This window comes from Diadema antillarum, unplaced genomic scaffold (genome assembly GCF_040938485.1).
Source record: "Diadema antillarum isolate AM-2024a unplaced genomic scaffold, OU_Dant_1.0 seq00001216_RagTag, whole genome shotgun sequence".
NCBI lineage: Eukaryota > Metazoa > Echinodermata > Echinoidea > Diadematoida > Diadematidae > Diadema > Diadema antillarum.
Genome location: NW_027272008.1, coordinates 227,773 through 349,668, shown reverse-complemented (window position 1 = coordinate 349,668; position 121,896 = coordinate 227,773). Strand labels below are relative to the sequence as shown.

The 121,896-nt window shown below is 38.3% G+C and overlaps 3 protein-coding genes across 3 annotated transcripts in view; 2 read left to right on the top strand and 1 right to left on the bottom strand.

Moving 5' to 3' along the window:
- Positions 1–5,863: 5,863 nt before the first annotated feature.
- LOC139744875 (zinc finger protein 532-like) lies at positions 5,864–10,897 on the top strand. The gene is made up of 2 exons (XM_071655286.1): positions 5,864–5,927; positions 8,097–10,897. The coding sequence occupies exons 1-2, from the start codon at positions 5,864–5,866 to the stop codon at positions 10,895–10,897; spliced, it is 2,865 nt and encodes a 954-aa protein (XP_071511387.1).
- A 15,407-nt stretch (positions 10,898–26,304) lies between these two features.
- Positions 26,305–104,798, bottom strand: LOC139744873 (band 4.1-like protein 4A). Its single transcript, XM_071655285.1, has 23 exons — positions 104,353–104,798; positions 94,849–94,953; positions 92,975–93,017; positions 90,834–91,010; positions 73,489–73,609; positions 68,356–68,532; positions 65,184–65,244; positions 58,665–58,816; positions 57,751–57,993; positions 56,340–56,435; positions 55,499–55,663; positions 52,325–52,399; positions 51,191–51,247; positions 42,145–42,270; positions 38,940–38,990; positions 37,982–38,092; positions 37,214–37,318; positions 36,642–36,870; positions 35,101–35,265; positions 34,379–34,617; positions 33,016–33,031; positions 32,036–32,757; positions 26,305–26,392 (listed from the first exon to the last, which is right to left on the bottom strand). The coding sequence occupies exons 1-23, from the start codon at positions 104,434–104,436 to the stop codon at positions 26,305–26,307; spliced, it is 3,408 nt and encodes a 1,135-aa protein (XP_071511386.1). The 5' UTR covers positions 104,437–104,798.
- Positions 104,799–111,784: 6,986 nt separating this feature from the next.
- The window catches only part of LOC139744883 (lysosomal acid glucosylceramidase-like), an 18,595-nt gene continuing 8,483 nt past the window's right edge, over positions 111,785–121,896 (top strand). Inside the window, exons 1-5 of the mRNA XM_071655293.1 lie at positions 111,785–111,971; positions 113,907–114,107; positions 115,023–115,166; positions 120,437–120,570; positions 120,916–121,088. Coding sequence (XP_071511394.1) covers positions 111,830–111,971; positions 113,907–114,107; positions 115,023–115,166; positions 120,437–120,570; positions 120,916–121,088 — 794 coding nt within the window. The 5' untranslated portion in view covers positions 111,785–111,829. The remainder of the gene's footprint in view (positions 111,972–113,906; positions 114,108–115,022; positions 115,167–120,436; positions 120,571–120,915; positions 121,089–121,896) is intronic.

The window sequence follows — 121,896 nt, the reverse complement described above, 5'->3', positions numbered from 1 at the left end:
CAGGTAAATGTGTTATTGTGCACTTGCGTAGCAAAAGTTCGCACAATAAATATAAAAAGCTGCAAGCATCACAATCGCGCACTCAGTATGAGATATGCCTATTGGCAGAGCTACCAAGTCTCATGCATTCTGCGTGAGACCCACGCATTTAGGGTCCGTCTCAAGATCTCACGCATGGCACCCATTTTTCTCACGCATCGGGAGCATTGGTCAAAGGATTAACATGATAGTTGCGACTGAAGGTATATATCCCTTCTGTCTTTCAAAATAAGTAAAAAATAGTCACTTAGGTATGCACCAGATCGCACCATTAAGAGCTAAAAATTGAAAAAGCTCCGTACCGTGCTCCTGATCCCCCTGCTCAGTCGCTTCACTCCCTCGCTTGCGCACCGAGGACACCGAGTCATGAAAATCTCACGCATAAAAATTTGGGGAACTTGGCATCTCTATATTGGCTAAAAAAACAATGCGTCCAGTACTTTTGCCATGCGTCGAGTACCAGTGATTATATTGTTGTATGTAAGATTTTCAGGCTTTTGTCTATGGCAAGCCAAGAGGAAATGCATCCAGTAAATTTGCCATTGGGTAACTTGATAAAAAAATTGCACTTCGGCAAGAAAAGTTAATTCTCCCCATTCTATAACACAGATGATACAGTCGCACTTGTGTGCATGCGCAGTAAACTATGGAATTAATTAGCCTAAACCCATTCATGCAGCTTCGCCTTGTGGGTTAAGCATTCCATAGTTACATGTAGCTTATGCATACAATTCTGACTGACGCACTCAAACCTGTGCATCATTTGTATACCAGTATAGGACCCTAGGACCTATACTATATGTCCCAGCCAAAGTATTACCCATAGGCTAACTGTTGTTATTGGCTGTGCAATAATTGATACACCATATTCTGTCTGTTGAGCGACACTTGCTTAAGGGCTTTTTACACTTGTAAATTTTTGCTTAGCCCCGGACCAACGGTGGGGCTAAGGGGGGGCCATAGCCCCACCGTTGGTACGGGACTATCCTTAGCCCACTTTCTGTTTACACTCGTTTTTGCCAAAGTGGGCTAGCCCCACCGATAGTACGGTACCTATGGTACTATCTGGCCCTGCAAAATAGCAGGGGTTAGCACCACAATTGCGGTGCCAAGCAAGTGAGTGTAAACAGAACGAAAAAATAATCCTGGGCTAAGCGACGCAGACGAAGTCCGACCCTCACTGACCAATCAGAAACGAGGTAATCAAGTGCTGCCGGTGCGTGCGTGTACGTGTACAGTACACAACGTAATTATGAATATTCATGTGGTTTGGAAAGTCCGGGGCTAAGAAATACGAGTGTAAAAAGGTCAGTTTTCTCCTTAGCCCCGGACAAGAGATAGTACGGGACTAATTGGCGAGTGTAAAAAGCTGAAAAAATTGGTACGGGACTAACGATAGTCCTGGGTCAGAGAAAGTCCGGGGTTAAGAAACACAAGTGTAAAAAGCCCTTTAGTGTGCAAACGCTTGCTACTGAACTACATGTGTAAGTGTGCAAATAACGCTTGTTACAATTTGCAAGCATGCAAACAGCACTACGCAAGTGCAAGTGACCAAGTCACTCCTTTTCTGTGCAGAGCAACTTCAAAGTCTAGTAGAAATACGCTACTGTGGTACTTTTTACAGTTTATTACGCCTTCTCTAAGTAAATAATGATCAGAGATATTAATTATATTGGGTGGCTTTACATCCTGGAATACCAGGGAATATCTACCTGAATTACCGTATACGTTGTATATACCTCAGTTTGCACTCATCTGCAATTCATGCAATATTGGCCCTAACTTGTGTGCAATATTCCCTGGTATCTCATTCATTGCCAATAAATATGATTATTTTCACTCAATATAGAAGCAATGTGGCTAGCGTAAATGGGATTATGCTTGAGGCGGCTCAAAATTATGCTAAATTGCCATGAAATATGTTCATTTTTTGTTCATGTCTTATGTTTTATGATATTATATACCGGTATCATTTTCAGAAGAAAAAAAAGACAATTGTCTTTCATCAAATTGGCTGACAAGCAAAAAAGAATAGAAGAAGAAAAAAAAAAGGATCCTTCACATTTTTGGTTCTCGATTCTGGTGCCGAATCAGCTGACAAGCAAAAGAAAAAAAACTAGGGTCCTCACATTTTTGCCTACAGAGTTTCCCAAAATCAGGTGACAAGCCAAAAATAACACATTTTTTAATGCAAATTCTATTTACAAATCACCTGAAAAACAAAGAAACAAACACAAAAATACACATTACACGTAATGCATGTAGTTTCCCTTCTGTGACAATTATGCTAGAATTATGCTTTTAAAAAAAGGCATGTGGTGATAAGCACAATCAGGGTATGCAATCATGGTCTTCTCACTTTAAACTGTCGTAACTTGTAAAAGAATGCACCAACCGACTTCAAAATTCACATGCAGCATGCTTAGACATCAATAATCACATGTTGGAATACAATAGCTAATTTCTGTTCATTTACTGTTAATTACTGAAGATTAATTACCAAAAAGTCCCCCAAAACCCATGTAATGCATTAAAAAAAAACATGGAAATTACAACAATTACGTAAAATCAAGATTTGAGGTCCGAATGTACCCCTATGTGTTTGGTATCAAATTAATGGATTGTTTCCTGGCATTGCTTGCATGCAACAAAAAACAGTGGTCCTTTCTGCTGGAGAAAGTTATGATGTCTGAAGTCCTGTCATGGTAGGAGTGTAATGCTGGCTTATTACTGTGACATTGTGACCTTTTAACCCATGCTGTACAGCTATACATGGAGAAACAGCTTATTTTTCTGCTTTTCCTAAAAGTACTGAAGATACAGTACAATATGGTGTGCTGTTAGCCAATGCAACCTTAAATGTTTAGGCATTTTTTAGTTTTGAGCCATTTTCAAATGCTGAGGAAAATAAGTGCAGCCGTTTTTTAGTATTTTCAGTGAGGTATTATATATCCTAATTTGACAACTTAAAAGAGTCTTTTTCCCCTTTTATATTCAATATCCTTGGTTTTTTAGCCATGAATTGTACATAGTAATCTATTGAGTGGAAATTTTAGCAAATTTGAGCAATAAGAACTTATTTTTTTATTTACAAATTGCTGAGGAAAAATAAGACTTTGTATCCACGCCCATCTTCTACTGCATGAAGGTCATATGATAAGTGTTCAGTGTTCTTATTTCAATGCTTTTTCATTTTTTAAATATATCATAAGCAAAAACAGTATTTTGGCTTAATATGTCATTATTGGAGTGTCACAGCTTGGATATCAACTCAAGTCAACATATATCTCATTCTCATATTCATTCCTCTATCTGTGTTTACAAATGTGAGAATGGATCCAAACACTATGTGCACATAAATATTCAAGGTCAAAAGTTCTGTAAAGATAATTTTTTGATGAAAAATATCATATCTTACAAATACCAGCCCTAATTTCATAAAACTTTAATGGCCGGCATATGTCTGTTACCTATTCCTGGAAGTTTCACCTCTTCACTCTTTGGCAAAAGTGAAATATTATGAAATACATAAAATTGGTTTTATATGAATTCAAAGTAATAATACCTAGTATGAAATTGATCATCCATTTTGAGTAGTGAAAATATGACATTAATTCATATTTTGTTATATGTCATGGTTATGTGCTAATGGTGAATGAAAGGGGTATTTATCAGGAATATCTAGTAAGCAATTTCAGATGAAAAAAAAAATTCTCCTTTTTTATGCCACCGCCACGAAGTGGTGCCGGAGGCATTATGTTTTCGGGTTGTCCGTCCGTCCGTACGTACGTCCGTACGTCTGTACGTCCGTCCGCTTTCGTTTACGCGATAACTTGAGTAATATTGACTTGAATTCTACCAAACTTGGTCCAAGTATAAAGTATGATGGGGCAATTAGTTGATTAGATTTTGGGTGAAATCCGCCAAAGGTCAAAGGTCAAGGTCAATTCGTGAAATTGTATCCGTTTACGCGATAACTCAAGACTGGATCGATCAAATTTCACCAAACTTTGTTGGAGGATGATGTATGATGGTACAATTACTTGATTTAGTTTCTTAGTGAAATCGGACTGAGGTCAAAGGTCAAAGATCAAGGTCAAATCCTGAAATGTATCTGTTTACGTGATAACTCAAAACTGCATGAAGCAGCTTTCACCAAACTTGGTCCAAGGATGATGTATGATGGGACAATTAGTTGAGTAGATTTTAGTGACATTGGCAAGAGGTCAAAGGTCAAAAGATCAAGGTCAAATGCTAAAAATGTTGCTATTTCCCCAATATCTATGCAATGCCCTAAGGTATTTTCTTGAAACTTAGTGTAGACATGTACTACTGCGTAAAGATTCTCCAGAGAGAGTTTCATGTCAAGGTCAAAGGTCAAAAGGTCAAAGGTTAGGTGAAAATGTAATATCACTTTTCTCACAAATGGTTCAATGTATCTTCATGGAACTTGGTACATACGCATACGTACTGACTGGCAGAGATTATCTAGGGAATTTAGGGGTCATAGGTCAATAGTCATGGGGTCAAAGGTCAAGGTCAACTCCTCAATATTTTACTATTTCCTTCTTACACTAGTATGAAATGCTTGCATCATTAGTTTTCAAACTTACTATATACATGCATTACCTAATGGAGATTCTCCAGGAAATTTCCAGCCGGAATGTCAAAGGTCAAAGATTAAGGGTCAAAGGCCAGGTTTCAATGCCCCTCCCCCAGAAAAAAAAAAAAAAATCTATTGTGTAATGTAATTACACTCTTTCTTCATACCTTGGAAATTGCTCAATGCATAAACTTATAAAAGGGTCCGTCAGAATTCAAGTAAAAATTCTCAATTCCCCAAATATGTGTACCTGCACTCTTCGGCAATTATAGCAAACCCAGTTCAAGGAAAGTGAACATTCAAGTCATTTCTGACAAGCCTGTCATATCAATATTTTGCCAGTTATGTGAAACTGTCATGGATCACACATTGTGAAGACATTGTACTATACGCCTATTGGGAAAATCATGCATAATGGCGGAGGCATCAGTCGCCATAGCGACATTTCTAGTTTAGTGAATTTTTCCAATCGATTAGTCATTTTAATGTAATTTGACACCCCTAATTAAAATGCTAATTTATGCACATTTTACTTAATGCAAAATTTTGACTCTTTCTTTGCATGAAATGAAAATTTGTACACTCAGCTAAACAGCAAAAAACACATTTTCACCAAGTTTTCTCATTTTCCCCTGTTACGCATATGTATTTGCATGTACCCTGATTGTGCTATTGACCATGTGTAATTATGCATACAATGTAGCATAATGCTAGACGATGAAGCATAAAAAATATAAGTTATGCTAGAAAGCCTCATTATGCCCACTCTGGCAACGTTGTATGGAGGCCAACAAATCTTGGTTTTGTGTTAGCCCTACATGTACATGTAAAGTTTTCCTATTTTTAAACCGTTATTTAAAAACTGCCAAAAATTGACACATATGTATTTGCAAAAGTTGTCAGCCCTGCTATAGTCGTTGCCTTTATTGAATGGTTTGCTATAATGCCTTTGTTTTTGACAGTGAACACATCTTGGAGAAGACACCCCACTCTTTGGAGGCCTAGTCCGACATGGCGGAAATAGTCCAGGAGCAGATGGGGGACATTCTTGCCGCCTACGGCATCCCCGAGTTGGCTGATCACATCGTTCCAATTCCTGTGGAGTGTCCTATGGAAGAGGAAAACCAGGCTGAGGAGGAGAAGGAGAAGGAGGAGGAGGAGGAGGAGGAGGAGAAAGAGAAACAACCTGACCAGAAGGATGCTGAGAATGCTGCGAACAAAATGAAGAATGATGATGATGATACCAAACCCAGTGACAGTGCCGACAAAGCTGGTGGTAGAAATGGTAAGTGCATGATGCATTGTTCAGGGAGATACTGCTTTGAGAAAGGTGTGTCACTCTACGAATGTGTGAGACAAAATATCCACATTTGACCAAATATGGGCTGTGAAATAAAAACTGGTCATGATATAAAACCTTAAAAAATAGGGAGAAAAATGAAATCTTTCTCAAAGGGCAAATTTACTTCCACTTGTATGTTAGTTTGCACATGGGGGTATTTTTCTGGATTTTTACCTTCTTGCTAGTACAGCAAAGGACACCTTCATGGGAATTTCCACACACCGCAAAACATTCCATGTTTGTAGTTTAGCATGCACGATGTAAAGGGAGGAATGTTCATGTGCATTTTAATTTCACAAATTTTATGAGAGCCAAGATTCGTGCAATTTAAAGGCACATGAAAGTTCTTGTCTACACTATATGCATTGAAATGTTATAGGCAACTTGTGAACATTTCCTCTTGTGAAAAAGGTCATTGGCTCCAATTTGTTAAAATATTGTGTTGTACTGTACTTGCAGTACTTATTGGTTCTAGTATACTGTGTGGAAGCATCCATTTGTCTCTCCATTTGTTTGATTCTGTCTAAAATTGGTGATCAGTAGAACTTGTGGTTGGTCTTGTTGGGTTTTTATTATGCCTCCGCAACGAAGTGGCCGGAGGCATTATGTTTTCGGGTCGTCCGTCCGTCCGTCCGTCCGTCCGTCCGTCCGTCCGTCCCGTTTTGTTTTTGTCGATATCTCAAGAACCGTGTGGTGGTTTTACATCAAACTTGGTATGAGGGTATATCCTTGGGGGATAATACTTTGTGTGGATTTTAGGGTCACAGGGTCAAAGGTCAAAGGTCACAGGTTATTTTGTGAAAAAAAAATTGAAATTTCATGTTTTTCTCCATATCTCGCAAATGGTTCAAGGTATCTTCATGGAACTTAGTATATATGCTTGTACTGATGGGCAGTGATTATCTAGGGAAGTTGGGGTCGTGGGTCAAAGGTCAGGGGGTCAAAGGTCAAGGTCAACTCCTCAAAATATCACTACTTTCCTTAGAATGCAATATGCCTGAAGGTTTTTTTTTTTTTAACTTGATGTATGGCATGTATTACCCAATATATATTTTTGGGGAAGTTTCTTGCCAAAAGGTCAAAGGTCAAAGGTCAAAGGTCAAGTGAAAGTGCTAAATTGCACTTTTTCCTCCATATCTCGAAAGTAACTCCAGGTATCATCATGAAACTTACATATTTATGCATGTTCAACCTAACAGTGATTCTCTTTGGAACTGTGAGGTCAAAGGTCAAAGGCCAGGTTTAGATAATGCTATTTTCCCATTTGATACTGAAATTATACTTTTCCTCAATACCTTGAAAATTACTCAATGCATAAACTTATAAAAGGGTCAAAAGTCAAGTAAAAATCATCAGTTCCCCAAATACCTGCACTCTGACATTTTAATCATTCATCCAATTGAACCTAGTTCTAGGAAAGTGAACATTCAGCACATTTGTGTCAAACCTGTCCTTTTAATATTTTGCCAGTTGTGTGAAACTGTCATCACACATTGTCAAGACATTGTACTATAGACCTATTAGGAGAACCATGCATTATGGCGGAGGCATATCAGTAGCCGTAGCGTTATGTCTAGTTTTTAGTATTTCTGTGGCGTTGTTTCATATTTGTATGAGAGAGGACTTCTTTTTTTGTGTGTGGATATTACTGACTGACTTTTCTCTGGCTTCTGAATGACATCATAAGGAAGATTATGAATTGTAAAAACTTTAGCAGAGAGATGTTGCATTGTAAATAAAACCAAGCTAACAAAGCAAATAAATTCAGTCATGGTTTTAATTGATATTCCCTCAAATTATTCATTGTACTATACTGTAAAACATGATATACATTGTATTCGCGGCATGAATTTTTCGTAAATTGGAGCCGACGGGCTTATTTGCGGCATGAAATTTTCGCGAACTGCCACTGGCATTCAATGCATATAATGTAGACAAGAACTTTCGCGTGCATTTTAAGTTCGCGAATCTTGGCGCTCGCGAAATTTGCGAAATTAAAATGCACGCGAAAATTCCTCGTTTTACAGTATGTCTCAGACATCTATGCCAGCAAGCAGAAACTGAGATGTCACCTGAGTATTTATAACTCTTTGTTTCTGTGTACAAATACAGATAAGAAGACTGAAGAACAAATGGACATTGCAGACACCAGTAGCAGTGCCAGCTCCATGTCAGAAGACAGGATTAAGCAGGACACCTCACCGAGCACAGACAGTGAAGGTGCACTGAAACAGGAGAACGCATCGCAAGGGAAGCCTTCGCCAAAAGTGTTTTCAGATCTGGGTTTGGTGCAGAGTGCTGTTTCCCTTCTTGGTGACCAAGATCTCCAGAGGTCGGGCGAGGTGCTGACATGTGCATCACAACCCGTCATGACACCAGCGGCCAAAGATTGGCCAATGGCCCCCACGGCGAGTGCTGCTCCACCGGTTGAAGATACAGAAAGTGGTACCCTGTCGGTGAGCCACCTGTCCACTTTGAACTCCATGGAGGAATTCCACTCTTTCTTTGACCGTGTCAAGGAAGCGAGGGAGCTGGTGCAGATAAAGAGGAAGATGCTTGCCAGAGACAATTGTGTGCCCCCGCACAAATGCCCCAGGCTGTCAGTCGAGCAGTGCACAGTGCTTGGCGTGGGCAAGGAAGTGTACGAGTGCCATGGCTGCAGTGACACATTCCTTTTCAAGGCAAGCCTGGATGCACACACAGAGCGCAAGACTGCCCTGATCTCGGTTCACTGCAAGTGGTGCAAGGGGAGGCAGAATCTTGTCTTCTTTAATAAGTGCACTTTCCTGGCCCACTTCCAAAAGCACGGGATTACGAAGAGGGACATGCAGTTCACCACTGTCCAGGCCAGCATTACTCCAGCCAGGTCTGTTGATGCCTATAAGATCTTTGCCCGTCTGAATGCACCGGCACGCGAGGAAAGTGTCCCAGCCAAGACCTCTCATTCAGCAAACAGTCTGCCTCATCACTCAAGCAATCTCCAGCCGCCAAAATATTCGGTTGCGAATACTGTTGTGTCTCCATCATTCCAAAAGACAGCTGACAAATCAATTCTAAAGAAGCCTTCAGTAGATGTATTTAATAAGACTATGCCTAATGACACTGCAAAGACCACAGGCAACTCTCCCACCTCAAACCGAACCACAATTGTAATTAATGCATCAAGTAATGAGACACAATCTCGGAACAAAGCAGGAAGTACCAACGGTATGCACTGTATGTCATGCGGCAAGAAATTCCTGTCAAAGGAGGCCATGAAAGATCATTTGCAGGTGATACTGATAAAAGCACCGCTTTGTCAGTGCAATGTTTGCAATATGGTTCTCGGCAATTCTTGTAAGCTGCGAATGCACACTATAATTCACAGACAGAGCATGCAGCAGAATCCATGTCCAGAGTGCGGGTTAGTCTTCCCAAACCTGAAAGCACTGTTGGAGCACCAGAATGATGGATGCCACCACTGGGTCAGTAGGCCGTTGTTCAAATGTGCCTTTTGCCTCAAGTACGCCACATCATACCAGGGCCTGAAGCGTCACTTGGAGTCCAACCATGTGGATATCTTCTTCAAGTGCACTCTGTGTCAGTTGGCCTTCCGCAACAATGAAGCGGCGACAGAGCACTCGCTCCAAGTCCACAGACTGAAGCTGAAGAAGTATGGCCTGCTCTACAAGTGCCCCTTCTGCAAGAGTGTGTATTCAGCTCGTGCCATGCTGGAGCAGCACTTTGAATCTCATTTCAAGGATGGAGCCATCAAGATCGAGAAGTATGTGTACAGTTGTGTCCATTGCAACAAGCCTTTTGATCACGTTGAGTCTTTGAAGACTCACATGGCCGCGAACCACCAGACCACGATGAAGAAGCTGTACAACTGTGACCTCTGCCTCCTGAATTTCACAGACATCGATCAGGTGTTCCTCCATCGTGTGAAGTGTTCCCGCCGATCCCATGTGACCAGGCCAGAGAATGCCAAGGCAGGCGAGGATGCAGGAAAGAAGTCCCCAGTCAGAAACACCCAGTCGCCACCCCAGGGCACTCCCAAAGTATCCAAGGTCTATGTGTGTGCCGAGTGTGATGAGAGGTTCCCTGAATACAACATTGCTGCGCTCCGTGCTCACATGCTGCAAAAACATTCAACTCGTATAAGAAGTCCTACTGTGAATTTAGCAGCGAAAAATGCTCTCTTCCAGTCTTCCACTAAGTCATCACCTGGCGTTCTCACGGTAAACTCCCTCCGACCCAATATGAAGCATGAATCTCAACCAAGAAATCCTTCTTTTAATTCAACAGCCACAACTTCTATCCTCCAGTCTTCCTTCAAATCACCAGGCAGGCTCATGACAGTGATGTATCCTCCTAAGGGGCAGGTGCAGGACACACATCAGATTCCTGGAATCCCTGCAATACCCGTCGAGATTGTTGTGAAGCGCTTCACCGACCTGCAGTGTGCAAAGTGCGAGCACAAGAGCAATGACCGCGTGGAGTTCGAAAAGCACATCGCGTCCCACAAGACGGACGACCACCTGAGCCAGTGCCACCAATGCGGACTCTGCTTCCGTGTGCAGGACGCCCTCCGCAGGCACATGTTCATCAAGCACAAGATCAAGGACATGGTTGCCTTTGAGAAGCGTCGTCTGGAAGTCCTGAGGAAGGCTGAGGAGGACCTCAAAGAGAAGAAGCAAGAGGAGAAGGAGAAGGAGGGAGAGGGAAAGGGTCCAGCTGCCGCGGACAACTCGCCTCCAGACGGAGAGGTGGACAACAAAGTGGAGAAAAAGGAGCCAAAGAAGGATGATGATGTGGTCAAAGAAGATTCGTGCAAATTTAAGTGTGAAGTATGTAAGGCAGAGTTTGACAATGACAAAACATTTGCCGTTCACAAACGTAGCCATGGCCTTGCCTTTATATCCAAGAAATAGTTGTTCATTGCGGTGCCTAGCAAATGGTACTCCTATCAATTCATCTCAAGTTTTGGACAAGAGCCGATTTGTGTATATGGAGGAAGACCTTCTCATAGCGAGGTTGACGGTACTGTTTTCCTTATTCCTCGATTTGATGAGTATCATGGTACAAACAATCACATAGCTCTTATGTTGCTGAATGAAAACCTGTGGATGAAGCCACAGTATGTAGTTGTCACTGATGTCAGCATGTTACATACTAGCTTCCTTCACTCTGATATCTATGTTGGTGCCAAAATTTATTTTGTGGAAATTGGGACAGTGATACTTGTTTTCTTCAGACCAACATTACATGAAAGGAGTTGATGAAAGTATAACAAAAGGCATAAAAGCCTTGCTCTGCTGCTGCAGTACAGTCCACCTCACCTACGTCAACTCGAATAATTGGAAATATTGGCTTTAAAGTTAAAGAAAAATTTTACCTCAGATGGGTATAAACATTTATTAAGCCCATTGTGTGCGAGTCAAAACTCGAAGGGTTTTCTCCAGTCCCTTAGGATTTGATGTAGGAGAGGTTGACTGTTTACACAAATGTACAAAGAAGAGCAGGGAGAGGAACTTGGCAGGAGACTGTACAGAGTGGGTCTTATTATGTGCTGCACATTGCCCTCGTAATGGCAGCAGTGCAGTGCTGTATCAAAGCATTGTGTAAAGAGCCTGCTGCTCTGATGTTTGTGATTCTTAATGAATTTCAGTGGAAGCTCTGATATGAATATCAAGAAATTTGTATATGCTTCTGACAATTATTTTCTTTTGCTCCATTGGAACCAAATCCTATTTGTCATGAGTAATGCTTTTGGCTATTTTGTTTGCGATAATTAATTTCAGTGAAGTCTCTGATATGAATATCAGGAAATGTGCATATGATACAGACAATTATTTTCTTTAGCTCTGTTGGAACCAATTCCTTTTTTTCACATCGTTTGGGGCTATTGATATAGCAATAGCAAATTACACCGGTAAACAATGAACAAAATCCCCATTTTTGAGAACTTCTCATCAAATTTCATTTTACATGATACCAATTTCATTTTTCTATGTCTCAGCACAGGTGTATTAGAGACATAGAGTTTGAGTGAAAAGCAGAGAGAGTGGGTATAAGTTTAACTATGGTAATGCACAGCCAACATTGAAATTCTCATAACCAGAAGTTGCATACATGTACGTGACTTTTCTCTGTCACTATGTTTCACATGGTATTTGTCTAGTGTTACTCTTTGTGTTGGGTCTCAACAAAAATGCACTGTGTAAATGGGACAGAGCCAGTGGCCTTATTAAAGGGCAAGTTCACCTTCATAAACATAAGGATTGAGAGAATGTAACAACATTAGTAGAACACATCATTGAAAGTTTGAGGGAAATCGGACAATCCGTTCAAAAGTTATGAATTTTTGAAGTTTTTGTGCAGTAACCGCTGGATGAGAAGACTACTGCAGTGTGTGAATAACTTAGATGTCACATGTGTACAACAATATGAGGAAAATATAAAGAGAATTTCACAAAATGTCATCTTTTCAAAAAAGTACGCATTCCCCCGACTCGTTACCGACAAATGTTATGGGTAATATTATTCCCCCTGCCTTTAGAAAGAGGCAAGTCAAGTGCTCTTTTATTATGCGAAAAAAAGTGAAAATATGTTGAATTTTCTTTACATTTTCTTTATACTGTTGTACGCATATGACTCACAAGCTGTAGTAGTCTCCTCATCCAGCGGTTCCAACACAAAAATTGTAAAAATTCATAACTTTTGCATCGATTGTCCAATTTTCCTCAAACTTTCACTGATGTGTTCTACTAATATTGTTGCATTCTCTCAATCCTTATGTTTATGAAGGTGAACTTGTCCTTTAATGAGTACTTTCCACTACACTTCACACTTACACCATGGTGCAGATCATTCAGTAGTGCAGTGGAGGTATGTTATGTCAAGTAACTAAATGATCAAACATGATAGGGGTTCCCCTTTTGATCATTGATTGTGTCACAAGTTGCCAGATGCCATCACTTCCAAAACAGAAAAAAAAAGTTTTTGTAGACTTTGATAACTTTAATGGCCAATGACAAAACTTGGAATAAAATTCTCTAGCCCCAATGTAAGCTTGAGGTTGTTGGCAAGGTGGATAGAAATTAATGATGAAATTACTACCTTCATGTCGTGCAAGTACAGATTTTTCTACATCACAAGGGGTCACCCTTGGGGTTACAGTTCATTATTTTATAGGTTTGTCAATAAGAAAAAAAGAAGGTTTGTACTTTCAAAGGTTTGTAAGTACGTACGCCCTTCTTTTCAGTTAATAGATATTAAGAGCGAATCTTCTTAACAACAAATCTAATTTTATTTTCAAATGAACAGATCTTGAGAGTGACAAGCCTATTTCTCTTTTGGATTAACCAACCTTACAAATGATGAAGCATATTTTATTTTTAGATTAATGAATCTTTGGTGTAACGAACCTCCAGAATAACGTAACAAGTGTTTGGATTAATGAACCCTATTTCATTTTCAGATTTCAAACATCCAGGTATAGGGAATTTGTGTGTTTCAGAACAACCAACCTTCGGAGTAATGGACCTTATTTAATTTTGGGATGAATGAACCTTTGGAATAATGAACATCACCTGCCCTTTTCATGGTGTGTAGCGATCATGTAAAAAGTGGAAGCATCTCATAGACAGTTGTGGTTTTTGAATTGCTTCAATTTGTTCAGCTGTCTTTCAAGGAGAAATGAAATGGGTTTTCAGTGTACTGCAATTGTCCAATTTTCACTGGTCTCTGTTCACTATATCTGCCTCTCTGAAATTATGTCACATTGAATGTGTAGGGGTTTTGATCAGGTGGAAGACTACAAAGCATTACACATCCACAATGGATGGTGTTCTAATGTGGAAACGTACAAAAGAGATTTTTCTCACCACCACTTGAGGGCGAACTATACAATACTGTCTGTGATAACCAAAGAGCTTTATGTGATGAGTAGGTACTAGGGTGTCGGGTTTGCATACGCCGTGTACAATTGCTTTGTGAGCACATGGGGAGAAGCCAGGCAATAGGCTCACCCCTCACACGTACATGCTAGCATATAAGCAACTGGGAAGCAGCAGAATCAAGAAGTGCGTGCTCTCCTTATAGTTCAAATACGAGTTGTAAAAATTTTACTTGAGCGCGAAGTCTACCGTTACTACATTGGAAGTGCATAACATGTCCACCTCAATGAAATCACAGATGCCATTGTATAGTTCGCCGTCTAGTGGTATAGAGAAAAATCCCTTTAGTAATAACACGGCGCCGCACATATCACCCACTTTTGATAGGAATGGCAGACCTCGCTCTTGTTTAACATATATACAGGGCATATTTGAGCTTTTGGACTTTTACGCGAGTATGCAGTCTTTGATGTGGCTGCTCCTCGGTTGCTCGTATGCAAGCATATTAGCATGAGGGGCGAGCCTTCTGCCTCCTGTCTACCTGTGAGCGGCACAAAACAATTGTACAGGACGTATGGATGGCTAGCACTCAAAAACCTACTCACTATAAAAGCTCTTTGAGTGTATATTGTATTCCGACATCATTAAATGTGATGTAAATATTGTACATGCAAGTAACATTGTGCTTATTTACCCGCACATGCATGTATATTGTAATAATCAGCCTCCCTGTATTGGAATGCTTTGTACTACCATTGTACAGGTACTTGCATTAAAATTGTTTGATATCAAAGGATATATCCTCGTTCCTCTTGAAATGCTCCTCTTTTCTCCACTTCAAAACATTGTCAGTTATGTCCATTTGTTATTGAAAAAATATGATTAGTATAGTGTAATTTAGATGAATTACGATGTACATGTATACTGTCTCATGACAATACATGTACATTACTAGTATATATGATATGTGTTTTGAATGAGACACACACAATACACATGAACACACACACACAATGTACGTACTCAAAGATGAATATAATTCAGTATGAATCCATATGCAGAACTTAGTCCCTTGCTTCATAGAAAGTTGATAAAGCAGGTTATCATGACTGTTGGGTAGCAGTATTACCTGTGGTCATGAAATTTCATTGTAACTACAATGTACCAGTATCTATTTATTTTCTTGTTTTGTGTATTCAGACACCCATCTCTCACAAGCTCTAGCTGCATTGTATGTATGTGTGTGTGTGTGTGTGTGTGTGTGTTTGTGTATGATTGTGTCGATGCATGCATGTACAGGTGTGTGCCATTGTCACAGATGTGTCATGTCTGTTTGAAAAAGAAAATCTGCATGGAATTCATTGCCACATACTGTACAGTATACACAAATTACACACACCCTGTTATTAACAACATCAACATCATCATTGTCATCATCATCATCATCATCACCAACCAGTGTTTGGTTTATTCTATACAGATGATTTTCATATTTTCTAGCACAGCACAGATGGGTTTTGAGCAATTCCAGGCTGGAATTCTGGCTCAGGATTGAGGATACAGTATAAGGCGGGGGTATATGAATGAGGGATATAATGTGGAGTTTCCATAGTTTCTCTTTAGTCGGGGGGAGGGGGGATGTTCTGACATGATGTCCTTGTCCAATAGGGTGTAGAGTAATTGCAGATTTTAAAAGTATATTAATTCATACCATTCTTGTGTACCGGTATTGAAAATGTATGAATGCTAGTCATGATAGTTTATTTTCCCCAAAGTCCTACAGAAAACAAAAACCAAACAAACAAACCCTGATTCACAGAAAAACACAGAATTGCTTCATTTTCAATGACTGTATAAATGAATTTATTTCTTTTTTTTTCAAGGAGTACGGGGAGATGCCGTCATCATTCACTTGAATGTAAGAGGAAAGAGCATAAAGTGGGTTGTAACAAAAACTGTCTGTCAATATTCAGACATGACGGGGGTAGAGCAATGCGAAGACATGTGAATGTCACTCATCTTATTGAAATGCCAATGCTCAAGAAAGATAGCCATAGACCGATTACCGGTAACTATTGATAGTCAAATTTATGATTTTTTTTTTTTCCTGGGGTCCTAGTACAGTAGCAAGATTTTCCATTAACCTCTTCCTCATGAATACTGTATAAACTTCATTATTTGGAATCAATCCTGCATACATTGGTTGTTGCTATGACAGGCAAGTTTTCTGGTTGTTATGACCGACCTATGAGTAAAAAATATGCATAAAATTTGAAAAAACTAGTAACCCAGTACTAGTCGGCTCCAGATAACAAACGTTCCGAGAAATCATGTCTGCAGTTCATAATGAACATTATTGACACCCTGAGCTCATACACGGAACTAGACTCTAGACCTCATTCACTGGCAAGAAATTTGAATTTCTTTGTACAAATCACCCACACTGACTAGGCATAAAAGAATAAGACAGAGAGTTATGAATGATGCAGTTTTATTTGCATAAATTACATAATTCCAATCATATGAAAAATAATATCTCTTCTTGTAGGATGTTTTAAGTACATATCTCCATACAACACCATGTTACTCAAAATAAATGGGACACTTTTATGAAAACTGGGCTAATTGTGTTGATTCTGCTCACATTACCTCACGGACATCATGATGTACAAGCATGTCGTAACAAAGAGGAAGTCTAATATTCCTGCATATGAATATAAAAAATACATTTTGTGACCATTTTTATATGTGAGTCAACGGACTTGGACATTTCCAGCTCTACGCACTGGAAGTTGAAAGCATGAAAATTAAAACTTACATATCAAAAATCGAAATGAGAATTACAAGGACACTTCATGACACTGTAATAACATTTTAAAGACTGCATACTAATGGTGAGAGTGTTTTGCTGTAAAAGTTAAATCAAAAGTTATTCCAACACATGCTTTTGATATGCTCGCTTGGGGTTGCAGTTTATGAAAAAGATCACATGACAATAAAGTAGTTCTTCAAGTGTTCTGGGATGGGGGTGGGGGGGGGGGTGGGTGCTTTGATGTTTGTTTGTTTGTATGTGTGCTTGTCTATTTATCCAGTTGGTTTGTTTTCCCATATATCAGCACATGGACACTGATGTCACCTCAAGTTTTCCAATGCTCTTCTATGCAATAGAAAGTATTCCTGGACCACTCTTGTGGATATTGTAGCGCCTATGACAGCACTTAAAATTTTATCAACAAATAATTTCAATCTCGGTGAAACCTATTCCTCTTACTTCAGTTGACAGCTTGTGTACCCATCCACGCATTACAAATATATAAGGGGTGATATGCATTCGATTAATGACAAAAAACACTGGCCTTCTTTGAAAGTCTTGGTCAGGCATCACTGTTGACCAGTCACATTTTCAGGTACCGGTAAAATGTATCAGTATCACCATGAATCTGTAAACATCAAATTTCAGTCATTGATGACTGTGAAAAAAAAAAAGACAAACTAGTTATTATCTGGAAATTAATGAATACAAGATCACTTGTGTACTGGTAACACTGTGTACAAAAGCAACATTTAATAATCTAATCTTTTGTGTACTCATTTAAAAAAAAGTTATAAAATATATGTTACTATACTGCCATTTCAAGTCAAACAATATTTCAAGAAGGCATTGTTACATAAAGTAAGTAGGCTACCAAAACAACAAACTATCCAAGCAGTCGATTTTTGCAAATATTTAGTTTGTTAAATCATAAACTTATCACACAGGGTGTTTGTGTCCCAACTGTTTACTTTACTTACACAAAGTTTACCACTATTTCAGAAAATAAGGCCCCTCTTTACATCTTAATTCTTTTTACAAACTGTATAGCAAAAATATATACAGAAGAACTCAATATGATAAAAAATAGAGAAAGACCTTCATTGTGATCGGTAGAGCTTGTCAAACATTATTTACACCTCATTATTACAGAGCACACAAGAAACGATTTCTTCACTATGATCACGATATGAATCTTTGTGCTTTGAAAAGTACTGATCTGTTTCGTTATCCTCGTCTTCAATGCATTTGAACACAATCCGACATGTCTATAAACATATAAGCTGCCTCTATTTCTTTTTTTCTTTTTTGGCGCCTACATTTCAAGTCAGCTGTTTCTATTTTGGTACGGAGCACAATCTACAGCAATATTTCTCACAAATGCAATCTAGTCAATCCATGCAGAGCTAAAAAATAGTTCGTAAAACTAAATACTCAAACATACAGTATAAATTAAACCAAGTGTATGGCTGTCAATACTATAGTATGAAACTACAATGTATTAATCCATTTCCACAGAATAACAAACATATCCTGTATTCCTCTTGAGCAAGATTATACAGTGTGTAATAAAAAAAAAATGTAAACCAAAGTTTCTTTTTTTTTTAAGTTAATGGGTACCTATTAAAAAAAAGTCTTTCATTTTTTAATATATAGATAAATCTGAATCAATACCTGGTATGTCTTTGAATACATAATTACTGATGCTGAATCAATAAATATGGCAGCAGAAATCTCTTGCATACAATCGAAATCACTGAAGCATAATGGATATAGCAACTCAAGTACTGTATATGCCATATTTGACAAGGTTTTAATTTTTGTGAATTCACAAGTCAGTTCACTACTCTCAAATGAACATGTAAAACACAAATACATGTATGACATGCAAGTGCACATTTTTCTGTTCATTTCTGTACTCCACAATTGCAGATTTAACCACTCGTGAATTTGTCAGGAAGTCTTGAGTCTCAAAAAAAAAAAAATTAGAATTGCTAAATGTATGGCATATACAGCATACAGAGGAGGAAAATAGGAATAATTAAGAGGAGCAATGACAGGCAGCATGAGCAACGCATTTCTGAAGATCATTTGCGAATAGCAGGTGCATAGCAAACATTTCTTGTGCAAGGTACTTTCAGAGTGATGGCTCACTCTACACCTACTGCTTCATAAGATGGATATTCTCACTCAAATATAACTCCCAGAGAGAATTAAAGCAGGAGCTGCCATTTATGCACCAACTATTCATTTTGCAACTTTCTTTATGTACTTCACAAAGAGTTAAGAAGATAAAGAAGAAGGTGGTATTAAAAACAAGGCACAAAAAATACAAAATGGCTGAGTCATAAGACTACTATATCAAACACTTGGGCCATTTTCAATTCACTAGTGGCACTTGAATGGTATGACAAAGATAATGAATCATGGCAGACTTAACTAGCAAGTTATATGAAATGACATTAATGATTATGTACTTGTGTCTGTCTAGACCTTTTGATATTTTCTCCTAATTATACCATTCTTAATGAACGAAACAATATACATTTTTTAATTCAAGACATCCAAATTTTGTACACTTGGGACAGAATGCAAAATCATTCCAATCACAAAACTCTTGTGCCATAATTCAAGACAATTTCATGAAGTTGTTTTTCTCCCTTCATTTAAGGCCTATGTGCAACAACATGTTGCATCATGCATGGGCCCCTTTACACTTTCCTGAATTATATTTGTATATAAAATGACAAAAAAGAGGAAGAGATTGTTAAGTAATCACCAGGATGTACTGCTCTCTGGGAAATACAGTCAACTTAAATCTATTTCAACTGGAATTACCACTGAGCATGTCTTCAGAAATCAATTACACTGCTTCACAAATTTCTAGAAGACAGCTGATACTCTACAATTAACTACTGATAATTACAGAACCACTAATAAGTAAAGATATTCTTCATAAAGAAGTGAGAGCACATAGAAATATAAAGTTGGATTATGATCAGTTAACTGAAAACACAAACTGACCTTATCACTTTCATGATACATCGTCTGAATACAATTGCAGCACCAGCCATCATTTATGGTTAAAAAACAGAAAAAAAGAAGAAAAAGAATGGCCATTTTAAACACTTTTATTGAATAATCTTTGGTTATCGAATCTCTAATGAACATGCAAATAAAGTACTGGGGATCAATGATTCACACTAAACTACACCACTTAAATAAATTTCACAGGCAGCATATTACAAACAACATCGTACACTACAGAAATTTGTGCCAAGTCTGACACTTTGTAAAGGTGATCAGTGAAAAATTAATCTCACTTGATTTATACACACAACAAATTGTTTGATTTTCCCCCTATCTTCCCTAATGTTTAACATGCTCCAATATACAAAAACATATAGAAAAATGGACGTAGTTTGAAATACAAAAGGAAATCACACAAAACTTCCCGGCTTTAAAAAAGTTAAAAAATAGCATGGCTCAAATTTGCATAGGAAGAATTTGGTAGACCCATAAAGCTATGAAAGGCAGGAACCAACACTCACTTGCAAGGAAAGAAAAGTTTTTCACGGATGCCATACATTGTACATCTGATAATAAAAAAAACCAAAACAAGGTTATATGAAAACCATCTGCATAGATGCCTGCATAGCATGTTCAGAAAAGCGAAATGAGATAAAGCGATTTGTGTAGTTAATGCAAACTAGGTCAGGCAATGACTGCGGACTGAATTAGAATTGAGAGCATTAAAAAAAGAAACCAGTTTCGCTGTGTAGGCCATTGCACTTGATGCTTTGACATTGAACTGGTGATTAGTCAGTGTTCGCTTTCTGTCTGTTATAACAATTCTGCTTGGTTGCCACTGGTTACAGTTTGTTATTCCGAAAGTTTGTTTATCCAAAAAATGAAAGAAGGTTTGTTCATCTGGAAATGAAATAAGGTTTGTTAATCTGAAGACTTGTTAATCCGAATATGAAAGAAGGTTTTTCATCTCTTGGTTTGTTAATTTGAAAATGAAATGAAGTTCCTACTTCCAAAGGTTCATTAGTATGCATTTTTTTTTTTCTGATTTTTTGAATTTACAAACCTTGTTTCATTTTCAGATTGACATACCTTTTGAATAAAAAAACTTTGTTTTATTTTCGGAGTAACTAACAAAGCTTCAGATTATTGAACCATATTTCATTTTCAGACTGGCAAACCTTCAGATTCAGAATTATGAACCTTTGGAATAACAGTACAAACATTCATATTATAGAAACCTTTTCATTTTTGGATGAATGAACATCTAGGTTTATGGGGAACCTGTGTGTTTCGGAATAATGAACCTTCGGAATAATGAACCTTATTTCATTTTTGGATTAACAAACCTTTGGAATAACAAACATCACCAATTGCCACTATCGATCTTCCTGACTCTAGTACCTGACAAGATGGCTGCTTTCATGGTGATTCCTACAAAATGTCGGTCAATTATAACATTCTAAATTCAAGGCTGTGATAAAGTACGATAATATAATTCCTAAACTGAAATCTCTCAAAATCTCAGCTACCAGTGAGATTGTCCAGATTTGAAGACACAATGAAGTAATCAAGGTGTTTGAAACTGGCACATACGCAGACAATCAGTGTTTAGAGGCAATCCTTCATACATGTACCATGAAAATGACATCACCATCCGATAATCCAGTACTGAATACAGTGCACAACATGTATTTGGGGATGATTAATTTTTTGCAAGTTGCATGAGTCTACTGGTATTTGCAAAATTGGCAACACGGGAGAAAATGATCCTTGAGTATTCCGTATCAGTGTAACCTTTGACAGCGTTTTTATTTCTTTTAGACCAGAAGTTATCAGTCTGTCTGCAAACATCACCAAAATGAGAGTAAATGTTGAATAAAAAAGAAGAAAAAATAAACAGAGAACCACACAAACTTATGGTTCCCTTTCCTTGTACCTGAGCAAAAATGACGTACACAGTACCGGTATATGAAAAAACAAACTCGTACACTCCAAATTAGCTTTGGTAGGACATAATATTTGGTAAGCACTGTAAACAGATATCTGACATTGACATAAATAGTATACAAATAATGACTGCTATGAGGGGCACAGTTAAAATTATGGGCCCAAGGTGATGTGAAAACCATAACTAACCATAACTATGGTTATGTGAAAACCATAACTAACCATAACTATGGTTATGGTTAGTTATGGTTTTCACATCACTGAGGGCCTACATAATTTTAACTGTGCCCCGAATATCAAGCTGTCATTATTTTAGTGGGGTAGCTTAGTGAAATTATCGTGACACGGCGGACAAAAGCATGATTTTTTCACCAAAGGTACTTCATGATGTACCTTCTCAAAAAATAGGGTGCTCCAAAAAAATTGATGCCGGGAAGGAGGTCAGAGGTCAAAGGTCAATGACCTTTATTTGTGAAATAGGTTTTTTGGCTATTTCTCACGTCAGGAATATCCAATCTGGATAAAACTTGGCAGGTAGAATATTGAGAACAAGTAAAATGTTTTGACTGAATTTGGAGTGAATTTTCCTAAGGTCAAAGGTCAAAGGTCAATGAACTTTTTCTAAAAATAATGTTTTTGTTTAGTTCTCCAGGTAGGAAGATTCACTTTTCACAAAATTTGATATGAACGTTATATAGAAGGTACCAAGAGTATAAAGCAGGGGTCAAATATAATTGTTGATTTGTACGTTGCCATGGCAACCAAAAACTAGGGTTTTTAGTTGAAGTTAGTTACAGGAGGCTATTTTTCAGTTTGGAAGAGATTCCATTTGAATGGGTACAACTGATCGACGGGATGTATAGAGGTTTGAAATACTTTTGATTAGTGTTAAGTGGTATGTTGCCATGGCAACTACATATATAGATTTTGGTTAAACTTAAAGAAAACTTTAGAACGTCCGTGAATTTGAAGAGATTTCCATCACGGTTGGTATAATTGATAAACAAAAAGTCGCCAGACAAAGATTTTTCACCTTCATAGCATGTGGGTTGAGTGAATGCAGCAACAATAAAAGAACACATCAGTGAGAGTTTGAGGAAAATTGGACAATCCGTTCTAAAGTTATGAATTTTTGAAGTTTCTGCTCAGTCGAGGCTGGATGAGAAGACTACTGTACCTTGTAATGTCACATGTGTACAACGATATAAAGAATGAATAAAGAAAATTCAACATATTTTCACTTTAAAAAGGATACTCGACTTCTTTTTCAGAAGGCAGGGGGATTAATATTACCCTTAATATATGTCAGTAGCAAGTCAAAGAAATGTGAACTTTATAAAAAAAAAGTATGGTTTTGTGAAATTCTCTTTTTATTTTCCTTACAATGTGCACATGTGACATCATACACTGCAGTAGTCTTTTCATCCAGCCGCGACTGTGCAGACATTTTAAAAAATCTTAACTTTTGAACGGATTGTACGATTTTTTCCAAGCTTTCTGTGATGTGTCCTACTTATATTGTTGTATTCACTCAATCCACGTGCGCATGAAGGTGGACTTGTCCTTGAAGGACAGATTCTGAAAGAGCAGACTCTAAGCTTTAAAATGATGTATCACTCAATTCAATGGATTCCCCTAACCTATCTGAATGATAATACCGGTTCTGAAAAGAAAGCACACACTCTGGATAAGTATGAACTGAGAAAAGAGGCTGCATTGTCTATTTTAGCGTTTAATCTTTACCAAGCTGTCTCATGTCATTATGTTCGTCTTTTCTTCCCCCCTCAAATTTTCATTCGAGTTTGTCATTATTAATTTTGATGATAAGAATGATGCCACAAGGCATTGTTTCGTAAAAATGCTTCAACTGCGCCTTCAGGTCCAAAATCTACATCAATATATATAATTTTCCTGATCTCCTCAACATTTTTCCAAAAATAAAGCATACACCTTTTATGCATTGAGTGCTCCTTTTTGTGGACAATTAAAGGCAAAAACCCAGAATTAGTGCTTGAAAATTATTCTTAAGTGTGAGTTACGGATAGAAAGAACCTCTGTAAAAAAAAAAAAATGAATCTGTATAATCAATGTTAAGTATTGTTAATAACACAAAATGTGAACAATATTTTTTATAATAACATGTTTCCAGACTAAACTATCCGCATTTATGCTTTAATGAGAAAAATACTGATATCTCCTTATATGTTTGCTTTGATTGCAAAAACTGTATATGGTAGGATGTCTTGTGATACAACAGGGGGGGGGGTATTTCATGAAGCAGTTTGGTCGGATATTTTTCTGACAAACTGTTACAAACTACAGAAATCCTTGCATCTGATTGGCAGAGAGCAAATTTGTCCGACAACTTGTCGGACAAAATGCTTCATGAAATGCCCCCAGACCTACACATATTATTCATGAAATGTGATATCCTGAAATTTTTTTTCAAGTCACTCTCCCAAAAGTATACATAGGACCTTTAAGTTTTTCTTGTGTTTGTTCCTGGCAGATTACTAGTACACTAACGCTCCAATCCATGGTGACCTAACGGGAATTAAGGAAATTAAAATAAATATACTGAAAACCAAAACTACAGATACCGATAACTTTCTTCTCTCCCCACCCCACCCCTTCTTTTTGGTTTCTTGATATACTAGTAGATCTAGCTGACTTTGATAATTGTCATTATGTAACATCATCTTCAATTGACAAGGCGATAAAACTTAACAATCATAATTATGCTGCTGGATTAATGGGGTTAGTTAAACTATTGTTGTTTTTAATGTACCATACTTTTTCCTCCTATCAATCACAATATGTATTTTGGGTGGAATGTATTTTGACATAAAGCATCATTGAATCAACCGCCTTTGGGGTCGGGAATTTTGTCATTATATTGTGATTTAGATTCTGCTCTATGCCGATTTTGTTTTATTTTTATCAACTTTGTAAACTTCCCATAGACTTCATTCACCAGCCAACTACATCCCACCCCCTTTGGATAATGTGCACCAATCAAACATTGCTTTTACTTTTGAATAACATGTCTATACATAGCTATCAGACCAAAAATATTCAAACGCTTTGATTCTTTATGAGTGAAATTACAAATATTAACATATATTCAAAAATATTCAAATTGTCTAAATTCAACTTCATCTGTAAAAACAAACTTTTACCCTTTTTGAACATTTGAATAACCCCCATAAGAAATAAGAAACATATGGAGAGGGGAAGTGCGGACTATAAAAAAATTCTTACGGGATCCGGGTAATCCCTGCGCTAATATGGAATTCACACAATCTTGGAGGAAATGGGTTAAATTTGTTTGGAAATATGTAGGGCAATACCCAAAAAACCTAAGTTCTCAATGGAATGTGCAGCTCTTCTACTGGTAAACTAGTGGTACTGGGAGAAAAAATGAGCTGTGACATACGTCCTACACCTGGTTCAGTCATTACCCAAGATTTAAAGTATGTGAGCCAGAGTCACATTTCACTCTTTGCCATTTCTCTACAGGAGGTAGACAGTACTAAAAAAAATCCTTTACCAGAAATAATATCAAATCATTTAATGAAAAGATGCTTAAGAAAACTGGACTGTTCCAACACACCTCCCTCAGGTCTGCAACACAGACTAAACCACCTGTTACCATAGGAAAACCAGTAAAAACGGTGTATTATTGTAAACATGCACATAATATGTCGTATTAAGGGTCTGAATTTTAAGACTAGCAACCATGTACATTGCATTGCATTGTACAGAAACCTGGCGAATGCCCTGTGTATAGTCTTTGAATTCAGACATTATTGTTATGTACAAATTAAGGGTATTTTCTCATTTTTTCTGTGAGCAGATTTCTTGGAGCACCCCCTAATTTTGATCCTCATATATATACAAATGTCTGAGGAAAAAATCACACTTTTGTCCGGCGTGTCACGATTATCAGTATATTTGTCATTAAGCCACCCCACTATTTGTTTTATATACCGAAAATATAGATTCTGAAATATAGATACCGAAAATATAGATTCTAGTCTCTTTTACAGCACTCATAATCAACGCTGATCGACAGCGCGGCAGTCGTATCATTGGTGTGTACATATGAGTGATCTATGTGTACGGGGTTGCGACTGTCTCCAAACCTATTTACAGGGCACAGTTGATTCTACGGTGTATGCCCCGGGCACAGTAAATCATGACATCATTTTGATCAAAAATGGGGCACAGCTATTTTCATGACTCCACTTTTAACCAATCAGATGAGAGGAATCTATATATGAGGTATATAACATTCTATACATACCTGGACCATAATATTACAACTGAGGTTAAACGTAATTTCAAAGCACTGGCTCATGTGAATAAGGTGATAACAATACACATTTTTAACTCATTCCCTGTGAGAGTCCGAGATCCACCCAGACCTTACATACCACACACCCAGATTCTCATAGGCAAAGAGTCGATTACTAGTATATCAATGAAATTGAAAAGCAGAAAGGAAGCCTTAGGGGTTGAAGCATCACGTTGATTGCACATCCAATTGTTCCGAAATTTTTGGTGGACATGAACGTATCCCATCACTACCATGGCAACCAGCGGCCCCCTTTTTCATTCCTCTGTACAATGCGACCGGATTGCACCAGCATCAGAGCTCCGTAACGACGTTATGATTCCGACCGTCCGAGCGGCTCACGCGAAGAATCTCCTGAGTGGTCAGGCTCATTCTCTTCTTACTATGATGACAAATAATAAGCAAAGAAAAAAAAATAACATGCACTGTTATCAGCACGACGAACGTATAAATGCTTGAAGGGATTATAACAGACATTACCAGTTATCTAAGTTTCACTTTTTTGTGCATCTTCTCTACATCAAGATCAATATGAACTTTAGAGCTTTACTAGTGATTCAAACACAGCAGCAAATGATGAACACAAATTATTAAGTTTCGATACCATCACTACATATTTTCAGTTTGTGCTGCTACACAGCAAGCTGACTTACCTGTACAAACCTATAACAGGGCCTTTCAGCTGTTTTTTGCCTCATTGAAGTGAAACATAGTGTGGAAATAACGAGCTATTCCTGGTCAAATCTCTTACAAATGTTGGGTCCATGTATATCCTGTCAAGCTAGTTCTTTCTTCTGTTTCATTATTTATATCATTCTCTCTTTTTTTTACTGCTTAAAGAGACTTACCACTGTTTAAAATGACATGGAAAATGTTCTCAGTGCAAATCTGAATCATCAAGGGCTTTCTGATTGTCAAATTGGAGCTTTCTATAGCTTCATCCACAGTTGAGAAAAGACAATTAAAAAAATCAAAGTTTATACATCCATGTCTTTGACAACACCTCCATGAAGACAGTTGTAATTTTGAATAATAGTGACAGTTTTGCCCATTGATCCTCTATAGGCTGTATGCTGCTTTTCATTGCCCAAGCAAAGGAAAAAGGATTATCCTATAAAAGTAAAACATTTATAAGCACGCAGTAAAAGGTACGGTATAGTTTGGGTTAAGATCGGGCTTTAGGTTTCCAACCTTTTTTAGTGAGATTACGAGAAACCTTTAATGAAATATGAAAGAACATATACAGTCAAACTCGGATACCTCGACGTCGGATAAGCCGAATATCACTTACCTCGGGGGCAAAATGAAAGTCCCGATTGTTCCTATGGAGTTTCCGTGTATTAAAATTCGCGTAGCTCGAAAAAGATAACTCGAAGTTCGGTTACCTCGAAGGGAAATCTAATGTCCCGATCTTAATTAACTTATTGTTTTTCCCAGCATGTTGCTCGAATCGAAATTGTAAACATCACTCAGCATCTCCGATTAAGCGCGCGTGGACAGCGAAGACATGTCACAAATGTTTTCACACTCGATTGTAAATATTCTGAGACCAGAACAATCGCGCGCCCAAGAAGAAATACCAGATACACAGCTGACAAGGAAAATCCCCAACACCTACCAACACACGTACATGGTATGCACATAGCACCCGTGCCAATGGAGTGCTTTACGATAGCACTACGCGCTGCCCCATCATTTGCTTTTCTTTAACCACTGTGTTTTGCTTTTTGATCGAGACAGTCATACCGTGCGCGTAGATTTCTCAACCGTCGGGGTGCACCTGCTTACGTTGACAGTTGTATCTTTAATTGCCATTAATCACGCTCCACTGTCAAAACATCAATCTCCCTCGTAGTGCCTTTTTTAAAACTATTCTTTTTTTTGCCTTTCACGAAGTTTACTTCCCCGAGAACGCAAGCACTGAAACTTTTTTTTCCAGCAATGCGATTATGAAAATCTGGAAGTATAGGCCGATCACAATGAAGAATAGAATACACAGGGCTCCGCACTAAGTTTTATCGGGCCACCAATATCATTGAATTTTGTTTTGTGGTGGTCGAAAGTAAATTCTGGTGACAAAAAAAAAAATCAGGAAAAACATTAGAAAAACTAAATCGGTCCTACTAAACATAGACAAATTAATATTAAGCATTATTGAAGTGATACAGATGTCCATGTCTAAAACAAATGAATAGAAAATTCAATCATCTTACTCTGTGTTTAAAGATTTGACAAATAGGCATAGATATTATTATAAAAGTTGATGCCCATATATTGAGGAGGTCAAAACTTACGTTTGAAATGAGAAAATGGGAGCATTTGCTGACATTTGTTAGCATCCGACATTTGTTTTAACATTGTAAAAAGCCGAAAGTTACCGTTATTCATTTTTAAATGTAAAAGCAAACAACCGACATTCATTTTAGAATCTTACGGAGCTGAATAGTATCCTAATCCATTTCCAAACGTGAAAGCAAACATCCGCTATTTGTTTAAGCATCTAACTGAGCGGATTAATACCATTAATCATTTCCAAATGTTAAAGCAACAATCTGTTATTTATTTTTGCATCGTACGGAGCAGAATATTACCGTTATTCATTTCAAACATCCGACATTTATTTCATTATCGAACGGAGCCGAATGTTACTGCTGTCCACTTCCGAAAGTGAAATGAATCATCTGACAATTATTTTATTATCGCACGGAGCCGAATGTTACTGTTTTTCATTTTTGAACGTCAAGGCAGACATCAGACATTTTGGACCATGAAACGTATAGCTGAATGTTACTGATATTTATTTTGAAATGTACCGTAGCAAATATCCAATATTTTTTATCATCGTATGGGGCAGAATGTTACTGCTGTTCCCTTCCAAACATGCCAACGTAAAAGCAATCATTCGACATGTATTTTAGCATCTTCCGGAGCTGAATGCTATTGACATTTACTTTCGAACGTAAAAGCACACATCCGGCATTTATTTTATCAGCGTACGGAGTTGAATATTATTGTTATTCACTTCAGAACATCAAAGCAAACATTCGACATTTATTTTAGCATCTTCCGGAGCTAAATGTTATTGCAATTTACTTTCGAACACAAAAGCAAACATCCAGCATTTATTTCATCATTGTCAGGAGTTGAATATTATTGTTACTCTTTTCCGAACGTCAAAGCAAACATCAAACATTGATTTTACCATTAAACACAGCTGAATGTTACTGTTATTCATTTCGAAATTTAAAAGCAAACATCAGACAGTTATTTTAGCATCATATGGACATGATGGAGCAGAATATTACTGCTATTTTCTTCCGAACATAAAAACGATCATCTGACATCTATTCTAGCATCTTCCGGAGCCGAATGCTATTGCTATTTACTTTTGAAAGTATAAGGAAACATCCGACATTTATTTAACCATCGTACGGAGTTGACTGTTATTGTTTTTCATTTCCGAACGTCATAGCAAAAATTCGACATTTATTTCAGCGTCTTCTGGAGCCGAATGTTATCCTTATTCATTTCCGAACGCAAAATCAAATGTCTAACATTAGTTTTAGCACCATACGGAGCTGAGTCTTATCGTTATTCATTTCCAAAAGTATGAGCAAACATCCGACATTTATTTTAGTATCATACCGAGTCGAATATTACCGTCATTCATTTCCACAATTAACCGCAAAACTCTGACATTTATTTTAGCATCTTACGTAGCCGATAGTTACCGCTGTTCATTTTCAAAAGTAAAGGCAAACATCCGACTTTTTTTTTTTTTGGTGGCGCGATCGGGCCACCAAAATCTTTATTTCTGAAATTTTGATTTCATTTCCGATTTTCACTCAATTCATTCATATAAAAGTTGATTCAATTCAAATTGACAAGCATGCAAACAATCAGTAGGCACTATAACAGACACCATGTTGAACATCGATAAACGTCAAACATCGATGAACATCGGATAAGTCGAAGAAAATTCGACGTACGCGTACCTCGAAATTCGCGTACGTCGAAGCATTTTCTTCAGTCCCGACGAATTCGAGGTATCCGAGTTTGACTGTAATTATAAAAGGAATTTGAAGCTTATTTGATGAAAATTTGTTCTCAAATGGTTGAGATATCCAAAACAAAGCAATTCTAATAAAGGGTGGGACCTACTTTTTATTAGGATCGCTTTGTTTTACTTTGTTTGGGATATCTCAGCCATTTCAGATCCGACTTTTGTCAAATAAACTTTGAATTATTCTTAGAATATTGTAAGCACTTAAAGTGGTTTCTAGCATCTTGCAAAAAGTTAAAAGCTGAATCCTCACCTCTACCAATACTATACCATCCCTTTATTAAATCACACAACTATTTGCACAAAAGTTCTTGTTCTGCTGCAATAAAGTCTTGGTTAGATTCCAATAAATAGACCCCTCCTTATAGGCAGAAGGGCTAGCCAAAGGTTATGAGAGCAGAGTTAAATTTTTCGACAAAAACAGCATCTCCTCTGGATTGTGGTGTCAAAATCTGCAACGTTTCAGACCAGATACAACGGCAGTTTACAGGTACTTATGATATATGCAGATTAGAGCTCATCAGCTGCTGGTAGGATAACAAGTTTATACATATCTTGCTCACATGAGAGTGTAATATGTCACACAAGTCATTAAAACGTAAGTACACTTCAAGCAAAAAGATTTAACTTCAGAGCAAAGATATCAACAGGTTAGTTTTTTGACACTTCAAATTCAACATATGAGTTGTTTATATATTCTTTTTTTATCAATATGCTATTAGGACAATAAAAGAAGAAAAATGCGACAAAATGGGGCATTTTTGGCATATGACAGCAAATAATGCAGAATAATATACATGCATTTGTTTGTTAGGATCATGTTATACCTAAGACAAATATTATTACTTGTTTTAAAACAAGAGATGCCACATACAGCATTAACAGAGTATTTGCCATTAGAAAAAGAAGAGAACAAGAAAAAGTTAGTTTGAATAAGAGCTGTCATACAAAATCAAATGTTCATTATTATGACTGATAATCAGTACATTATTTACTGTAGCATCCAGTAACCTGCTAAAATTCAAATAATTCAAATAAGCAAAATGCTCCTAACAGTTTTGTGATTCAGCTAAAATCTTTATGGTTCTGTTGATTTTGACTCATCAGCTTTCATTCAAAAGTCCGTTATTCACCAGGTTCATTCAAAAATCGCAAAATCATATTATTTGAGAGGCGAATTGCTAACTTGCAGAAAATGGCACCAAAAACACAAGAGAAGGGTCTTTGTCCAACACATGCATACATTCTAAGTCTTTGTGTTTTACGTCTATTTTGCTTGTTCAATCACAGAGTTTGACATGCATGCTTTTCCTTCTGCGACTTCCATGCAGGCAATGCAACAGCTTAGCGTAAACTAAATGCTGCAGTGTTAAGTTGCGTGGGGTCCATGCTGGTAGAATATGAATCACAGATAAGGAACTGAGGAAGTGAGCTTTTTTGAACAGAACTATAGAACTCCTATATGCTTCATGCCGTTAAATAGGCAACTGATGATATATTTCTCAACTTGCAGGTCATGATGTATAATTTACACACACATCATACACAAAAAATGTGCCCCTTTTTATCATATGTTACCAGGAACATGCTTCAGAATACTATCTGAATATATATTGAAATACACATGGTATAAAGCCTCTTTATCAAACAAATGTGGAGACGTACACTTTGTCCCTTAAGCACCTGAACTAGCCACAACCATCCCTCTCATTGAATACCTCCCCATTCCCTCATGTTTGTATGTATGTGAGTGTGTGTATTAAGTGAGTAAATAGGAGTGTCCCTTTGCCAGTTCTTAACATCATATATCTCCATAGATACTTGATTGCTTTGTCGTAACCCATACAAGATATTGCAAGAGCTACTCCTTCCAACAAGTACAGGTTGACGCAGAAGGAAAACTTTGATAAATTTTCAAAGGGTTTGAAGGATAACAGAAGAGCAATGTTAATAGTAACCCACCTTGACACCACAACCGGCAACCGATAAATGTCTCGGTTTGGAACGCAATCGGGGGGAGCACTGGGATGGGAGTTCCCGCCATGCTTGGGATGCTGCTGCGAAGCAGGGTGCATCACACTGCCACGCCCTTCCCACACCCCCCATGACTTACGCGGCATCTTCTCTCCCACGGCACTGCTCCTGCTGGACACGGAGGATTGGTTACTGCCCCTCACCCCACCTCTGCCCAGCTTGTCCAACTCGTTCAGGAGTTCGCTGACCGCCTGAATGCCCACCTGGGAGTGGAGGCGACCCGCCCGGTGACTGACGAGACCGATACTGGCGTCGTAGCTGTTCCGATGTTGTGGGAGGCCATTGGGCAACGGTGTCGCATCGCTGTGCATCACGTCCGACCCTCCGTATGCGGACTCCGCCCCAACAGAGGAGCTCTGGCTACCAGATGGAAGGGTGGGTGCAGTCTGCATCACTACAGATGGCGTTTTAAGTCTCTGGTGGCCGTTGATCACAGTGCTTGCATGGGCAGAATGTGGTGGGTTTGCTTGGGTAGCCATTTGTTGATGGGTGAGTGGTATAGGATGGGGTGCTGATGATGACAGGTGATGTGATGAGGAGCTTTTATGGTTGGACAAGTCCTGATGATAGTGATCTGGCATGCTTGGCAGTTGCTGACTGGGCGAATGAACGTGAAATTGCCCATGAGATACATATCCGGTTTGTGGGCCCTGATGGTGTCTTTCTGAAGGGGGGTAGTCGCCATGGATACGCGGATGCGGTCTGTCGTGAGGATGGATTGGCACGGTCTCATGTCTCGGATGGGATCTGGTAGAATTGGGTAAGGGGTAGGATGGGGGGTGGCAGGGAGCATGAAGAAGGAATGGTATGGATGGCAAGCAGAAGAGAATGTTATCATCAAAAGGAAGAAAAATAATGCAAAACAATTGTATGGATCTACAGAATGGGAGAATGCACTAGATGTATACAGTCCGTAAATGCCTGCTGATGTTGAGATGACGACCACAGTGCAATGAATGTACCGGCACACAGAGAGACAGAGAGACGGACAGACAGACAAGAGAGCAAAGAGACAAAAAGAGAACAGTAAATGCACGAAAAGTTTACGATGCGATTAGGTTCATGTTAGTGGTGGGTGTTAACAAGGACAAGACAGTACCCACTGCTATCATGCAGGTAGTTGTTTGGTATGGATATAGATATATACATGTATACAACAAGGGTATGCATCAATTAAGGTATGCCTGAAAGGGACAGGATTATTGAATAAACAGAACCTCTTTTACCAACATTACCTCTCAATTTGGAATCATTTGGAAGCGCTACTAACGAGGGGAGCACCCTTATAGAGTGATCCCGAGTTATTTTCTCCCCTGAAATGAAAGGAACGTAAACACAAAAGACAAAACACAAAAACGCTCATCAGCGAGTCTACTCTACATCTTGGTAAGAGTGAACACTAACCCACTACAAATCACTAGGAACAAAACATTAGTTACAACCAGGGTAAGACCCAACACAAGGACAAAATTTACTCTACAAGTTCTGAGGAAGCCACATACAAGAAAATAGAGTGTCACATGTCTTCCCCTAATGCTGACTACAAAAAACATGAGAGACAATTATTCAAAACTACGACTAGAGGATGACTCTCTAAGATTTTTAGTTTCTAAATTTCTTGGTGTATGCAAACAAGTTAAAGCTAATGTTAAACTAATATATATATATATATATATATATATATATATATATATGTATAAAACGAAAAATCAAGAAATAAACTCGTAATGCATTTTTTTGCCAATAAAGAATGAGTTTATTCGACTCGAATTGTCGGCGGCCTTCTTCAGGAGTCGACAATGACGGTACCAAAACACAAATTTAACATGTAGAGTGCGCACTCATATACAGACTTGTGTTTTGGTACTGTCATTGTCGAGACTCCTGAAGATGGTGGAGGCCGCCGAAAATTCGAGTCGAATAAACTCATTCCTTATTGGCAAAAAACCTTGCAAAAAAGTACAAATGGGTAAAATTTCCTCCTTGCTAGTGAGTATTAAAATGACAAACATCGGTCAAAAAAAGTTATTTTATCTCCTTTGTTGAAAGTTGACATCTCTTACTTCCATCGTTTTTAGGGGGTTATATACATGCACTTGTGTCAACTCGCTACATCAAACCATCAAATTTTCAAGCAAATATTTGCATTGCAATATTTGACTAACTCTCTACATTTTGAAAGCATTAAAGCAGGTGAAAAAATATTTGACTTTCATAAAGGTCCAAATATGGGGGTTACAACTGTGAGTGTCCAATGCCTCAATACATTACCTGGTGCCGTACGACACCTCCTCCTGCTCGAATCCCGAATCTTCTCGACTGTGGATGCTTTCCAGCCTGGAGGACAAATGGGATGATGCATTAGTGTTGCCCCCGGCAACGGGATGGTGGGAAGACACGTAGCGGGGTGGAGGTGCGTAGGACGGAGGAAGAGAGGCGACCTTGTCTTCCCGGCGAGACTGCTGCGATGACATGACAGCCTCGTACGGAGGGGCTGATTGCTGAGATTGCTGCAGGTAAACAACAAGACTCAGAATGGTGACTTCAGGTATATGGGCCTAGTTTAACAGCAATAAGATGAGCAAGCAGGCATCTTTCATAACTCAATGAGAGCCAATCTGGAGCGTGGTTTATTAACATTGGAGGTTGGTTTGGGAATATTGGAACTAACAATGTACTACACATTCAGGAGGGTCTGGGGCAATTACCCCAATGGCAACTACCCCGGACCAGTCCCCTGACCCTAACCCTAATCCTAATCCTGAACCTAATCCCAACCCTAACCCAAACTCTATACCCTAAACTTAACCCTAACCCAAATCTTTACTCTAACCTCATTACTATCCAGTATTTAGCCAGTGGGTAATTGCCCTCTGGGGTTATTGCCCTGATACGATTCAGGAATATATGATCAGAGAGAGTGGGTGATCACATTTGAAAAAAAAAAATGCTAGGAAAATGAAGAAAGGCTATAAAGAAGGGAGTAAACCCACCATTTCAGACTGGTTTATTGCACTGGAGTATCGGTCACCATCTGCACGCTGCTGCTGACCGAACATCCCCTGACCCCTTTGAGCCGAGAGGTAGCTGGGAAGTTCCTCATGTCCTCCTCCTCCTCCTCCTACGGTAGACCCGGAACCACTTCTGTCTCTGTTTGACTGCAGACAAAATAGCAGTAATGATGGCCATGACAAAAATTACCTTGGGATTAAGAGTGATCACTTTCTTCATACAAAAACCCTCCAAAATCTGCCAAGCAGCATTACATAATATTTGTGCAGTGAAAATGCAGAGAACAATCGGAGCATACAATGTATCTTTATTAACCAAGAAATTCAGGCTGCACAAGTTAGTCACAATCATGAATGGCTCCATGAAATATGGTAATAGCAGACTTCTGACTGCATCATGCCGTCAATCCCTCGTTTGAGGCGAGACCCCACTTCCACGAAGTTGATGGGGTGCTATACCTCGCTAAAGATTTTTCGTTTGGGAGTTGGGAGTCGAAGTATGTGTCCATTGCAAATTAACTTTCTGCTCAGGCGTGACAAACCTGGAGGCCAAGCCAGGGTTTAATGACTCCAGCAGCTGTCGTATTACGTAAGAGCATGATAAGGATATCTGCCTGTGGCAGACCATTCAAAGTGAACTCAATTTTCTCTATCCTTTCTAAAGTTTTCAATTTTATATTCTATTGAGAAATTCTATGGTCATCCATTTTACATTTCGAACGAAAAAAATTGACCCGTAAATAACGAAAATACAGGAATAAGAAGGAGAGCATTCCCAGTTTGCCGGTGCTGACAATGTGTAATGCACACGTACACACACGTAAACACACACGCACCATGGAGCTACATAGCCCATGCCAAAACCAAAACAATCTCCTCCTCTCGCGGTGCCCCCCTGTGGCGCTGTGGCGATGACTGATGCTTAGATTAGGCCAGGGTCAAGAAACAGGTGTTTTATATCTTTAGTTTTTAAGTCATTGATTGCCAAGATATACACTGGCATTATTTACGGGGGTGTAGCCTCTTCAAACGAGAGATTTGCGTCATGTGCTTTCGATCACAGGTGACTACTTCCACGGTAACTTTCGCACTTCTGCGCTCATTGTATGGATAATAAAATCCACTATACTTGTGGTAACGTTCAATTCAAGGCAAAGTCCTCATCCTTTCACACACAGAGATCTGATGGCCCAATGGATCAAACACTGTGCTATCTCCAAGAAGATCCAGGATCCAAGCCCTGCTGGGGCATCTTGTGTCCTTGAGCAAATTGCTCTATGAATAAACCCTCCTCTTGCCTACCCAGGTGAATGAGCAGGTACTGGGTGGCAGGTTGAATCTGAGTGTGGTTAGATTTGGCTTGAGAGTGCTAACAAATTGAGTTCTTTTCAGACACCCTAAATGGAAAAAAAAAGGCACAGTGGGTGCCAATTTTGATTCCACTTATTTGGAGGTAATCATGAAAATGGATATCATCTCTTATCACGGACAATGTCATGATGTCGCCATCTGTTGGCACCTACCTCTTCACGCTGCCTGCGATGCCTGCGACCATCCCGCTGGTTGTCGCTCTCGTAGTATGATACCGGCCGCGGCGGCCGGGTAGATCGCGCATCCGGACCTGTCTCGATAAGATCGAGAGGCATGGAATGCCTGTAGGAGCCATTCCGTTGGGGGCCCGGGTCCGTTCGGCGGCTGACGGTGGACCGCTTTGAATGCATACTGCCCTTCCCAGAATGCACACTCTCATTTCTACAGGAGAACAAAAGAGTGCTTTGAAAATAATTCATCCAGATTAAAAAAGCAGATACCGGTAGAGAGCTAAGTACATTTTTGTGTGATGACTGCTCATTAGTGCAACTGACATTGCTAGAGTTTCATAGGCTTTTTTTTTTTTCTCCTTCACTACTTTAGTACACCTTGATGCTGTTTCTTACAAAAACACTTCAATTTTTCTACAATTCCTCAGTTATTTCACAGAGAAATGTTTCAATTTCATTTCCATTAATATAAAGATGACTGTGATGAATTCACAATTAAACTTTAAAAGCTTAGAATTCATAAGATAACAAAAAATTCTATGAGGTCAACGTACTCTTCGGTGAATTCTCCTCTGCTTCTCCTGTATGCACCGCTGGAAGGTCGCGACCTGGGTCGGTTGGCAGAGTGGCTCACTCGTATCGCGACCCCATCCTCGGTCCTGCACAAGGCATGAAATAACTGAAGGTCATTCACATTGACTCACATGGAAGTTTTGAAATCGTAATACAAAGCGCTCATGACGTGGGTACGCACAAAGCAACTTTTTAAAAAAATTTTTTAAACAAAATACACTGTTTATTTTCTTGATTTATCAGAATGTTCATCTCCTGTCATTTCTATCAACCAATGCTGGAGAGTAGTTCCTTGAAGTGTACATGTAGAATCCCAGCTCAATAAAAGTTGAACAGGAGAAATATTTTTGATACACTTGACTCATTTTAAAGAATTTCCTTCAGTGAAAATAACTATGTTTAATGGCTTCACTGTCATTCATATCAGCCAAAAATAATAGTGCTGAACATAGCATGCAGACTACTCAAAACATTCAGCAAACCCCCCCCCCCCCCAAAAAAAAGACCAACCCCCCCCCCCCAAAAAAAAAAACTCATTACATAATTGCTCATCTGTAGCCTGAAAATTGGCACATGACATCTAATATTCTAATTAAGATCAAATTGACAAAAAGCTTCCATATGGTCAAACAAGTCTAACAAATTAGCCTACAAAAGGGAGGGGGTGGCGGCAGAGAACCTTATGATGAACGAGTAAAATTCAACTTACAGATCTCTTTCCATTTCTATCTATCCCCCAAGATACTCACACGACTTTGGTGTAGGCGATATTCTGGAGGTCCTCCTCGGCCGACGGATCCTGCAGACCAAGCTGGATGTGTTTCCGCAGCTCTGTGGACGCCTTGATGTCCTCCAGTTGGCTGTGTGGTGGAAACAAAGACATTCGCTTTAATCAATCATCAGACTGGGAACATAAACACACTGCACATGCTAGTGTTCATGGTATTCACAGGAAGTGGTTCATATGTTTGCAAAGGCCTCTGGGATAGATTTGTTCACATTCATGTTTTTGTTTTTGCTTTTTTTTTTAAAGTAACTCAAGGAAGCTTTTTTTAAAAAAAAAAGAAACTGGTTTATTTTGATTTGATATCATATATTATTAATATGATGCATAGCACAATGTATCTTGAGAGAATACTGTAATATATATATATATATATATATATATATATATATATATATATATATAGATACAGATGTGTACTACCTTCCTAGGGTTCCTATTCATTTATTTCCTTATTTCTTTATAGAATTGTTTGTCTATCAATCATTGTATTCATTTACAGCTTTAATATTGATTTATGGGGGAATAAGGTTGTAGCTGCATTACAAAAAAAAAAAAAAAAAAATCATTCATAAATGTAAATCACTGTTCAAACTGTGACCACACCGTCACATTATTGGGGAATGAAAACAAAACAGGCAACTATGTCTTTTACATCATAAAGATGATAGAAGATGTCAATTTTGATTCCAACTGCTATCTCTAGATGGCATTCTGTGAACATTTGACAGCTTTAAAAGGAGCAATAACTGCAGGATCCTCTTGGACAGGGGAGAGAGATTGACTGATGTTGTCAACTGTCACAAAAGCTTCTGTAAAACACAGAGCCCAGCAGATTGTTGCAGCATCGCCTCCCTGTGGCAATGGTCAAACGAGTGTGAGACTAACCCGCTGCTACCCGTCAAAGATCACAATTGACCAACCTGCGTTCCTTGTACCACTTGTAGCCATCAGATGCTTCTGTTGGTTCGTACCTTTAAAAGAAAGAAATAAAGGGAGAAAAGAAAGAATTTGATTGGTCAGCACTGGTCATTTACAATCCCATAATTCCACAGAATAGTACATTAGTGACAGCTGTGTGAGAGAGTAACTGCAATTAGCCCCTTGAGGACGAACTGATTTTGTTTCAACACGCATTTCCCATAGACGCCTTCCCGAGTATACTTGGGACTTGTCCTCAACGGGATAAGATCAAACATGCATGAAAATTCATGTTGATGTCAAAAGAAGAAAAAAAGAGAGACTATACACAAAATGTAACACATAGATTCAAGAGTATGATCATAAAACGAAAAAGAGAAATGCAATCATTTTCACAGGAAATGATCACAAGGCTAGCATCTGCTAATGAACATGTACATTCACGTTGTACACAGAGAGGAGATAAAAATATAGTTTGTGTGATCCACACACAAATGAGAATTTACTGTATCACACCCACTGGGATATCAGAAAAACTGTGCAACGTGCAACTACTTCAGGGATTTCTCACACGAATTCTCTTTAAAAAATCCCCACAATGAGTTCTTTAAAGAACACTTCTCGCCTTACATGCTATTTTTCAACATCTTCAGCCCTCTTGATGGGGCAGCAAAGACAGACTGACAGACATTCTGAAAAAACAGACAGACAGGCAGCAGAGTGCGAAGTAAGTGACGCGGAAAATTTGAGAACGTCTTTTAACCATCGCTGTGACCTTGAGCTTTGCCGAATAACCCTAATTGTTGACCCCCTCTGACCCCTATCCTTGCCTTCGGGCAAGAAAAGCAAAAACAGATCCTGTTTCGTGGAGACCTCGCGAAGCCCTATCCAATTACAGAGGGCCATCCTCGGAGGCCTTTGCCAAAATCTCAGTCGTAAGCCCTCCTCGCCCAAGTAGAGTTCCCACTCATTGCAAAAAAGTGTTCCCACTTCACCGAACAACACATTCTATCATTTGCCGATTGTCCATTACAAGTTTTGTCAGGTAGTGTGAATGCACCTTCGCGCAACATGTACTTTGCATTCCGTACTAACTTTTATGTCATAAGCGTTGTCAGCAAACTGTGCTAAAGCAGGAGAGATATATAGATTCATAAAGAATATGTTGGCAAAAAACCTCTAAAATCGAATATGTACATATTTCCTTCTGCACGTTTGACACACGACACAACGCTTTATGCATTACTGCTACAAAACATTTACAACGGATCAGTTCTCTGTTTCACAGAGTGGTGATTTGTGCACTTCAGCCTTAAGTCTGTACTGTTGATTACTTGCTAAAAGTTTGAAAGATTTCATATTTTTGCAAAAGTATTGTCACTATGCAGTGTGTAGAAATTTTGACGTCTTTCTTTCATTTTGATTTTACTCTGTAAATACCTGTTATCCAGCAAATCTACTTCTGCACTATTATAGAAGAATTTAAAAAAAAATGATGCAAGAACAGTAATTTTTGACCTTCATTGTACACAGAGCAAATTAAAGTTCCCACAAAGAAACAATGTGAATCACAAGTCACAGAAGCAAACTCAATATAGTGAGATTTGTATAGGAGTATAGCTACACATATTTAGATTACTAATATTCACATTGAATGATAATCCTAAAATCTGTTGCTAATCTGTTGTAATGATTTAATCTATATCTTTCATGAAGTAAATTCATCGTCACAGGTATTACAACATCCGATGACAAATGACATTTTCACATCTCACGAGGCATGAATATACAAATAAAATGACATTACTATAAGTGCATTCAAGTACAACACGTATTGCCAGACAAACAAAGACATTAGCAGGTGAGAACACGTCCCACGATTGAATACATTTGTGATGGACAACGAGAAAGGCAAAAGCCGAACGAAGGCCTCCCTGGATCAGAAGTGTGTACGAGTTGACTATACAGTCACGAGGGACCTCTTAAAACCACTGCAAGGTGGGTAGCTCCAGAATGCCAGAAATTATTCCCTAAATCCCCCTCGAAATGCTTTTGCCCCAATACCGCCCTCCGCCACCTTGAAGCTTGCCCAGGGGCGGGGGAGGAGGAGAAGGAGAGGAGAGGAGAGAAAAAGAGTGAGATGGCAAGGTGATCATATACTTCCTCCCACTTCTCGTTTACAGTTCATCATTGGAGTGGGCGATGACGCGATGCCGCAAGGAGAACACAAACACCAAGCCAACATTCTTGCCACACGAAAAGAGCATTACATGTTGCGCAAAAGCAAACGCTGGCTAAATCCAGCCAATGCCACGCGTGGTGTAAATTGTTCGCACATTTCCCTGAGTGCACTTGTCTCCATGAAATAGGGCGGAAATTGAAAAAATAAGATATGGCATATGACTAATGTGTACTTTTCAGAGTACTTCTGTGATTTTGGGCATCTCGGTTCACTTTAAAGGCATAGATAGTAAGCAAGCATGTCACGCACACGAAATGGACTAAATTAATAATGGACTTGTGCATACATCTTTACACGTGCAAGAGGGAAAAATACTTACTCAGTTTAATCCAAGTTCATTGCAACACAATGCATGCCTGTTCTTTCACTAAACGGACAACTTAAGCATTTTTCTGTTTGACTGGGAAAGTTAACCCTTTTTATCTATAACAGTTGTGAACAAGTGCCAAAATTTGGGCAGCTCATGGATTTGATGCATATTGCAAAATTTCAGCTTGTGGTGACAAGCACACAGACTGAAAATCATTAAATCAGATGGTATCCTAATCATATAAAAGAAAATATATAAAACAATTTCTGTGGTTGTTGCATTTAAATCAGCCACATGGACAAACTCCGACCACTCAACTCCGAAAGATTCTCCTGTAGTGGAATGGATGAACACTACAAATGAGTGAGGCTAGTGAAAAATCATCGCCAATCCAGGCATAGATGGGGTTTGACTTACACACTGAGCCTTACCAAAATCCAAACCATACCCTTGTAAGTACAACCTCATCCCTCATACCCTGGCCCTTGAGTGACCCAAAAACTACAGAGGAGGGTCCTTCAAATCTTGCCATGCATCACTCAGTCCTATAACCATTACAGTCATTGGGGGGGGGGGGGGGGGGAACATGAGGAAGATGCAGCAGTTGCAGCAGTTGTTCATGTTTATACTTTAAAAATCCAAACAATTTTCTCACCCATTCTTGAGATTCTTGACCACCGCATCACCCGGTTCCCGCACCTCTCCCCTCTGGCCGCCCTCACCGGCCTGCACAGCTGTCCACTGGGCCTCAGAGTCCACCATATGGTCACGGGATCTTGACCTGCAGGTAATGAACAGTATTATGATATCTTTGAGGTTGCATGTGTTTGAGTGTTACAATTTGTAATGAAATGACATGTGAGATATCATCTCTTCCAGAGAACAATTCACTTGATTGTCCTCTTTTGAATCGATATCAAATGGTATAATGCAAAGACGGTTATCATTTAAAGAGGAGAAAGGGAGAAAAGTTCCTTCACCCCAAAATGATCAGACCAACAAGTTTACACTGGAGGCTGATGACTGGAAGTACATTTATCATCCTCACGACATTCCCATGTCATTCCTTATCAACATTCAATCATACATGAGAGGGAGGAGGGAGAAAGATTTGATATAGACTATATGGACACAACAACTGCCACAAAGGGAAAAGCCTTTTGACTGCCAAGGAGCTGTGTATACCCCAAAATCAATAAAGCAAGGTCTGTCTGTTATAGTTATGGGAAAATAACAAACATTTGTGAGTAAACTCTTAACAGAAGGAGTTTGGCAGGTGTTGATGATTTGAGCAATTGAACTCTCACAACACTATAAAAAGAAGTTGTAACCATTTCCAACTCGCACTGAATCGCAATTCATTTCCTGAAACGCAGTGGTTGTACCACAAAGGCATATTTTCCTCCACGGCTGTGCAATACACTGTATGTCTGAATGTCTGTAAGAAACTTTTTCCACCATGTCAGCAGAAACCAATTATAGCCCTCCTGACCTCAGGGTATAATTATATTGCACTTTTCCTTTTTTTCTTTTTTTTTTCTTGGCTATATTGTTGGTGTGGCTGCCGGGGGTGAATGTCTTGAATCTTTTCCACATGAATTCAAAATATGACATGGTTAAGATGGTAATCACGATAGGAGCCAGCCACGTTTTAAAGAATCCAAAGGTTAAAGGTCGGCGGAGCTAAATTGAAACACGTGGCAATGGCAATAGGATTTGGGGAGTTATTAACCATGCCCTGCCCAGATGTGCCGCATAGTTTATCTTGTGGTTGTATGTTTTCGTGGTTGTATGTTTTCGTGTTTGGGATCTGGGATTTACTGGCACTGAATTTTGATTTCTTTTCCTTCAATTTCTGCTAACGAAGGAATGTATGGAAAGAAATAAAGCGGGCTATTGAAAAATATTTGCCGCAAGCCTGCATACACATTTGAAATAGAACCAGGTGATGAATATGTTTTGGTAGATTCAAGTCTTTGCAAAGTCAAATATTTTGTTTCTTTCCATTTGATCTTTGAAGCTAACATCCAATAGAAGTTCACACTGGGAAAAACCAACTCTATAATCAAGAAAACATTTTTTAGCTCCATTTTGTCTACAAAATACACTATATGGTATAATGATTAGATCATCAATAGGTTTGATGCCCAATAACGAGCTTTTGATCATTAGGATACCACAAATTTATGGCAGTGGTTAAATACTATATTAACAGTCTTAATTTTTATATTTGAGGGGAGAAAATGCGATCCCATCATTCATATCTTTTACAACAGAGGTAAGAATATATTTAGAAAAGTAGTATGAGAAGAGAATTTTTGGCTACCCGCAATCAAAGAAAAACATTGAGATTGATGGAATGCCAGAGAGAGAGAGAGAGAAGGGGTCAAATGCCATAAAAGCAGTCAGCCGGTGCTCGAGGGACCTCCGATCAATCGTCGCGCGGCGATTCGTAAATCTGATCCAGCGTTTAACCCAAATCACCGTCAGCCTCTTTCCAACACGCGAGCTCTCTCCGTGACAGGTAGTATCCACAGGTCCACACCAGAAAAAAAACCAAAAGATGAATATACCGGAGGCAGGTAGAATCCGAGTGAGAGATCACGGAAGAATGAAGATGAATAAACAGATAGACAGACAGATATCTTCTCTTTTTTTTTTCAAAAATGGAGAGAAATGAACAGAAATAAAGACACTGAGGAGATATAGAGAGAGAAAGAAAGATGGATATATAAAGAGAGAGAGAGAGAGGGAGAGAGGGAGTGAGAGAAAGAGATGGGAGAGACTAAATCCTTTTCGGCAAATGACGGACTTGGATTGATGGATGTTTAGCATGAAGCTCTGGAATGATGGATAACGAGCAATGGTGGAACGCCAACCGTCCCACCTCATTTGTCTTCATTACCCTCCCCCTCTTTCAAAACATTAAAAAGTTTGTTTTGGTCTTTCTTTTTTTTTCTTGCTGAGCTGTCTTCTTCTTCTTCTTTATTTGAAGGGGGAGGGGTTTAATAGCTACTGTGTTTGTTCCATGAGAGCACTTTGCCATCGCAGGCGGCTCTATAATTTACCCCCTGGTAGAGCAGGTGTCACATCGGCATATACACCTACCACATCACCACCAACCCACTGTATCGCCAACAGCTGCACCATGTTGCTAGGCCCAACATTTCAACCCTCTAAGGATCAGCGTGCTTAAAATGCCCCTGACATTGTATGCAACAAAAGAGTTAAAGAAAAGAACCCTCCTTGCCCCCCCCCCCCCCAAAAAAAAAAAGGTTGAGCATAGAAGCATGGTGTTCAGAACAGAAAGATTTTTTTTTTTTTAAAGACATATCCAATGAAGGAACTTGGTCAGTATCATTTCACAAAATGTCAACATTTATCATTATTCTTAAACTAATGAGCATTAGCTTGGCTTGCCACAAGTTATATGCACATTTTTGCTCTTGATATTATGAACTGAGTATCTGGGCCCCATTTCATGAAAAATGTTAGGATAACAACTCTTGCTGGAATGGCAACTTCCAATAGCAACAGCCAATCAGGAATCTGGATTCTTGTCGTTACAATAACAATTGCCATTCCAGCAAGAGTTGCTATCGTATCAACTTTTTATGAAATGGGACCCTGAAGCTGCTATCGGCAACATATTGGCACTATCACCAATATTTTAATTAGTGAATCATGCTAAAGTTTCTATAACTAGAAGGCAATTGTAATAGTTTTATGAACAAAAAGCTGCACTGATATTTCTTTTCTGTATATGCATGGTCTCATGTACAATGTAACAGTTCGTTAATTTGTTCAAATTCAGAATGTACATATATAAGCGCAAAAAGCATACTTGAAATGCATTTTAATCACTCATAAGAACAGAATACACGATCATGTACATCCAGTTCCACTTGAAATGCACTTCCATCACAAAAGCAGTAACCAATTTTACGGAAAAATGCACTGCCAATGTGAGAAGCCACAAAAAGTAAAACCTTACAGGTGCACAGTACCTCGCTTCTTTAGTGCAAAAGGTGATTAAGTAAGCACTTCCATCTCCAAACTTTGACACTGTGCATTAACTGTCACAGGCTATTATTTGGTATCTTTACTAAGTTTAAACATTAAGCATTAGGTTTCAACATCTCCCTATCACTCTTTCATTTCTACATGAGTCTTAAAGTTGACGACACAAAGCTTTTATACCAACTTCACTGTCACAACAATATTGAAAGTAGGTAAAGTAAATACATTCATCATTCAAGAGAAGTAATACATTCATCACTCAAGAAACAATTTAGAAGTCCTATGAATATCACATGTAAAAGAGTGACTTTTTAAAAATAAATCTTACAGCTTTTTTTTTTTGTTGTTTATTTGTCAGAGAAAAGACAGGTTTTCATCTCCAGAGATTAATTGAAAAGCTTACTTGTCCTTGTGTGTATGACCTCTACTGGTTAGCATGTTTTGGTCTGATAGACCCTTCAGTAGTACAGCCTACACTTTTATAATTATGTGTGCATGAGGGTGTATTTGTAAGTGTGTTAATGTGTGTGTTGTGTTTGGGTGTGGGGGTGGGTGGAAGTGGGTGAGGGTACATGTGTATGCATGTGTACACACATGTGTGTTTATGGGCAGACTTGCAAGAGGGTAAGTCTGTTTGTCTGAATGTATATCTGTGTGTGTTTTTGTGTGTGTGTTTTTGTGTGCATGTATGTATCTAAAGGATTGTATTGAATCAGAGAAATACAAGGTAACTGCATCATTAATGGATGCTGCGAGCTACATAGTGTGTTGCTTCTGATTTATTTCATCATATCAATGGTGTTTGGGTAGCAGTTATCAACAACTCAAAATAAGCATGAAAATGAAACATCTATTCTCTTTGGTTCAATACAAAAGGAGTATCATTTGTACTAGTCAGGTTGAACTTTGGCATTCATTACTGTCGGAATTAGAAAAATGAGAAAATTAAGAATAACCAAAGAGTGTTGTGCAGCTTTAAGTTTGGAATCGGCCCTTTCACTGAAGATGGATTATTATGATATTCCACCATTTGAAGAATAAAGTGCCGATTTTTATCGGCTCTAGGATTGAGATAAATGTAAGAAAGAAAAAATGATACACATTAGCGATTAGTAAATGAACACGCTTTGTAATCTAATGAGTAACGGGGTGGGATTGCTTTTTAAATTATAGTAATTAAATATAATCGCGGAGGAATATAGCCCCAAATGGGGTAAAGTAGGAAATTTCCTTTGGGCGGCAAGCGAGCCCATGCTGATGACCACTCACCTCCCGGACACCCTCGAGGAGAGAATGCTTTTGTTGCAACCGTGATTTGGTGCTTATAAATGGTGATTTGTGCGCAAAGACGACTTTATCTGGACGAAAACCGTGAGTTTCATTATGTATTGATGGTTGTAGAAGCTAAATGTATTGTGTGATTGATTTTACATAATGCATTCCATTGATGGGAACGATTATCCGGTATTATTCCTTAATAGTTACGGGACAAAATTTAACGGAATGAGAATGTGTCGGTCCATTGATGCGCTAATATTATTACCCATGCTCATAATTATGTAGTTTTACAAACGATCGGGAAGTTCGATGATTTCCGAATATTGAACTTTTACTCAATATTCAATGACTATTTAAGTTATGGGAAGATACAGATGTGCTTATTATACGGGATGATCATGTACAGTCTGAGATGTGAGACTACCACGTATAAGACATTGGGAATGAGGAGACGATCCCCGTCACCCGAAAACTTTTCTTGATCCTATTTGTAGCATAAGCATTGTGCTCGAACAGGAAGGAAAATACGCACATATTATAAAGAATCTGAATTATTAACAAAAAAATGACATATGTGGTAAGAATTTTGTGTCATACATAGATGCTGCAAATTTATATTTGGTCGCATGTAGTTGGGTGAATACACCGTAGACAGAGTCAGAGAAAATGAGCAGGCATTCTGGCTGAAGGTTGACGCGTGGTTTATCGCACCCCTCCGCCAGACCGGCGAGGTAACATTATCGCTCCCAGGAGGGTCATAGGTTTGTCAACCACATTCCGTAGTGAGGATCGGGCAGTCAATGCAGAGGGTGGGGTAGGCTCGGCGGGATACAAACGAGCTATTATTTCAAGGATTGGGATAAAAAGGAGTGGGAAATAACTGTTGGCTGTATAAAATGGGGTGCTCGCAGTGAAATTACTGAACTCTATCAGGAAAGAGGCATTGTTGTTGTGAGTTAGAATTGTTCGTGGAGGCAACCTGGTTGTGATAAGATGACGGGGAAAGGGATATGGGTTTAGATTAAGGTAGTTATCGAATTCTAACTGTTGCGCATGCAAACGTTATGATGCCCGATTATGTACATGCGTATTGTCAATATTATTGTAATACTTGGAAAGAGTTTTTTAAATAAGCACGGGTTACGTTATTTTCAGGGTTCACCGGAGTCATGTGTCCGTGAAGCTTCCAGTGACGGTAGTCTGTCTGTCTTTACGGAGATTGACCACAGGTAAACGTTGTTTATGAATGATTTCTGTCAATTTAATTCTTTGCCCGTTAGTAGTTGTATAGTTAAATATTCAAGGGTATACCAAAGCTGGTGAACTCAGTGGCGTGTTTATTTAACGTTATTTTGAGGACACAAAGTGTTCATTATATATTCTGGTTGATGATAATTGTAGTTGGGTTATTGTTTCACGGGCGAATGAAGGTATCAATTCGGAAAAACCCAGTGGGTTGACGTTCCTATAAATGGTGTTTGTGTTTATATAACATGTTTGATGTTTAATTGTTGATTAATTAAAATAATTAGTTTTTAATTGTTTTTGATTTTAGACATTAATTAACGGGATTTTTTCTGATGAATAATTTAGTGGAAATTAGACAATATTTCAGTCGTGTCTAATATAGTTAATGGGGGATAGATATATGAGTTTAAAGGGAACATCGAATGGGTCGAGATGTTCAATTTGTTTTGTACATACTCGTGTGAGAGGACGTTATTATGTTGTGGATAGTATGCTGGAAATAATACGATCCAAATTGATCCCATGTTTTTATGAAGTCATATTGTTTGTATTAGATATGATTGTCGTTGTCTGTGATTAGAGCAGAGCCCCATTGATTACACTCTCCTTGAATATGCCAGTTTATAAAGTCATTTGCGTTTTATAAACAAGGTTCATTATAAGATGTAAAAGATTTTATATTATATTTTGTGTTTTAAATGTTTTGAATAATGGAAAGTAGTTTAATTAATTTTTGGTTAGAATAAGCTTTTTATGTAAGTATTTTAAATTCTTTTAAACGAACACTGTGACGGTATACTGTCATGTTAATGACAAACATAATAGATTTAAGGCTGATGTAGTTGAATAGGATGTACATATGTAAATGAAATTAGCTGACTGTAGGTTGGGTTGTCGGTGTTTTGATTATAAAGCAAACATTATTTAGTTCGACGGTTTGAAGGTACATGTATTCATGTAGAAGGTGCATGTTAGTGGTATACTGGTTAGTGTAAAACTATAATAATATGGGTTCATTGTTCGTGGTTTAGTAATTTTAGGAATGCAAGTAATAAGATCTAATAAGGGTATGCGGCAGGAGTTTGGCCGTTATGAGAGATGACTTGCTAATTTCACAGAAGAGTTGAACGAGTTTCCGTTGATGGATTGGTGTTTGTGGAATTATTATGGATTAGCATATGGTTATTAAGTCCGCGATACTGATCAGTGTTGATGCCAATATTCGAGTAGCTAGTTATGATGAATGTTTTATTTCTTTCTTTGTATCGCAGGGGTTTTTGGTTGGAAGTAATAAAAGACCATTGAACCTAAACGACGAAGTTTCGCATACTTTGCGTCCCGACCCAGAACATAAACTGTTCAAATCTGGTGTGAATACACGACATTACAGTGAATACCATCAACGATGTAGTTCTTAAGTGTAAAAAGAGACATGAATTGATACCGCCAAATTCCAAGCAGAAATTCACATTACATGCAGATATGGGGCAATGGCCTTGAAAAGTGAAAAAAGTACACGAAGGAAAGGCACAGGTACACTGGTAAAATCATGCACAAAGTAATGGATTTTCGAGCAATTTGACATGTTTGCACGAAGAATATGGTAAACATCAAGGAGGTCTGACATCGCAGCTTGTGTCTGATCTAAAATGTTCTATCTGCATTGTATCTTACACCTCCATGTATCCTTAGAGAATTTCTTCAACTTTTATCACCCTTTTTTTGGGAGGTCTCAAAAGAAAAAAAGAAAATGGATCCAAAGAAAGAATTTTCAATCATCACATGGGTTAGTCTTGTTTATAGTTTGCCATGATTTATCTTGTTACCGAAGCTGGCGGGAGTGTAGTGCTGAATTTAATACTTGGCTGCGTTGGAGCGTTGCTAGGCGACGGAAATTCAATTGGGGGGCCTGAGCAAAGATACATGACTTGTCTTTCGACACCAGGCAAATTATGTTGAAATGTATCCCAATTACAAAAAGGCCTCTCAAAGGATCACATGACCCAAGAGCTATATATCAAAAAAACAGAAAATACGAACAAAATCATAGAATCCATGAAAACAGAGCGTTCTTTCCTAGCAAGGAATGTGTGGTTTTGTGAAAAACTGACAACACGGTTTTGAGAGTTTTCGCAGTCAATTGGCATCTAAATTTCATTCATCGTTGTACTGGACTTTAATAGAGATACAGATCAAAACTTGATGAATTGTGTGGATAATCTATGGCATTAATTCCATATGAACAAAGAGGACAATAGTTGACTGGATTAACATCTTTGCTTCTTGAAATATTCTTGGTCCCAATAATGGAAACAAACTTGCTGTGCTTCGCCAAATAATTATATGGCTATTTCATTCTTCATCTTTACTCATTCATTTATCAATAAGACTGAAAACTGGCAAGCGAGAGAAGGAATATATAGTTATATCTACATAATATGCATCAGTAATACTTGAGATTACTGTCTGAGGATGATATGAAATTATGAGAAAGAGGGAGCAAGCAAGAATTTAACAATTCAAAAGATGACAAAAACAGCAGATTTCAGCCATAGCTAGCGGGTCTTACTGCTCCAACAAATTAAACCTACATCGCATACTATAAATATCTTGTGGACGGGGAAAGATGACAAAGCTGTTGCAACAAAACGGAGAAGTCATGAACAAGAGCGATGACATCATTTTACTTCACAGGTGGATATAACATTGTCTGGGCCAATGATATTTTTCATCGGTGGAGAGGGCGCTCGTTTTGGTGACGACTTCACGGAATGCGTCGTCCCAAAACGATTTTGAGGTCCCAAAACTGTCCGCCCAGACTCTGCAGCTGTCTATATGTGATCCTCCCCATCATCGTTTTAAGATGTCTCAGGATGGAGCACGAAACTCGAATAACAAATGAGATGCTGTATGTTAGCTATTAAAGACTAATTTTATGGGTGCCTTAATTCACCACCGACCGCAACATGTGCCGATCATGAATAGGATGTCAGTGGGTGTAGAGGGGGAGGGAAGGGATGGGGTGGGGTGGGGGGAGGAGAGAGGGAGGAGAGAGGGAGGGCTGGGGGGAAATTGGAGACAGGGGAGTTTCTTTTTTTCTTTTTTTTATCAGAGATGTAGCAAAGATCAGATAGGGAATGTTCTGGGTCACTAACCTTCTGGTTCGGTGTCTGTTTTCTCCCTCGCTGCCGCTGCTATCTCGGGACCGGCTCCTGCACGCAGCAAATAATAAAAAAAAGAATTATCCACAAAAGTCATGGATGTGGAACACATGTTGAAGAGCACGAGTTGTAATTCAAAGAATAATAATTCTCCTCATGACTTGCAGGCTCAATTTTACAAAAATCAAACAATCAACCGCAGAGGGACAGCGGGTCATTTGATACGTGCAGCACATGGAGGACAATTTCTTCTAGTGAGTTCAGTCCTACAATTCCTGACCCGACCTTTTACAAGATGTCAGCCTTTTTTGTATCTATGCATCTATTACATGTATGTATCACTGTGGAGCTTTGGTAAGGTAATGATCCCATGCAATTTTCAACAAATGTCTCTTGTAATCTGTACCAGACGGTTGATGGTTCCAAGTGTACCACTTTCTAGCAAAAGAACATTGTGAAATGAATTTGGTTGTTAATTTTTGTTCAAAGGTATGATGTATGGAGCTGAATGGAACATCCACCCCTTTATTAGGGAAACTACTATAAAAGTGGATATTTTCACGCAAGTAATTTTACACACTCAGCCGGGTAAGATGAATTTTGCATGTTATCAATTCCACGGAATTAGGACATTAATTACTCGAAATATGGCACGAAAAAATATTTGCACGCTTTTATTATCACGCTAGCTTCTAATTGCGCGAAATGTGCAAAAATTTACACACTGCAAAAATTTTCACTTTAACAGTATTAGATAGTGGGAGCAATGTAGCATAGTGGATAAGATTCCTGACTCCCTATCATCCTTGGAAAAGATTTTTTTTTTTTTTTTTTACCCACAATGCCCCTCTCCACCCATGTGTATGAATGTTTATTTGGCAACACTAGGGTAATAATAATGGCAGGGCCCTCTGGTAGAACCGTGAAAACATCGAAGAGGCTACCCTGGATAAAGAAAAATATTTTTATCATATCAAGGTTAAGTATGACGTCTGTCGACAAGAAAGACGAACAGCTGATGTTGAAGAAGGAAAGTTGGATTCAAAATATGAACTCCTCCTGATCACTGACATTTTAATTTCTTTTTGTAATGGGATGGGAGGGAAGGAATTAAAAAACTTGACAAACCTTCTTCTTCTTCGCCTCCTCCTGTGTGTCATCTCATCTTCGCTGGCCTCCGAACCGGTCAGTGACCGACGATACCTGGGAGTGGACACAAGAGTATGGTCAGCAGTTTTCTACCTACTAACTTTAAAAAGTTTTCAGACACATGAGTGCACCTGTATTGGTATATGTTCACAATTCTATTACACCAGTCTTGTTTTCTCTGAGGCATTTTTTTTTTTGTAATATTGAGTTACCAACAAGAAAAAAAAAATGGAACCTAGCACATGACTAATTTTGCTTTTGTCTGAAACCTGGACAGCAAAACACCATAGACTTATTTTCCATGCATTGAATAGATTGTTGAAGACAATGGTTACTCCCCACTTCAACAGCAAATTAGCTAAGATCACTGAGATTGAGAATTAACTTGAGTAGCCTGTATTTTCCATTTGAAAATTTGGAAATCTGTTTTCGGATTGTCTTTTTCAACACATTAACTATTATGGAAATTTGACTGTAGTATGACCAACTTTAAATACTCTCTGCACAAACCAAATATTTCTCAATCCATATCTAACCATTTAGTATTATCTTTGTACATTGCTAGTGAAAGTAATGACAGGAAATTTTTTTTTTTTTGGGGGGCCAATTTCAATGACCTTTGACATAACCTACTATCTGTCACCCTCTTGTCATTTCAATCATCTTATGTTTTTTCCCCTCCATTTTGAAGACTGTCCAAGCTGAAGTTGTGGTGGGATTATGTGTTGCTTTGTTTTTCACCTAAGTAGAGTGGTTTTTGCCTTTACCTTTGACCTATCATTATCATGATTATGCATACAATTGTCAATTTATTTCTACCCTTCTGATCAAAATCACATTACCACTGCACATTCACAGTTTAAGCATGGCTCGACACTAACTTTTTTGTTTGGTGGCCCGATGGGGCCACCAAAATCCTAAATTTCAAATTTTTGGTGGCCCGACAGAAAAATTTGGTGTCCCAAAAACAAAAACAATAAAAAACATTAAAAGTCCTTTTTTTCATGAGTCAAATATTTAAGATTTATGATAGTAAGAATTAGAAGTTGGACATATCTACTCATAAATAAACTTCAACAAACTTGCAACACTCATTCTCAGGCATTCATTCAGTCCTTTTCATCCATCCTTTGAACAAATTTAACTGCTAATTTCCGGCGCAAAAAGTTACGAATTTATTGACATACTTTTCAAAATATTTTGGTGGTCCGAGGCGGGCCACCAAATTTGCCCTTTTTTAAAATTTGGTGGCCCAACTTTCATTTTTGGTGGCCCCGGGCCACCGGGCCACCGTTAGTGTCGAGCCCTGGTTTAAGTAAGATTTGGAAATTGTATCTTTTTTTGCAAAGGATAAAGTGACCTTTGACCATCATAAGTAAATAATAACATATGAAGTTTTATTCTTCCTCTCAAATCATATGACCACTGAGCTTTCCAAACTAAAGTTGCTGCTGAAAATATCACTTCTAGCCACAGTTCACAGCCCTCTGACCTTGAGAGATTGAATGTAGCATGCCCAGGGCCACTGTTCCAAGAATTTTATTATTCATCCTTTTTTTTCCTTTTTTTTTTTGTAATCATGAGAGCAAGATCTGAGATAGACACAAGGACAACCTGCAAACATGCCTCCACCACGCCTAAGGGCAGACGCATTAAAACATACAGCATGCAACATAATACAGTAAACAAACGTATACAACAAACACACCATATGACAGCACGAGAGAATGGCATAGAATAAAGACATACAACTTTTTTTTTTTTTTTTTAAAGATTTAGCTGTCAACTGAAAGAGGCTGAAATGGCTAGCACAGCAAGAGAGCCCAACTTTCTACAGTGATATGAGCATCGTCTCTTCAGAGTGCGAGTGATTACAATTCCCCTCAGAGATTCTGGCAGGCTTCTGTTGAGATTAGTGTTAGCATATTGATGTGGGAGAACATCAGAGACAAAAGGTGAGCACTCTTCAAGTTTGGTCGTCTCTGACAGGAAGACAAACAAGCGTCACTGCCGACACAACGGGAGAAACCTCCCAGCTGCCATTTTGTGGAGTGTCCGGGGTCTGTAAACAACCGAGGGACATCTACTCCCTTCCTCCCCGGTAACAGCTAGTGCACAGAGACTTTGGGATTTCTGGTGATAAGGGACAACCTTTTTTCTAGACCAACAAGGATTAATGACTGGAATGACATTTTGGCAGACTGAAATGATATCTCTTCCTTGTGTAAACTTGGGTCCTGCCCTAGAAGTTGGTAGAAACATCAGACACATGACACTGAAGTGAAGGTCTAAAGGCTATATTGCTCCTGCATTTTTTAAATGTTGAACTGAATGGATCGATTTTTGCAGAATGGCTACCTTTAGGGAAAAAGAATGACATTGTTCTTATTTGGTTTTATTTGATAACTTGTCCCATACAAATAGGAGAGAAACATCCGTACAATGTTGTATATTTGAGCAGACTCTGTAAATGGTCTTTTGTGATGTTTTGTCATTCAACAGTGTTGTATCGATGTAGACTGTTATACTGATGTCTTCAAAATTTCTGCACACTACTGCCAAGAAGATGAACGACAGCAACCAAGAATGCGAACAAGAATAAAACTTGCCTGAGGCCAGAGTATTTGAGACTAGCCTGACCTTAAAGAAACTAATGTTGGCAAAACAGATTAAAGCTATGCACATCAAATTGACAGAAACAGGTGCACGATACCGATCATCATCAAAGAACCTTCTTTCCCTTTTTTTAATAAATGTACTGTATTCCACTTTCAAGGCTGCTGCCAAGATCGGAAAGGGGGACTGTAATGAGTACATGCACAAACAGTTGGGTGCAGGGACAGTGGAGTTGAGCACAAGATGGGGAAAAGAGCTATTAACTCTGTTCATACCATCTGCAATCACAGTGTATACAATATCAATGGTATTTTGACAGAGTGGTTAATAAAAAGGTTAGGCTTGGACGGTCACATACCTAGAAGAGGAAGTGTGCACGAAGTTTGTGTTAAAGAAAGAAAGAAATGATACAGAGTGATGGAGAAGCAAGCGTGGAGAAATGGCACAGATGGCATCCATAGTCTATCGGATGGGGTGAGTTAAGGTTAGGGGAGACAAAAGAGAAAAGTGAGTGTTTGTTTATGCACATTTATTTACCTGTATTTTCTGGAGCTGACGGATTCTGTTTCACTGCCCGACCTGTCGCTGTGGCGATGTCTCCTGCGCGTTTGTCCCGGCGACGACGATCTCGAGTGAGGGCGCCGTGACCTGTGCGCACTCCTCATAGAGACCGGAGACTCGCCTCTTTGTGTGTACATCCCCCTGTTTGAATCGCACAGACAAAAATTTTTCTTCCTATTTCCTCCGCAGATCGCCATCGCCATAGCAACCATATCTGTCATCTCCATCCCATTGTTATCAACACCACCATCTCCTGTGCAATCATCATCAAACCAAATCCTTCCCTTCACCTGACAAATGGTCATGTGTCCATCTACAGTTGTACATCTTTGCCATAAGCATCAATCAACACTGCTATCATCACTAGACTCATCGACCTCAATTATCATCAACATCTATGGTGCACCAGCAGTGTTATCTCCAAAACAACTACCACCGTCTTCAATTTATTATCCACACCTCCATCAAATTTGCCACCACCATGAATGTTCCACATCAATATAAGAGTTATTGATCCTTCTTTCACCATCATCATTAGCTCCACCATCAATCATGAGTAATCTCATCCTCCCATTATCGTTTTCATCACCAACACCAGTATATTGCTCCTTATCCATCACTGATGCCTTCTCATTCTCCATTTTCCACTACCATCCACCAAAATTCACTTCTCATTCTCCATTTTCCACTACCACCCACCAAAATTCACTATCACAACATAATCTGAACATCAACTGCAATCATCATCTCAGCATTCTCAACCTCCACCACCTTCATCACCATCATCATTGCCATGGTAACGATTTTCAGTCCTCACCTGTCCGACATGCCTCCATCAGTGTCCTCCCAAGGTACAGACCGGACGCTGGTCCCTGAGGTGGGACTGTCTCGGCCCCCAAGTTGACTTTGTGATCTGCGTGTGTCACACAAAAAGAATACAAAATCTTGTCCATGATTTTGGATAAACTCACAAATCATTAAAGACCACCACAGACCATTACAAGTCATCTTATGTATGTCATGGCAGCAAATATTCAGTACATCACAGAATTCCATTGGAAATTAGGCGTGAAATTGGATATCACATATTCAACAAAATGCCTGGAGAAAGAACAAACATCATCAGGATCTTCTGAAGAGCTGACATACATTCAAACATTGCACTTATGATCTGGAGGGGCATTACAAATGTAGAATGGCCACAGCGAATTCAAATGAACATCCCTTGCATGGATTGGAGAAATAAAACAATAGAGAACACAGACAAGTACCCCAAAAACATAAGTTCCACAAGGATCACACATATAACTTGGTTAAATATACTTGTCAAGGTACATTGTAGGCATTCTGCAAAAGGCTGCACAGGAGCATGCTGCATACAAGATTGCTGCATCATGCATCCATTCTCAAACACTTGCCATCACTCACAAAGAATCACACAAGCTGCTGCTGAAATTCTTATCAGGCTTCAAGAGAGAAAGAAAGAAAGAGAGGGAGAGAGAAACCTTTTGAGTTCAAAGGTCACTTCATTTTCAGGCTCAGCCAGCTTCCTTTCCGTATGTGCTATCACTTAACTGATCAATGCAGGGCATAATACTTTGACATTTGTTTGAAAGCACTGATAACCCATTCACCGCTGCAGAAGAAAAATCTTAAGGCTGAAATTCTAACACCCTTTGGTGAGAGCTACATTTGGATTCCATCTTCACATGGCTTTCATGATTTTCTTCAGAGCCACAGCGAATTTAGCTTAGCTCCATATATGTGAATCATTCCCCAACCTACTTCTCAAGTCAACTGGAACATAGCCTGGCATTCTACTCTCCTGTATTCCTTTCAGAATAATGAATACATGGGTCAATGAAAATATCTTTTTTGGATATAATCAATCCCTCACTATTCTTTGTAACTACAGACAATCTTGCCTTCAACCTCTCATACAAAGCATAAGTAAAATAATCACCTATGTCAAACGTCTTTCCAGTCCTCTTCTCTTTATAGTCTATTGATTTTAATCCCTCATAAGTCACATTTTCTCCGAGTCAAAGTTATTTCTTCAGTCTAAACAGATTCCACTTAGGAAAGGTTGACTGTATATCCAGAGACCAAGTCATCATGTGACTTTTCCTTCATCTCATATTTGATATCATCACAACTTCAGTAATATCTCACAACACTCAAAGTATGAAATGCAATCCAACACCAACTCCTCAATTGCCAATACTGACCTCTGTACAGGTTCCGGGGCCACCGTCTTGGTGACCCGCCCGGGTACTATCGATATGCCATCCTCTTCCAGGGCCGGCGAACCTCCGCTCATCATGAGGGAGGAGTGGTTGACGTACACACTATCGTCTGCATCGTTGGCCGACACCCTCCGAAGGTAGCGCCGGCTCGGTACTCGGTGGACTTGCGGTTCCGGGCGCCGCAGGCGGAGGGAGTACTGAAGGGCCTCCTCTTGGGTGCGGAAACTGGAGACAAAACAAAATTAGGTCAATGGTCGGCTTAAGGACTAGTCCTTAGGGCATACTTGGTTGTTAACACGCTACAACACTGTCACATATACAGCCTTAAAATATAGCACTCCTATACTAAGATGTATTTATTTCTATGTCGTAGTATAGGGAAAAGATATAGTACAGATGTCAGATCCATGTACATGTAGACCTCTCACAGTTCAATCAAGACAAGTAAATTGAATTTGTCAGCAGATTTTATAAACTGCTAGCATCAAGTCACATCATACACCCTTTGAGGTTATTCTGCACGATCTTTCTAGAACACTTTGGATGAAATATCTAACTCAAAGGAAGACTTCTTGTTATGCGGACATTGTCAATTACAAAATACAAAAAAGATAAGTAAAATCAGACAATATACACGAGCATTACAACATGGCGGTCATCTTTTTCTTACATCTGTTTATCATCGCTCACTGAACTTCCACTGATAAGTTGCTTTCAAGATACGAGTGATCTTATCAATTAAATTCTGACTTTGGGGAAAAAAAAGTTCCCTTTGGATTTTAGTATGTCCAGAAAAACCACAAGCAATTTCCCTATTTGATAGGTGTGCTTGTATTGTCATAGGTGCGTTGCCCCTGGTTACATGTGCAAAAGCCCAAATGACACTCTGCACTCACCTGTAGCGGCTCCCGTTGCTCTTCAATGACTTGGTCAGTGTGCCATTTCTCTCAAGCATGGACGGGCGGAGTCGGAAGAACATGTGCTGCTCTATGTAGCATTGGAATAGGTGTTTGCAGGATGCCCTGGATGGGAGCTGCCATGTGTACTCCTGTTGGCATGGCAACGGGATGACACCAGACAAAAAGGAGTCAAAGAGAGGGTCAGGGATGAAGAAGGGAAATTTAATTGTTTTTGTGATTTAAAGTTGTTTTGTGTGTGTGTGTGTTTGCTTGAATGTGCATGAAGATGATTGAGTGTAAATCAAAGAACTACAGGTACTTACACTCTAAGAACTGAAAAAGTAGAGTGTGTCCTTACAGCACTATGTACTAGTACACACAAACCTTCCTTCCAGTACAAAAATATACAGAATGCATCTCGATCTGACAAACAAGAAATGATTCCGAGTACAGTTGTCATTAAGAACAAATGTGTTTTAAAACAAGACCATTCCTCGAACCAGTAAAAATGGTGACAAAATGGTGACAAATGCGCTGCTACTTCTCAGTGGGCACAGAGCTCTTTAATTTTGTAGTTTACACATATCCATTGTATGCTGAAATATGCTTAATACACAGACCACCATAAACCCTGAAATAGCATTGCTCTTCTGGATGTGGATCTTACAGCTCCATTAAAGTCACAATGTATTCTGATGATGTATACAGAACAGCTCGCTACAACGTATTTCTACACTGTTGCATCCATCCTCTTTCCTACCATAAAGACAGCTATTAATGTGGTGTACGTGATGACCTTTGACCACGACAAAGCCAGATGTTGCAAAATAGTAATATATTGTTTGTGATATATAACATAACAATTGCTAAGTGATCTTTAGAGAGCAGATACATAAACCTTGGGAAAAGTCAAACATATGGGAAGAGGAGTGAAAGGAGCAAAGTCTCAAGAGGCAATTAGTATGGTTGCCTGGCAACCGCATCTAGCTAAGAAACTGCTATTAAGAATTCAGAGAATGGGAGGAGCGTGGGAGTGTTAGCATAGCATCCACAAAGTTCACATACACACACAAAAAAAGAAACACACGTGCAACGTTACCATGGTAACTCAGCCAATCATCAGGCTATTCACCCTCTCTGGGGTCCAACAGGTTTCCTCCAAATGTTTGGGTTTAGTCTACAAGCACAGAAACCACATCTGGCTACTTTATACTGTAGCAGAACATGGCTCTGGGGCAAATTAGTTTTCTTTGAATATGTTGGCCAAGCCATGTACTGCAAGAAAGGAAATGGACCCTCTACCCTGAAGCTGAACTAGTCCCACATGTAAAATCTGATTTCACAGTATCATGTAAGAACATGAAGTATAGCGTAAAAAAGCATGAGTATTAGAGTCTTATCATCGTTAAAGGATAGTTTGAAAAACAAATGTAATTTCTATGATTTGGTAATTATCAAAATCTTATTCATGTCCACCACTTGTGTCCAAACAAACCTCATAACATTTAATTTGCATGGTTTGATACCTGCAAGAACTTCAGTCACTGTTAGTTTTTGTGACACAAATTCTATCTCTCATTATTAATGGGACATTTATATCTCAATCTGTATGATGGCAGCTGACCCATCCTGTGACACTTTTGTTAACTCAGCCAGCACAGAAGTAATTTAAAGGGATCAAGTATATTAGTGAACATGAAAAAAATATTGGCAGCAAGTAATGGGCTAATAGATATAATTCACATCAAGCAGATGATTTGCTTAATCCCTTCTGGATAATGGTTGCATGCTTGATTTTGTTTGAAACAATTCACATTTATTTTTACACACCTTCATCTTTAGAACAACTCTACATGTTATCAAGCAAACAAAAGTGGTGTATGAAGTAAGTGAAGCTTAAGAATTATGAACGAAAACTATAAATTTCTTTTGGAGGAGACTTAAAGCTGTTGGTCCCGTATGTCGGAAAGTCATACCCTATGTACGTTCAGAGGACCCACTTCACTTCTCCCGTAATGAGTAAGAAGAAATCCTAGCGTAATGGTCAGACACACACACACACACACACATACACACACCCATTACTGTAAAAGTGGATATTTTCGTGAGTAATTTTTTGCGCTTGGCCAGGTAAGATGAGTTTTGTGTGTTTTTAATTCCGCAGAATCAAGACATCAACAACTGGGACATAAAATATGGTAAACAAAAATATTTGAGTGCTTTTATTTTCACGCTAGATTTTGGTTGCGTGAAATGCACTACACATACATACAAAAAAACTTTTATAGTAATATACTCTGGTGGCGAGACCCACAGGTTGCAGTCACTCAGTTGAGTTTTTTCATTGCAATGGCAGACTTGGAGATTACCAAAGAATTAATAGTAATAATTTTTTTTATGACAGGATTAAAAGAGGAAGCGGAAAGTAATTTCAAGTGCTCACCAAAAGTAACACTGAACTGATGATATATTCGCAACAAGGATGAAGGACCCCTTTAAAAAAAAAGATCTGCCAGCAACAATTTCTGCAGAAACATCGTCACCAATTCAATTCAGGATTTTCAGCAAAACGATTTTAACAACTAGCTGAACAAGTGCCATGCTTTCGGAATATCAGGTGACGCAGCATGGGCCACCCGCAGAAAATGGGTTGGGGGGAATTTCCGAACTTATTGCACTTGAGCATTAGAACAACATTCATGCTCCAAAGAGGGCCACCTGGTCGGATATTTGCTGAGTCAACAAGGGCGGACATGAAAGCAGGAGAGGCATGGATCGGCTTCAGACGAGAACAAGAACTGCACATGAAGATATCCGAGTGAGGAGGGGTCAGAAACTTGAGGAGTTTCTCGCCGGGATGGAAGGAATGGGGTCAAAGATGGTGGAGAAAATTGAAAATGCTTATGAGGAGAATGGCATAAAAGCTCTATATGGGTAATGGGGTTGATTCTTCCGTTAAGATTTTGTTTTTCTTGAAAATAAACCAGTTAACTTCAACTGTCTGTGGTCAACCAGACAATTCTAGCCACAATGGCTAAAGTCTGTCTATTCACGATGATATCACGATGACCCTGTAAAATTGCTAGTGACCATATATTTTGTGTCGTTCTCTCTTACGTAGCTCTTTCATTTCAAGAGTGGTCTACATCAAGTTCAGACATTCTTTGTCTTCTATCACAAGCTATCACATTCCACTGGCAAATGGTGTTTAATTTGGCTGTTAGTTGAGAGTTATGTGTAATCTTTGTGAAACACTTTTATGACTGTGGTCTTCTTGGCCCTTGTGAAATGCTTTCAAAAGGTGTGGCAAACCTGGAATGAATCATATCACAATCAGGCAGCTCACAGTTACAATCTGAGCATATGCAGATACAGGTCACTGCAGACCTTTTCTTGAAACTTTTTCTTTACTGAGGTATTTGAAAAACTGGATCAATCTCCATGAAAACTGTGTTAAATACATTTCATGCATGAACTAGGTGCATATTGAAATGCAAACGTGATCGTGTATTCTTTTCGACCAAATTAACCAAAGCCATTCATAAAACACAAGTAAATTACCACAGGTGCATATCAGAACCTATGGGTGATTGTGAATTCTTTTCGACCTAATCAACAAAAGCCATTCATAAAACACAAGAAAATTACCACAGGTGCATATCAGAATGTACAGGTGATTGTGTATTCTTTTCAACCAAATTAACAAAGGCCATTCATAGAACACAAGTAAATTACCACAGGTGCATATCAGAACGTACAGGTGATTGCAAATTCTTTTCAACCAAATCAACAAAAGCCATTCATAAAACACAAGAAAATTACCACAGGTGCATATCAGAATGTACAGGTGATTGTGTATTCTTTTCAACCAAATTAACAAAGGCCATTCATAGAACACAAGTAAATTACCACAGGTGCATATCAGAACGTACAGGTGATTGTGAATTCTTTTCAACCAAATTAACAAAAGTCATTCATAAAACACGAGTAAATTACCACAGGTGCATATCAGAATGCACAGGTGATTGTGAATTCTTTTCAACCAAATCAACAAAAGTCATTCATAAAACACAAGAAAATTACCACAGGTGCATATCAGAATGTACAGGTGATTGTGATTCAATTAACAAAAGCCATTTATAAACAGATCTATGTAAATTACCACATTCTGCCTGGCTATTTTCAACTGCTCTTTCTATTGAAAGATTACTCCATGTTTTGAAAAGTCTGTGGTTCAGAGATCATCCAAAAGAAGCTGACCATTGCTAATCGTGAACTGGCTTATAAGTCAATCATCTACAAGATCAAGTATGGAGTGAAGGAATGATTTATGGTACAATTTATCACAAAAATGATTAGTAGCAGTCAAATACTGACTAAATAAAAGCAGAGGGAATAAATCAATTGATGGTACATCTGGATTATTTTTTTTTTTAAACTTTATCCAATCCTTCAAAACAAGACCGCCATTACATGTAGGCCTACATGATGCTAACAAGCTCATAACCCCATTTTAAACACATTTTGACCTCTCTCTCTCTCTCTCTGCCTTACAAAATTAACTTGGAACATTACAAGTGGGGCACACACATCTCTCAGCAGCGCTGCGTGCAAAACACACTGCAGGCTTAACATGTGGCCCCTTGATTGGACGTAACAAGGGGATATCATTTACACCACCCAGGAACCGCTGGTTGATTGACGCAATTGAAGATGCCTGGGCGCTCCACTTAACTCCTCAACCAAAACTCCCTAATGCCCCAAAATTATTTTGAACCTTCTCAAATAGAAAAAAAAATATCCAACAGTTCAAACAAGGGTTCATTTTTTCTATCACTCTGCTGCAATAGATCACTCCAAGAACACAGTCTTTCATATCATATGGTCTCACTCGTTTGGCACACAACCTCTTTCTTTTTTCTTTTCTTTTTTCAAGTTAACAGAGCCAAAGACAATTGCCATACACTGGTTTAGACTGTCATCTCTTTTCATATATTACTCTTTTAAGTTGAGAGCAGCAAATGAACATCAAGTCATTCCAACAAAATGTCCTCTTAAAAGCTCTTCACGGACGAGACTGGGCCAGAAATTCCTCCAAAGAAAAAAGTGTAGTCATTACAAAAGCCACTTGTAGCTTAAACAAATCACTTTCTCTGATCAGACGAGATAACTTTATACTGTTAGCATCTTCAAAATGCTGGAAATGTTTACACTGTGAGCAATACCCATCAAAGTTGTGACATGAGCATAAGAAATCAGAAGGGTGGACACACTGTAGATGCTGTTCCTTACATGGATGTTTGGAGAATGACCCTACCCTGTGCTTATTTTGACAAGATACCAAATTTGTATTTGTATAAACACTGCCTCTAAGGGTCTCAATGACAGAGACATCTTTAACATGCCAACCAAAAATTTAACTTAAATCACTGAGGTATACTGTCAGTTCAAATCAAACAAATTGTAAGCAGTCTCTTTATAGAACAATTCATTCCTAACCCTACAAGTAATATTTGGGGGATAAAGAAAACAAATGCTGCTATGAAATCCTCTACCAAGCGCTTTGTTTTCAAGGTGAAGTTTGAGTAACCGATCTGTCACCATGACGATTAGTAACCCTGCTGAGTAGGGGGAAAATCTCTTGAGAAAATTGCTTTGAGAGTGCCCTGGGATCAGAAATAAGTGATCCGGCGTGATGAGTGAAAGAAAGTTAGACAGACCATGGGCAACACTGCTGTTTTGATAAGACTTTATTCTCCTCCAATTGCTGTGATAGCTTGATATCATGTTCTAGGATCTTCTTGCTTTTTTTTTTCCTTTTGATATCTTTGTCCTTCCACCATCTCCCTACAAAATTTTGACTGATGTGATTAAAGATTGACTGATATGCTCTAAAACTTGACCTACAAACTACAGCACAGTTCATTGAACTCACATGAATCAAGTTGTTTGAATATCTTTAAAAATCGCATTCCTCTGTTCAGCACAACACAACAGTCAATTCATGGAATTATGATGTCACACATACAGCAAGTTTATTTTCTGCCACACAAAAACTATCTTTATGACAAATCAATGCTATAGACACTCAGCAGGGACAATCTGTTACCATTAATACCAAAATATTTTTGAGGTCAGAAAATGCGTTACATGCATGCTCGCCCCGGAATTTTAATTTCACAAATTTTGCAAGAGCAAAGGTTCACACAAAAGTTCTTGTCTACACTTTATGCACTGAAAGCCAGTGGCAATTTGTGAAAATTTCATGCTGTAAAGAAGGCCATCAGCTCCAATTTGCAAAAATTTCATGCCATGAAATCATTTCATTTTACAGTATACATTTCTGCTTTAGTGTGAATAATTTATGCCGGCATCACGCTCCCAAAAGTGCTCTAATCTGGGCTCTAGGAGCAGCCACTTTTAACCGGTTCACAAAGATGGATGCTCCCTTTAAATGGAGTCCGGAAATTTGACAAGCTTGTGCGGTACATTGGAACAAACATGAAAGCCACCTACCTTGTCTTCGACAATGATCTTGAATTCTGTCTGCCTAAAGTTCATTTGCCTGATTTTAGACCTGAAAGGAGAGAATTAGAGAGGGAGAGAGGGAGGAGAGAGAGGGAGAGAGGGAGACTGAATTTTTCTCCAGATTAGACTGAAGGAGACATTGTGTTTACAAAGAAAACATTGTGAGCACCTTCACGTCAGCTGAAGAAATGCGTGAAATGTACTGAACCCTGCCGACAACGGAAGCGAGCACTCACAGTGGGTCATGCTACACCTTCGGAGCTCCAATGTATGCCAACCACAAAGTTCCCCAGCCTTCCCCCTGCCCCCTTAAAAGAAAAAAAAATAATGATTAAATATAAAACCACCAACTTCCTTTATTTTTACCTTACATTTTTATTTTCAATAATATGAACAACCCAGGAACCAAGATGCTCCTCTTTTATTTTTTGACAGTGATCTACAAAATTCTTTGTTCACACTGGGCAGAACTGACGATGATTAAAGTGGCAGAAACTGTGCTATTATTGAGTGAATATGAATCCAAGTTTAACACTTTAACGACTTCATACTCCTTTGCAGGCAACAGCGCAAGTTACTGTGAGTCGGCCACACCACAGAGTAACACACACCTGCATGGCGGGTTGTGGATGGATTTGGTGATTCAAAATTCTACAAATTTTGACACGTCTCACATTGTTACTGTCACAAAAGACGGATATCAGGAAAACCAAACATTGCTCTTGGCATTCCATTCACATAATTGTCACAGTATTTTTTTTTCTCTCTCTCCCATTATTTTTTGCAACAAACAAGGAGACATCCAAGAAAAAGCTTCAAGTAAAAAATTGGTTCAAAGTACCATATAGTATACAACAATGACTGTGTGATTTCCCATCATTATTGAAAAGGAGAACTATGAATGCATGGACCAGGCCCACAAAGCATAAACACATTGCTGACATTCTACACACAGGAGGATTTTTTCTTGGGATGCTAAAATCACTACACCATATGCATTTTTCACACGGTGAAACAAAATATTAATTCAACCCACAAAATCCTAGAAGTTTTGGATAATGTAAGAATTGTGTGTGTGTTAATTATTTTCTATTTATCTTTTTATTTACCAACCATACACCCTTTTTAATGTCAGCAGTGCATGTGTTTTGTTTGTTTGTTTTTTTTTTTTAAATCTCAGCTCTATCATTCAACAATCGTTCTGTCATTTTGCGGGTTCTCCGGTCGTTGAGAGCTAAACATGGAACATGCAATCACGTATAAGCGTGTGACCTTGTCACATTCTCAAAGCAGCTTATTTTACTCTGGTGTGTACATAAACAAACAGCCTCTTTCCAGCTGATGAGAATGCTGTAAATGTGTTATCACTGGGGAATTGTAAAAGGGAGTCTTCCCTCAAATCACTTTTCAGCATGGTGTCATTGCTGTGGCAGAAGCTGGCATGGAGTTGTTTTACGCTACTTTAGGCAATACCAACTCAATTCAATTCAATTCAATTTTATTGTCCACTTAGGAAATTTGCTTCGTTTGCATGCATACAGATCCATTTGGTACACACTTAGAATGAATGCATGAATAGAATGAATACACACATAACAATAAACATACATGTTCATGCACATGGATATATGGTAGACATACATGTACAACATATACTAGAAATAACAATACAACACCAATATCAACATGTACAGTGTATGTCTACACATGTATTGAAGATGAAAATTGAGCAAACATTTCCAGGCATAAACACTGGGCATAGTTCATGGCTTTTCATTACAGGTGTGAATGACAATAGATACAGAACTGTCTATTTTGCCCTTTGTGACAATAGGCTTTGTTTATCTACACACACACACACAGATCAGATAAACTGCAGTCATTTGGGATAATCAAAGACACTGTGCATATTGTATCACGAATGAGCTTGAATTCACACTTCCAAAGTTTGCATTCAAACGTAAGTATGTATGTTATTGATTGCATTTGAACAGGATCTACATATGATTCCTGTTAATGATGGAGTAGCAAAATATTAAATTCAAGGAGCAATACAATATATAAACAGACTAAATATGAAATGATCAATCATAGTTGAACTCAAGAACACCAGTGTGTCATTTGACTGAGTTCTTAATCTATAGGTACAGTATGTTCTCATTGTAAAAAATTTGGAAATTTGGGTAGCAATCAAGGTCACGGCTTTTTGATTTATCATTCTCACTGTAAAAAATGTAGAAACTTGGGTCGCACTTATAGATGTGAAGAACCAACCTATACATGTACATGAATAATGCTATGTTTACTATCCCACAATGCTACACGTGTAATTTAATATACTGTGGTGAACTACAGCTGGTAAAAAACAGTATCACTAGGAGCGACATGCGTGGGGCATCGTGGATACAAAATTCCAACATTATTTTGCAGTTCTCACTGTACAACTTTGCGTCTATTTGTAAAAAAAAAAATTACACAAAGCATTGTGCTTTGGATCGTGACCCAAATCTTGAAAAATAACACATTATCTCAGTTCATACTGTAAAAATTTCAACATCTGGGTCGTGATCCTGATCACAACCCAAAACTAGAGCAGCACTCTGAGAGCGCAGACCACCGCCAAGCAGCTCATTTCCACCACTGATCTTGTTCTTCCATAGAGATCAGTGATTTCCACCCACATGTACCTGCATGCATGCTGAAAGTCGCCGTTTTCCCAATATAGAAGCCCTTTTGTTACATCATCAACTTCCAGCTGCGTGGCACGCCTCACCCTAGCAGAAACTAGAGCATGCATTTAAGTGCGTGTATGAAAACCTCAAAAATGCACAGCTTGAACTCCCAAGTTAATTGACCCTACCTGCCAAAATATCAAAAATCCTCCATAAAATCCATAGAAATTGCCAGATCACTACCATGATTTAATCTGTTTCTTGTCATTCTCAACCTTTCGTGTAAATTTCACCCAAAATCTGTTCACACCTTTTTGAGTTATTTTGCACACAGACAAAAAGACAAACAAACAAATAAACAAACAAACAAACAACAAATGCCTATGAAAATAGAACCTCCTCCCTTGGCGGAGGTAATACATGTTATTTTGAATGCAGTGAGAACTGCACTAGTATGTCATGTTAGATCAAGCCTGGAGAGCACTCACCAGTAGTAGGTAGCAACCTTGCTCTTGTTGCGGTAGACGACCACACCCTGTGGAGTGGTACCCAAGAAGTACTCCACATGGTCCTCCCCCTGCACTGGGTAGAGGTCCACCCCGTACATTTCCAGCCGCTTGGCCCGGTCTAGGAAACCGAGCTCTGCCTTGGCTGGCAGCAATCCCCTATATAATACAAAATGAAAGATTGAATATTTGATTTTATTCAATTTATTTCAGCATTTTTCACAAAGTATATACAACGTAACAAACAATTTTCTAATACTAATCATGTCATATCCAACACAAAATGAATATAAACATAATCATATATAATGTACCAATAATGAATTATTGTATAGGTGAATTATAATCATACAAAAACAATTGGAAAATCATTGATTATTCAATCGAATTAATACATACAAAATGCAGGAGACCGTCATCTTAAGCTGAAGCTTGAGTTTGATGGCAGCCTCTGGAAAAACATATGGCTTGTACTTCTTTACAAATCATTTAATACATATCAAATTGTGTAACCGAGTAGGGTAGCTACAAAATGCGTCAGTGCATATATTGATAATTATCTTCTTTTATTCTTTAATATAAAAAAAAGAAGAAGAAAGCAAACAATGATTAAAATTATAGCAAAATCAGGTCTAAAGGGAAATTAATGAAGATCAAGATGATCAGTGATGAAGATTTGTGTTTCTTCATTTGATACAAGGATAATGTTGCCAATAAAATCATTCAAGACAGACAAACATTCTACATACACATACATGCTACATGTAGGCCTAATGAACCTGTACTCTTTTGTTTTTCATCATACTGACACAAATGTGTGATTAACAATGACAGCCTTCAGGAGAAAATTTTGTGAAGAATAGGAGCTAGCATTCTTTACAACAAATCATCATCTATAAAGGACATTTTAGTGGCACATTAACCCATCCCCGTCAGCTCCCACAAAAAACGTGGTTTTTATTATTTATGACCAAAAGAGGGCGTCCTAGGACCTCAGGCTTGGCCAGGAGCTGTAGAATAATTTTAGCCAATCACAGAGATCCTTACTGGGACTCAGAAAAATAATTTATGCAAAGAAACATATTTTAGAATGTCTCTTATTGGCCAAAACACCTGCCAGGGGTTCGAGCCTGCTGAGAAACTAATCAATATTCATGTTTACAGCGCGCATGTATCTTTGTTGCCCCAGCAACTGCAGTGATTTCTTACACGCGGTATCGTGATATCGATCTCCTCATAGAGTGCTTGACGATATCTCCTTGTGTGTGTACGTGTACTGCTATGCTATGCTGGGGCGTCCAGCCACGGGGGTGTGTGTGTCGAATTCCATTTACGTTAGTGAGTGTGGGTAACTTCTCTAGGTTTCCCGTCCATTTCTCTCTCTCTTTTCTCTCTTTTGCTTTCGTATCATTCTATATCTTTCATTCTCAGAGTACAATCGTACTTCTGAGAGTGTTTTGTTCATTTTTTCTAAGTGATTATCTCGTTTGCAACAATTCAGAGGTGAGTTTTTGTCCTAGTGTTTGTTGAGTTTTTTGATTGAACACGATGTAGCTTATCTACGTATGTGCGCAAACATCGTAGCTTGTGTGGTACCCACTCGTTTGTTTTCCGTGTAAGCATTTTTGCCGTAGTGTCTTCATCGTTCGTCTTCCAAGCATCGTGTTTTCACCCTAGTTTTTCTCATCGTAGTTTTTTACCTCGATTTTTTTTTGGGTGCAAGATGTTCTGTGTATTTTTTCTACGGTAATATGCCATCGTTGATGATCTTCGTGTATTCATTACTAGTTTTTCACCTCCGTTTCATTTTTGTGTACAACAAATGTCTAACGTGGCGTAGTTACAACTATGTTTAGAGATAGTAGTTAGCTAGGTCTGCGATGTCTGTATCATTTGCTGATATGTTTTGTGAGCTGAGAGTGACTATGATGGGAGTGATATTCAGGGTTTTGCTGTGGTTGAGGTGATGGCAAGATGTAATTCATTTTGTGTAACCATGTATGACATTGATGATGGCGAGTAAAACTACGACACGAGTAACCTAGCCTAGGCCAATGACGAGAGCTAGAGTGACACAACTGAAGAAACGGGGGCTGATGCTCGCTCGTGCACGGGAGTGGTCTAGAGACCTGCATTACAGTTGTGTATTTATTTTTTTTTTTCCTTTTTCTTATTCACTCGGGTATTGTGCTACCAAAATTCGTGTCTCTGAAGAAACTCAACCAAAAGCTTGACAACAAGTTTGCATCAGGTCTATTCTGTAGTAATAGCACTAGGTTCTAGATCTAAATCATAATGGCGATGCTAATTTAGTTTTCATTTAGAACTTGATGAAATCCATTTTCTTTGCTCATTTTTCAACTGATAAATTATTTAGAACTGTACTTAAATTCTGATGTACTGCATTCACCATTGTAATAAAAAAGAGCCTGCTGATCAGGTGTTTCATTGTATCCTTTTCATTTCCTCCCTATCCTTTTGGTTTCCTTCCTGTCACTTTCTTCTTTGACCCTGGATGGAAAAAAAAAAATCCCATCTTGCCATTAAAGACAGAATACATAACCATCATGAAATATCATGACATTGAAGTAATAATAAGAAATATTCAAGTGACCAAAATACTTGTTTGTGAAAATAAATAACAAATGAAAGGTGATTTCTTATGGAGCAGTTCTTTCAAATGTCAAACAGCTTCGATAATGAAGCAAGTGAAATCTGAAAACTATCCTGGCAACAAGTTGAAATTGATAGGGAATTCTGACAAAAACTGTCACACCATTTGATGTTTGAATTTGTCTTTTTATTGGATGAGGTTATAAAACTAAGTGCCGCCGATAAAATAACAATCCTCTCAATTTGAACAAGAGCAGTAGGGTGGTACACTAGTACGACTCAGTAAACAGCTGATTATTTATGCATCGTATCCATGGGCAACTGCGGGGTAACTGCAAGAAGGCGCAGGAAATTAGACTTGAGTCAAGAACGACTATTTATTATTATTTTTTTATTCAAACTATTTTTTTTCTTGGACTAAAAAAAACCCCCAAAATATTTCATATTACGCTTCTAAAATATAAAATGAATATATGAAGTCTTTTTATCGTGATTTTATGAAGAATTAGAATTATTAAAAAAATATAGATACTAGACGGGCTGAACAAGGAAGTCTAATTTCACCCCAAGAATTTGCAACACACCGCATCTCGGGTGCATTCCTAGCGTTCTTGCCGCACTCTCACGATCACCTAGCTAGGCCATGTGCACAAGCCAGTCACATGTTCACAGTACACACGTTGTTAGCCAGTTCACCGATCTCATTCCTGATCTCGTGCGTGTAGAAAATTCTCTCAAAACTAAGCCAGACATGATTTTGGAACATACATTACAATGTCAAGACCTTTTCAGTGGACTTTGAATTCGCTATTTGTCTGTTTTAGCTCTTGAATGTACGACTTCGAACGTCCGATTTGTTTTCTACTACACCACGTGGAGTCCCGGGTTTTCTCAGCCCCATGCTTCTCCACACACGTCACACACTAGCACTGTGTACCTGTGTACACACACAAGCCATCGCGATCGAAGTTTGAGCGATAGCGATAACATGTGCGGAGCAGACATGCGGATTTCAGCACAGGGTAAATGAGTAGTTGAACGTATCACGATTGTAAAACAAATCTTTTTCTATGTCTCTGCAAATTTGAATTAGGCTATCTCAGCATAGATAGATTATGATACATTACAAAATAGATTAGCCATAGCAAGAACTTGCTTACATGAGAGTTATTAGATAACGTTGCAAAATAAAAACCCCATCATTGAATGGAATGTTCCAGAGCTATCTTGGGGGCGGGGGGGTGGGGCTCGAGGACATTATGGACACGTCGATTCGCAAGTGGGTAAGATGTGATTACAGATGGCTTGAAATGAAGAGGATTTATCAATGAAATACACAGAAACAATATTTTTTCATAATTCCTGCACAATTTATTATTTCTTTTCATAAAATTCACATAAACTAGTGCTGTATTGAGTCAACTAAGTGCATATTAGCACGAGTGTACACGCATCATCCCTCCTGCCTAGTGGGAATGACACAGGCAGTTTTTTCCATGACGTATGAATGCTCTTCGCGTGTAGATCGCGCCGTAGGGAAGATCGCGCCCAAGTTCATGGCCAACTTACTAGGCAGGCACGATATTACAGATTACACAGAGGCCCGTACGTGGATGGGTTAAAAACATGTATTATTGTCCACTCACTTTTTACCGTTTAATATTTATATTATATTGGATGGCTGTGAATGGGATACGAGGGAATATTGTATGAGTTAGGGCCAATATTGCTCGAATCGAAGATGAGTGCAATATTGGCCCTAACTCATGTAATATTCCCTGGTATTCCATAATTAATGCCATCCAATATAATCATTATCATCTACAATCATGTAGAGAAGGCATAAACTGCACAAAAATACCGTAGGCCTACTTCTACTCGTCTTTGAAGTTGACTCAGCAGTCCCATCCCAGCGCTGAAAAGAGGAAGCCCCTAAAACTGCATATGAAGCAAGCAACTAGCTTCCGTGCACTAGTAGCAAGCGTTTGCGCACTCTACAAGCGTGTGCAACAGGCGAGACAAAATATGGTGTATCATTGAATGGCCAGTAACAACGGTGGCCTATTGGGAATTAATACGTTGGCCTATGTGTTTTGTTCAATATACTATCATATTAAACGGTATGCAGTTTTAGGGGCTTCCTCTTTTCAGCGCTGGGATGGGACTGCAGAGTCAACTTCAAAGACGAGCAGAAGTAGGCCTACGGTATTTTTTGTGCAGTTTATGCCTTCTCTACATGATTGTAGATGATAATGATTATATTGGATGGCATTAATTATGGAATACCAGGGAATATTACATGAGTTAGGGCCAATATTGCACTCATCTTCGATTCGAGCAATATTGGCCCTAACTCGTACAATATTCCCTGGTATCCCATTCACAGCCATCCAATATAATATAATTATCATTCAAATCCATGCACAGCGATGCTTATGTCAAATATCATTCAACCTTCTGCTGAATTCTACGGAATCATCATGATAACAGAAAATCTCATACCTCAGTCTCTTGTGGTTCGCTGCGATGGCCTTCTCCAAGTCTTCCGTCTGGTTCGGGATGAAGCGAAACTCCGACACGTATCCATCTGGATGCATCTCTGCACTGTAGTCTCCAAGTTCAGCTGAAAATTGTTAGAGGAAAGCAAATAACGACCGGACATAAATAGCAGAAATGCAAAAAGAGTGCAAGGTAAAAGAATATATACCTGGCACAGGTACTGCTTTGGCTGGGAATGAAGGTCAAAAATATTCTTTGCAACAAGTCTTTCATATGCTACTTTCATTGCTCCATCCAGGACACATTTTGGCTAAGATACTGCACTTGTCCCTAATGAATGTTGCAAAAAAGACAAGTACCGGTAAATCCAAACAAGTGATCATAACTGCTACTCTTTGCTTTTTGTTGTTTCACTTTTCTACTAATTTTTAGTGATATAATCTATGAAGAAATGCATCCATAATATGGATACAAACTCACTACTCAATTAGAAAAATTATAGAAAAAGGAAGAAATTGTTTAACTGCAAGCTGTATAAATCATCACTGGTATGCATGCTAAGTATCACTAAATGAATGCACTTTTAAACAATACATACTATAAAACCACAAATGTGTGCTTGCATGATCTTTCGTGAATTTCGCGAATAGCGAAGATTTGCAAAAGTAAAATGCACACAAAGGTTTTTTATGTACATAATGCACTGAATGCTACAAAGGCCACTGTCTCCAAATTTGCAAAAGTTTCATGCTGCAAATGTTTCCAGATGAAGAGAAGATAGAAGAGGTGATCTATAGATGTCTATCAGTATGCATCGAAGCCATGACGGTATGCATAAAGCCATAATACCTTTTCACAACCTACAACACATTACAACAATCTGCCAGAGAAGTGTGACTTCCCAATACTTTTCATGGGGGAGGGGAGGAGGCAGGGGGGGGGGGGGAGATAAAACAAATTGTCCTATTCACACTTGATGGATGACTAAAATTCACCATTCACCAGGAATGTATGAGTTATATGGCGCGGCATAAATTGCACATTTGTAACTGCCTGTATATACGTGTGAATAAAATGCTGTACGCATTAATGTCATATCTCTTTCAATATAAATGGGGATCATAAATCTCCCACTGGTGATCAAGCCATGCCATCAATGTATCACAAAACTTACACGTGTCACAACCATTTCCTCATGCAGCACACAATGTATTCATGCCAAAATCCAATCACATAATTTGCACTTTTATGACTGGTTGTAGTTACATCGAAGCAGTGAGGAAGAATTGCATATTACAATATGCCAGCAAATACCCAACATATTGAAGTTTGCCACATCGTTGTCTGAATTCTAACTCAATTAGGGGTGATACTATACCCTTTGACCCTCCCAGGCTCAAAACTTGCAATTTCTATTGACACTTAATGGCAGCAGGTTGTTAATGGTATTGATCAAGTTAATAAAACAATCCTGCTAGGAATTGATACAGCACAGGTACAGCTGGGTTTGGGGGGGTTTTTTAAGGACAAAACAAAATGGCTGGCACAAATCATATTTTCATTCTTAAGTTTTCAAAAAGTGATGAAGCGGACAACCCCTTGAAGTATAACCAAAATCGATCGCAAATAATCTTTTCATATCTGCCGTGTCAAAGCAAAAATCAAACGATACCTGACACCACAGTCATGCAATTAACGCAAATGATTTCATAAAGATAATTTAATATTGCTGTTGTTAAATTTTTAGAATCCCATGAAGTAATCACTAGTACTACAAAATAGCCATGCATTCTATAAATTTGTCAGTCAAAAGAAAAAAAAAATCAGGAAAAGCGATATGTAGGAAAACTGGGGAAGCTAAAAGGTAAACAGAATACCACATTAAAATGAAAGTTCAAGTTTGAAGCCATGTATGTATAGTTACAACTTCAAACAAAGAGAAAACCATACCCCAGAGAAATGAAACTGCTCAAAAGCTTTATATATTCATCTGTCGGTACTCTGTTATTACCACCTTAAATGAGTGTCCATGACATCCATATTTTTTTTTTTGTCTTTTTTGCAGCACCCAGATGATATTTAGCTCCTAAAATTCAGAAGCTAAGCCTTTGCCTCGGCAAGATTGTTTTGAATGATAGTATCAGAGTTACCAAGTCTCACGCATTCTGCATGAGACTCAAGCATTTAGGAGCCATCTCACGATCTCACGCATGGCACCCATTTTTCTCACACATCGGGCCAAGTCTGCAACTTGGGTCTATAATAATGAGCATAGCTCAAAAGATGAAAGTGATAGTTGCAAATGAAGGTATATTTCCCTTTTGTCTTTCAAAATAAGTAAAAAATAGTCACTTAAGTATGCACCTGATCGCACCATTAAGAGCTAAAAATTGAAAAAGCTCCCTACTGTGGGAGGCCACAAGGGGGAAAAACCCCTCCCACACCCTTGCTCGCGCGCACATTCGCATGCCGAGATGCCGAGTCATGAAAATCTCACTCATAATTTTTTTTTGAACTTGGCATCCCTGTAGTATATTCTCAGGAGGTTCTGCACAGTATAGGAAGAAGAAGAAGAAGAAGAAGAAAGTTAAACAACCTACACTTTGTAAAGGTCAGCCCCAAACTGGCCATAAAGCTTTTAGGCAATGGTCTGTATCTGTGGACCTTCACAACTAAAAAAGAGGTTCGAGTATGACCACGTACTGGTACAAAGTGTGTGCATATTACATGTACGTACCTTTTTTCTGACCACTCTTTGTCAATAATACAATTTCATGAAAATGTTGAAAAAGAGCATTCTCACTGAATGACATGAATGGAATCTGCTCACAAATCACATCTTTGTGCTGTGCCCTCCTGTTGACCTCTACATGTTTTTTTTAGATGTCAATCTACCAATTAGATCAAATGCCGCGATTGAGAATTACCAGAAGTGGCACAAAATCTGTGAGTATTTAATCCTATCTGCACAAGATTTTTGCGCCACAAATCTATTCATAAGAGTATTAAATCTGAAGTGGCAGTTTCGTAGCTTTCCTTCTTTGGTTCTGTATTCTAATGGCCTGTTTCCACGGAAAGCTGTTCCACGCTTCATTCCACAATACCCCCCTTTTGGGGTGTATTCTAACAATAAACTGTACAGTGTCAGTTGTGACACTCCCCTAATCTACCCCTTTTCACACTTAGGCAGGGATCAGGGTATGGTATCACCACAAGAAGCATGATCCTGGTACTCTATCCAAAGAGTTTAAAGGGGCATTCGAGATGATGTAATTTCATATCATATACGCCTAGTACATAACTCCATGGTGCCATGTATAGATTTGGGGAATTTATTGTGGTCCTTGAGCAGATAAATCACTACTTTGAAAAAAACTCAAACATAACATATTAGATGAAGATCAATTTTGAAATGGCAGAGATATCCAAAAACAAAGAAAAACAACATGGTCCTATTAAAAGGTAAATCCCAACTTTTATCATGACCTCTTTCTTTTTTAAATATCTCAGCCATGTCAAAACCATTTTTTTTTTATTATCAAATAAACTTTGAATTCCTCTTAGAATTGTATGCACTTTCATATGTCATAAGAGGTTTCTCATTATCTCACAATAAAGTTGGAAACCCGAAGCCCATCATCAACCACAACTATACCATCCCTTTAAATCTATATGTAATCACCCACAACATTAATGGATGCTTATGACAGAAATATAAAAACAAACAAACAAACAAAGAGAAAATCCTGCAATGTTAACTGTTTTCAATCTTCCCAATCAGTTTCCACCTGAAAATAAGTGCACGTTAATGCAGCACTCGATCCTCAAAGCTCTGTACAAATGGCTTCAGGAAAAAAAAAAATCATCGAAGGTAATCAAATCCGCCTAAACCAAATATTTGATCAGTGCAGATGAAGTGCACATGCAGAAAAGCCTGCATGATTTCGCGAGAACTTTGAACAGTCAGGACTGTCGATACGCTGATCCCGCGAACCACAATGGGCGCTGACAAACCTTAAAGGCATAATTTTCCATTTGCAGATGAAACAAAAACACAGCTTTAGTGCTTCAAAATAGTTCTAAAATGTGAGTTAGGGATAGAAACAACCAGTGTAAAAAAGTTAATCAACTGATATAATCAATGTTAAGTATTGTTAAATATACAAAATGGAAACAATAGTTAAAATGATAAAATTGTTTCTAGACTAAACCATCTCCAGCTATGGTTTAGTGAGAAAAACAGTGATATCTCCTTCTGTTTTAAGCTTTATTGCAAAAGTTTAATATGGTAGGATGTTTTGTGATACAACTGACCTACACATATATATGCATCAAATGTGATATTTCAAAAAATTTTTAAATCACTGCTCCCAAAGGTAAACTGTACCTTTAAAGGCATTATTTACCATTTGCAGATGAAACAAAACCCAGCTTTAGTGCTTCAAAATAGTTCTAAAATGTGAGTTAGGATAGAAACAACAAATGTAAAAATGTTAATCAGTATAATCTATGTTGAGTATTGTTAAATATACAAAATGTGAACAATACACACATAGCTATGATAAAAGTATTTCTACACAAACCGTCTGCAGCTGTGGTTTAGTGAGAAAAATAGTGATATATCCTTATGTTAAGCTTTATTGCAAAATGTTTATATGGCAGAATATTTTGTGATAAAACTGACCTACAATATGCATTAAATGTGATAACTTGAATTTTTTTTAAAATCACTGCTCTCAATGGTAAACAGTACCTTTAACACAAACACAAGTGCACACAAACACACACCCACACCCACACAGTCACTCATTGTGCTATTCTGTAGACAGGCATTGAATCCCACATTTCCAAACATTGAGATATTGCAGAAGGACAAGTTTACACTTTGCTGCGATTTCTGTGGATCATCTCCGCAGCCGTTCCGGCACGCACGACTGTCATGTTTGCCCTGGCCAAATACCGTCAGTGACTTTCTATGACCAGTGTGCCCTCTACTGTCAGTCATGCATGTCTGTTTTTCAAGCGTTTGCTGTATGTTGAAGATGAGCTCATTTTTCTTGCTCTTTTTTAACTCTTCATTTTATACAAATTCATCAATTTAGGAGTGCATAATCTACCTCACTGTCTTCGAGTGCAGTCTCTAAACAAAACAAATACAACAAGATCTATAGCCTACTGCCAAAAACTTTGCATCTACACACAAAAGCTCTTCATAAACTCAAATACAAGTCTCAAAATTTGCATTTCCTGAATTTTACCTACATTGCATTCCACCAAAAAGTTTTTAGGCTTCTGAACTCTCTCGACACTAATGGTGGCCCGGTGGCCCAGGGGCCACCAAAGATGAAAGTCGGGCCACCAAATTTTTAAAAAAGGCAAATTTGGTGGCCCGCGTCGGGCCACCAATTTTTTTTGAAAAGTATGTCAATAAATTCGTAACTTTTTGGGCCGGAAATTAGCAGTTAAATTTGTGTAAAGAATGGATGCAAAGGACTGAATGAGTGCCTGTGAGAGTGAGTGTTGCGAGTTTGTTGAGGTTTATTTATGAGTAGATAAATATGTCCAACTTTCAGTTCTTACTATGATAAAACTTAAATATTTGACTCATTAAAATAACAGGACTTTTAATGTTTTTTAGTGGGGGTTTTTCGGGCCACCAAATTTTTCTCTCCGGCCACCAAAAATTTGAAATTGAGGATTTTGGTGGCCCCATTGGGCCACTAAACAAAAAAGTTAGTGTGGAGCCCTGTCTAAGGATACAATGCACAATTATTTGTTTCAAAAGTGCCTTAAATTGACAGTCTGGCAGTCAAACAAATGAACTTGGTAATAGTAAATAAGTCTCCTAATTCTCTTACGCTGTGAGATCTAGGTATATGGCATTTCAGTAAAATATGTTAAATGCATTCTTCTTCCGTTCTCCACACATACCATGTGATATGTCAAATGCATTCTTCTTCCGTTCTCCACACATACCATGTACATACACAAATACACAGAGAGGCCTGCAAAATACTGACTTCATTATTCCTGCAAAAGGCAAACAATTATGTAAACACAAATGGGAAACAATTGAGAAAAGTATACTGTAGATCTTGCATGTCAACACAAACACAGTGTATCATTATGGAGTAGCAGCTCACAAGCAAACACTGTCAATGGAAACATCATCATGGGGACAATGTAGCCAAACATCAATTAGTTGCTATCAACAGGAATAAAAACTTGATGATGAGTAGGTAGGGGGGGGGGGGGGTTCCATTGGTATCCTATGTATCCCCCCCCCCCCCCATGGGGTATTGCAACTTTTCTCCTCATTTTTTGTTTTTTATTATTTATCTTTTTAAGGACCCCAAAAAGTGGCAACCCTCCCCTCCCCCAGCCTGTTTTCCTGGACAAGATGAAAAAGAAATTGAGATCCTCTTTTCATAATCAATACAGCTGTATAAACCCTACTGTCCACTACTTGCATTTGTACAATGTAGCATCTGAAGAGCATACATTAGGCCCTTTAGCATATTATAGGCCTATTTGTGTGATTCATATTTTTGCCAATTAATATGTATTGCATACTTATTCATTCCATTGGTCATTAGGAGAATAATTTTCTAGAAATATTTTTGATTTAGAAACGAAAACTGGAAGGGAGCTTTAAAAAACATAATTACCAAACTCTGTGCTCTGCCACATAATTTCCAAACTCTATGCTCTGCTGCACAGCGAGTGGGTGAAGCCATCAGAGCATGAATGCATAAAAGCTGACTCGGAAGTATGTCTGAGAGTTTGCAATTTTACATTCTTTTATAAAAAATATATATTTCTTTTATGGGGGGGGGGGGGAGGTTGCACTGATGGCAAAGCAGCTTTTGTTCTTGGTTCAGTTTCATGGACGGTTAATCATGAAGAAAGAACGGCACTGAACAAAGACAGATTTCATGTGAACAGCGTCAAACAGATTTTAAGCTTTGACACGTAATAAAGCTTAGAAATATGTAAGCAGTTCTCCACCTCTTAGGGGTAACCAGGAATCAGTCAGCCCAGTGTTTGCTTTGTAAAGTCAACTTCACTGTTACCAGGGAAATATACAGCCAGTATTCCTGAAGGCCCTGATACACTCAACAGCACATCGGTAATCAACAAAAGTCTTTATCCTTGGAAATGTTCCATTCTTCATCTATTTGGTACTGAAACTTTGCTAGCAAGAGACTGGCTGAAGATTGCTCAGAATGGCTGAATGCAAATTCAATGCAAGTTTAAGTCAAAGTGTGAGTTGAGTACGGAAAATCAAAAATTTACTTGATGCAAAATTTCCTGAAAAGAATACACCAGAGTTTTTCAGTAATTTCATCTGGAAAACTTTGGTTTGGAAATAATAAGTTATCTTTATCAGACCAATCATGGGTGTATCCAAGGGGGTCGGGAGGGTCTTACGACCTCCCCCCCCCCCCCCCCAAATTTTCAAAAGGTCCACTTTTTGTAAAAGACATTTTTGTTTTTTGAGGGCTTTTTACCCTATATACAACAGGAAAAAAAGTGACCAGGTGGTGTTCCACCAAATTGTCAAAAACCTTGTAAATTTCGTAACTTAGTTTTAATATGCCATACCTTATTTCTAAGCTGCACTGCCATGCCGAAAAAGTCACTTTTGTATGCACCAAATGGCCCCATTTTGAGATATAAAATTCAATAAATCCCCCCGCTCGGTCTCTCCGCTCCCTCGCAAAGGTAAAGGTCCAAAAATTTTGATTACGACCCCCCCAGAAAAAATCCTGGATACACCCCTGCCAATCACAACGTGACATGAAAGACAGAGATTGGTAACAATGTTTTTTGCTACATCCGTAGTCCAGTGACAAAAAAAAAGAGCAAAATATGTGGAATGAGTCTAAATCTCTCCAGGAGGCAGATGGTCTTTGAAGCATTTGATGAGCAATATCTCTTGATGACAAAATTAAAGAAATACAAAGATGACTTGCTGATGACGGAGCTACTGAATTACAATTCTTGAAATCATTTTTTTTTTATATATATACAGGCCTATGATTTATATTCATACTGAATGAAAAACTGTCATTGCCTATGATCAATTTATAATGTGGCAATACTGAAAACAAAGATACATGGATAGTGATTCTACAAGTATACTGTATATAACACTAAACATGTGCAGAATTTCACGAAATATTTTTGGTTTATCTTTTTTTTTTCCAAGTGAAGCATATTTTTCCCAGACTGACAGCTTCGAGGAGACCCAATCCACGCCTGATGATTTACTGCGCCTTTCCTGGCATTTTGGAGACTAAAATGTCACTGGGCCATCCCGGGCATATATCACCGTTCTGCTCCTCCCACTGTGTTTATCAATATCAGATGTCAAACAAATATCCAGATTTAGGGCTGGAGCAAAGTCTCCATAATAGGCAGTCCGCTCTACCCTGCATATAGCTATATTGTAGGCCTGAGTGATATCAGACCATATCAGGAAGTCCACTTTATATCATGTCTAGTAGCTTTCATTCTACCAAAATAAAAAAAGATGATGATAGTGCACTATTTAACATTGAGAGCAGTGATTTAAAAAAAAAAACTGTTTGAATTATCACATTTGATGCATACAATGTATTATACATATGTAGTTCAGTTGCATCACCAAACACCTACAGCTGTACAGTACCCCCCCCCAAAAAAAAAAAAAAACAAAAAAAAAAACAAACTAAAAACATACAAAAACACCATAAAGCCAAAAAAATAAGGAGATATCACCAATTTTCTAGACAAACCATCATGGTGATGGTTTATTCTAGAAACGTGTTTGAATAAAAACTATTGTTCACATTTTTTAACAACAAACAACATTGATTATAGACCCTATTGATTAACATTTTCATGTTAGTTATTTTTATCCCCAACTCATATTTTAGAACTATTTTGAAGCACTAAAGCTGGTGCTTTTTTTTTCATCTGCAAATATTAGCAAGGGGCTTTACAAGGTTTCTCAAGACCACTTGTGATGTCTCATAGACAGGTTCTTCTTACCAAAGAATTAGACTATATTCAAGACAATCCCAATCTGCCAATATTTCAATAATATGTCAAATCAATCGCAATGCCTATAGCCTTGCATAGATCTACTGTGAATAACTGTCTGCAAACTTCTCAGTTTTGAAAATTCAATTTGCATTATCTGTCAAATCAATCAGAATGCCTAGAGCCTGGCATTAATTAAACTACAGTGAAAAACTGTCCACGAAATTCTCAATTACCATACAATATGCAATGATAATCATTCCTTCTCTTATTCATCCCATGCTATTCATCTTGAGTATGAGTCTCTTTTTATCACTCTCTCTTCCTATCCATCTTTTATACTCTCCAGACCACTGCCATTCACTCTATATCTTTCTCTTTTCTTTCTATCTATCCATCCTTTCTACCTTCTTATCTATCCATCCTACTGTACCTGGTTACTGTAAAACGCGATATTTTCGCGGCATGAAACTTTGGCGAATTGGAGCCGACGGCCTTTTTCGCAGCATGAAATTTTCGCGAGTTGCCTCTAATATTCATTGCATGTAGTGTAGACAACAACTTTCGCATGCATTTTAATTTCACGAATCTTGGCTCTCGCGAAATTCGCGAAATTAAAATGCATGCAAACATTCCTTGTTCTACAGTATGCTAAGGTAATAATAATGGCAGGGCCCTCTGATGGTACAGCAGTGACAATAATGAAGAGGCTATCCTAGATAAAGAAGACTATATCATTATCATTATTATCATTATTATATTTGCCTTATAATTATCACAGTTCCTTTATTATCATATTTCCCTTATTAATATTATTATCATATTTCCATTATCATTTCTATATAACCATTATCAATATATTTCTTTTTCATCCATCTCCCTTCATTATTCCTTGCTGTGAATATCTCACTGGCCCATGATTTCATACAGAAATATTTTCCATCATATCATTTAAAGTGACCTGATGAGTCAAACATCCTAAACCTTTTGAATTCATTCAATAATTTGCAAAGGCAAGTTGCCCCTCTCCCCTCAAATTTCAGTTTCATCTATCTAAATTATTATTTTTTCTTTTATTTCTGTATCTGACAGTACAATGACATTCAGTAAGTTCCCACACAGATTTAGGCCTACATGATTTTCTACAGCAAGACTAGGCCTGTAGGTCTCTGCAGATACTGTCTGTAGGCCTACTGTATATGCCATGTATCTTTATGAGCTGGCAGAATGATGCGCAAGCACGCAATTCAAGGAGGCTGCGCTCGGGACAAGACTTGAACACTGGTGAGACCCATATGTAGGCCTATGTAGGCCTACCATGCACCTCACATGCCTTTGTGTCATTCTTGCGAGCACACCATCCTTGAATCAGGTGCGTTCATGTCATTCTCCTGAGCACACGATGATATATTTTGCTGGTATAATGTGTATAGCGTATTGATTGCCAACCATAGTGACAGAATGAGAAATCAGCATTATCCCTTTTCAGTTGATTTCCAACACTGCAGGGCTGCCAACTCTCATGCATTGAACGTGAGAATCACGCAATTCAACCAATTTTGACTGTCTCACTCTGATAAACGAAATCTCACGCAAAACCCCCAAAATGGAATGTACATGACTACAAAAATAAATATATCTCTAAATTCTCTGATATTCCGAATATCGATATGCCCAAGCCCAAAATTTCGAGATTTTCCCGCGCGGGTGTAAAGCTTAACCAATAATAATCGTTTTCGGTTCGCGCGCAAAGACGACCTATTGGATTACGATTGGTTTCTACCTATACCACGTGAGCGTAGCTTGTACTTTTGGCAAATTACAGCACATGTATGGCTATGATACACTGACTGTATACGTAGTACGTATGTACGTACGGCCACAAAGCAGGCCGCACTGCACTAGCCAGGAGGTCGCTCTGCTCCCTTGCAGTGTCTCACGCCAAACTCTCACTCAAGGTTGGCAGCCCTGACACTGGAAAAGATTTTTACTGCTCATTTTCACGAGTCATTATTGTCATGACTATCAGTCAACTCGTGAAGTTCATGATGATAAAAACACAGCAGAATAAAGTGCGTTTGCACCTTTCGCGATTTGATTGTTTACTATCTATCAACCAATTCTAGCGTACAATTGCATTTTCTACTCCATGTCCTTTACACTGAACCCTTTATAGCCATATATTAGGTGGGAGAACATTTGTACCACATTACAATCTCACCATGGGACCTCTTCAATGCACTTCCCTCACTCAAGCACTTTTTGTGTCCCCTTTTTTTCAGGCTACAAATTGCATGTCCATAAAAAGCACACATTTCTCTTGTCACATTCAAGCACATTGAACAGCTAAATTCTTCCCCTTTTTTCTTCCACTATACCTCTAACCTTTCATGAAGCCCTGATCTGGGCCTAAACTGAGTGAACAAAAAAGTCCATGAACACCCAGTGACTAGTGGCCTGCTGTGAAACCCTCTTCCATTTTTTTTTCCTCTGATGGAAAAATAATACTAATAGATAAACACCCCTGCTGTAGCAATTTATGGCTATTTGCTTTAGGTCCTGCTGCTAAGGTCAAAGTTGAGTTGTTCCTACACAGCCCTGCCCACTGAGAAATAAAAAAAAATGATGATTGAGGAAAAGAATGATTTTCTCCTTTTTTCATAGATTCCACCTTAGGGAGAAAAGACTGGAATATATTTTTAGCTCCACCTTGATAATTCTACCTTGAGTGATGGTGTGTCCACGGTAATAGGACATCAATAGGTACAGCTGCAAATACAGACTGACTTTTATGAAGGAACTTTGGGATTTCTTGATGTCACTGTTAACACTGAATGATTTGTACAATTGTAAATGTGTTTGTTTCCTCTTCTGTCTATTTCTGCTATAAAGGCAATTAATTCACTCCTTCCAACATCATTGACTCAACAATGACCCTTTTTGCTCTCTTTCTTTCTCTTTCTTTTTCTCCCTCTCTCTCTTGGTTTACCAACAGTCTGGAATTTCTAGGCTGGTTAAAATGACATCGATAAACTTGATCACTGGTTTATACCAGCTTTATGGCATCATAAATGCTGGTGATTTACACATGTGGTATAGGTGACTTTAGATATGTTCTTTTCAACTTGCCGAGGGCCACTTTGTGCATGGCAGACATACCACAGATGTTTTATCTCTCAGTGTCTGGCATCAAAATGGAACACACATACAAAAAATGACTTTTTCCGCAGTTATTTTTCGTCAAATTTTGTGATAACCTGTCAATTTGCACGCTAACACTTGCACATTTTATGTTTCTTCTATTCCCATGGGTTCTTTTTTTAGTTTTAAAAGAAATCTGTACAGCGATCAGGAATAACATGAATTGTTTACATGTCTAGATATGCCCATGCTATAAAAAAACAAAGAATCCCTGAATTGGCAGTGAATGATAAGGCATGCAGCCTTTTAAGGTAAGTTTTGTTTATTCAAATTTTATAGGGCATTTTATTTGTTAAGATATAGTCGTTGATGGAATTTATTGACAGATTTATATCTGCATTAAAGACCCCCCTTCAGAAAGAAATATCCCCCATCCTTTCTTAAAGCCACAGTTCTATTCATAGAGTGGAGTCTTCTGCTATCAGACAGCATGAGTAGAATTATAAACTGTTTGAGAACAAGACAACTAAATGGATCTGAAAGCTACATTGTTTGAGGTAGGTCTGTTGCTGAGGGTCGTTCTAAAAGTAGGCCTATGTAAAATAATTTTTTTATCTTGCTGTTAAAAAAAAAAAAATGAACTACAGAGAATGTTGCATGATCCAATGATTCACAACGAACTATTAAAGAACCAATAAAAATGTTATTGGATTCAAGTATCAACCCATGTAAACCCGTATGAATAAAGAATGAAAGAGTAACTGTGGTTTCAATGCAAAAGAAAAACAGACACGATCAGAAGTGGAAAGCAGACTAACGCTAGGCGAGTGAAAATTTTCCGTTAGCCGATGGTTTCTCTTTGCATCTCAAAGAACAGGAAAAGATTCGTAACACATATTATGCATATTTAGAATGCCATGTACTTCTTAATAGCATCTAAAGTAAGTAATATGATAGACACAATTGTTTGAATAGTGCCACAAAAAAAGAGAGAGAGAGAAAAAATTGATGATAATGGTAATCCTGGGAGGAAAAACAACTTAATATACGAGATCCCTGAACCCGAAGGAATTCAGAACCTCTTGGCCGGCTGTTGGCATAGCGGCGTCAGGCGTAGAGATATCAGAATACCGGTAAAACACATGGCCAAGAAGGGAGAAAGGATTGTTTTAATCATGCGGGAGTAGAAAGGTGGCTGCCGCTCACCAGGGTACGGTTTGGGGGGTGACTTTGGGCTATTTTCCCAGCACAATTACCTGCATTACGACAAAACAGAGACAAGTATGGACGAAGCAGAAAGTTTCTCAGAGCAGAGTAAAGAGCTGATAAAAAAAGGAAAGAAACATATCAAGATTTTTAAGAAGTGACAAGAAGAGGAAAAAGATACCAAAATTAATTGTTGAAAACCATAAGTCTGGAAGAGATGCAGAATTTACAAACAATGGGCAAGGCAAATAAAGAAGAAGAAAAGAAAGAAAGACAGAAAGGTGAAAAGGAAAGGATTAACAGGTAGAAAGGCAATGAAACAAAAAAAAAGAACAGAAAGATAAAGAGAGAGAGAGAGATGGAAATATGACAACAAAACGACAAAGCACAACAAAATGAATTAGAACACCAGGAAAACTGTAGAAGCATAGAACTTCTAAACTAAAAGGAAAGGTACATGAGGGAAATGAAATACACTGTAGGAAGATGGAAAATGACAAAAGGGAGAATATTAAATGATATGTGACCCGCTACAACAAAAGGATCCTTAAGTCACTGACGGGTGAGCCGAGAAAATTGAGTTTGAAGTCAGGTCACCAAAATCTGTCAAAACCTATGGATTTCTGTTTTTGACATAATTTTGCAGTCTAATGTATCTTCTTTCATCTGCTGAAATTTCGAAGCTAAATAATTGAAGCAAAGGCAAGAAAATAACATTTTTCTGGTCCATGATTTTACGACTTTTCAACGGAACAGAAATGTGTCCGCAGATTTGGATTTAGCGCTACAGCTAGACTCCACCCCTAGCAATGAGGGAATGATCTCATTGGTTAGTGCGTGGCATCCTGGTTACTGATTGGTCGTGCGTAGACCACTGGCGCTAAGCTTGAATGAACATCGCGGAGGTTGCTAGGAGCGTACCTTCTATTGTCAAACCATGAAAACTGTCTTGCTTCCCCTTGATCATGATAGCGTCGGAAGGAAAACTTTGAAGGCAGTTTTCTCGAAACGCTGATTTTTTTAAACCACTCGACATGCGCTAATAAAATCATCGATATCTCCGCAAACCAAGTACTTTTATGAGTCATGTTATATTGACATTAAAGTGGAAGAGTAAGGGAATAATGTCGTCAGATCTGTGTCGTGTCGTTTTCAGAAAATTGTCCTCCCCGACTTTCGGATCCTTTTGTTGCAGCGGGTCACTACGATATGATCATACACAAAAATGAAGCAACACTGACTATCCCCTTAATGGAAAGAGAGAATATGACATGGGGGGGGGGGGAAGAGAAAGGCAAGCAGGTTAAAAAAAAGGCTCTAAAACTCTGGTACTGACACCTACAAAGCAAACTCCTCCTCTTACAAATTTTGTGACTTTTGTTACCTAACAATGGCACGGAGGAGGCAGGAAGGGAGCGATGAATTACGAGGACTTCGTATTCACATGGCGATTCTCTCCGCCCTCGAGACACCTCAGATGTGCGTGACCCCACGAAGTACATTTATGAATGCAAACTGGGTGATGAACAGGCTCTTTGGGGGCCTCACAATCACAGCAATTTCCTCTGCAGTCTTTATTGCCTCATCAAACTGTTTAATAAAATCCTAAATGGTGAATTGTATCTCATCATACATGGCAGGAAACAACATATCATCATCTATTCATTGTGCATCATCTCTTCAAAATGTATCATCACTTTGATGTTCACTTGCATTCGTAGTCTTCTTGGCCTATTGTGACTGGCTTTGTACCGAATAGATTGAAATGGCACTTTTAATTGACATTTCCGCTTGTGAAACTTTTCCATTAAACTCTGTGATATGCTCACATCATCACAAAATGATTTGCCTATAATTCATAATGTATCAGTAAAAGAATTGATGTTGAAGGTATCAACAGTTTAAGATGACTGCAAGTTTTGAAAATCATGCACGGTCCTACAGCACACATCTGTATTAGCGTATAACCTGATACATAGCTCTCCTACGTGGAGTTTGATCGAATGAAGACGTATTTGTGTGTACAAATTGTTTCAAAAATGCAAGTTGACACTGGGATGCTGTTTTTCTATCAATCTGTTGCTAAGTCCCGTGAAAAGAACAATCGCTAGAGAGTAGCTACCGAACTTGAATTATAACTTCTCTGTGATGACCCCCCCAAATCTGTAGCAAGAGTGAAACTCTTGCTTCCAAATGTCCTGATTCTTTAAACAAATCCAACAACCACTGCATCCACTTCAAATATAACTTTCCTACGGTCCACAACTTTCTTCCAACACCACCCTCCCCCCCCCCCCCCAAAAAAAAAAAAAAAAAAATAAGGAGAAAGAAAACAGACAAGAAGAGGAAAAGCTTAAAACCTGAAATCCATACTGTGATGAAATGGCTGATCATTTCGACTACTGACACAGAATGACTGCTTCCATGCACAGCTGTGACAGATCTGACAGGAAATATTCCGCCACTCCGTTACTTATCCCTTGTTTTCGGTGGCTGCGTGGGGTTGCCCCGTCACTTGCGTTGACAAATAGGGCCTGCCAGTGAATTCGAGACACCCTAGCACTGCTAGAACCCCAGGTATTCCCAAGTTCCCAAAGGTGAGCCAACCTTGGATGCAATCAGGGGTTGCCTAGCAAAAATGGGATACTGGATCCTGCTCTTGTCTGTGTCGCTGGGGGACGCCCAGATGGCTCACCAAGTGCCGTATCAGGACAAGTTATCGTTTTGTTTCATAATCAGTCCTGACTTTTGAGAGCATTCAAGGGTGATTTTTTGTTTCTTTGTTTGTTTCATTTCCATCTGAGAAGATGGCTGGATAGGCCATATTCAGCAGCAATAGCTGGTCTTCCATGGGGTTTAGTTGGATGTTAGGTGGGACCACTTTACCGGGTTAAACACCCTGCTCTTTGTGGTGAATAAATGGAGCAGGATCTTTAATAAGTATGAGTTGTGACTCTGTCACACATGGGACCTCTATTTCATGTCCAATCCATGCACATAACATCAGATCAGTGTTCCTCTACAGATCATCAGTGATCACTTTGATCATTCTGTAGAGATCAATACAATTTTCTCTGGTGATCTAGCATTTGAATCATCCAAACCTGACAATCTAAAATATTGCAAGGATTTTGTACAGCACAAATATGTTCGAAGGTTAGGGAGGCATCTATCAAATATCGAGAAAAGCATGTTTCCTGCATTGTGAAGATAATACAATCCTTTTGTTCTAACCATCATTTGTCCCTAAACTGAGATAAATGAAAAAAAAATAGACATACTGTCACACTCCTGCATATAGGACCTACCCCACAACTAACTCGGAGAACCTCATCAACAGACCCCTTCATCCCACCCCTATCCCCCCCCCCAAAAAAAAACAAACACAAAAACAACAAACAACAAACAAACAAACAAAAAACGATGGCTTCATCTTCCAATGAAAAAATGGAATGTTTAAAAACCCAGGATTTATTGCTGCACATTCTAAAATGTCACCACACTGTCAATTCCCGTAGGATGTTCAAGGGGTTACCAAGAAAAATTCCATTCCAATATCATGTTGCCTTGTATGGAAACTGACAATTTTGAGTTTTTTTTCTAGAGAAAAAGAAACATTTCTTCAGACTAATTGTTGTTGGTGTGTAATAAGAGTACCAGGGAATATATTTTGTGTGTCCTCGTCAGTAGATGCACTCTGCTTGTGCCCAACAATTGTGAAAAATGAAAGGTCAGTGGAATTTTGTGAACTAAACAAGTAGAGCTGACCTACATCTAGATCATTAAGCGTTGCCAATTTGTCACACTCTGTAAACTTCTACAATATTCATAACATTTTGAATGCATGCAATATTTTTCCAAATTTTGATTTGAACCACTTCTCTGATTTTTCTGTTTTCATACAAAGCAACAAAGATATCCACAATGGAATTTCCCTTTAAAGGGAAAGATGGCCGAACAGATCTCGCACTCACATTGCGCAGCGTAGGCGCAGAGGTCAGCCGCCTGGCCGAAACTGCACGGGAGCCGACCCTGCAGCATGTCCATCTTGAGCTGTAGGAAGAACTGGTAGCGGGTCACCTCTTCGGACAGCTTGCACGGGTCCTCCACATAGAACTTGACCCCAAAGTAAAGCGTCTTTGTGCTTACATCTGGGAGGCAGTTGTAGGGATATAAAAACATGCAATTTGATTTCATTTTGAAGTCATTTTGTCATTTTCATTTGAAAAATGTAGCAGATGTTCTAGCTTCCATCCTTTCTTCTACATTTGACCTCAAGTCCTGTATTGTCAAGTTTAATCTATAATCTTTGGTTGCAGCTGCCAAAATCAAAAGGCACCAGTGTTGCTGCAAACCTGGTGAAATTTCACCTTATTGTGAAATTCAACATCCTTCATCTAGACTTTTGCAATAAGTCTCTTTGTCTCATTATTCAATTGTCCTGTCAGACTGCACATTTCACCATGCATCAACTCCAATGAATTTGAGTTACTGCATGAAAGGGCAATATTTTCACGTCACCTGAGCATTTGACACTGACTATTACGATCTCTCACATCGAAATCTATGCAGACAATTATATGTCACTGATACTCATAGTGTGAAGAAAGGATATCAAAACATGGCTTTCTTTTACAAATCCCATACTGCTGATGTGGTGACAAAACCTCGTATCTCAGAAATGTCATATGTTCAGGAGAGCATAAAAACGTGCCAGCCAAAGCACTATAACAAATAGGATCACCTTTCCTTTGACATGATATGGGGGCTTCATTTTTGGGGGTAAAACAGCTAGGATTTGGACATGACATCACTTAACTGATTACTTGATGATTATTTTTTTTTTTAAGTGATTTTCACCAAAATTTGAGATACAAGGTTTTGTCACTCCAGCGATGATACATTTCTAGCATTACTGCATGAGCTTGTGCAATTGTAAACTCTCATCTTGACCTATGTTCTCTATTGGATTTTTTGTTATTGCTGTTTTGTTTTTTGTACACTGAACATCTAATTTTCCCTGTCAGAACAATAATAATGTTCTATGACTAATGCAAAAAACAACAAAAACAACTTATTAGTGGATAAAAATGTCAAGTTACAACATTCAAATTTGATTTTGACTGCTCACTCTCTTTATGCATGTCTGAAATCCTGAGAAAATTACAAAGTATCATTCAGCAATTGCATTCATTTAAAATCTTGTTAAACATCTACGAATAATATTAAAGCTCCCTCCTCTTCTGTAATTATCACCAACACTGGATCATTTCAAACAAAACTTGAAGACCTACTTATTTCGATATCCCTATAAAATCATATGTGCACTGGACTTGTACTGTCACTGCCTGGTAATTTGTATATTTTATCTCCTATGGCGACCAGGGAAGACATCTCATAGCGCTTTGTATCCAGTTGAAAAGGCGCTCTAAAAATGTCTACTATTATTATTATTAATAATGTCTCCATTTCTAGTTCTTTTCCTTATTTTTGTTTTTTTGCCCCACTTCATTTGAATATAATTACACTCAACAATTTAATCTCCGCAAAGACATTCCCAATTTGTCCAAAACCTACATAGGCTTATATTTGGGGAAAAATTCACTGCTTATTTCAATCAGTGAGTAGAGTTTAGTATTGTAAGAATCCTTAATTAGTGCTAGCAGGTTGAATCTAAGTAACAGACTGGAGATGGTAAACGAGAGCATCGACGGTGTGCCTTTTTAATAATCACGGTAACCTCGACAGCACTTGGCAGGTGTTTTCTTCTTTTCAAAACCATGGACAAAATATACAGATTCCACATTCCATCGACCACCTCTCCACACTATTATGTACTGAATTCAAAGGTATAGTGGAGCAAAAAAGTTATCAAAAGATACAGATAATGAATTTCCAGGTCATAGATCAAAAAAAAAAAAAAACTGTTCCACTTCATCATCAAAATGGCACAGATCTTCCTTTGAAATCTTCCTATAGTAATAATGCCTAGGAGAATAAGTATATAATAGTTGCCAATACTTACTGAGTTAAACAAAAAAAAATACTACCTGTACATCATAACGAAATACATTATGCACAGCAACAAAGAAGCTTGAAGTGAAGTAAATCTTACGTTTCAGTTGCTTCAAGACTGATTTCTCCGGATGTAACCAGTGCTGCAATCAAGAAACAAAAATCAGACAGCAATATACCACAAATATTGATATTGGACATGACAAACAGTTCTTCAAAATCATAGAATCTGGCTGGGAATGATTTCTTAAAAGCTGAAGGTTTTCTGAAAGGGTTGCAACCAACAGTTACATTAAAGGAATTTTTTACCATTTGCAGAAGAAACAAAAAGCCAGCTTTATTTTTCCAAAATAGTTCTAAAATGTGAGTTAGGGATAGAAACAACCAGTGTTAAAAAGTTAATCAGTATGTCAACTTTAAAGGACAAGTTCACCTTCATAAACATAAGGATTGAGAGAATGTAGCAATATTAGTAGAACACATCATTGAAAGTTTGAGGAAAATCAGACAATCCGTTCAAAAGTTTTGAAGTTTTTGTGCAGTACCCGCTGGATGAGAAGACTACTGCAGTGTATGAATAACTTAGATGTCACATGCGTACAACAATATAAGGAAAATATAAAGAGAATTTCACAAAATTCCTTCTTTTGAAAAAAGTACACATTCCCCTGACTCGTTACCGACAAATGTTATGGGTAATATTATTCCCCCTGCCTTAAGAAAGAGGCAAGTCAAGTGCTCTTTAATTATGCGAAAAAAATTGAAAACATGTTGAATTTTCTTTTACATTTTCTTTATCCTGTTGTACGCATATGACTCACAAGCTGTAGTAGTCTCCTCATCCAGCGGTTCCAACACAAAACTTAAAAAAATTCATAACTTTTGCATCGATTGTCCAATTTTCCTCAAACTTTCACTGATGTGTTCTACTAATATTGTTGCATTTTCTCAATCCTTATGTTTATGAAGGTGAACTTGTCCTTTAAATATACAAAATGTGTGAACAATAGCTATAATAAAATTGTCTCTAGACTAAACTGTCTACAGTTATGGTTTAAAAGTGAGAAAATTGTAATATCTTCTTATATTTTACACTGTAAGCTTTATAGCAAAATTTCTATATGGTATGGTTATTTTGTAATACAACTGACCTACACGTACAGGTATGCATCAAATGTGATAATATAAACATTTTGTATATCATTGTTCCCAACGGTAAACAATACCTCTATAAAGACAGTGTAGAAATCTGCAGCCGTTGTCCTTTTGATATTTCATGCTGCCTTCATATTCCATGAGATATTATTTGATTACATTTGACTTTATAAGTACGATATTAAGTGTCAGAAGGGTTCTCACAGAAAAAAAAACACAATAACAATGTATTATTTATATATATGTGCTGTATTCAAAGTCCCATTATCTATTGTTTACAAGTATATTTTCCTCTGTAAGTATCATTTGCAGAATTAGCATCATAAGATTGTGAAAAAGAAGACATTATTCTTTACACTTTCAAGCAAGGAAACATTGCTGCACAAAAAAAGAAATGAAGGGAATAATTTTGACATACATTTGTAGTAGTATGGCCACTGTTTACAAACAGCAAAGTTATAAAACGAACTAAAAAATAAATCCTTGAGTATAAATACAAAAGCATCAGACGGTGTATGTCTTCAAACAAATTATGCTTAGATGTCGAACTCACTTTGGCAACAAATCAATCTAATCAGTCATTCAATACTTTTAATTTCTACGCTGGAATCTAACACACAACAGAGCATCGCCTCACTATCAAATCTCACAGAAATTCAAAAAAAAAACAACAACAACAACAACCAAAAAACAACCAATTATAGAAAATGATAAATCAATACATTTGCAAAGTTTGTTTCCTCCTTCCGCATAATAATTATATTTGATGGAAGTGAGAGGATGATGGAGAATACTCCAAGAAAGAAAACATGCACTCACTGTTTGGTTGTCATTGTCCACAAATCGGAGACCAAAGTAATCCAGCTCCACCATGTTGAGATGATTGAAGACCCTGTCCAGCACATCCCCGCCTATCATTTTCCTCTGGAATGTGAAGCGAAAAAAATTCTACATACTTTTCGTACCTTTTTCTTCTTCTCCTAAAAATGTCATAAGCATTTTTTTTAATGGACTGTTGTGCTATAGAAGTGTTCATTATTATTAGTAGTAGTAGTAGTAGTAGAAGTAGTAGTAGTACATGTACAAGGTGTAGTAGTAGTATTATCATTATATCATTATCATTATTATTATTATTATTATTATTATCATCATCTTTATTATCATCATTACTGTTATTATCATCATCATCATTAGTATTATCATTATTATTATTATTATCATCATCATTATCATTATTATTATTATTATTATTATTATTATTATTATTATTATTATTATTATTATCATTATCATCATTACCATTATTATTATTATCATTATTATACTATCATCATCATTGCAAAAAAAAAAAACATATGGAGTAAGAATAACCAGGTTGAGTAGTTAATGCTAGACTTGTGAGAGTAACTTACTCTGCATAAAAATGCAGTTGTCAGTATTACTTAGCCCTTTTTGTAACTGTGATTTTCAAATTTCATCTCTTTCTTTTATTTACCGTACCATGAAACTTTCATTGATTTTTGTTTGTTTGTTTGCTTCACCTTTTTCCTTATCCAATTCAATTTTACTTCATGCACATGAGGATGTAAAGTTTACAGTGAGCGAAAGTCCAACATACTGTACCCACATACATGTATGTGCAGGTATACACACACTCATATCCCTGTGCAATCCTTTTGTCTACATTAGATTCTGCAAGGCAGCAGAATACAGAAAAGCCGGGTTCACACGTTCAAAATAGCGGGATGACGATCGCGCTCCATATCTCGAGATTTTTTGCAACCATTCACACGCTCCAAATTAGCGGGATAGCGATCGCGCTCGGAATCGCGAGTTTCTTGCAACCGTTCACACGTACAGAATTATCTTGCTAATTGCCGATCGAGATAACAGCAAAGCCTGCAAACTGGGTCACAGAGCGCCCTTCTCTATCACTGCCTGCGCACGCTTCTCTTTGCCCATTGTTTTTTACGCGTCAGTGGTGTGGTTCGCGCGCTGTTGTTGTGGTGCGCCAAAGAGGTAAAGGACCTCTTTGCAGAGGCCTCGCTGTTGTGATTGTGCGCATTGCATGATGGGATATACAAACTCGAGATTCTAATCCCGACCGTTCACACGTACCAGTGCGGGGCGAATTATCCCGCTAATTGAGGAATTAGCGCAAGATTTCTTGGGATTAGCATCGCGATGCTTATCGCGCTAATTTTCTGGTTTTGTCTGTCCACACTTGCAAAAATCTCGAGATACCGATCGCGATGCAAAGCTCGAGATTTGTATCCCGCTAATTGGTGTACAAGTACGTGTGAACCCCCCTAACATCTTGAGACATGGGTGACCAACCCTTTTGTAACAAAATTCACTCACAAAAATTATACCAGGGTAACATCCAAACTGAATTGAATCTCACAGGGGTTTATTTGCCCTCCATACACCAGTCCTACACAGAGACAATGATTCTGTCTTTGAGATTGCTGCTGTGGTTAGCTTTTGTTGACAAAATCAAATCATATGAGTCCACTATAGTCATCTGAATAGTTAAATGGACATTATGATGGCACAATATCTATCATCATTATCTCACCACAACCATCTAAAAAATTCTAACATAACACTGTAGACTTTTCATTTATGCAGGTTGCCAAATAAAGGGCAATGATAATGTTCGTTACACTGGAATATATATATGTACCACATCCTGTGTCAGCATGGCAGCATTTTGTAGACTAAAACAGTATAAAATATCAGTATGCCACTCAGACTTATGGTTTGGGGCATTGTAGCTAAAAGAATGAGCTGAAGGATCTCCCTCTGATGAATTCACACCCATCAATTCAAGGTCTATAGGTTACCTCAATGATACTGAGTGGGGAATCAATTAAAGAGCTCAATGTATGCTCAGGGACGCATCACACAAAAGAAGGGGGCAGTTAACCCCTTCCCAAAACAGTGCATGGGAGCTTTACATTACAATGGAGAAGACCCCTCTGTTCTCAACTGCACTGCAGGTTACCACAGAAAGACCGAATACATGAGTAAGAACAATGTGTTGTAGGAGGGAAAGGGGGGGGGGGGGGGGTCATTCACCTGTCAAGTTGCAGACTTTAGAACAAGGAGATATCTCCTTCTTGCTTTATAAATAGAACAAAACCACTGAACTGTGTGAATGATGGGTAATCAAGCACAGACTGCAAGATTAACTCTTTGTGCATGTGTGTAGAGTGTGCTATGGGATACGCTAGCATAAAATCCGTTGAGGACAGACTGATTTTGCTACAACAAGCATTTCACACAGACACATGCCTCAAGTATACTAACTCAGGACTCATCCTCAACAGGTTAATAATCCCACACAATAAAATGCATTGCAAAGCATCACAGGAAATGGCATCAATGCAGAGCATTACTTAAAATGTGAGGTAGTGCCCATTAGACAGACATCACCTCCCTGCTGTATACATTTCATACAGCTCTACAATTGCATTGAAGGCCGTTCAGTGATATTCAGTATTGCTGCAAGATTGTTGCTGACTGAGAGATGATATATATGCCAATAACAAATCTCTCTGTCTTCAGGTGGATCTCATTGTTTCAGACATGTTCAACAATTTTCTGACATTATTTATAGGATTTCAATGACTGAGCCAAGCCCGTTCGAGTTAAATGTGTTTTGGATTTGTGCAGTTTCGATGGTATCACATGCCGGGGAGGGGGGATTCTCCTCCAAGTTTTAAGAAAAAAGACAGAAACAAAGAAACAACACAGTGAGTGTTGTTTGTTTGTTTGTTCGTTTGCTTTTCCTTTGTGGAGTATACAGGTCGAGGAGCAAGAGTCTTTTTAAGGATAACCTTTCAGGAACTCAGTTTTAATATAGTCATTGGCAATGCTCTGGGTAATGACATGCTGAACATATATTTTCATTAAATACCCTTCTCAATTCAATAATCAATCAGTTGCTGTCATACAGTTCAATCACATCGCTTTGTAAAACAGGTTATTCTTTACAAATGGAAAGCTTACCTCATGTATTGACTGACAAAGCAATAACTACTTCAAGTAGGTACCTCGGCTAGATTCTTCGTATTGAAATATCAGAATGAGCTTTTAGAACGGGTCATTGTTAGGTCTTCTACAACAGAATTGCCATACATGTGAATTTGAATACATGAATGTATATCATTTCATGCTTAAATTTTAAAAAAGATATCATTTTAAATGTAATGAAAAATATAATTCACAGCAGCATGTGCTATATGTAATGCTTGTAGATATGTCCGTCAGAAATGGAAAATGAAATGAAAATCCAGATTGCGATCTTAGAACCGGCTTCCATTCTGGAAGCTTCGTGGCCAACTGGGTAGCAGTCAAGGCGGTTCAAATGCAGCTGAACCGCACTGCGGCGATCCACATCACTGGTAACGACCGGTGACAGGTTTGGTGGTAAGTTAATACCGGTACATCCCCGCGTGAAATGGTGTCCTCCCTTGCAGGTCAGCAAAGGTGCAGGGATACCATGTTCGCTCCCTGCAGTGACTTTGACAAATCACTATGGGGATCAGGGATGCAAGATGAAGTGCCACAATTTCACACTAGTTTTCTTCTTCCATCTTGAAGTTTTTGGGGGTTTTCTGGGTGGGGATCAATTTTTTGATGACTGAGCGACGTGTTTGAATTGCACGTATCCCAAATCAAAATTTGAGACAAGATTTGCTTAATCTACTTTTGGGGTGAAAAACGAGATCTCCTAATATTGAACTTGGGGTGACCTCATGAGCCCTGAATGAGGACAGATGATTTCGATGACAATGGTCTGTGACTTACATGTTCTTATCAGATCTATAGAAGGTTCATCGCTTCATCTGAGATAAGGTATCATATCACGTTCCTACTCTAAACATTCATCCTGGCTGCAACATAGCACAAATGTAGCACATGAATGTTATCCATATATATCTCAAGGTATCAAAGTTATGTATGATGCATGCCTGAAAATATTTTAAACATTCCTGATTTTTCTGTTATTTTCTTCTTTCACACATGGTTAACCAGGATCCTAGATAGACACACGCACACATATAAGGCACAAACTTTCAAAGTATCGAGAGACTGTCAGGGAGAAATAATAGTTTACTTCATGCTGTTACTTTAAAACAAACAGAACCTGGTTTCAATTACACTATGCCAAATGACTGAGCATGTACATTGTATTTATAATCTTAATTCAGCAATTATATATATATTTTCTTTCTTTCCTTTTTTAAACAATAAAATGGTATGGCAGTTATCAAAATGAACAGTCAGTTTCACAGACTCTTTCTCAAGGATGATAAATCTCACGAATAATCATCACATTCGCAGATCTCAAAACGCCCTTGCACTGAGATGCTTTGATCAGGCTTAGTTACTCTGCTCTCTTTACACACAATTGTCGGCACAAACAACAATAGTGTGAGGGCCCTTGAAATAGGCTAGGAAGGTGGAACACACTTCTCTGGTTGGACCAACAAAGTTGGGTTGGGCGTGTGTACACATACAGCTCTGTATGACTAGCACTTTAAAGAGAATAACATACAAAGTAGCTTCATGAAGAATACTGGCCCCGAAGGCAACGGTAACACAACAGTTTTGAAAACCTAAAAAAGACATTTTGGCACTTTAATAAATTCATTCCAAATAGTTGCAAATATGCAAGCATTAGTTCCACTGATTGGTAATGAACAGAAAGCTTAGATGTGTGACCTCTGAATGACCCTAAATGGTTCAGGGCATTGCTCTTGCACATTGTTTTGTACACTGATATCTTAAAAGTCCTACCCTATGTAACAACACAATCTTGGATTACCGCCTGCAGTGTACAAATGTATCACATCTGTATAACTGTCGGTTTACTCCACTTTGGTACGCACAATGTGTGTGAAATCTGATCAAACTGCAACTGACTGGCCTTAATAGCTGTAAGGAATTAAATAGAGGACAAATCAAATGCAACTAATACATTAGAGGCTTTTATCAAAATCAGATCTGAAGTAAAGGTCCATTATTTCATAATATAAGCTTTTGATCGTTCTATTTCATATTTTGGTAAAATTTCTATAATTCTGTTTGTTTGTTTTTACTAGTATTGTTTTATCAAAGTCGATCTGAGTATGGCATTGAAGTACACTTTAATGGTGGGCTCCTACAGTATGCACAAAACATTACATAAAAACGTGGATCTCTCCTATCCAACAAAACACAGATCCCATAAGATGAAGTAATGTACCTGTTGAACATAAAATAGCAGTTGTAAAGTACATGTACTGTATACTTCTTTCATGCCACGTTTGTTCAGATTTCATCATGTTATACTGCAAGGCTGAGGTGCACAGGTTTTGGGATTCTGTGTCTCTTCAAGTGTGTCTGGGCACTTTGTCCTCCCCTTACCTCCCTTCCCTCCCCCCCCCCCCCCCCCCCCCCCAGCCACTAGCTGAGATCATTTTACAGTCTTCCATTTTCACTGTAGCATGAACTATATTTGGCTTCTTGTGTACCAGTACTGTACCGGTATATAATTATACACCTTTGCATAAAGATGTCTTCCTTATTACGTGGACAGTACAATGGGCTTAATTCCCTTTTTTGCTGCAGTAGTTGTTGTTTTACATTTTTGTGTTCTCCCATTCTCTCTCTTTCTCATTTATGGCAATAGAAAGTTACAACATACTTGCACCAATGTGTTACTGAAGCTCATGAAAGCAGGTACAGCATCTCATCACATAATTTGTCGCACAAAAATGTAAGTATGGGTTAATCAGTATACACCATCTGCCATAAAATGTGTTGTAATCCTTGCTTTAAACTCACTTACAAGTTATCCTTATTTAACATCAAATCAATTCTTAACATTGAGTCAACACAAAGTAACCTTCAGGTCACATACATGTATAGTTATCTGTTTGCTAATGTCTACTTTGTAAATATCTAACTAGAGTTAGCAGTGAGTGAGCTTCTTTGTAAATTTTATAGATTTTATCTCTTTTTAAACCATGATTTCCATGGACCCAAGCTCAAGTATATTAAAAATTTCAATCTGTAACTGCAGCATTTAAATTTGACTGTCAGAAAATGTTCACACGAATGACCAAAACCAAGTAAATACTGAATGAGATTCCATTTCATGAAGGCTCTGGAATTGCCTGTTTTGTGAGTCACTTTTTAACATCGTGACCACCCTCAAATAGGATTGGTGGCAGTATGTATAGAAACAGGCCCTTAGGGTATCTCACTCTGGCTGTATTGGGTAAACATTACTGGAGATGATATTTGCACTGCGAGTATTCATCCGTTCCCCCCACGCCATGACCGCTTTGCAAAGATACAGCCACAAAGCAAGAGATTCTGTTCTTCCTCATTGCCACTGCCGAGAATGACGGCACCATTAAATGTTCACGCCTTAAAGCTCCACTACATGTCTGCAAGTGTGTTGCGGGCTTGGCCTATTATACATACAGTGTACTTACACTCTAGTTGTATCAGAAAGTTCAACACACCTTATGCTTAAGCGAGGAAAAAGTGTCATAAAATGTAGAAATACAAGAGCCTAAATCTTTCATGGTTGCTGTTTTGTCAGGAAGATTGTATGAGATACATCTATGCACTAATCTTACACCTCTTAACTGCAAAATAAAAGACATATCCCTTTTTCTCAGTATCATACCAATGGCATTTTATACAAACAATATTTCCCCACATGGCTTGATCAGCATTCTGGCAAGGAACTCATGCTTCAAACAGAGAAGTGCTCATTCATGTTGTTTACCCAACATGAATAATTGGATTTGTAGTACCATGCATTTGGCTTTTATTACATGACCTTGAACATTACTACAAAACTCTTATCCATTCTACGATTTACACAACTGGATAGAAGCAACAAAGGGGCTGGCTCTGAAACAAGTCTGAACTGAGGAGCAAGAAAAACGATTTGATGATAATAAATCAATAAAATACTCCTTCCTATGTTAATCATATTCTTCCGCTTTCCCGAGTGAAAAAGAAAAGTACATGTTCAGCACACTGTACCGTATGTCCTAAAAAAGAATTACAAAGTCTGTACCCTCGCAAAGACAAATAGTGAATCAATCCAAACACAATTCCAGGGTATGAAACTATAACTCATTGCCCACATCTTACAGAGAACCCCATTCAATTTGCTTTGACAGTGGTCAAAGAGAAGTGAGGATTTTAAAGAGCATGTCAGGAATCCCTTCCCTCCAAGTTCTGTCTATTGTGTTTACACATTGAATAAAATACGATTCAAAGAGCATCCAAGTGATAAACTTGGAAGAATCAGACTCATGACAATCTTTACAACAATCCACATTTCTCTGTGACTGCTTAACCAGATTGAATGGGGTTTTCTGCAAAATAGAGCTACAATTGTAAGATGACCTGATGTTATATTTCTACGACCCTAAAGTAGCATTTAGATGGTTTAATCATATTGGGGTTATTGATGCAAAAATCTGATTGTAATTTGTTTGTTTTTGTTTTTGATTTTGTTTTTGTTTTGTTTTTGTTTGTTTGTTTGTTTGGTTTTTTTGGGGGGCATACTGTACATCAGAATGCTCAATACTGTTCTCACTTTTTAGGGGAGTAGGGCCCTACGTTTTTGCCCTTTTTCTCCTTTCCCCAAATCCACAATGAAATCAGTTTAGCTGAACAATAAGTACAACGACATTATGAACTTTGTACATACACCAAGCTGTTTTACCTTTACAGTACCTTTACCCAAGATTCGGGAAAAATGCTGTTGTAACAGAAGTCAGGCTTCCACATCTTGCTCTCGTGGTCTCCACTCATCCTTTCTATTCCTTTCGTTTTATATTATTATTATTATTATTATTATTATTATCATTATTATCATTATTATTATTATTATTATTATTATTGTGTTATTTTCTCTCTGTTCAAGTCTGACTCTCTTCTGTGCGCTCAGCATTTTCTTCTACATGTTATAGAAATCCTCTGTTTCACTTTTGTTAGAGGGTCATGTAGGTGGGTTAACACAGTTGTTTCCATAAAGTTGTGTCCAATTTGAAACTTCTTTGTAAACATATCCTAGCCATCAAAACAGATTTGTCAACAGTAAAACTGCAATGGTTGGAGATGGACTATCTGTAATGTTACTATAATACATACATGTACATTATTTCAAATACCATATTTGAGTGGTAAACTACGTACAATAAATAATGTTTATAACTTAATATTTAGAGTAAGAGGAAATATTTGGGCTGCAGGAGGCAAATAAAGGTTTTATAGCAACCTTATCCTAAAAACAATGGATCCAAAGGTAAAGTTATATAACCCATGCACACCTTTCAACCTTCCCTCAACCCTTTTCAGTGATTTGTATCAAGAACATTTTCCCAATTACTTACTCAGACTTTTCAAACATTTAAAAGGCACAGCCAGGCAAGGGCTAAATTGCTTTTGCTGTATGACAGATGTACCACTCATACCTGTATGTATACTATATGTATCACAACCATATCATTTTTTTAATGCACTTTTTGTCCATTTACTGTAAAAGTGGATATTTTTGCGCGACTAATTTTTCGCGCTTGGCCCAGTGAGAAGAGTTTCGCGTACTTTTAATTCCGCTGAAACAAGACAGTACATGTAAGTACAAGAACATATGGCAAGCAAAAATATTTGCGTACTTTTATTTTCGCGAAAATTACAACACCACAAAAATTTCTGCTTTTACAGTAGTATTTAAATTTTTTCAAACATGGTTTGTTTTATTAGACATGTTCTGGTCAGACAAACATTTTGAAATTGTCTGACATCCACGCTCACATTTGTTACAGACTGTTAATCATGCTACCAAGCGCTGACGACCGGGCGGAGACCGACAGGACCTACCTACACTCCCGTAGCATAGAGATGATGATGATGATGATGATGATGATGATTATAGTGATACACACAACTTTCAATGTAAATTAATGGTAACAAAAAAAAAAAGACCAAAAAAAGCAGAGATTGACAATGAATAAATCCTGTGATGTGATGATAAGTGCCTAGTAGCTCAAGGAATTACACTGAGTGAAATTGATTTAAAAATGTCTACATAGCTTTGGAGATGAGAATCCAAGAGCAAAAAGTCAAAATTGGGAAGATTTTCATGGCATTCCTCTCCACTGTAATACTGTACTTTTTTAAAGCATGAGATTAATAACATGAAATTAAGTTTTAAGAAAAGCTTTTTAGTTCAGGCTGATGTGGTGTGACATATCAAACAAATTGGTGCGTGTTATGTTTAATAAATCGAGGAGAATTTACCTGAATATTCATGTTAACTTCGGTACCATTGAGCAGTTGAATGCTGCAGTGGGTGTCCGCGGTCTGCGAGCCGCAACACGCCATGGTGAGCCGGGAGCTGGCGGCTGGCGTTCGCACCAACAAACGGTGTGAAACGTCGGCGGCGTTTCTGCTTTCTAACGTAGATGAAACGACTCACCAACAGTTGGTTTACAGCTTCAATTCGCTAGAGTCTTATCAATTGAAGGGACATTGTTGGAGAGCATGATGTATCCAAAGCATTAAAATCACAAAAGGGTTCTCTAGCGTTAACACTAATCAACCGTCCGCCATGTTAAAACGCTCGATGTATTTTCCCTAATTCAAGATGATTATTCCGGCACGGATTTCCACACAAAATGCCGTAGAGCGTGACTTCGCTGCTGAGTCGCCACGGCCTAATGGCTTCAAACGCAGCGAAGATTGCTTCTATGCGACTATGGCTATGCGAACAGACAGCGTCGTATAGTTCGTTGAGGCAGCTGCAGTTGAGTAGCACTGTGAAACAACTGTCGATGAATGGAAACCGGTAGTGAAGATGGGAATATCGCCGTTTCAGAAGAGGGGAATATATTCAAGATTCAAAGACGGCGTTTTTTTTGTCACACTCCCGGTCAGAGGCGTACGTCATACGACGGGAAGTGGATGACGCATTTTGTATGCACTGCACTTCATCTTCAAGTCATTTCACTAAACTCGTCGCGGTTAGTCAAGTGTCGCCATTCAATAGCCGGAGCAAATACCAGTGCATGCATTCATGCCGTAATTCATCGGGGGTCTGTTGTTGTTAGTAATCTTGCGTAATCACAAGCGTTTAAAATAATTGCTTGTTAATTGGCCGCGAGATGGCGCTCGGCAACGAATCACAACCTGCGCATTACGTCCAGTGCCCATGGTGTCTCGAGTACGACACAACTTCCTCGAGCACTCACTGAAAAAATAAATGAATAAAATAAATGGAAATTTAAATAAAATAAGCTACTTATGGCTCTGTGCACTGTTTCTCATCATCATCATCTTCTTCTTCTTCATCTTCTTCAAGTACAAGATCCTGATAACATAAATGAATCTTGTCTAATTGTACAACTTCATGGAAATATCAAATGCACTCGGATGTGCAGCTGAAATAATAAAGGAAAGTTAGGCAAATTTTCTGGTGTAGTTCAATATAATCGAGGAAATGTCGAAAAAAAAATAAAGTAGGATAGATGATAACCAAGTTAGGTGCTGTTTATTATTCCTAAAAATAATGTTCGTTATAATTAATGAAAAAACAAATATATAAATAAAATTAGAGGTTCAGAGGTTCACTAAACTGAGAAAGGGTTCGTTAATCCATACATTTTCTTTTCTTTCTTTCTTTCTTTTTGGTGGCCTTATTCTGAAGGTTCACTATACAGAAGGTTCGTTAATTCGAAAATGAAAATCAATACTAGTAAAGGTCGTTATTCCGAATGCTCGTTATTTCGAAGGCTCATTAATCAGAAAACAGAATAAAGTCTGTTATTCCATTGGTTCCGAAACTGAAATAAGGTTTGTTAGTCCGAAAATGAAAAAAAAAAAGTTCGTTAGTCAGAAAATTTAGTAATTTGTGGGGGGGGAGATGTGATCATCGTTTCTGTCGAGTAGTTATAAGCATTGAAGGTTGGAAGGGGCTGAATGCTCACTATGCTTATGAGATTTTTTTTTTTCTGTTCTTTTTTTCTACCTTTGAGCGACCTCTTCTACTGTTTCGTCATTCAAGGCTCATAGGATGATGATGTAGAAGAGGAGATGGGTGGGATACGGAGCAAGAGAAGAGAATACTTCAATTTTTCCCCTTCATCGATAACACATTACAGACTGAGTACGATTGTATTCCAGTTCGTCAATAGGTAAGCCTATAGGCCTACGTGTATCGTGCGTGTATGTAAGCCATCATCTCGAATATTGTTGTAGCCTTCTTCTCCAACGCCACAGACATAAGCAATCTTTAGGAACGGATTGTCTAATCTTCATATTAAAAAAAAGATAAAGATTATCCTAGATGTATTCTGCGTTGATATTTCCGCATTTGCTGATTCCACTATTTTTGTGTGTGGCTAATTTCCCTTCACTTCATCGAACATAAAGAAAAATTGGAAGCTCCGCGCTCTGTGGTCGGGTCCTCGTTTCAATTTATCCACTGCGCAGCCATGCAAATCCGTTGCTCTGGCAACTGTAACTATTGTAATTCACGACCTATTCATCAAAACATGACCCTGAAATGCATATTATCAACATGTGTACAACTCCAACTAATGGGAAATTCCATTTCCGGGTTTCATGAGCTAACAAGCCACACACACACACACAAAAAAAAAATGGTCCTCAGCTCATCTTTCTCCTTCCACTTCCGGGTTTCTTCAGCTGACAAGCAAAAAAAAAAGGGTCTTCAGCGGAAAAACATAACATTACCGCGCTCTCACTTCAAGATCTCTATCTATTTCTTTTTAGTGCCACTTACGTACTTCCGGGTTAAAAAAATTTGGTGGGGGAGGGGGGGGGGGGGGCCAAAGTGATGACATCTTATGTATTCCTTTGTATGCCCCTTTGTATGCCTGCCCCCCCCCCCCCCCCCCGGTTCCGCCGGCCATGATATCAGTCTACGGTCGGCCATTAATATGGCATTGACTTCAATGTCATGATGCTATATCGTTACCAATATTTTGTGTTCGCTGCCATCTAATCCAACATCCTTAACGATGGCGAATTTAATTGACAAATATATAACATTGGAAAAAGAAACATCAAAAGTTTACGCCAACCTCCATAACATAATACCGCTGATCCGGTAAACCAAACATTATGTCTGAGGATTTTTTTTTTTTTTTTTTTTTTTTTTTTTTTTTTTTTTTTACATGGCAACATCTGACCAGGAAGGTGATCTAACGCTTACCAAATGGGTTTCATTCAATGGAAATCAATAATATTATGTTAATCAAAATATAAAATTTCTTCATATTTGCGGACAGTAGGCCTATATTGTCTTGGAAAATAATTCAATATGTGTGATAATGACATCGAATAAGCGGCCTGCAGCGTCCACCCCTATTTTTACACGACAGTGCACTTTAGTCAAAAGGGATGAAATGGGCAAGCCACCCTTAGAATTATATAGATCATATTGTATTATCGTTTTTGTGTTCTTTAGTTATTATTGTTATTGTCATATTTCAATTATTCGGTCATACAATGTTTCAATAAATTTAAAAGAGGGGGAGGAAGGTGAAATCAGGAGAAAAGTAACTGAAAGAAAGTGCCGCCGTCATTATTGAGACTTTGTGTTCATGTTCATTTGGGAGCTCTGCTAAGCTAAATGAATCAATTTTAGAATAGGCATACCCCATCCGTCAATGAGACTTTCTCTCCATTGCAGCAGATGACGCAGTATATACTAATAGTAGGCCTAAGGGTCTTTTCGATACCGTTTGAGGCGCACATTTTGAGGATATATATGTCGCGGATAACGGTAGCAATCGTCAGAGAGAACAGTTAATATAGGAGGCGGGGGGGGGGGGGGTATGAGGAGGAAGTGTGAGGATATGTCTACTGGCTACAACCATGTTGGCCTATCACTCGTATCCTGAACGCTCTGACGGAAAGTCGCTGGTTGCCCGGGCACTGAATCGAGAAGGATGGATTCTATACTGGAGGACGTGTATACTTATTGATCATTTTCATTTTTTTTAACGAATGTATGGGCTGTATTTTTTTTTAAATCAACAATGACAAGAACAGTCAGAGCGATTGTTTCAGTGTCGCGGTATATACTTCACTGATCTCTGGAATCTCGAAGAGTGCTTTTGGCCGCTGTCATCGGATCACCAGCCAGCAGATTAAAATCGCGCCATCTATTGACGGGCAATAGAAAATTATAATAACCAATAAATAGTAACAGAATTTGTTTTCACAGCGCACTGCACACACCAGCAGCTACAATTTCTTTGGAAGGGCCTATTACATGTGGCTATGAGTCTGCAACATCCTCAAAAATTCCACCTCATATATCATGGACCCTCTATTGTTTTATCTCGGGATAAGTTTTGCTCCCCTTGGGATTATCCATTGTTCTCCGCGACCTGTGCTCGAAATTTGTGCCTCAAACGGTATCGAAAAAGAATTCTATATACGTAATACTTGACGGCGCAATGGATTTAGCCAAAAACCTTCAAAATGTATAAGTTTTTAATGAATTGTTCGATTTTATTCAGACTTTACTAGGACCTGTAAGTATACATTTATGTTCTTCCAATATTTCCACATTATCTCTAAACCCACTTGGTATATTTGGGGTTACATTGCCCTTTCATCGATATACTTTCGCATCTACCTCTGCCTTCTTTCTGGTATAATGTTTGTCTCCCATGAGTAAATCAAAAACTTCAGCTAATGTCACGGTCATGACGGTGAAAACGTTTTGATGACTTTGTCTTGACTTGCTGTTATTTCGTTTTTCACAATGAAATAATTGATACATTATTTCATATTTTATATGATTCGCTGCAGGTTTATACTGCCCTACTTTGGCAAAAGAAAGCAAGTGACAAAAGTCACATTTCTCGTAAAAGAGCATGTGTCATTTACACTGACGTCAAAGGACTATCATGATGTCTTATCTAACATTATCTCTTAGTAGGATGAGTGTTTCTGCATGAAATTTGGCCTGGAAGAAGAGCTCATTATATGTGAATTATGAAAACATCAATAACTCAAATTCGAATGGTATGTCACTTGCTTCCTTTTGCCAAAGTAGGGCAGTATAATTATATACTGTTGTACGCGAATCTCAGCTATATCTCTAAATAAGATCTGAATGAATATGATTAGGAACTCTGGTATAAATCCCTTTCGTCTCTTTTGGGAAACTTTGTCCCCGAAATATAAGATCCTTGTGTGAAATAGTAATATAGGTTTACATTGTATAAAGATGATGCATAAGTCACGTTATCCTTACCTTAAGGGAGCATTATCCATGATGTATTAACTTATAATGACCTGTTAACGGTAACTGGTTATTGTGATATGCGCTACATGAGGTCAGACAATAATAATGATTGATCGCTCGAAGCCAAGTTTGCGTTGGACGAAAACCGACAATCGTAAGTAGGATCATTGTGTACCTGAAGGTATCGGAAATGTGATTGTGCGTCTGAAAAAAAGAAATAGATGAAACGAAATACATGCATTATCATTCTATGATTACATTCTCCGCAACGTTTGAAAGATCCTTCATGGTCTCAAATTTCTTCATAATTTGTGGTCTTAATATAGTTTTCGACCTCCATGCAACTTGCATAATCTCCACACCCAATTCAAAACTCTTAATCAGCCAAACTGAATGCGTCAGAAACGAACAGGTACGATCTTTTATTTTATAGTTTTCACTGCATGTTTTGTCTCAGGGTCGAGAAAAATTGCTTCTTTTACATTAATTTTATTAACTTAAGGCTAACACATTGATCGTGAATTCATTGATCTCCACAATTATGTGTTTAATTGCATCAATTTATACTTCACTTGGAGTTAATTCACCACTCTGCATACCGATCTAACCTCTCACGTTTCCTTTTTCCCCAAGGCTTCCTCCTACATACTCGTTATTTGTTAATATCCAATGGCAAGTTGCAAATTTTCGTGTATATTTCTTTCTGTCTTTTTACCCCTGCGACTGTCATCACTATCAAGGATAGATATCTGCTTAAGACAGCAGATTCCTGCATTTTTTTTAATTTCTCTCCAACTTGAAACACTGACTTCTTTGACTTCACTGTATTTATTCAAACGTGCTCAAAGCCTAATTAATATATGTTTTAAATAGTATTCATGCGCCTTGAACACTCGACAGAATGGGTTTGGCGCGATACAAGTCATAAAATCACCAGGCCTTTATTTTTATAAAAGACTATTGTGATATAGAGGCCTACTGGGAATCTATCACGCACACTTTTGTTCAAAATACATGTACAGTCAATTCATGTATGACTTTAGTGGAGAAATGCAGAAATAGAATAAAAATGAAAATGAACACTTTAGCGCTTGATTGTAGCCTGCGTTTGAAACCATCATAGACCATTGATCTATGTTTGGTATAAGCCTATACACTTACACATTTTACGTGATGTACAATAAGTTATTGATTTGAACCGCTCACTGCATTGGTCATGTCACTCTACAAAATTTGTGAAAAATCACACGTTTGTCATAGTTCTTGTGTAAATATGTTTGCTTGTGGATGATTGTACGTGTATGTATGAATTCATGTCTTTCTGTTATATATTAGGCTAGCTGTTTGTTTTTAAAACTGAATATTTACTTTTATGTGCGATTTTTTCTTTTCATTAACATTCGTTTCACAGCATAATCATTGCTGTTGGAAATCTCCAACTTGTCTCATTTTTATTTTTATTTCATTTTATTTTATTTTATTTATTTATTTATTATTGTTATTATTTATTTATTTATTTATATATTTTTATTTATTTCATTTTATATATTCATATATACATATATATATATATATATATATATATATATATATATTTTTTTTTTTATCTTGCCAACACGTGGACTACCTTATCAACATATATATATATATATGTATATATATGTATATATATATTTTTTTTTTTGGGGGGGGTGATATTAAAATTATGTTTCTTGGTGTGCTTGATTTTGTTGTTGGGGGCGTGTCTGCGTAAAGTCGTCACAAACTTCCGGTTGCGTCACATGATACTAGGACCATGCTATGTCAGGTGACCGACACACCCTGACACACACCTACCACACACAAACCACAACTGGATAAGCCGAACTCGTTACACAACAAGGCTAGAGGCGTCCCCGTTGTTGTGCACCACAACATATCGCCATCCCCATGTGTGTATTTACTCGCACAGACGACAATCGTGTAGTACAACCTCGGCGGCGTGTGTACTTTGATGCAGTAACTGCATTGCGAGACGCCATACACTGTGTAGGTACGTTGTTCGTGGAACCACATGCTTGCTGGGAGTGTCGTTGTTGTCTGTAATAGAATTGTGTCGGGACTGATGTTTATTATTTTGATCAACTAGATTGAAGCACTTCGTCATTATTTTGTCTTGCACTCAGTGCATAGAACAAAGTCGCCACATTTATAGAAAAATATATCTAACGACTAACGTTACGTGACGTGAGTACGCTGACACTCTACAGTGCAGTGACAGCTGAGCTGTGCCTGTGCGACTGTGTGTGTGTAAAGGATTCCGTCTGGTTGGTGTGTGGAAGAAGCCGGCGCTCCATCGTCTGGAAAAGCCAACGCAGTGGCTGATAAATTACACAACTAACAACTTTAAATTTACAGGCCAAACAAGGAACTCAGTTGATAGTCATAGGATACCATTCTAGTTCCTACGTTGGATTGACACCGCTTTTGCATACCAACACGCCCAGAGATATCATGGGTACCATGGAAGACCCATGGCCATGCCGATGGAGATGGCATGTGAATTTCTGTACTTGCGCCGGTATTTTTCTGTCGGTTTTCCTGATCAACTTGACTGTGACTTGCACGTTAGGTCAAATCAGCGGGAATGGCAATGGTAAGCTGATGAGAGTTACCATGTTAACTGCTCGTAATTCGCTGATTTGAAAGTTTGAATATAAAATTTAACTTGTCTTTATTTTGTTGTACTTGTAGGTCGAGATATCATAATTTCTCAGTATAGGCCATATGTATCAACTGTAGAAGGCTCTAGATGGTTTACTTTATTCTATTCGGATGAACAATCTTGATATAAGTAAAGTGTTCGCATTTTAAGTCAAAAATGCTTGAGTGTACATCATCAAATTGCTGTAAACTCACAGGAAATACTTAGAGCTTACCAGTACAATGTATTTTACTGAATAAACGTTTACTGGTACTCACTTAGATTTGAATCAAATTGATTAACAGAAAATGTTGATATCAACACAGGCTTTTACGTCATCGCACAAAAACAACTCTTTGTGAGCAATCAGGATGTATGTTGTATGCTGCCTACACAATCTGCAGGTGAATTTAGCTGACTGTGCGATGTATCTTAATAAGTCATTGATTGAGAATCATAATGATATTAATGGGTGTCAAGATGCCATGATTACCATGGCTTTAGTGGCAACTAAACACCCTTATCATTCTCGACTGACAAAATGACCAGAAACTACAGTGTAGCAAATAAAAAGTCAACGTACAAAATGATGATGGCAATTGAATGAAGTTGGTTGAGAAATACAGTTCAATGAGCGCACATGAACTGGCACAGACAGACAGATGGACAAACACAGACACGCACACACATTGTCAACCAACTTTTTTTCAACTTGAAAAAACCCAACAAAATGTCTTTCAACTTGCCATTATCACTGTACATTGATTTTGAGCTCGTGGTTTTAATAAATACTGGTACTTTTAATAAGCATACAAAAAATATTTGTTGCATATCAGAAAGCTAACTTCAGTTTGAAATTGTTCAGGCAGCTAACGTATGCCAGGATTGTTCAGGAAGAGCGAGTTTTGAGTGACAACATGAAAGTCAACGTTGAGGTCAATGCTTCCTATCAGCTGATTTGGTTCAAATTTAGATTCATACGAGTGATCGAAGTGATTGAAACCACTTGCAAAATTGTCAGGAAGTCCTGATTCATGAAAATTTAGACTCGCTAAATGTACATGTAGGCCTATGGCATATCCAGTTTTTGATCCCCATGCAAAAAGTAAAAGTCTTGGTCATCACAAATTAAAAAATCTATTTTGTGTTTGTGTGTATGGTAGGGACTGTTAAATTAGTAGCCTTAGCAGGATTTACATGTCACACAAACCAAATGATTGCCAAGTAGTGTTACTGCTTTACGCATTCTGCAAATGAGATACACAATGTACATTTATGCAATTTAATTCATCAAAATTGGCATTATCTAACACACTAAACAGGGTCATCGAACGTTTTTTCAGTTTTAGGGGCTTGGGGAAGGGGGGCCGTGGTGAGATGGTGGTGGCGGTGTTCACTATCAATGGAACTGTTCAACCCTATGGCAGCAATCCACATATCTATTCGAGTACCACATAATTACTGATGATAAGTTGGGTTTTACATAAAACTTGTATTTCTGCTTTGTTAGAAGTTTTGGGGACATCGATGTCATTAAAGGGACTCTTGATACTGAATTGTATTTTGATGGGTTTATACATATATGAAGGAATTCTTCCTCAGAAGTGAGCAAAACAGTTGCTGTGATCGTGTTCACCAGTATTTGTGATTACATTGTATAATGTTACTGCAAGGATTCTCTTTTCTTGTAGAGAATGTCTAATGTATGTATTAAAGGCATCTTTAGTAGCTCAAGTTGATAATTTTAGGGATAAGTAAAAATGTTCTCAAAGGTGAGATTAAGGTGGTTACTTTGCTATCATGTCAAAGGAAAGAAGAATATTAAAGTATTTGACATCTGTTTGTTTATTCAATAGTATCTTCCTCTGAATGTGTCTCTGCTGATAGGTACGTTTTACCCATGCAACGTGAAGAAAGCCGGCGATAGCTTTGTGTGTCAATGCAACAGTACCTACTGTGACACCATAGAAAGCTACCTCCCCCTCGAAACGGACAGAGCCACCGTGTTCACGTCTAGCAAGGCCAGCGACAGATTCAAGAAGACAATTGTTTCGCTGTCTGCGACTGCAAACTCTACAGGTAGATACAGTACGACCTGCACAAGCAGTGCGAAGTGTGAGCAGGGACAGAGTTAATCAAATTATGAAAATATACATAACGCAATTATGATTTGTGGGTTATTCATTGTGACAAACAGTAGAATGGCAATTAATAGTTGTACTTTCTATGTGACAGATTGCCCGTGTGTTTTTTATACTTTGGGCTCCGTCCTAAATTGCGTTGGGGCAGATCTTCGTTGTGCTGTGAAGTCTTGATGAACATGTAGAACTTTTTAAGGTTGCAATGCCTGCATTTAAAAGAGAGAAAAATGAAACAAAATTACAAACATGAATACTGTTTTAGGTGCATTGTACACTGTGTGAACTTCTGATCTACACTGCTTCAGGAAAATGGAGGTGTCAAGGCCTACAAACTCAGTGTCTCAGTGTAGGATAAAATCTTTCATACCAGGTAACTTGAATATTGCTTACTGCAGTTTCTTGTGGAGTAGCATATGGGAAAAATGCAATTATGAGTAACTGTCTTTGTAGCTACACTGTAATATAAGATGGTAAAGGAAAACTGTAACAACTGTGGGTTGTTCTTGGAGCCTTAGCATTGCCTCAAAACTGAAAAAAAAATGCATATATTGCTTTTCAGGAATAGTAAAACGAGGTTAACCAATTTCACAGGGATAAAGTAGTACCCGTGGTATATCTATTAAACACTTACAGCCTCATAACACCATGGCATACCCAGCATGCTGTTTAAAAAGTCCATTGAAGAATCATCACTTGCAGAATGTACATTGTACCTTGCATTCAGCCAAGTTGCCTTCTTCAGGCTTTTCTTCTTTCCACCTGTACTATTTTGTTTTTATCTTGTTCTAATAGTCTATGAATATATAATTTAAATATGGCAATGCAGTAGCTTTACCATTGCTCCTCTGTATTCACCCCACAGTCCAGCTAACAGTAAACACATCCGCTGTGTATCAGAAAGTCATGGGCTTTGGTGGTGCTACCACAGACTCTGCTGGTCTGAGCATCCGCAACCTTTCCGCTGCTGCTCAGACAAAGTTGATTCGGGCGTATTTCTCTCCAGATGGTAAGTGGCATGATGTCATAGTTTTGATGTTTGATTTGATATGATATGATACCTTTGGGGGATTTACCCCCTTCCCCCCCCCCCACCCCCACCACACACTCACACACACACACACACTTCATTGTGAGACATTTTGATGGTCACTTCGGTCAGAATTTATCAGGTACAATGTACTATAAATGCATATTACCCAACCCCCCTGGGATCATCATCTTGAAATGTCACTGTAGTTACCAACAAGAGTCTTACCCGTGGCTGCAACGGGTTAATTTGTAATTATACAGTGATGGAGCAGACCCCAATCAAATGAGCGGTTGAGAGAGTACATATTATCAGGCATGGTTTTGCCTTTAAAGGGAAGATAAACCCCAAGAGCAATGTGGATTGCATGAAAGCAGCAACATTAGTAGAACACATCAGTAGAACACATCAGTGAAAGTTTGAAGAAAATCGGACAATCAATGCAAAAGTTATGAATTTTTCAAGTTTTGGTGTTGGAACCGCTGGATGAGGAGACTACTACATGTAGAGGTTATGACGTATGAGTGGACAACAATACCAAGAAAATATAAAGAAAATTCTACAAAAATCCATTTTCAATGAAAATTACAAATTCCATCAACTTGATATTGACATATATGTTAAGGGTAGCAATTATTCCCCCTGCTTTCTGAAAGCGGTTGGTCCATTGTTCTTTCATAATTCTAGAAAAGTGAATTTTTGTTGAATTTCCTTTATATTTTCTTTGTATTGTTGTCCACTCATACGTCATATCCTCTACTAGTCTCCTCATCCAGCGGTTCCAACACCAAAACTTGAAAAATTCATAACTTTTGCATCGATTGTCCGATTTTCCTCAAACTTTCACTGATGTGTTCTACTAATGTTGCTGCTTTCACTCAATCCACATTGCTCTTTGGGTTTACCTTCCCTTTAAGAATGCATAAATTTGCAGAAAATAATGACTGGTCATAAGTGAAGTATAATGACTGGTTATTAGCACTTTCACATCGTGATGGTGACGGGCAAGATTTCATCATTTTATTTACTATTGAAAATGATGTGAATTATTTGTATTCATCTCAGGAGACTAAAGAGGAGTTCACAGATAAAAGGAAGAATTATTGCTAAATTCTTTATGCTTCAGGATTGTTCTTGGTTGTTCAGCATCCTGTGGTATGTGAGAAACAGGGACTGGCACAATGATCAGAGTTCCAGTGCCAACATCCTCTTTTGTTTCCTATCAAGGAAAAGCACATTTCCTATGCGTGCACTGAGGTCATGCGTAGTCAAATACCCGACCTCAATATTAGTGTGTTTGTTTGTATCTGTGCTGTGAAACAAAACTCAGCAAATTTGGCAAACTTGTGATTTGCTTGGGCCAATGCATAGTGATCTCCATTACCCATGCATCCTTCCTTTTGTGTTTTGTTATTGTACAGTATGCAAAGCGAGGCAGAAGCACTGTCTGAAATTTCATGCCAAATTTGGAGCTACCAAAGCAGATAACCTTCACAAAACATCCATTAGTTTGCCAGCATGACTTCCTGTCTTTAAGTATGTTACATAGGTTGAAAACAACTACAGTAGTTATTCAACAAATCTGATCATGTGCATGTAATATGTACACACTCTCGTATTTCCGATTTGACGCCACTCTCCATGAACTGAATGCGTTTACAAAACTTTCCTGTGTAAGCTGTGTTCATTGCAACCATATCTCGAGCTTCCGTTTCAAAGTGTTCAGATGTAAAGGCAGTAAAAGAATCAACAACAGTAAAGTAGAATAAAGGTGTTTGATTATATAACTTTGGTGCATTTGAAAGGTCCTTTACAGCTGCATCGCATCATGTGATAAGCAGATGGTATGGGTCAAAGAACTGAGAAATTTACCAAAATAACACATTTGATGATGTCCAAGTGTAATACATTGTACATAACTTACTAAACTTGTTAGAATAATGTCACATTAAACTTGTTGTTTTGATTTACTGCATATCATTGGCATAACATCATTAAAAGAGTTGTACTCATAGTCTGTACTCAAGATTAGTAACATTTTTTTTTCTCAGTTACAGCCGCCTGAGATGTGACAGTGAGTTCTGTTGATTTTGCAGTATACATGTACTCTGCGGTGTTTTCAGCTCTGCAAGTCAACTACACTGTACTAGTAATATTTGTGAAAGGAACAACTCTTGAAAAGCATTGCCTCCCATAACACAATTATACAGTGTACATACTTGTATCATCTCCAAGGTTGAAAATCACTAATCACAGGTCCCAATTTGTGGAGTATTATACTGAAGAAATATATCATCCATGGGATGACAAAACCTTTTATCTCAATTTATTCAGAAACCTTGGGACTCGATTTTGTATGCCAAAAATGCAGACTTGAGGAGTTTTTAATGAGACATTACAGTGTAATCCAAAACAATATTTTGACATTCTTTGACATCAATATTGATGCTATTTTGTGAAGATGAAAAAAAAAAAGAAGTTTTTTAGCTCCCCTGAAAATAGATGATTTTCTGGTACAAGGTCTTGTCACCCCAGGGATGTTATGGTACATAAATATCAAGCATGCCTTTTTTGCTGTGCCCATTAGAGATTTGAGGATTGGCCTCTAGTGTATGTGTGTCACTGGTAAATATTTGAGTGGCAAAGGTTACTTGGAAGGCACAATCGAACACAAAACAGTACATCTTGATACTGTGGGCAGTTCCTCCTCCTCTCTTATAGCACACTGCACATATTTTACACGTACCAGTGGAATTTAAATGGGGCTATATTTTTGTGAGAGATATTAACTGTTTAGCATACAATCCAAATCAGGTGCTGAAAATTCACCCCCCCAAAAAAATAGTATAAAAATTTTAAGATATTAAGTTTGGCCTGGTGTTAAGTCAGAAGATTGCTGGTACAGAAAAAAGAAAAATGAAAAAAAAAAGGTGCTGTCCTTCACTAATATGTGGAGGCCATAGCAGTCAATGCGAAAAGGCGTGACAGGCAATACAGTGGGCATTAACCCGGTGAGGACAAGTCCCCAGTATACTCGGGCAGGGGTCTATGGGAAATGTGTGTTGTAGCAAAATCAGCCCACTCTCAATGAGTTAAGGATACATGTAGTGTCATGATATTCATCATTTGAACACATTGCAATTGTAGTTAATGAAATAAAAGCTGAGTATGTAAATGAGGTAATGTGTAAAAAAAAGTGTTCAGACCTGCTCTTAAGTGTGTACTTACATCACATGTAACATACTGTAAATGTGGAAATTTTCGCGGTACATTAATTTTCGCGGATTTCGCGCTACGTTCGGCTAGCGCGAATTAAAAAACGCGTGAATATATCTTCGCAATTTTCTATGCACACTTTGAACGGCCTGAATTGCGTGCGCTTCGTCGATGATACTGCTACGTAGTACAGACATGTTTACGCATATAGCAGTATCATCGCACGCACCGCACGCACCGAGCCCATGGCCAATTGGTGTGCTACATCTCCGCGACTACTGTACGTACTAGTACTACACTTTGTACAGTACATGTATCGAGTAAAATACGTGTACAGTGTACTACGTAGTTGAGCGCTTGTACTCACACTCGCGCCGCTCGCTACGTCGCTTTTATACGCTGGCATCGCTGGATGAAAACAGCGACTGTGTATTAACCCGCTGCGGAGCGCGAATTTAAGAACCCGCGAATATGTTTTCGAGCCGCTCAGCGCGAAAAATTAATCGCGCAAAAATATTGACGTTTACAGTATTGCATTTAACTTGTAGAGCATCTTAGGATAAGTTTTGGACAAATTAAGAGGGCGTTGTACAAGGGGCTTGTAGCAGTCTCCAAATCTCAAGAATCTTGCAGAAGTTTACCTCAGGTTGAGTGTCGTTAAAGGCAAGTGGGCTGCTCTGGTGAGCGCTAAACCCTTGGGTCTCTTGGTTATCGTGACATTTAAAACTGGGTTTTGAAGAAAACTGAAATGTTAACATTTCGTAAGAAAATGATTGATTTCGTAACAAAATAGACTGTTCGACACTTGTGGCCCCATAAAAAACTACGAGCTCTGTCTATGGTTTAAACCATGGACAAAGATTTTACCACCTTCGTTAATTCGGGCCTTTGTCTCTGCAGATTCCTTTCCTCGCAAATGCACAATTATGAACTGCTGAACCCAGAGAAATTTGTTTGATTCAAATTGTAAATAAACACCTCTTCAGATTTCCAAGTTTAGTAGGTAGGCCTACTGTAGGCCTTTTCCATGGAGAAAGGTGATTATACAATGTAAGCATACTCGTGCATGTGTTTGCCATATCATATCACAATAGATAAAGATATAGAGGTTATCATCATTCTTATCTAGGTAATACTATAAACCCTTGTGTGTTCCTTTTTGAAGTTGTGATATAATGACACTATCATATCACATCACTGAGTATTATGCACTCACCGCTATCACAGAGCAAATACTGTATTTCTCTGCTCCCGATACACAGAGCAGTACTTTGCTACGCCCGACTTTCCTGAACAATGGAATTCGTTTAAATTTTAAATGTACATGCATGTAGCAATGCAAAGCTTATCTGTGTAGGTTACAGAGGGTCAGTGTTATATGGGCCTTGTGAAACATGGCTTTCTGTACTTAAAGGTGTGCATATATATAGAATAAGTAATCTACTCTTAGATATCATTTCACAATATGGTAAAAGAAGAAAAAACTTACAGTAGCACTGACTTCCACTTCTAACAACTTAAAAAAAAAAAACAATATGAAATAGGCCCCTACCAGCAATACATCTGTTGAATGAGGAACAAATGATATGACGCGTATGAAAGTGCTATTTGAGGAATGACTGTTCAAAACATATTTTGAACAAGTGAACAATTTGTGCCTTACTGATCTACAATAAGATTAGAGTTACCATGTACACGTATGTTCATTTGATTGAATGTGATATGCAATGTCAAGTCATGCATACATGGACACATTATTAAAGTTTCCTCTTCATTATTTATCTTACTTCAAATATCATCAACATTTATACATTTGAGGGAAAAAAAACACAACCCCTGTAAAATTTGCTGTGATATAAAGTCACATTTTGCCCCTAGGAAAGTGTGCTGTGAAGTCTGCAGGATTTATTGGATGAGCGTGGACAAGGCAGGTGATGATGGATTGATGTTGTTGGTTGGTTTTAGCCCACAATGAAAGGTTCAAGAACATTTCTCTAGATATGAGTCCTTTGTATTTTTCTATTCCATCCCAGGTATCGAATACACCTTCAGCAGAATCAACGTGGGTACCTGCGACTTCTCTCAGCGGCCATACAGTTTGTGCGAGAGCGAGAACGACTTTGAACTTGCCAACTTTTCTCTGGCAGATGAGGATGTACACTACAAGGTATGTAAATCTGCCTCCATTTCATTGTAGAACTTTGGATCATTTATTATCATTTACTCTGAAGTTGTACATTGTATTTGTGAAGTAATACTGTATAAGCTGTTATTTTTGTGAGGGTTTTAATTTCGCAACTCCCTGTTCGATCGTGAATTTAACAGCACATGAAAAATATCTTAAACTAACAGGCATTAGTGCACTTATGATAGTGTTGGTGTCAAAATAGCGAAAACATCTCGCGATAATGTCTGTGACCTCCTCATTCAGGAAAATATCTGTACACAAAAATACCAGCTTAAACACCACTGCTCTAATAGCTTCAAGTATGAACTATTTGTTTTCCTGTAGATTCCTATCCTGCAAGAAGCAATGGAGGTCAGTGTGCGGCCGCTGAAGTTTTTCTGCACGGCCTGGTCACCTCCGAAGTGGATGAAGACCAGTGGGACGTACCGTTACCGCGGGAAACTGATTGGGGAACCAGGTGGCAAGTACTACAAGACTCTGGCCCTCTATTATGCCAAGTAAGATTGGTTCCTATTCTCCAGTCGTTCTCTAGGGCTCCTTCATAAAACCTTCATTCTGTGAGGTCTTCAGCCGATTTGAGTGATTGGTCTTGGTGTAGTCAATTTATCCTTACCATGCTTTTTATGCCGGAGTGCTTTGGACACCGTTTGATTGGTGCAGATGTCTGGAAAATATTTGTCAATGAATAAAGATTGCCTGCTTGCCTTAATCCTTATTGCATCACCACTGACTGAGGAGCAGTGCTACACATGAATGATGAATGGGCTTGCTGATCTGCAACTACATAGCTGTCATAGAAATCACAAAGAGATTGAATTTAGGATTTTTGTGGCCATGAAAATGTTACTTTTCTTCAAGGCAGCTGGGTCATATTCATGCAAGCCATCTGTTTGTTTAAAAAGCCCTTGTAGTATTTCACTCAGGAATCAGGAGGTAGTTTGTGTGCAGTAAAGTTCAATGCACTTTATTGTCCAACCGATTGCACTTTTGGAAGGGACTTTTGCTGTTGATTTCATATGCACAACTGGGTGCTATGATTTAGTCATGTAGTGTGAGAAAGTGGAACAAATTGGGCCAACTTCATCCAATCATCGTATCAGTGGGTAAAAACTGCTTTGATGAGCAAAGCATAATTTTCGTCAAGTACCCGTGATGTTTGGTGTTTGAACCCATCTTTCCATACATTTCCATGATAAAACATTGTCTAGCACAATAGACAGACACTATACATGCATCCTCTCATTGTATTCTCAAATGTGTCAATCATTGCTGGAGGTTTTTCTTTTAGTTTCGTGAGCCTCTGCA

Bases quoted from the DNA above. Each gene is read 5' to 3' on its own strand.
- LOC139744873 (XM_071655285.1), bottom strand. From the start codon at position 104,436: ATGGCGTGTTGCGGCTCGCAGACCGCGGACACCCACTGCAGCATTCAA. The intron at 73,610-90,833 runs GTGAGTGCGAGA...AACAATTTTCAG, and splicing joins CTGCGCCTACGCTGCGCAAT to CTGAACTTGGAGACTACAGT. The intron at 36,871-37,213 runs GTACGTTGACCT...GTTCTCCTGTAG, and splicing joins AGAGGAGAATTCACCGAAGA to AAATGAGAGTGTGCATTCTG.
- LOC139744875 (XM_071655286.1), top strand. From the start codon at position 5,864: ATGAAGAATGATGATGATGATACCAAACCCAGTGACAGTGCCGACAAA. The intron at 5,928-8,096 runs GTAAGTGCATGA...GTACAAATACAG, and splicing joins CAAAGCTGGTGGTAGAAATG to ATAAGAAGACTGAAGAACAA.